The 144,179-nt window shown below is 43.0% G+C and overlaps 2 protein-coding genes and 1 long non-coding RNA gene across 4 annotated transcripts in view; 2 read left to right on the top strand and 1 right to left on the bottom strand.

Moving 5' to 3' along the window:
* Positions 1-760, top strand: part of LOC108041333 (guanine nucleotide exchange factor subunit Rich) — a 5,433-nt gene extending 4,673 nt beyond the window's left edge. For both annotated transcript variants that reach the window (XM_017119232.2, XM_017119233.2), the window contains exon 3: positions 1-760. This exon is cut by the window's left edge and continues 1,847 nt beyond it. In XM_017119232.2, coding sequence (XP_016974721.1) covers positions 1-388 — 388 coding nt within the window. In that variant the 3' untranslated portion in view covers positions 389-760.
* Positions 761-19,818: 19,058 nt separating this feature from the next.
* On the top strand, positions 19,819-21,132 carry LOC123037549. The gene is made up of 2 exons (XR_006417544.1): positions 19,819-19,967; positions 20,020-21,132. It is a non-coding gene; the product is annotated as an uncharacterized LOC123037549 (long non-coding RNA).
* Positions 21,133-31,079: 9,947 nt separating this feature from the next.
* On the bottom strand, positions 31,080-140,733 carry LOC108041329 (MOXD1 homolog 2). The gene is made up of 11 exons (XM_017119222.2): positions 140,010-140,733; positions 90,361-91,203; positions 66,926-67,081; positions 52,335-52,619; positions 51,453-51,638; positions 50,281-50,476; positions 45,076-45,245; positions 44,840-45,002; positions 43,097-43,232; positions 34,875-35,043; positions 31,080-31,859 (listed from the first exon to the last, which is right to left on the bottom strand). The coding sequence occupies exons 2-11, from the start codon at positions 90,877-90,879 to the stop codon at positions 31,548-31,550; spliced, it is 2,292 nt and encodes a 763-aa protein (XP_016974711.1). The 5' UTR covers positions 90,880-91,203; positions 140,010-140,733; the 3' UTR covers positions 31,080-31,547.
* Between the last annotated feature and the right edge of the window lie 3,446 nt (positions 140,734-144,179).

The following is a 144,179-nucleotide window of genomic DNA, read 5'->3' as shown; positions in this document are numbered from 1 at the left end:
CAGTGGATCTTTGTACCGGGGATTTGTCCTCACCTTGCAACCGCACGTATACCTGCTTGAACAGTACATACAGTCGTTGGGGGACGCAGCCTGCTCGCCTCTTCAGGACGCCAGCCCAGGCGACGAGCAGGGAGTGGACACTGCCACTGGACTCCACGAACTGGAGGATGAAGAGGGAGAATTTGTGCCAAAATCGCAGCAGGCAAACGGAAACCAATGGACTGTGTCGGACCTTCGTCCAAATCACCAGCGGCTCACGCGGCACGCAAGTTTAGAGTCAAACGGGAACCCAGCGGTGGTCAGCGGCTCCTCCGCCCAGTCAACGCCTACCCAGCGGCAGCTGCCACGACAGAACAGCCGAGATCGGGAGGGCTGTCACCTCATGTAAGCCGTTAGCCGTGATCCGTGGTCGAAATCCGTACTCCACATACTCAGCGCAAGGATGTAGATACGTACTCTAACGAGCATTTTGTTGTAAGTCCGTGGTGAAAAGCGTTTTGTTGCTGTAACTCGTTGATAAATTTTCCGTTAATTGTAAGCCAGCGTAAACACTCACATGCAGACAACGAAGCGTCGCCGGCAAAAACAAAACAAAACAAACAACCGTATAACCGTATGAAACATACGTAACGTAATCCATAATTTAGTAGATGAAATTTGCTGCAATATTTGTTAATTAAAATTATACAAACAATATACTTAAATATACAAATCAAATACAATTATATTTTTACTAATAAATGAAACTATTTAACAATAAGGGACTGTGGTATTTTGTATTAAGTACGTTTATGTTTTTAAATTTTAGTTGAAGCTGTCGTTGTACCCTTACAGATGTTATTATAATTTCAGTTAAAAGTTTGCAACGGAGGTCTCTTTTCCGAACCTATAAAGTATATACATATATTCTTTATCAACATCATTAAATAAGTTGATATAGCCATGTTCTTGAGTTTATATAAAACCTAGTCTTACAGCTTAAAAGCCATCTGTAATAAACTTTCCCAAAAGTTGTGGTTCTGTTGCCCAGATCGGACCACTTTATTATATACATAGCTACCATAGGACAAATTGGTAAAATAATTGAAACAAATTAAATCTTCGTTGTTTTTAATCAAATGCATTTTTACATTTTCAGTTTTTAAAAATCAAAAGACTATATCTACAGCTCGAATAGGAAAGATCCAAAAATGATTAGGAAAATTTACTTAGCATCTTTGATTTTCCACATATACCCATAAAACTCAAGATGATTCTTATGATTCAACAGATCAACGATGCTATTAATTTACTTAAAAAAAGATAAAACATATTATTATAAAAAAAACTTTATATTTACACCAGAGTAATTTGTTGCAAAATGACAGTTTTTTGGGTTAAGCCTTGATATCATAGTTTATCAATCATACGTACTGTTGCCTGAATGAATAATGAAATATTTTATAATAACTGATATTACGTGTCGCATGAGTCATTTTTAGGGAATCGAAAAGACCGTAAGTTTTCGGATAAATATTTTATTCGATTTATATGGTTCATTATCGGTACATTCGTACGCATTTAAAGTTCCCCTTCCCCAGTTCTATCACTAACCATACAACATGGTTGTCCAGCAATGCCGTTTAAAAATAGTTGTTTGTTAACCAAAATTGTTTAAAGCTTTGTCGCTCAGGGTACTTTTTTTTATCGTTTTATTTTGGTTCATTAAACTTCCAACTGGCGCGTGGATCGTCGCATGCTACCTCTACTGGTCCGAAAACGAAATGATATTTAATATAGCAGGATCAAAAAATCAGCTAGAACCCAAAAGAAGTTAGTACTTTAAACTTTTCTGGATATTCGGAAGATCTAAGAGCATTCCAATCCCCTGCGGCTATTGTGACAGGCTGACTTTGTGACACGGCCAGTTGTAATTTGTTCGCTCGCTCCTGCTGTAAAAGTTAATCGCTGTGACTGATTCATTACGTGCTCTGCTTGATTTGGTAATGCAGGTGGTAGTTAGGATAGTGCCACTGCCGGAGTCTGTGTTGCGCGAGCTGCGCATTTGAAGTTTTCCCACCAAGTTTTCGCATTGCCAATTCACAAAGTTCAACACACATGTATACATTTACTACATGCACTGAGAAAAACGGATTTATTTATTAATTCTCAAGGAGTATTTTTAATGGAGGATTGCTAAGACCACTTGATTTATAGCTCTTAGACTTTAAAATTTAAGCCCATAATTTAATTATTATTAATAACCTTAGCTACTTACAAATAGTTTTAAATTTAAATAATAATTAATATATATATTTTTTACAATAAGTGACCCTATTAATTTCTCCTTATACTAAACCTCCACTAACATATGTCCATAATTTGGCTTATAGTTTTTCTCTTTGGATGAATATTAATAAATAATTGTAGTATTTGTTGTTAAAGTTCATTTATATTAAAAAAATCCATAGTATAGTATTCTGGCATTAATAGTAAATATGTATTGGTTGTCTGGATCTGGTTTCCAAAATGTGTTAAAAGTGGTTTTCAAACCCTGGCAGAGGCTATTTTAATTTCCGTCAGAATTGGCAATACAGAGAAAAAGACTCTTCTGACCATTTAAAGTATAACGGTTATTGTTCAGGATCAGCATTAGAGTCGATGAACTTAGTTTTAAAGCTATTGGAATAATATAACATTTTTGTTCTTTTGCAGTTGGTATATATGTATTATAAAACAAATTTGTTTCATACTCCTATAATTTTAATTTTATAAAATTCAGATTTCTATCAGACAGCTGTCATAGGACAAATAGAAAACTTAATGGAAAAATAAATAGAAAAAGCGGTATGGCTTGATTGTTGATCAATACGTAAAACTCAATATATAGATAATTTATGTTTTTAAATATAGATTTTAGGTTTTAAAAAAAATCGAACGACTATAATATAAAGCTGCGACAAGAACAAATATTTGTAGAAAAATCAAGATAACTTAATATTGCTTATATATACAAAGGCGTTCAAATCAAAATACATATGTGCAAGGGTATATAAACTTCGTCTTGCCGTAAACAGAATAAATAAATATTTGCAGCCTGCATATAACAACTGAAGACTTATTCGAAAAACTATGGCAATACAACACTTTTTTGTTGAGTGCAGGAGTGCAAGTGTAAGGATGGCAGACCCGGCAGCTTACAATAAAACCGTAAGTCTCACTGAGCGTAATCACTGTAATGTTACGATGCGGCAGGAGGCGGCTAAAGTCGCAGAAGTTGCGAGTTCTCTTAAACGTAGCACAGTGGCGGGATTTGAGTTTTTCTTTGCAAAAATCTTACCTTTTGAGCCAAATAAGATAATCGAATAAATTAAATAGTTAATTATTTAACTTATAAATATTTTAAGCAGGAAATACGTCTTATAGAAATCTTTTAAATGATAGGTTTTTTTCTCATTTGATGTTTTCAACGTGTTTAGCCATCTATATTTATACCCTTGCAGAGGGTATTATAATTCTGGTCAAAAGTGTGCAACGCAGTGAAGGAGACATCTACGACCCTATAAAGTATATATATTCTTGATCAGGATCGCCTCCTGAGTTGATATAAGCATGTCCGTCTGTCTGTTTCTACCCAAACTAGTCTCTCAGTTTTAAAGATATCGAATTGAAACTTTGCACACACCCTTCTTTCCTTTGCACGCAGTATATAAGTCGGAAGGGCTGGGATCGGCCGACTATATCCCATAGCTGCCATACAACTGATTGATCGGAAATGCCATAAAGTTAGGAAGTTCTATGGGATCTATTTTTGGCCAATCAATTTGATTTACCAAATTTCATAAGGATTGGCCGACTAGATCCTAAAGCTGTCATATAACTGAACGATTGGAAATGCCATAACTTTGGTGTTTTTAAAGTTAGGAAGTTGGGATTTTTTATGAGTATTAAGAATGCATCATATGAATAGTTTCGGAGAATATAATTTACAGAATATTCTGCAAGGGTATATCAACTTCGGCTCCGCCCGAAGTTAGCTTTTCTTTCTTGTTTGAATAAAATTTGAATAGGGGTACCTGTGCTTCTTTAAAAGCGTTATATTATTATATATTTATATTATCCCTGCTGTGTAAGTGAACTTACATTTTTTTTGCAGTCAAAAACATTCATGATAATTCCAGAGAATCTATTTATTGTACTTGTACTTGTTAACTGAATTCACTTGGGTTTCTGATCGAACTACGATTTTTTTACATAATGAACGTGTTCAAAATAAGATTTGTGCCTACCTGTGGGGACCATAAGTAATTTTTATACCCTTGCAAAGGGTATTATAATTTCAGTCAGAAGTTTGTAACGCGGTGAAGGAGACTTTCCGACCCTATAAAGTATATATATTCTTGATCATCATCACCAGAAGAGTCGATCTAGCCATGTCCGTCTGTCCGTCCGTCCGTCCGTCCGTCCGTCCGTCCGTTTCTACGCAAACTATTCCCTAAGTGTTAAAGCTATCTGCTTAAATCTTTCCCACAAGTTCTCTTTTTATTGCAGGTAGTTTATAAGTTGGAACGAGCCGTAACGGGCGACTGTATCATATAGCTCCCATAGGAACAATCCGAAAAAAAAGTCAAAAAAATTATAACTTTGTTGTTTTTGTTTGTTGTTCTTTGAGATTTGGTAATATTAAAATATTATGGAATTACGGTTTTAAATAAATTAAAATCGGACAACAATATCATGTAGCTGCCATAGCAACGATGGCCAAATGCAGCGCAAAATCGACAAAGTTTCATTGTTTTTAGTAATATAGGCATATACATAAATCGAAATATACTCGTTTTGTAATAACTGCAAGGGTATATAAACTTCGGCTTGCCGAAGTTTGCTTCCTTTCTTGTTTTTTCTGAAATTAGATGCTTACATATACGCAACTGCTAAGTTAGAAGGCATATTCGTTTTATTTAGTTTATTTATTTTATTCACGCATTCTGTATACGTATCCGGAACATTGAGAGCAGACTGGGTCAGGCTCTCACATAAGCCATCAATTAAAAGGTAACAAATTTTATCTTTTAGATCAAACTAATTGTCAGTCTAAACATTAGAGAACTCATATTCATTTTTCATAAAAACAAATAACTTGGACAAGGATCTCCATTGGTAAAGGTCTTGATTTATACAGGGATAAACAATACAATTTAAAAAGTGTTAAATAGCATACATTTTTGTTGGTAATATACACTAATTAAAAAAGATCTATAAAATAAACAAATTAGTAGCAGCACACGAACAATTTTGCAACGGTTTTGCCACTGCAAAGTCACTGTGCGTCGGGGCCCCCGGGGCGCAATATTTAAGTTGGAAAGCAGGAATTCGTGTACCTCGCATCCTTCCGGAGCTTGGCGGGCAGAAATACAACTATTGACGCTTCACCGAAAGAGCCGGCCTACAGTTACGGCACATAAATAAAAGCATCAACACCAGACACATTGCAAGTTGCAGCGGAAGTCGTCGCCGTCACCGTCAAGTGCGCAGACTTCTTTGAGAAACTTTCGAGAATTCCTTATATTGCGGCCAGAAGCTGGCAGCCACCGACGACAATAACAAGTGTAATAATGCCGCAGACAACGGAACACCCAGCAGCAACAGCCACGGCAGCCCTTACAATGTAATCAGCAACTCCACATGCGACGCTCGTCCTGCAGGAGGATTGGTGGGCGAAGTCCGGAGGCGGCCAAGTGGCTGCCCGGCCAGTCAAGGGTTAAGGATGCACTCAGATAACCAATTTTCTGAAAATGTAAACAGCTTGGTAAATTAAAATATGCTGAACTTAAAAATATTTTAAAATAGAATTAGTTTAACATATAACCAACAATATTATATTTGATATTTTACGACTAATGGCTTTATTGACACAAATTGTATGCAATAGCCTTCCTGAAAGCTTTTTTTTAATGATCATATCAATTTTGTAAAAATTCTATTTCGAAGAGTCTTTTGGTTAGTGTCCGCACAAGTTCTTTATCGTTGTGGGCGTAGTAGTGTTAAATTTTTCCAAATATCCGATGAGAATTCGAGTTGCCATGGCGATTTTGATGAATTCCCCAAAAAACACACCCACATTGGTAAGCATCTGTGGAGGCATGTTGATATGCATGTCCATTCAGCTTATAGTTGCAACTTGCAACTGCAGCCGGAGTTTATTGCAGCTGTGGGAAGTATCGCTTTGTGCGGATGAATGGCATGTAAGCTTGTTGCGGTTGCAATAAAAGTCTTCTTGGCATTTTGGTAAACGAATTAAGCACACTGGATGCTAGGGGACCGCATTGTCGTTGACCAGCTGCTTAAGAAATTGATTGGCAAACTCGGTTCAAGGATGAGACTGATCGGAGTTCGCACATATGTACTACTTAAGGGAGTATTTCAACAAGTAAAATTAATAATACAAATATAGAGATTTTTTAATTTTAATGACACAGTAAATTAACAAATAAAGTCGGTATGGTGGAAGTTGTATGCAAAATACTCCTTCGCACACTAATAGTTTTCAGATCTTACTATTTAATACAGAAGGCATAAAGATGTGGCTACTTTAACTACTTTATAAGAACCCCTTCTCACATTTTATTATTTAACAGTCAACACGGAGAATTTCTGAATTTGATTGAGAAAACTATCTTAATGCACGGAATAAAACTGAGTTATCACAAGTACATAACACTTGATTTTCAATTTGAACCAACAGACATTTTCATTATTTATCTTGGCACCCTTCGCTGCTGTTATTTGTAGCTTGCTCCTCCCGTGATTTCGGTTGTTATGCAAAAAGTTTTGTGTCTTGGCTAGGGGCTGAAATTTGTTTTAAAAACCCGAACCCAAAAACAATTTCATTAGCATAGATTACGAGTCATTCAGACAAAACAACGGCTTGCATTTCAAATGAACTTTAAAAACAGACTGACGCCGGGGACACCAGACCCCATTTTTGCCCCTTGACATCCCGTCTGTTGTGCAGTTCAATGGAAGGAAACATTCTAGTGCAAGTGCCTGTTTGTCCCCCAACTGCAATGATGGTTCCACCGAGTCTACTATTTTTTGGTGTAAAAATTTCTAAATTGTACATTCATTGCATTTGCATTTTACAAGTAAATCCCCAACTGCCAATCTAATGCATGTTGCAAACGCTTCCCCGACTCGATTCCTTCCGTCTGTCTATTTGTTTGTAGCCAGCCAAGCGTCTAACCATTCGTCCAGGAACCCGATCCCAGTCTCGTGCCCAAGCACCCAATCTGACCCCCGATCCTCGACCTTTCGGTCGTGTCCATGCCGGCGCTTTTGTGTAAAACACTAAAAAGTCTACACTTCTCTTCGTTTTTCGCCCCATCTCCGGTGCAGTTTCAACTTTGAACCAACACGAGGCGGAGAGCTTCCCAAAAAACATAATAAAAGCTCAAAATGCAGCCAGGAGAAGGACGAGTGCCTGGACGAGCCACGGATAACTTTTCCCCCCGAAAATCACAGAATCAACTTGCACTGCAGTCCATTGCGGGCAACGCAGCTCCGACTCCATCTGCAGTTCTGTTTCTGTTGTTGTCCCTACATCGTTAGCTGCATTGAAGTTTGTCCTGCCCCGCGCCGCACTCCCTCCTCGCCCCCAGTCCCCGCCCCCCGGCGGCCGCTCCGTTCCCGGGCCCGGCGTTCGAATTGCTTTTTGTGAGCATGAATAGATAAATACGCTGAGCAGTAGCACAAACTGGTAGGTGTCGGCCCTCGGTCCCGCCCAGCCTCCTCCTGCCGCCTCTTCCCGGGATTCATCCGAGCCTCGGCTCGTCTGTGCGAAATTTCAAAGCCACAAAGTTTTTCATTCACTGTAAAAAATATTAAAGTTCACTTGAAAATATTAATTTGAGAGATATGTTTCAAATATTTCTAATTAAAGCATTATATTACAATTGTCAGCTTGTGAGGGTGTTAATTAAGGATACCATAGTCAGCTTGTGACGATGTTAATTAAGGACAAACGACAAACTTAACGATTTTTTCCATAAAAGTGAAATTAAGGAATGGTCAGAAATAAATTCGAGATTCACGGATTTAACACTGAGCTATACTGTTTTTAGATATGCCAGTGGCTGCATAAAACAACAGCACGAATACATTGGTAGTAAATCTGATCTAATTAGTCCCAGAAATATTTTCTTAAAATATTGAGAATTACAAAAAAATGCATCGCTGAACCTTGAGAACATTTTTACTGTTAATCAGAATAACCTGATTTTCAATTTAGTCGAGTTCTACGACTATCAAACACCCGTTACTATGTTAACCAATTTCAAACAATATGTCCCTAATAGATGGCGCTACTTGTAGATCTGTTGGCGAGGCAAAGGAATAAAATGCGGTGTCATTAATAGGGCTTTTAAAATTAAATGCCAACTTCTAAGCTAAAATTGAGCGTCATATGCTTCACAGAAAAAGAGAGAAATTAAAACAACAGAAATGTTGGACTTGGGGAACAGTTGTGGAAGAATCTTCATTTTTTTGCAGGGTAAATCAAAAACTTTAGCTCAACCACTTTTTGAAATGGAGGAAAAGTAACGATAAAGGCCAATAGCCCTGACATAAATTGTCCTACTAAAATAATTACTAAGTTAGTTTGGTTTTTCCCACACCTTTTAGCTGCAATAGAAAATACGTGTGTATCTAAATTATTTGACTGCAGAGGACAAAATGAAAAATATGTAAAAAAAATTATATATTAAGTCGAATGCATTTGTTCGTCACAAAATTTGTTGCTGTTGTCTTCAACACCGATTGTTACGACTTTCGTACCTTATCATTTGTATATTTTATTTTTGAGGAATATAGTGGTAATCGTATCTCTTAAGTCTAGATGTAATGCAACAAAAGCATAGTATGCCTTACGATTTCTTGCAGTGTTTGAGTTTTCACTTCGTTGAATCGAGGTGTGGGGACACTGTACGGAGGTGTCTGAAGATGTCCATCGCAACTGTCGAATTTTATTTATTTCGCTAAGGCCAAAAGCTCCAATAGAAACGTTAATGGCAACGTCCGACCCCAGGCAGGGATCCATGGGCATCCGTGGCAGAGTTTCCGTTGCTTCCTTGAGGCGGTACCCACTCCCTGCCCGTCCTGCCCGTCCTCCCCGCTGGACCGCACATTACCTTGTGGATGGATGGATAACACAACGGAAGGTACGAGGTGCCAGTGTGCGCCCTGTTCTCCACACAAAAGAATTGCCAAAGTTTTGGCTGTTGTTTCTACCAATTCCCCCCTCCCACACTCCTCGCAGGGGCATGTGTGTGCGTGTGCAATGTAAATGTTAATGCCTCGTGCCCTGCTCACCTACAACGTACCGCTGGCCTTGCCAAGGGGTGGGCATGTGGGTGGCACCCACCTGCTGGCGGAGCAGCGTTTTATCACGTGTCAGCAGTAGCATTGACGTTGACTTGGCTCGCCGCCTGGCGAACGCCCCTCGCAGGATCTGGAACTGGAGCCAGATGGAGATGGAGATGGACACGTGAGGAATGAGCCAGCTCATGTAAATCACAGTGGGAAATGCCACGATTTTTCGTCAGCTTGATGACAAACGGGTTTTTACAAATCTTGTGGTATTTTCGTTGACTCTCTTTCCGGTGGAAATATCCATCATTACAAATTGCACATTTAAGCAAAAATTAAAGCACTGCCAAAAAGCGGTTGCACAAAATATAAGCAACCACTCCTAAACTAAAAGCGATTAAGTAAATAAAATATTTAATGATGGATAATTCACAATATTTGTATACTTCTACTTGTAATTATACCCGTTACTCGTAGAGTAAAAGGGTATATTGTATTCGTGCAAAAGTATAAAGTATATATATTCTTGATCAGGATCACTAGCCGAGTCGATCTAGCCATGTCCGTCTGTCCGTCTGTCCGTCTGTCTGTCCGTCTGTCTGTCTGTCTGTCTGTCTGTCTGTCTGTCCGTATGAACGCTGAGATCTCGGAAACTATAAAAGCTAGAAGATTGACATTTTGCATGTAGGTTTTAGAAGTTCTTACGCAGCGCAAGTTTGTTTCAAAATGGGGCCCCCCCCCTTTAACGCCCACAAACGCTTATATACGATTTTAAAAATTTAAATATTTCGGAAAAGTAAAAATGCAGTTTTATTGTGTTTATCAATACCTATCGAAATGTAGAAGAAATTTTTCAAATCGGACCATTCGTTAAAAAGTTATGCGTGATCAAAGTTTCTATCTCCATCTCCCTCGCACTTCCTTTACCTGAGTAGCGTTCTCTCTTGTTTTTGTTTTTATTTGTCATTTTAAAACTGATTATGGTTTCATAGCATAAATTCATTTTTTATCTTAAGTCTTAATTAAATATTTTAAAGAATAAGTACATTTAATTTATTCGCAAGAAATATAAGTATGCTTCCCATAGAGATCGATGTATTATACGTTTTTTTGTTAGCCCAAAAAAGCGATTCCGAGTAATCAGAGTAAATAAACTATTGTCATTTATGTCACAACGCAACTTATTTTAAACGGGTTATTGATAAATAATCTTCATCAGGGCTATGGATAGTGGGTATCTGATTGTCGAGCACTTTATTGCTACCTTCTTTTTTTGTTCTGCCTATGGAGGCTGCCACCAAGTGACCTCTTGAACCCACTGACTAACAAACCAAAATCAGAGACGGGCCCAAAACAACGTAACGATACGCTAAACGTAACGTGACGTGACGAGGACATTAGAAGCAGAAATACCTGGAGGGAGCACCAGGAGGCTTCTCCGCCACAATGCCTTTTCTGTCATTGAGGTGCAAAGTTTACCTCATTAATTCATTAATCAATGTGTCTGCACCCTGGCCCTTGTCTGTATGAGGAGGGTGTGGGGCGGGGCGGCAGGGGTGTGTGCGTGTGGGCAAGTGCGTCTGCTTTGTTTTGGCACTTTTGGACGAGCAGCACCTGTACATAATGGCCTTTGTTCTACGCCCCGGCGAAGAGCGGTGGAAAATGGGTGGGCGCGGTCGAGGGGCGGGCCAGCTGCTTACGGCTCGTTGCAAGACCAAAAAAAGTTGGCGCGGGGGAGGGGAATGACTCGACGATTGCGAAAGCTCGAATGAAGATTTATGCTTTGCTCCAGTTACCATTTACCATTAGCCGTATAGCCTCCTCCCCTTCCCGCTTTTCGTCAATCATCTCCGTTTGCTAGTTTCGTTTTCGATTTCGATTTCATGGCTTTTACACGCGCTTTTGGCCAAAGAAAGCGAGGAAAACTAGAGCGAAATTTATGCAACTCACTTCCGTGGGAACTAAAAAGCCATTTACGCAATACAACAGCACAAAACTTAATTTCCTGCCCGGTTCTGGCCAGTCCGGCTCCCCAAAAGCCATCTCCTCCGTGACCCGCAACATATGCCGAAGATCATTAACTTGGGGAGGCGGTGGCAAGTGGGCGGGGCGAAACTATAGCTGGCTAGATAAACTGCAATTTCGTTGCAACACCTGCGAACTGCTTAAGTTTTACCAAAAGCATCGCCAGTTATGGCCCTGGCAATAAGCTTCATCCTGCTCCCCGACGTTGTAATCCAAAGGATTTCACCCTTTATGAGCCTTTTTGGGTATCAGTGTGTTCCTGGGAGTCCGTGTATCAGTGGGTGTGCTGCAAGCGCATAACACTTAAGCAACATAGCAGCGGGCCAGGAAGACATAAAAGTCCAGCCGACAAAGTAACCGAAGTGGCAAACTTGGACCAGGTCCTCAATCGAGCCAGGCAAGGGAAGAATCAAAAAAAAAATCGGTTAATTGGCGGATCAGCAATGCGAATTGAGGATTTTGCCGGTTTTTCAATTTTAATAAGCACTAAAGAAGTGTTTTTATATCACTTGCATTTTTGCTGGGAAACATGAGACTAACATTCTTAAAGTAGTTAATTTTTGATGAAAGTTAGTTAGAATAATAGGATCAAAATATCAAGTTTGATATTAGTGGCTATATTAAATCTCCAATTTTTGGTTTGTCCACCTCCAATGAGTGTCAAAAATGCGAATTGAAGCTAGTCTGTAAGCTGGAGCAAATGTATTCTTGTGGCTTATTATTCATGTTTAAATAGTATTTAAATATTTTTTCCCTTTTTATTATGATAGAAGTATCAAAATGTAGAGTAGTAAATTAATAGTGAAATTAAAGTGTTATTTATTGGAATATGAAACAAGTTCTTTCAAAATATTAAATTTATTGATATATAATATATTTGAAATGTTCTGATTAAAGTTTTACTGTGTGAGGGTACGCTTATGATATGATTTAAATACTAAAATAAATTGCAGTATCTTTATATAAAATTAAATTGATAAAATAAATCGATTAAATACGCCAATGTCAGTTCGCGCTCAACAGCCCTTTTAGTTCTGTTAAGACGCAAACGATCTGGCACCTCGATCGCCTGTCAGATAAAGTACGGCAACCCTGTACTCTGACAACCGCATTTCCGCTCATCCCAATCGTTCTATTGCAATTAAGCTTTCACGAAATAAACACGTATTAAGAGAACCAAGTGCGATCCAAAGACCCACCACGTGGAAAATACTCATCAGTACCACAGGGTATCAAAGTGAAGTCAGTGACGTAGCAGTCGAGGAATAGCACCCGTGCGTGCGCACCGAATTTTGAAGCTCTGTGTGTCTGTGCTAAAACTCCAGGTGAGCCGGCCGAAATATCGTCCGCGAGGTTAATAATATCAGTGTTTTAGGTTAAAACCCTGCGATCGTCTGGGTAGTGCCAGGAAAGCCTTGGAGGCAACGATTTGCAGTCGGCGACCCAAAACTTTCGTCGCAAGGAGCACGCCACGCCGCGGAATTTGCTGGCGGCGGCCGCAAGTCCCGGTGGCAGCGGAGGCGGCCATATCTGATTCCTTATTGGTCAGGCATATAGGAAATACCCACCCTAAACGTGCGCGGAACTGAACCAGGCTCAGACCAACGGTCGGCGAGGAGTCTAGGTGACAACAGGCAACGTGTGCGTGATTGGAGCCGCAGAGTATCAGGAGTTGGGCGAAAACCTTGGCTAATAGGTGTCTAAATGGGAACATAACCTCATTTTTCTGCGCTGAACCAAAATGCGCCGAATCTTATGGCGTCTAACCTCGTGTCAACATAACCTCAACTCGGCCTTGTAAAAGGCGCCCTCGACTCTTTAGGCAGCAGACATCTCGTTTTGTGAGGATAGTCGAGATCAACTACAACAACAATGGAAATTTATAGAATTTGTAGAATTTAATTCATAAAATTTAGTTTTAATATTTCTTTGAATCGAAGCAATTCTCATACTCCTTTTTCCATAGAGCATTAATAATTTATTGGCCTCATGTACATCGAGATCACCTAATATAATTTAAATTTATCCACGCTCATCAAATCATACAGCACTCCAGTCTACAGGCCTGCGGACTTCGAGGGATTGGTTCGTGAGTACACATATAAACTCGATCAGCTAATCTATGCCTTTATAATAAAAACGTATGAATATAAGCTTCATGAAATCGATAGTTTGCTAGTTGTCAGTGCCGAGCGCACATATTATTTACATTTCCTTTATATAATCGTACCTTTTATTAACTTTTTGCATCTTTTTATATTCACACATTATTTAATTAGTAATAAGATTTGTCAATTAAACTGTAATCACTTAGGATTACGAAAGATTAGGAGTAGGGCTTAGGTTTAAGTTGGATTTAAGGAGAAGAAGAGAAACATGAATTATACAGTAATTAAGTAATTTGAGTGTGAAATGATGCACGAGTAAAATGAAGTAAAGTTATATTTTATGGGCACCTGAGCTGAACGATTTCACTGTACAAGGGTAAGGGCAACCACCATTACAATGTCTTTACAGGAAGGGCGGGCCAAGCTGAAGAACAATTCCACCTCAGTTCTTCAATAACAAGGTCTCCTGTATCATTTTCATATTGGTTTGAAGTGACTGTATCCCCTCCTTAAGTTCCCAACTCTGTCTACAAATTTTATTGTGTGGCGGTGATGCTGATTAGGAAGTAACCCAAACCCCTGGCCTCTTCCCTGAGCTAGGCCGATCCCGTAGGCAGAGTATGCAACCAATCGGTATCCACTTCACCGTGTTCGTCACAGTAATAAATGGCGCCCAATGTGGGGCTAGCAAAAGCATAAAGCAGAATCACCAAATACAAATAAAGCTAAACATCGCAGCCCATGCTTTCACGAGCAGATTTCCTACCTACCCTACAAGTCATCCATCCATACAAGTTAGTTTAGTATCAGAAAACCTTTCCTTAGTCTTCTAGGATTGCTGTGTTTTGGGAAATACCTCAAAACCAGACCAGGGAATAAGTTAAAGGATTAGAGGAAACATTTCATGAGAAAGCGTTGCATAGATATATTCAAGGTGTAAGTAATTGAGATTTTATTTGTTGGAATAGTTCGACAGTAACTCTTGCTTGTACACTTGAGTTAATAATTAGACTGTAAATATTCATAGAAATTCGAGAATTGTAGTTGTTGGAAAATTCAGCAATACCTCATTTCAGAATATTTTTGGTTTCAAATTTCGTCAATATATAGTTTATCAGTTAAGTTGCTTAAAGAAATTGAGAATTATTCTAGCTGGAAAATTCAGCAGGATACTCTTTCATTTAACGCGATGAGCACATCAGATTGTTTTTGATTCAGTGTAAGTATGAAAATACAGATAGAAACCATTGTAATATCTTAAGTGAAATCGATACAGCAAAGGATAAGACCCAAACAATCCCATTAAAAATTCAGGCTTCCGAATTTGATTAGTTGAAATAATAATATTATTATTTAACTGCTATCGCTATCTTTTGTTGTTGTGGAATATCGAAAACGAAATAATGTCCGTAAGGCGTAGTCCTGAAAATAGTTCGAGATTGCCCGTTGGTCGGTGCAGTGCAGTATTTGTAATGCTGAGTATATTGAAACCTCATGCAGACACCGCTTTCATCGCCCGTGCTTAACTGTCTGGTTACAGCAAAATGAAACGTGTCTAATTTGTCGGCACCCATGTTTACCGTCGCAGCTTAATAATAGTGCACGGGAATCCCAGGACACTAATTTAGAAGTTCCGAGAGTCCAAAACGGATCTACTTCAAACTCGCGAACAGGTGCAGTTCCAAGAAATCGTTCGAATGCCAGACCTACCACAAGATCGACCACCACTGCATCTAATAGTCGTCCAAACGCAAACTCGCAACATCCGCGTTCACCACGTGCAGGAGGTTCGCAAAGAGCGAATAGCATTTCAGAAGGTAGAATCCAGGAACTAATAACGAATGCTTTAGAATCTTACCAAACTCGACTTTCTTCGACTTTATCAGAACAGATAAGTCTTGCGATGCAAAACCTTAACCTGCCTTCATCACAAAGACAATCACTGGAATGGGACACTGAGTTACCTCCAGCAGGCCCACAACGGAGTCAGCCGTTTGATAGTCATTTACCCGTTAACCATAATATATCCGGTAACCCCTCACTAGAACATCGTAGAGAGGATTATATCATCCGACCTGACCAAATTTCAAGCTTAATTGCCCACTGGAAACTTCAGTTTTCGGGTTCAACAAAAGACATTTTAGTAGATGATTTCATATACCGTGTAAATACATTAACGAGTCGATCGTTAAATGGAAATTTTGATCTGTTGTATGAGTACGCAAATTTGTTGTTTGTAGGCCCAGCTTTAACCTTCTTTTGGCGATGCCAAAGGAGTTCTGAGCAGATGAATTGGCGTCTACTTTGTTTTCGTTTGAGGGAAAGATATAAAGACCAAAGATCGGATCAGGATATCCGAGTTGCGATGCGTAGAAGGAAGCAGGGAAAAAATGAATGTTTTGACGATTTCCTTGACCCAATGTTAGCCATTGCAGATGCATTATCTGAGCCTATGTCAGACTCTGATTTGGTTCAAGCTGTTAGGAATAACCTAAGATCTGACGTAGGACATGACATATTACATATAGAAACCCCAACGGTAGCTGCGTTACGCAGGCACTGTCATCGTCATGAAGAATTCTTCAATAATTTAAGAGTTAAACTTAATCCACGTTACCCAGGTGGAAGGCGAAACATAAATGAGATATCTGTAGATGAAGAACCCTTTCAGGAAAACGAACCACAGATTTCAGCGAGAAAATCGAGAATCGAACGAAATGCTAGAATTCTGATTTAAAGATTGTCCCCAGCCTCACCGAGTCTTTTGTTACGGGTGTGGCGCACTAAATATTTATAAGCCCTCGTGTCCAAAATGTTCTCAGCAATCGGAAAACTTCCAAGCGGACAACCGTGCCAATCCGAGAACGGATGCCCGACTGTAGACTCGGACGAGGAGAAGAATAAAACCATTGAAAGTATTGAAATCCCTGATAGTTTAAAACAGTCAACTGACAATGACAATAACCAACTTTTTAGGCCTTATCATGTTCGGCTGAGAGAATACAACGAAATCAGGAGAAGAATATTTGCAAACGATATAGATAGGAAAACTAGAAGTCGATCCGCAACCAGACTGCGTGACTTTTGGAGAACAAAGCGAGTTTACAATAGTTGTCTAATATCAGCGATAAGCAAAGTGAGCAATGATATACGTCCTTTTGCAAAACTAGTTCTGTTCGGTCATCCGTACTTAGCTTTACTAGATAGTGGAGCAAACAAAAGCGTCATCGGAGGATCATTAGCTAATTGTATCGCTTCTGGAAAATATAACTACACTAAGGCTCATGGCATCGTGCACACCGCCGATGGAGCAAATCAATTCACTCTTGGCACTATCACAATTCAGGTTAGCTACAATAACATTCAGGCAGAAATGGAGTTCTTAATAGTACCGTCAATTACATTAGAGGTTATTTGTGGTATGGACTTCTGGGAAAAATTTGGAATTTCCGTTTCCGTAGGAACCAGTGTGAATGAACTGAACTTTGGAAAAGAGCTACCTGAGCTTAACTTAACGCTTGTGGAGAAATCCAGACTAAAGAGTGTTGTAGATTTCTTCCCGTCATTTGACAGGGATGGTCTTGGCATTACGAACTTAATCGAACATTCAATCGATACTGGCAATGCCAAACCGATAAAAAAGTGGCATTACCCTTTATCACCGGCGCGTGAAAAACTTCTTTGTGTAAAGATCGATAGGATTGTTAAATTATGAGTTATTGAAGAAGCCAGATAAAGTTAGGTTTTGTCTTGATTCTAGAAAGGTAAACGATGTCACTATAAAAGACTCATATCCAATTCCAAATATAGATGGATTTTTAGGCCGTCTTCCACCAGCTTACTGCATTTCAAAAATTGATTTGAAAGATGCCTTTTGGCAAATCAATTTAGACTCCCAGTCTCGGCCAAAAACAGCATTTACAGTTCCGAATAGGCCATTATACCAATTTAGGCGTATGCCATTTGGACTCAGACAATGTGTCGTCTTATGGACCAAGTCATACCCTATCAACTGAAGTCTCACGTATTCGTCTATTTGGACGATCTTCTTGTTATGTCATCAAGTTTCGATGATCACTTAAAAATCCTATTAGAAGTTGCGACTCGTTTACGCCATGCAGGCCTTACTATTAATATCAAAAAGAGTCAGTTTTGCCTTAGAAAAGAAGAATATCTTGGTTATGTCGTTGGGGAAGGAACGCTGCAATTAAACCCGAACAAGGTCAGCAACTAAGACGCTTTCTGGGGATGTGTGGATGGTACCGTCGATTCATATCCCAATATTCAGCAATAACAGTTTCACTTACTGATTTTCTTCGCGGAAAAACCTTTAGATGGAATGAGGACGCACATACTGCTTTTGACGAAGTCAAGTCTAAGCTTTGTTCTGCTCCTTTTCTAATCTATCCTGACTATGACAAGCCGTTCATAATTCAATGTGATGCATCCTTGTGTGGAGTTGGCGCAGTCTTAGCACAATGCGATGAACTAGGCAACGAACGCCCGATCGCATATATGTCCCAAAAATTGAATGGAGCTCAGAGAAACTACACAGTTACAGAATTAGGTGTCTGGCCGTTGTGTTTGCTATCAAGAAGTTTCGTATGTATGTAGAAGGGCATAAGTTTAAAGTCGTTACCGATCATTCAGCCCTGCGATGGCTGATGAATCAGACAGACCTCAGCGGGAGACTTGCCCGTTGGGCTATTAAGCTGCAGGGCTTTGTATTTGAAATTGAGCATCGCAAGGGGAGTCAAAACGTCGTCCCAGACGCCCTGTCACGTTCGTTTGAGGATCCGACAGAGATCATGGCTGTAGAGGTAGACGTCTTTCCAGAGATTGATTTGCAGTCCGAAGCATTCCAATCGGATAACTACCGTCAGTTAAGAGACCGAGTTCAAACTTCGAGCGTACCGGGATTTCGAGTCGTGGATAACTATATATATTATAGGGCATGCTTCGCTAGCGGAAATTCAGAAGTTGACGAAGCCGGCTACAAGCTTTTGGTTCCAAGCGAACTGAGAGCAGGCGTGATTCAGTCAGCACATGACCAACCAACAGCTTCGCATGGTGGTGTGGGCAAATGTCTCGAGCGTCTTCGGAGAAACTTCTATTGGCCAAATATGGTGACAGATGTTCGAAAGTATATAGCTCGTTGTGATATATGTAAAACGTGCAAACATCCGACTCAACGTCTTCGACCGCCTATGGGTTTTCAAGCCACAAGTGAAAGACCGTTTCAACGGATCTATATAGATTTTATTGGTCCATTCCCAAGAACCCGGAACGGGAATATAGGTATATTAATTCTCTTAGACCATTTTTCCAAATTTACTTGGCTAAAGCCCGTTAAAAAGTTTACATCGAAGGTAGTGATCGATTACTTAAAAGACGATATTTTTACGTGTTTCAGAACTTTTGAGGTTTTGGTTTGTGATAATGGCGATCAGTTTAAAAGCCAGGACTTCGCACCCTCTACATCAAAGCATGGAATTCAACATACGTTCACATTTGCGTAGCGGATTAATTGTTCGATTAATGCCGCCCTGAGGTCATATATTCGATCAGATTAAATATTGTGGGATATTTATATTGGAAGTATTAAATCTGCATTGAGAAATGGTATTCACCAATCAATTGGGGAGTCCCCATACTATGTAGTCTTTGGCCAGCACATGCTGACTCAAGGAAAAATTATAAATTACTGCGAAATATCCAGATGTTAAGAGAAGGATCAGCAAATATCTGTAGATCAGACGAATTTTCGAGAATCCGAGCTGATATAGCCAAACGATTGACCAAAGCATACGAGAAGAATCGAAACGACTATGATTTACGGTCACGACATCGATTTTTTGAAGTGGGTCAGGAAGTCATAAAAAGCAATTTTGTTTTAAGCAACCAGGCTAAGCATATTAATGCCAAATTAGCTCCTGTTGGAATTAAAGCCAGAATAAAAGAGAAGCGAGGCCAGTCGCTATACTTGCTCGAAGACAACAACGGGAAGGTGTTAGGAGTCTTCCATGCCAAGGATCTTTGGTAAGGTACCCTTTTTCAGCTTTCATCACCTTTAATATCAGGTCGATAAAACCAGTGGTGTGAGGGTACGCATATGATATGAGTTAAATAATAAAATAAATTTCAGTATCTTTATATAAAATTAAATTGATAAAATAAATCGATTAAATAAGACAATGTCAGTTCGCGCTCAACAAACGATCTGGCACCTCAATCGCCTGTCAGATAAAGTACGGCAACCCTGCACTCTGACAACCGCATTTCCGCTCATTCCAATTGTTCTATTGCGATTAAGCTCTCACGAAATCAACACTTATTAAGAGAACCAAGTGCGATCCAAAGACCCACCACGTGGAAAATACTCATCAGTACCACAGGGTATCAAAGTGAAGTCAGTGACGTAGCAGTCGAGGAATAGCACCCGTGCGTGCGCACCGAATTTTGAAGCTCTGTGTGTCTGTGCTAAAACTCCAGGTGAGCCGGCCGAAATATCGTCCGCGAGGGGTTAATAATATCAGTGTTTTAGGTTAAAACCCTGCGATCGTCTGGGTAGTGCCAGGGAAAGCCTTGGTAGGCAACGATTTGCAGTCGGCGACCCAAAACTTTCGTCGCAAGGAGCACGCCACGCCGCGGAATTTGCTGGCGGCGGCCGCAAGTCCCGGTGGCAGCGGAGGCGGCGCATATCTGATTCCTTATTGGTCAGGCATATAGGAAATACCCACCTAGATCAGTCCCTAAACGTGCGCGGAACCGGACCAGGCTCAGACCAACGGTCGGCGAGGAGTCCAGGTGACAACCGGCAACGTGTGCGTGATTGGGGCCGCAGAGTATCAGGAGTCGGGTTAAAACCTTGGGTAATAGGAGCCTAAATGAGAACATAACCTCATTTTTCTGCGCTGAGCCAAAGTGCGCCGAATCGTATGGCATCTAACATCGTGAGAACATAACCTCAACGCGACCAAGTAAAAGGCACCCTCGACTCTCTCGGCAGCAGTCATCTCGAGATTAACTACAACAACAATGGAATTCGCGAATGGAAGCAGTGCCCGTATCAGCACATTTAATTAAGTAGAATTTAATTCATAAAATTTAGTTTTAATTTCCTTTGAATCGAAGCAATACTCATACTCCTTTTTTCCATAGAGCATTAATCATTTATTGGCCTCATGTACATCGAGATCACCTAATATAATTTGAATTTATCCACGCTCATCAAATCATACAGCACTCCAGCCTACAGGCCTGCGGACTTCGAGGGATTGGTTCGTGAGTACACATATAAACTCGATCAGCTAATCTATGCCTCTATAAAAAGAAACGTATGAATATTAGCTTCATGAAAGCGATAGTTTGCTAGTTGTCAGTGCCGAGCGCACTTATTAATTACATTTCTTTATATGATAGTACCTTTTAATTAACTTTTTGCTTCTTTTGATATTCACACATTATTTAATTAGTAATTAGATTTGACAAGTAAACTTTAATCACTTAGGATTACGAGCGATTAGGAGTAGGGCTTAGGTTTAAGTTGGATGTAAGGATAAGAAGAAAAAACATGAATTATACAGTAATTAAGTAATTTGAGTGTGAAATGAAGCACGATTAAAATGAAGTAAAGTTATATTTTATGGGCACCTGAGCTGAACGATTTCACTGTATAAGGGTAAGGGCAACCACAATTAGAATGTCTTTACAGGAAGGGCGGGCCAAGCTGAAGAACAATTCCACCTCAGTTCTTCAATAACAAGGTCTCCTGTCTCATTTTCATATTGGTTTAAAGTGACTGTATCCCCTCCCTAAGTTCCCAACTCTGTCTACAAATTTTATTGTGTGGCGGTGATGCTGATTAGGAAGTAACCCAAACCCCTGGCCTCATCCCTGAGCTAGGCCGATCCCGTAGGCAGAGTATGCAACCAATCGGTATCCACTTCACCGTGTTCGTCACAACTGCGACAGAAATTATATAATTTTTTTTTTAGGAGAGTAGTTTATTATCAGAAAAAAATAGTTTTTATTTTTTTAAAAAAGCTTTTGGACAAGGAAATACTTAATAAAAAAAATTATAAATATTAAGATGTATATGATTACATAATTTATTTTTATTAATTGACCTTTTATACTCCCGCAAACAAAATTTCGCTTTAGGCTTTAGACACATTTGGTCGCCTTGGTGAGTGAGTGGAAAAATAAGACAGAGGCTTTTGGCGTGTGTGCTTTGCTTAAGATCATTTATTGCAGAATTATGCATATTTTTATTACACTCGACTTGCATAAATTCAAGCATTATTGCACTTTACGACCATCTGCTGTCCCACACACCGCCTTACAGGTGACTGGCATGCAATGTCGGAATCAAAAACCACAGACAGACATAAAGGGACCCGGTGGATCGAGGATGGGCTGGAAAAGCGCCCGTCATCGGACATAGAAGGCATAGATTTTTGCATGCCTTGGCCTGTCACCGAGGTGTCCCTGCTGCAGCTGTCCTGGCTGCACTTAAACACCGAGCCCCTTCGTCCTTAGGCCCTTGCCCAAGACTTTTGTCGAAAATTTCTGACATTCGGAATGCTCCGCTCCGCTCCGCCCCACTCGCCCTGCCAATGATGTTCGGCAGACTGCTTTGAAATTTAGATTTTTATGACTTCTACGGGGGAGGATGGATGCTGATGATGAGAGTGCTGAAATTGGCTTTCGTCTATTAGAAATGCACAGCTCAGCATTATTTGCCTTATAAACTGTGGAAATATGCTAAAATTTTGACTTTTAAATGCACAGGTATTCTTAGGGGTGTGCCGTGGCTACCATAAAAAGGGTTAATGGCCATGGAAATGCGAAACTTGTCAGCAGGAATTGCTGGGGAAATTATTGAAATTCTTTTAGGTGTTGTTTGCCCTGGTCCGTCCTGTTGATATTGCCACTCGAATCGGATGTGACAGCATTTTACTTTTTATTTCTATTCCTGCTGCATAATTTCCACCCCGTTTCCACCCCCTACTAAGTGTTGGTTTACAAATGTGGCACGCTTTTAGGCTCGCATTATGCCAAGTGTTTGAGTGAGTTTCGAGTGTTGGGTTCGAATATCCTTACACACCAGACCCACCTACGAGCTGCCAACTTATGTGGCTGCAAAGTTGCCGTGCCAACTTCATCAAGGGATCGAAGAGTGCTAGGCAAATGAGATGCGATAGTTTGCGGAATATTAACGGGAAAGGGTGGGGTGTTTTCTGGTTTCTGTTGTGCTAAGGAGGCTCCTCAGGAGCATTTAAGTATCTGAATCGACTCTAATTTAACGCTTTCGAATTGACTGAGCTTATATGTATAGTCCACGCACTGTTGGCAATTCGCCAAGCCAGCACATAACTCTTATTTCCTCTGTACAGGGGGAATTTGTTGTTTTGTTCACATAATTCCATTAAAAACCCTTTTTATGCAATCGAATATTGTTTTTGTAAAAATATAAAACATTGCTTAATGATCACAAAAAAGGTAAGGGTAAAATGGTAAACGATTGCAGATTATATATCGCAAATAATGACACGCCCCGTCCAACGACGCCCACCAAAGCTTTAATCCCTGGCACATTAAACGCTTTTTAATTCGGATTTTTTACGTTTTTTATTTTGCAGTTGTTTGTTTGCGTCTTTGAGGCTATTTTATTGTTTGTTGCTGTCGCCGCAGCTGATGTTGAAAATCATTGTCCTGCCATTGAAAATAATTTAATATGCAAATTATTATAAGCGTGCATCACTTTACAGAGCAATTTTAATAACTGCAACTGTCGAGCAAAGCAAAACCAGTAAAAAAGGAATTAAACTGATTTCACACAGGGCCCAAATCAACCGCAATCGATGAATCGTCCTGGCTGGAAAGGCGTGTTGAATAAATAAATAAATAAATAAATAAACATGCCCGTCCCCGAATCCAAATTCGAGCTGCATATATTATACATACATATATTTTTTATGCACTTTAGCGATAATTGTTTAAACACGCTCAGGGCTTGGTCAAAAAGTTGACAAACTCTCTCTGGCTCTGGCTCACTCTCCATTTATTTCTCTTTGTTTGTTGACACAGTTTAAGTGGCCATGGCAAATTTGCAAATGCGTATTTTAAATGGTTAATTAATAGAAATGGTTTATGAGCCGAGAAGCGAGATTGCCTTGGGCAGCTTGGCTAAATGATTAAGTGCGACAAGCTTGGATGTGTATATCGATATGAGATGAATATCTCATGGATATTCTGTTTTGTTATAGCTCATTTTTATTTGTTAAATGGGTTATGTTTCTTAAACTAGTTTCCTGCTACATATGGGGCATCTCTGATTATATATTGGGGGGAAACAAAATTTAGTCCTTCAGAGTTACATTATATCTTATTATATTTACATGTAAGTTTTTCTTTAATTTAAATATTTATTTTTCGTTTTATATAATCCTGGAACGGAGATCCGTTGGGTGGCACCTTTTAAGTCTTCTCTTCCTAGATTGTATCCTGAGTTGCTTGGCAGGCCCATTTGGGTGACTTGTTAGGCGTCGAACATAGCTGGCTGCATTCGTTTGAAGTGCATCGGCCACATTGGGAATGTTTAATGCCCCTGTTTCTCATGTACCAGGGCGCGTTTATTGGTGTTACTTTAAATCTGGAATGTATACTTCCATATAGGGCTTGTAATTATTTTACAGATAGCTACTTTGCTGTGTAAGGACAGTTTATTTTTGGGAGCAAGCAGCCAAAACCGGTTTTTTTTTTACCATAGTCGTATGGGCTTGAAAGTTTAGGCGTCTGTCCAGTAATACCAGTAAAGTAAAGATCAGCATATTGATGCCTTCGCAGGATAAGGGAATAGTTGTTAAGGTGACACTCGCGCATTTCCTGCTATTTATGCCTATGTTCCATTTCTTGGTAATCTTGTGTCTGGCTTGAGCTTTTTTTATCAGGTTAATTCGGACATGACAGCCCTTAAAGCTGTAAATAAGTCGATTAGTTGGTAAAAAAAACACAAAAGAATTTTAGTTTTCAGCTTATCTCTAAGTTTTAAATCTATCTCTACAAAACATTCCCAAAAGTCTATTTTATAAGTCGGATTGGGCCGGATCCGACGATTGGCATAGAAAAATCGGAAAAATAATTTAAGGAAGTATTAAATTTATATTATAGCTTATTATTATTATGTTAGGCGTTTGTTTTCTTTCTTGTTCAATTTGAGACTTGAATCTGCCTGCTTGTCTGCGCCTTTTTTTTAGGGTTCTCTCATAAAAGGTTTGGTATTAAACAGTTTGAAACGAAAAAAGTTTGTTCTACTACTAGTATGTCGGAAAAACGGCAAATTATATCTCTATTTTCCACAACCGAAAAATAAACCCACCTCATTTATGGCGTTACAAATGTTTTTTTAAATGCTAAATTTGATTTTAAGATTTACAATTTTAAATAGTCTGTAGGCAGATTCCTATGCTCGAGAAAATGTATCCCGAAGACTAAATCGAATGTGTAAGGTTGCTCTTTTCCATCTTAAACCCTATCCCTTTTTCTCGAAATTGCTGAGGAATACTATTTGATTAATTTGATTTCCCTTTTTTCGCGGTTGTTCATATGGGAGTGTGATATAGTAGCCAATCTGGTCCGAGTTAAATACTAAATGCAACTGGAAGAAAACTTTTTGTCGCTCTACCATGTCCGTCTGTCCGTCTGTCCATCTGTCCATCTGTCCGTCCGTCCGTAACTACGCATACTAGTCCCTCAGTTTTAAAGCTATCTGCTTAAACTTTTCCAGTTAGTATATAAGTCAGAACGAGACGGATCAGGCGACTATATCATATAGGTCCCATAGAATAAATCGGAAAAAATTCAAACAAATTATAATTTTGTTGTTTTTAATTTTTTGGTTTGTTGGGATTTGGTAAAATTTAAATATTATAAAATTATATAGCTCCCATAAGAAAATAAAAAAAAATAAAAATTAAAAAAAACTTTTAATAAAAAGAAACCCCTCTTAACGAGGTAAAAAAGCAGTGACAACCGACATATAAAATTTCTAATAACACATTTTTTGACAAAAAATGATTAATCATTTGATGCTGCATGCTGCAAAAAAAAGGAGATTGCTTAATCCTTTTCGTCACAAAATATTCGTATCGATATCAGAAATTCGATCGCAATTGTGTATTTAAAATCGTAAAAACGTGTTTTTGTTTGATTAAATTCAGTAACAGGTTTTTTAACAGATATTATTATTATTAATTAAGTTGAAGTTTATATTGCCTAAACATATATTTTTGCCTTTTTCCAATTTGTTAAAATTGTAAATTGCTTCAAGCGAAACTCTAATATTAAGATTGTATGCTGATTTTTCCCTTTGACAACTATTCCTTTCACATTACGGATTGCCGTGTGTTTGTTTGCCCAGTGCCACGCCCAGCGGCGTGGAAGGCACGCGCCTTCCATTTCGCAATATTGCAAGCCCTCCACCGAACCCCCCTGATTTTGGCCTCCCCTGGCAATGTGTTTGCGCTTTAATTGAATATAAATGTAAATTAATGATGCAAAAATAATTTTTGCTTCGAGGCTTACCTCGCTTTTACCCGCTTTTCTGTATGGCTTGTTTGTATTAAAGTATGCGCGTACGTGTGTGAGTAGTCGCCAAACTCGCTGTTTTTGTTGCTGCATTTTGTAAACATTTTCATTTGGCAGTGTTTTCAGCTTTTACTGGCAGTTATGTAATTAATTTGCATTTAACTAAATTTGCATATATAAATTCGTAGGCATTTAAGTGGGTATAACTACCCATACAATAATGTATTTGTACAAATACTTGTTCTTTTGTAGACACCACGAACATCCAATTTTAACTCATGCGAAAAGCGAGAAAGGAGTGCCACTAAAAAGAGCCTTTCAGAGTATAACAATTGCATTTTTCCCAGATGGCCCTCAAAGACAATAAAAACATGGGTCGGTTTCTATATATATATATATATATATTTAATATATATTTTATTTTATTGTTTGTTTTCCTTTTTATTTTTTTCGGTTTTCATCATTTGTTGTTATAGTAAAAGTTGCTTAGCTTGCGGTTTTAGTATATTACAAAATTATTTTAGTGAATAACTTAAAAACATTCATAGAGAGTAGTGGTTGTAGTAGTCGGAACTTAGCTCACAATCAAACAATGTAGTTCACAATAGATAAATGATGTTAGTCTGCCTGTCTTCTGTGGTTCTCCTCATCCTGCTGCCTGTTCTCATTATCAATTAGTTCGGTATCAAAAATGTGTGTAGAAGGCGTGTAACTGTGTCCAGAGTGTGACTATACGTGAGTGTTGATTTGGCTGTGAGAGTAGAGGCAACCGCTTGCACTTTATCCTTAGACAGATTGAGGTTAGGTGGAGCTCAGTTGGAGGTTAGGTCGAACTGAAAATGTGCTTGGGCCAGGTGGCGGCGACTGGAGAGCTCTAGAGGAAAGCCCGTTAAGAGATTTACTGGCATTAGGGAGGAGTTAACTGTGTTTTTTTGCTGTCCTTTACTCAAGTACAGTTGCCTCCATTCTCGCCTATCTCAATTCTCTGTCTACAGCTTATGATCAAATGGTGTTACCCTTATATCGGGCTTTGTTTTAAGTTTTTTTCTGGGGATTGATTTGGGGCCGGCTTGGGGTTGTGTATGGTTGGTTTCAGCTATATTTATCCGTACTTTACGATATTTATATGTTTGTATGCATATGTTATGTATCTATGTAGGCCTGTTTGTATGTATTTCTTTTTATGCAGGTCTTTTACACAAATACTGATGATGTTACTAAGATGCCGGCTATGTTAGTTCTCTTTGATTGATGTATGGTATGTATGCTTCTTCCTCCATTTCTTTTTTGCTTCTGTGTCCTCGTCCTCTTTTCAATATGTAACTTTGCTACTATGGCTAACGACAATGCAACTACAATTTTTGGGGGTTTTCTAACGACACATTTAAATACTTTTTGCAAACTGCTCTACTTTAAAATAGTTTTTGTTTTATGTTTTAATCATATGCAATTCGATTTCTGCCTCCTATAACGTTCATTAACTTGCGTACTGCTTGCCCCTGTTCCTGTTCCCATTTCCGTTCCGGTTTCCAACTCCGATCTCTCTTCGCTCGGTTCATTTCCGTTTCCGCCAATAGGCTGTCCAAAAATGTATGCTACACGTTTCACTCATCGATCGTCACCTATGCCTTAGTGTTATCTTTTACCTAGAGTTAGAGTATTTGTTTAGCCTACTCCCAAGTACCTCCTATTGATAGCTATGCGTTTGTTCATTATTGCTTTTACTTTTACGTTATTACTCATATATATATCTATTAATATTAGTTATCCTCGGGGTATCTCGCTGCACTTCGCTGCATCATATACTCAGGGTTTCATTCGCTTTGAAAAAATCAAGGTACATACTAAAAATAGTTAGGTTTTGTTATATCGCTTTAGGTAGGTTGTGTTTTGTTTTGGTTTCTTGTCTCTCTCCATTTTCCCATTCATTCACTTTTTCGCCTTTTCTCATCCGCAAAATAAATACGTTTAATAAAGGGCCTAAGAACATATACACATATCTGGATTCTACTAACATGCTACAGTGTTCTCTGAGTGTGCGGATGTGTGTTTAGTGTCTGCATCTTTGCTTCTTTGCCACTTTGTCAGCCTCCAATCTGGGTCCCAGAGGAGGTATTTGCCTGCTTCTCGAAATGCCTTTGAGTGGATGAACAAAAGGTGTCTTTGAGGCCTCTACGAAATGGGGAAACAAGTTAAACGAGCTAATTGGGTCAGTTTTAAAAACTTATTAGTTTTCTGAATGGGGTCCTCCGCTACCGCTTTTTCTGCAAAAACAAAGACCGAAGTCAAAGCGGAGCGGAGAAATGTTAAATGCTTATAGACGGATAGAAGAGCCAAGTGGACTTGGCCGACAAAGCATTGAGCCAACAGTGGTTGAGAATGGCCAAAGCCGGGGAGAACAGACAGACTCTAAAGCTCTGCTCTGCACTCCAAATATTTCGCTCAGGACTGCTGTCGTGCCAGAAAAAGTTTGGCCAAGAAGCCCGATTCATTGGCTTAATCTGCGTAGACTTTTGGGTCAGGTTGTTGCAGCTCTTTATCAGCTTATATTCCCTAGACACCTTTGTCTATACCCCTGGTCTTTATCTCCGGCTATCTTTCTGTTTCCCAATGTGCTTCTCCAATATAATTGTGTATTTTTGTTTTTAGCTTTAATTAGATTGTTTTAGTTTAGCTTTCGTTTAGTTCCCCTTTATTACGCTTTGTATATGTAGTTTTTGAAACTATTTTCCGACTTTTTTATCGTTCTATCGCAAGTACATTTTCCAAAACCGTTTTTGTTGTTTGCATTTAATTAAATTATATGAATACATTTCCCTCTGTTTTTGTGTGTGACTTAGTTTGTCTTGTGTCTGCCCACCAGTTGGCGAAACTAATTTCCAATTGGCGAGCCAAAGAAGGAATGTTTTCGTTTTAGTTTCCTTCCGCTTGCCTTTGTAATTGTGCGCCTTGTTTTTGCCAGTTTCCCCTCTCTGGCTTTCCCGGCAAGAAGTTTAATTAATGTGCCAAACAAAGGTAAAAAATAGGCAGAGCAAAAAGTGGCCAGGTTGCTATGACAAAGGACAAAGCGGGCGAATCGAAAGCCAAAACTATGAAAACGATGTCGGCTGCTCATCGCTCCTAATTAGACCTAGTTGGGGCTGCCAACACGGCTGAAGGCGCTGGCATTCAACTGGAAGGGATGGGCTTCGGGGAGGGGTCCATTAAAAAGTTGGCCGACAAGTGGGAAAACCTCAAAAACAGGATGGCCCATATATAAAGGCCGCGCCTCTGGCTGCAGCAAAGTTTCACTTTTTTCCGCCAACGGGGTTAAAGTTTTGTCAGTGTGAGTGCGTGTGTGAGAGGCAAACTTTTAATAGTTTAGCGCAAAAAGTGTTTTCTTTTTATGTTGCTCTTTGTTTAAATGTTATTTTGATTGTTTCAACTTTGCATTTGCTTTCTGCTTACGCCAACTTGTCTCTAATCTTAGTTACAGCAGTTATCCTAAAATATATATGATTTGTATATATAGCATGCGACTACTCTCGATCGCTTTAATGGGGCTTATCATCTTTCGCTCTCGTTCTTTTGGTATAAAAATTGTTTTTCTTGTTATCGCTTCATGCTTTGCTTTATTTGTTTTTTATTTCGTTTCTTTTGTTTTGTATAAAATACTCACATTCACATTTACAACTACGAACCACGTAACTACTTATAGATGTATGGTATTGTATATATAGACTTTATAGTATAGTTATCGTATGTGTATATATAAATTTACTTTATATTTATGTCGTATGTATATGGTATATTTTTACTACTTCGAGCAGATCTTGGCGGCGCCGTCGTACATTGCTAAATGTCCTCTAACTTTCTAACTGTATCCAAATTTATAGAGCCTAGTGAGACATCCAATCCTACGCCTAGAGCTGATCGAGAGCCGTACCTAATCACACACCCTGTATAATGCTTCAACTCCGCCTTTCCGTCCTTCCTGGCTTGCAATTCCGCATTTAGTTTCCCGTTCTCCTTCCGTTGGAGTATATTTACAACTTAGGTCTAGAAAAGTTATAGCCTATCGTGTTTAAACGTAGAGATATTAGTAGAACGACAGCGAGTAAGAAAGAGAGGAGGCAACACTTTGAGTGTATAGAATATTTATGCTTCTTTTCCTTAATTTCGTTTTGTATTTGAAAGAGCAGGTAGATTTGCATTAGGTAACTGAATGAAAATTAGGATCAAAGCGCGAGTGTTGTGTCGTCAGCATAAAAAAGAAAAAAAATATTTTTCAAAGCTGCAGTTTGATTTCATTGTTGGCGATAAAAATGCTCCTTCCTATTTATCTTTACCCTAAGTGCAATCTGCTTTTAAATCAGCCTAAAATATTTATAAACTGTGTAAGGACATGATTCTCATAATATAATCCATGGAAATCGAGTCTTAGTTATCGCTTTTGCCATCAATGCATTTCCTTTCGTAGTCTTTTGCAAATCAGGGTTAATTCATCCAAGTCTTTTATAATAATTACGTTAAACTAAATCCCTTTTCTTTCGTATCTTACTCCCTCGATTCGCTTTTTAAATGGACGTATAAAGTTTATGCATGCTTGTGGTGTGTTTGTGTGATGTATTTATGATTTTTTCGCTCGAACTTAGTTCCACTTAGTTGCTCGGACTAAACTTAACTGGGGAGGGATTAAGGGCCTGATACGCGTTCCTCTACTTGCCACTTGATGCCATTTCCCTTCTACGATTGTTTCTTGCAATGCCCAACAAAACCCATCAGACGCTCAAGCTTTACATAAGTCAGACCCTATATGTATACATAGATATCTAAATATAGGTGTATGGTTTATATCCGTTATGGTAGAAGGAATGACTGCTCTATATCTATGTAGTCATGGTGTATATCTATAATATCTGTATCTTTTACATTTTCGCATTTTGTATATTTAATAACGACAACAACAACTAATTATTGCTTTTCGGTTTTTTCTCGACATTGTTTTGCTTGTTCTTTTTTTTTTTTTTTGTTTGTATTTTTTTTCAGCTTAGACTACTTAAAAAAATCATTAATAATTTACTAAAACTCTAGAACAAAATCAACAAAACTGTGGAGGGAGGAGCTTAAATAAATGGGCGTTAGGGACCAGCAGGTGTACGATGGTGGGGGAGGGGGAGGGGACGGCGACGGGGAAAGCTGTTATACGCTAGCTTATTATGAATTTTTCATGCTGTCCTCTTTTGCGCATTTTCATTCTGCTTCTATTTGTATCTGTAGTAGGATTAAGAGATGTCATTTGTAGTTAGAGAGCTGTAGTTGAGTTGCGTTCGCTATTTCAGTACTCTATTTTTGTTTTTCACTGATTTTCCATCTGTTCTGTAGCTGTATGGTTAGTTAAGAGTATTGAGACGGTGGTGCCTGTGTTTCCCGCTGCTGCTGTTGCCGCTGCTGCTGCTGCTTCTGGTGGCGCTGTCTGCCGCCGGGTCCACTTCAATTCCCTCACGTCCTGAGCATCAGGAGGAGCCACCAGGACGAGGCGCCCAGCCAGAGCAGGCAGCTGATGAACTGGCGCCCGCTCCCGCGGCTCAGCCCGTGGACGTCGGTCGCCGAGCTGCGACTGCTCCGCGCCGCTCCCTCGATGATGTTGTTGTTGTCCAGCTCGTGGAGCACCGGCAGCTCGCTGAGGTCAGAGGCGGGCGGCGGAGCGGTTCGCTCGGTGGGCGGGGCCAAGGGGCGCTTTGGCTTGCACCGGCGGTGCTTCTTGTAGGTCTTGGTCACATTTATGCTGTAGCCCTCGAGGAACTCGGAGCCCTGTGGGCGATAAAAAGAGCGGAAATGGCAAACATTAGCGGTTGGGCTCTGGATCTGTATATAATAAATTACGACATTAATTAAATTATTCTCTTTTCCCAACGCTTTTTCGGATTTTGTCCTTTAGAGACGGAGCGAGCGAGGAAATTGAAAAGCTTATTTATGCCGTCGTTGACAGTGCAACACAAGCGGGAAAGGACGAAAGCCGGGGACGAGGTCTGCGTGATACTCTTTCCAAGACGAATAAGAAAAACCATCAGTTAGGGTGCTATTATTTTATACATTTTAATTTTAAAATAAATAAAATTTAAGTTACAACTCTCTGTCCTTAGAAAATCTCACGTAACGATTAAAAAAAATGGATGCCTTCAGCTAGCCAAAGCATTTTTAAATTTAAAATATTGTTAAGAAAATTTAAGTAATACGATTAGTAAAAGAATAAAACATAAATTCTAATCAAGATCGCACGGAAACAGTTTCAACCAAACATTTTCAAAACAGATGTACGAACAGCGACAGGGTAAATAGCACCCAAGCTTAAGTAAAATCCTGGTACAATTGCCAAACAATGGAGCTTCAGAGCAGGTTTAACATTCACTCTTCCCACGCCCACACGGTGTTTACTCCAGGAGTCCCCAGTGAATTCGTTGGCGAAATTTTGTGTTTTAATTACGCTGAATAAATTTGTGTTTATAAATAGGTGCGAGTGGTGGAGGGGAGATCCAGGGACTTGTGCTGCGGTCAAATATTTTATGCCCAGTCGAAAATCTAAATCTAGCGAATGTCTGCATTTGTGTGGGGCGGGCATCGGCGGTCGGTGGGCGTGACTGACTTCATAACGAGTGTTTACTAATAATATTATGCAAATCGCGCGACGGCCACGACGATGAGGACGGCAGACCTCGTTGTAGGTTGTTGAATTTTTGAAAAGGCATTTTGTGAACCGTTTTGGGGGCGATCACAGAAAATAAAAAAAGCGGCGTGGAATTTCATAGGAGCGAACGGGCGCTCGACAGACGTATCCAGGTGTGGGCTTGAGAAGAGTTCGCCTTGTTGCCACTGACAGACATTTTAATTGAAAAGGAATGTGTGTTTGTTTGTGCCACCGCCGTTGTTTCCATGGCCATTCAGGTTGAACAGCATAAAATGTGCAATTTTGTTTTATGCATAAATTTGGGGCTTTAATGGCTCGCTCTTTTTCCATGCTAGCCTTAATTTTCTGGCTGTCCCAAAGCTAGGCCATAGATTTTCCCGTGTCTGTGTGCAGAGATTGACATGCTAATTAGGTTCTCTGCTCTGCTTTTGCCTTTTTTGGGGCTGCGCTTTGCCGGCTTTGATAGCCAAAGCAGGCCCAAAAAAGTGTGCTACCATATTTTATATTATGCTAATTAAGTTGACCTACAATGAGGGCTTATAAGGGAGTTGGTTCTAAAGTCTTTATTGCGCTGTACGGTGCTCGGCCTCGGTCATAACTTTATATCAATCAATCAGTTTTCAGGGCATTTCTCAGTTGGTTGGGCCTCCGGAATTCGTTGAGCTGAATCCCAACCCCATTGCTCACTGAGCCCCATCGGCTTGTCAGCTTGAGATCTTTTTGTGACCAGGAACTAGGCCTTCCGACTCACCGAACCCCGGGATCTGAGAGCTTTGTGAAAACTAATCACAGACTTCTTCTGCTCCTTTGTCACCTTTTTGCCGCTGTATATTTTCCGCTACATTTAACTGCCGTTCACCTTTTGCCCACACACACCCACGCAGAACTATGGGATTTTTTGTTCGCTCTTCTGCTAATTTGGGCGCTCCAAGGGTTTTTACAAATTCGATGGGCCTGTCCGTCAAGTGGGTGGCCAGAGGGCGGGAGATCCGGGAGATGCCTCCGGGTGAGTTCTTCAATGAATTATTGACTAAAGGACAGCTGCAAAAAAGTGGCAGAGACTTAACTGAACCGAGCTGAAACGGCCAACAACATTTAACGCAATAGCACGGAAAATCGATGGCAATTCAAGCGTTGATAATTTTGCTCGAGAGCCACAGTCGAAGTCAGAGCCACAGGCGAAAAACACAAAGTGAACGCCAGGCCAAGTCAGTGGCATAAAAATGGCAACAATTTCCAACTTAAGCAATTTCCCACAATTTCCACAGTGCAAAGTATTTAAGGCAGCGCCAGAAAAGCGGAGAAAGAGAATGCGAGAGAATCATGCTCATATGGGAGCATTCAGTCAGTCGGTCTAAACCATTTTGGACGTGAATTAGAGCCAGCTGGCTGGGAATCGTCCTCCGGCTTGGCCCTGTTCCCGGCTCGCTTCACTGTGACCCATTAGAATGATCGTTGTCGAAGTCGTACGTGTGTTGGCCTGATATATGTGACTCAGCCGAGCCAAAGGGAAACCCACTATCCACTATCCACTCTGCACTCTACGCTCCAGACTGCCGTAAAGTGGCGCCTAACAAACTCGAACGAACGCCGCTGCCCATGGCCGCAATGCAATTGATTGCACTTTATAACGTGCGGTTTCCGGTAGACATTACCCGCATTTTGCCCCAACCGATGGATGGGGGATGTGGGGTGTGGGGATGTGGGCTGGCCCTAATGTCTTTTCTGCTTTAACTCCCCTGCTGCACCTCCCTGCACGATGAATAAATGAGCACTTGTCTGCGTCCTGCTGCTGTGTGTGTGGGTGGGGGTGGAGGTGGGGGTGGGGCCATCAAATGGCAGCAAGAAAAATTATCCCAGATATTGTCTAGCAATTTAGCTGATTAAGCTGATGGATGTAAAGCAGCAGGGCGAGCGAAATGTTCACTGCGATTAGGGCGAACGAGCGAAGTAAGAAGGACGAGATTGAGATGCCCAGATAGATAAAAAGGGTTAATGTGATTTCAACTGTGACAGAGCGGACAGGGAGATTCCCCATCTAGCTGCTGGAAAAGTGGAGCACTCCATCTTCGGGCTATCGCTGCTCTGAAGCTCCGCCCGCTATCGTCGGGCATAAATCGAAAAGTCTGGCTTTAACTTACCGGCACCACATGATTCTTGGCTCCCCAGCAGATGGGCTTGAAGCTGCCCTTGCGTGTGGCCTCCTGGAATTCGCCAAATTGATTTTCCCAGTCGTAGGATATCAGACGTGCCTCCAGTGTCATCCCGGCCAATTCGGGTGGCGATGATATAAGCACGGGGTTCGAGTCGCTGCAAGATAAGACGGAGATACGAGAGCGTTAGAGGGCGAGGACGCTAAATAACATTATTAACTTTATTATTATTGTCAACTTTGATTAGGACTTAAAATTTATTACACTCGCAAAACGAAGTGCGATGGGCATGGGTCCCGAAGAAGTCTGCCACCCCGAAAAGGCGCTTTGCCAGCAGATTTTCAACTTTTACCCCAGAATCGAGAAGGCGGGAGGGTGGTCCTGATCCCCGGCTGAAGGATTCCCTGCTCTCGGTAATTCCTGGCAGATTTGCGCTCGGATTTTCGTCGGGCAAGGCGCGCGCTGAACAAAAACTTGAGCTAATTAATCTTTTAGATTTTCATTTGTGACGCGTCAAATACGTTGTTACAATTTCGGTCTGCCAAAGCGAAATAAAAACCGCACACGAACCGGGGCAGAGACCTCGAGGGGAAGAAAAACCTAACAAATGGGCCAAAAGTGTAAAACCTCAGCGCCAGGCAATCAGTGGCGTAGTCCGGGGTTGGAAACCCCCAACTAGAAGAGCCAAGGGAGATGACTAATGGATTGGCTCAGGAAAGTCATTTCTGTGGCTCCGTTTGTTTGCTGATTATTCAATTGCGTCAATCCTGCTTCTCCGGGTCTTTCTCCCATAACAAATATGTATAATTTGGCTGTTTAATTTGATTTCTGTTTTTACTTAGGATTCCCTATTTATCATGGTATTTCAAAGGCTTCGAAGTGGCTTTTTTAGACTCAGACTTGAACTGATTTATTGTCATTAGTTGCCGTGAGATTGCTCCGATTTTACAAAAGGTACAGACCCTTAGAAAGCTCAGAGAGCGAATTGAACACATTGATAAATGAAGCAGAAGAACCCTTTTATGTAACATTGATAAGTAGTAGTAAAGTGAAAGTCACAAAGGTAAAGTAGTTTAAAGAAGGGCAAAAAAAGGATTGTATTTAGCCTTTTGTCAATCTTCATCTTCCATATAATAGATATTGGGATTATCATTTATTTGTTAGCCTATTATCAATCTTTAACTATGAAAAAAACGAGTGGAAAGAATCTAACAAAATAAATCAATTAAAATGTTAAAATCCAATTTCTACTAATAAACTTATTTAATTGTATTTCTTATACATGCTTATATTTTGGAAAAAAGATTATTTTCAGCAGCATATTTTGTAATTGTCTTATCATTTCCGGCTTTGTACTCGCTGAAAAGAATTCCTAGAAGAGTTGGCTCTTAATGGATTTATTATTTAATTCCCTGTTGAAGAAAGCCCGTATCATCGCTTCACCCCTTCTGTTCGCTACACCACTGGTCAGGATGTTGTGCAATATAAATTCCTGCTATATATTCATCTCATCTCATTCATTCCCTCCATTCATTCATTTCGCTTCGTTTCGTTTGGTTTGGTTTGGTTGGCTCAGAGCTGTCTGCCCCTCGACATGTCCGCCCGCCCTTACAATTAGGCTAATTAATTTTGTTCTTTGCCGGGCATTACGAAAAATGTTGCTTTAATTTCATAGAGCCCACACACATAGCCAGCGGAAGGGAGACAGAGCGAGCAACGCACATTTTCTTCTTGCTATCCTGCGAGTTGTTTTTGGCGGCTGGCAGAATCCTTTGCAAGCCGCAAACAAATCTCTTTTAATTAATTTATGATTCCACTCAATCCGCATCGGGGGTTGTCTGCGATAGTCCTCTCCGAATGGAGAAAGGTGCCGGGGGTGGCAGGGGGTTGACTCCTGCGGCGAGCAAACCAGGGGGGAGGGGGTTGAAGTGCCGCTGCAACAGCCGCAACAATTTGCGGTTGGAAACACGAAAAATATTAATGTCTGCGGATTGATTGCAAAACCCCCCTCCCGCCAGCCTCCTCTAATGGCGCTGGCCACTTGTGCGAGTCGGCCCGCATGTCCATGTCCGTGCGGCCCGGATCCATGTCCTCCGTCCCGCAATAATAATAATATAAAATAATATATGGCTCGGCCGTTTCCCTGTCCATCTGTTTTGCGGCAGTGCAGTGCACTCGAACAAATCGGCAGTGCTATTTTGGCAATAGATTTAAACTTATGAGGCCTGAAGTGATGTATATGGTATTTATATTTGCTAGTCGGAGTGTTTCTTTGAACTTAGTTTTTAGTGTATCATGCATCTTGTGCTTGCATAATATTTCCTACATGTAAAGTCCTGCATTCATGCAAGTTGAAGATGTTCGTGCTGGGCGAGGCACTTTTCTCCCTGTGTATCTGCAGTGCATCTCCCTTTTACATTTGGTGTTTTGCGGTTCATTGAATGGGTGTCGGGGGAAGTTGAGGGCGGGGTGCAAGGTTCGCTTGCTAATATATCCGGCCTGCATGACCGTAACCGAAGCTGCCGTGACCTCCCACACACATACAATAAATATAAATGCAGTGGAAACTCCCACAGATGTCGGTAATGTAAAAACGGGATAACATCCTAGAGAGGATGTAGCCCCGCCCCCACTCACCACTCGAACGCCCCGCTGTGCGGCATCAATCGTCGGCGTTTTAGCCTTATCGCCATTGACTTCATTGGCACTCAGTATAATTAAAATGATGGCCCAGCAGCAACAGGAATCCAGCCAACTAGCCAGCAGCAACATTCGGCAGGACAAAGGATGCCGGGCTCTGAGTGGGATTGGGAGTTGGGGAGTCACTGGTTTGGCATTGTTGATTATAAAATCCAATGGCACATCACAATGCCAGCCTGAAATGCATTTCGAGCGGAACCAGCTCTAGGCCATGGTCATGGATTCCAGCAGCAGCTCCAGCTCCTGCTGCACTTCTTGTGCCAATCCGCATGCACATCCATTCCACTTCGGGTTCCAACTGCAATGCGCTTTGCAATGGGTTTATTTATGTAGCGTTATGACGACGGCGCAATTCCGCAAAGGAGGCGGAGGGGGCGTGGTACAGTGGCTCTTGTGGAATCCAAGTGTATGTCCATGAGCATTTATAACCTCCTGTTCGCATGGGGGCAGAATTCAATTTTGAACCCGAATGCAATTGCAATTGGCATAACGACCGAATGACCGTTCTTGATGACAAATGAAAACTAAAATGGACAGGGTCGGGGGGAGCAAAATGGATTTAAGATCAATCTGGCTGTTAAAAACCCACAAAAGAACATAAATACACTAACCACGATTACAGTGAATCATAGCTAGTGCAAAATATCAATATTAATATTTTTTTAATGATTTTAATAAAATCAATTTTTTGTATTTTGGCATCGATTGGTCAAAATATGGCCTGTCCAGTGGGGGTGGGTGAGCTTATTGGAAGTTTAAAAATGCATATTCGGTTTAATTTTGATAACACTCCACTGAACATTGGAATATTATTTAATTAGGTATAAAGCACTTGATACCAATACTAACGGTTTACTGAATTGGCAAGCCATATGGCTGGCTTTTTATTGCAAAAAACAGAGAAATTCAATAATTAAATAACCATATTCAGCACAAAATAATTAGCCTTTTTGATGAATTAAATCAAAGAAAGCATAATAAAGTTTTAAAGCCGTTTTCCAACATCAACCAGATTTGGCCTTGATATTTACGCCTCTTAAAAGTATAAACTTAACAAGATGGGGCTGCGCTGCGAAGGAAACGCCTCGCTGGATAATTGCGATGAGCCACGCAAGGAGTATCGATAACAAAGCGAAGGGAGCCGTAAAGCCGAAAAATTCCGTGTGTGCAGCCAAGTCATCTGATATGCAAAGATGAAGGCATAGCCGCGAAGGAGAAGTCATAAAGTAATAAAGGATATCATGAGCCTTAATGAGGCTCCCTTTTGGGAAGAGGAAACTGGGCACAAAGAGGATATCTATATCACTCAGCCCCAAACAATTAACGAAAGCTGCGACCCAACGGCAAGCACTATAAAATGAAGCCAATTTGCGTAGCTCAACAAACAGAAAACGCCAATAAACAAAGGCAGGCGGGTGGGCAGGGAAAACAACAGAGGACACAGAGAACGGGAGTGGAAATGCACACAACTTGAATAATTACTTTGATTTTAATGCCGGCACCAGATCCAGGCCAGTGGCGGGGCAGATACAAACGCACGTACAATTAAAATTAATTTCAGTGGCCATGGCAAGTGCGTAAATTGTAAAAACCACTATCACATTATTTTTTCTGGTTTTCCCTTTTTTCCGACGCGTTCGTTTCGTTTGGCGCTCGAAAAAGCGCACCCGAAATGGTCGTCGGGCCGCAAGGAAAAATCAGGCAACAAAACCCCAAAACGTAAAACGTAAATTAAGCCAATAACGGGGCAATCGGCCCGGCCATCGGAGCGATTCAGGAATCAGGCGCTGGCCAAAGGACTCGTGAAAGGGAATGAACCGTGTGCGAGTATGTGGCGGTGAGGAGGTAGCGATTGGGCGCATGATCAATGAAGCTCTGCGATTCCGCAGGTCCACCGAAAGAAAACGTATTAAGTAAGTAATCCTAAAATATTATATTATAAAGTGAAAAAAATGATCCTATCTTTTGGCAATTAAAATTTTAAAGTTGCCCTATCCCTAATCGCAATTATCGGTGATTAGATGCAGGACTAATGAAACAAGCAAGCTCCGTTTCTATCAGGACAACCTAGTCACAAGAAAACACAAAAGATAGAATGTTATTATTCATACGACCTGAATTGAGGGAACGTCACAGTTGTAACTTCTTTGCCAACTATTCTAGAATCGTTTCTCACTGTGCTGCGTTGCAGGTCCCAGCCAGCCGATGTCCTGTTGCCTGCTACTGCACCCCCGCACACATCCCTACCAACCCCCATTCGCCACCCCTTTTCGGACGCATTGTGTGCTTTATGTCCTTGGGCCCCGACGCTCGCTAACGACTTCAATGAGTTTTGCATGATGACGACGACAACGACAACGACGACAACGTGGTCCTGCCTTCTGATGGGCGCCCATAATTCTCCCCTATATCCACCCCCCCCGGCCGGGTCCATCATCACCACTTTCGTTATTGTGTCGCATCTCGCTCTGACTGAGTGTGTCTGTGTGTTGGTCAATTGGGCCACAGTTGAACTGCAAACAATTTTGGAAACCCCTTTGATACACTCGTCGAAAATCTGTGCGTATCAAGTTAAATTGAATTTCAACCACAATAAGCATCCCGGGTCAGAGTCGGGTGGTGAGGGGAGGGGCGAGGGGAGCGTCTGATTGGGAGGATACCGGCTGGCATTTGCAAGTGGCTTATAATTACATTAGTTGCAGACCAATTGAGCCTCAATTTGGTCGCCCGATGCTGCTGGCTATGACCTGTGTGCATCATTAGCTTATCATTCAGCGTGGCATGCCAAATCTGAACGAGCCACCGGTTGTATACAGCCAGTGTTGTGTGAACCAGAAGATAAAAACCATCAATTTACTGAAGTGTAGTTGTAGCAGAATGCTGAGTATAATTTAATGAGTAGAACCGTTAAATGGGCCAAACACTTCGTTTATGTTAATGTGTTGATAAAAGAGTTATTATATTTGGTTCCCTTTTCTCGCAGTCATTGTGAACTTATAAAAAGTCTTAAGCTGAGAAATCGTACGTAAATTTAAAGTTTACAACATACTGTTAGCCTACCATAACAAGGAGAAAGCGGACCCTAATGTAATCTTATTTGATAGAGTTTTTGCGAAATTTTAAATTTGCTAGTTGAGTTACCCTAAAATTGAACAGAATTGACAAGTTTTCAGTTCACACAGGCAACTCTATTATTGAACCACATATACGCGCTCCCTTTCCAGGAGTAAAACTATGTTATTGTTTCGGTTGTGTTCGTATACTATCATTGTTTAATTAAACCTGAAGCGCACAACATGCGGTACCTGCGGGCGATCTAGACATAGAACAAATAGGAGCCGCAGTCCTCGGCTCGCCCCACCTCCCATTGAAAGTTGGGTCTGTTGAATTTCCATCACTTCCAGTCCCCAACCTACTGAATTCGTTCGTTTGCTGTCGTTCGGGTTTTCATTATGAATTTTAATCCGCATATCGCATTCGCACTTTCGGTTGCAGGAGCCCGGGCCCTGGAGCCACCCAGACTCAGCCCGGATCCGGCCCGGAAAAGGGGCTCAGACCTCAGACCCGTAGCCGGACATTAAGCGCTACAAAATTGCAGTGGCCATAATAACTGACCGACAACAATAGCAAGAACAGCGACAATGCGGGGCGGGCAATGTATTAAACAAACAACAACAAGCGCGTGAAACAACAACGGCAACAATAACACGAGCGGAGATGGCCCGAAACAAGGCCTGAACCCGTCTCCTCCCGATTCCGGCTGTGGCAGTCCCATAACGACAGACAATTGCAAATGACTTTATCAATTCATGTCGATTTCGGGTACACGCAGTTCAGTTCAGATGTCGTCGGGTGGATGGGAGGACGGTGTTTGGGGTCCATGAGTCCATGAGTCCATGAAGTGGACATTGTCTGGACAAAAAGCCAATGCAAGCGCCCTGGGCCTCCGCTCCACAATCACTTACAACAAAAAGTTGTAGGCAGACAAAGCCAGTAGATGATGGGTTTGTGTTTGCCCGCTTCGATTGTCCGGGCTTAGGGGCATGAAATGCGTTGCAATATGATAGGATCCGGCGGTTTTTAATTTATTGGATGTTTCAAAGACCTCTGCTTGCCCCTTTTCAAAGGCAGCGGTTGGGATTCCTTCATTTCCATCTTGTCCAAAACCAATCAAGCCGCAAATACCTAACTAACACTTTCAACCGTCGCCTTTCATCTTAATGTAATCGCAGCCTCAGCTGCCCCTTCCTCGTTGGTAACTCATTTACGTGGCCATGTTTTCCGCTCCTTACCTTTTTGCCCAGACTAACCGTAATCCATTTATGCCGTTTACTTTGATTTGCGGTGGAGAGCTACGGCAGACCGAAGAAAATTATCTTTGATTTGGCTTGATTCGACTCGGACCTGGCCAGTGTCAATACGAAGTGATTAATAGGGCGTGCCTCGTCCTTGCCTTGACTCTGGCTTAATTTCGACTAATTTTCAGCGCACGCTTTAATACAATATTTATGGGCTCGTGCTGATTTACACTAGACCGACGGGGCCGCACCACCGAAGCCATCGAAGAGTCAAGTGCGGGGTGGTGGTTAAAGGACCCTGAATGGACCCTGAATGACGGCTGAGTGATGGCTGGTTGAGAGGCTGGGTGGCAGGACGGGTCCTGTTTGCTGTTTATTTAGCACTTGACGGTAATAGAAATCAATATTTTCTAAATAAAAGCGAGGTCTCTCCAGCGAGGTCGTGGGTTGCTGCTGTCTCGTAATTTATTTTTCCACATTCACAATTCTCAATTAGAGCAGAGCTGGGTGCAGTGCTCAGTTCATTTTCCGATTGTTTGTTAGGCAAATACTTCAGAATTGAGAATACCCGAGTACGGCAACGAGGACCCGACCTCTTGTCCACCCACTACTCCCCATCCTGTCGCTCTCTTTGGCTGCCACTGCGAGTTCGTTAGGTGATTTGGTTATGCAACAACATCATTAAATCACCAATTACTTTAGTCAACAGAGGAATAAACCGAATTTCCTTATACACAAGCCGAGTCCCGACATCGTCGAGTGGGCGGAATGAAGAGTACAGGACGAGGAAGAGGTGAAGAGGTAAAGAGGACAAGAGAAGCTACAATGGATCCAAATTGAATGTGAATAGCGAGTTAATTGATGGGAGGAGTATGGTGCTATCTTTCAGGGATTAAACTACTTCGGCGATTAATTATTTGCTAGTGCACATGATAATATCTTTTTAAAAGCACACGAGCGAAACTGTAATAATATTCCTTTAAAGTACTTATTGATACCTCTGTTAGCCACTTACGGCATTCGATCTCGCTCGATAGACCCTCGGCATAATGAATTCCATTTCCCTTTGAAATTCATGCTCTCCATGATACATATTCTTATTTGGAATGTGTCAATTTTCATTAGCCCCGGATCGGCATCGGATCCCGAGTGCGCCCACCCAGAACTATCCATGCAACTTTGATGGGGCGGAGGGGAAAATGAAGTACTTACGTTGCCAGTTGCTCGATGCCAAGCGAGTGCAACACTGTGGGCAGACTCGGCAGTGAGTGACACGTTGTCAGCTTCTTCTGGCGTGGATAGTAGAGTGTCAGCACCGTGCAGCTTTCTTCCTTCATGGTAAGTCCACCTGTGCGAAAGGAGGGAGAACAGGGAATCAGACGAAATGCATAAGAAATGCAGCTGTGAAAAACAAAAGCAGGCTTTCCCCGAGCCCATGCCCATGCCCATGCCCAGCCCGGTAGAATGCAAAAAATGGGGGACAATTTCCTGGCTGGCTGGCCAGGTAAGACTTCGTCCTGGCCCTGGTCCTCGTCCTCCGGCTCAAGCCGGCTTGGCTGGCTCGCAACAAAGGACAAAATTAAGCGGCCGCTGCAGTTGGCAGCCCAGTAAAACAGCCAAGGCGCCATCATAATAATATTGCAAAATGGAGACAGCGCTGATGCTGATGGCCGGGAACAGAAGCGGCCACCATTTGCTGCCTTCACGGGCATTATTTGAGTTTCAGTCGGGTGCCGCTTTATTTTTCCGGGCGCACGCCTCACTGACTTGCTCACTGTCTACGGATCTGTCTTGTTCTGTTCCATTCTGTACGGTGCAACATCGTTACGATTGTCTATTAAGAATCCGTGTGTCTCTATTGAGACTTGTCACTCGCCTCGCAAACCCCCACTCCCCCATTTCTTTCTTTCTCGCCGGTTGAATTGTGTAGTTTGTGTTTGAATTTGTGCAAGCAAGCAAGAAAGTCAAATTTACGTTAGGTGCTTTTTTCTACCACTTCACGGAGAAAAAAATGGGACTGTAGTGGAATGGTTGGTTCTGGCGACACAGTCATGAACTTTGTAAGACTAAAACTTATAACATATTGTAATTGCAAAACTTTTAATAAACAGAAACAAGGACTTTTTTAGCTTTGTTTTTACTTTTCATACACATTTACAATTTTAAACTAGCCAAACAAATAAGTATTGCTGCTAAGCATTTGTTCGTTCTCATCGATTTGAATTTCAGTTGGTTCACTATCCAGTTCTCCATCCTTCAAAATCAGTTCTTTCCATTATCGTTGTCTGTTGTGTCAGCTCCACATTTTGCCATCTTCCACTATTCCAATCTCATTAATAACAACCTCTATCCAGACTCCACTACGCCATTGTACCGCATTGTCCATTTCGTTGGAGTCCTGAGCAGCTGTCACAACAGGAGCAGAGCAGGGATACGCCCCCAATGCACTCACACTCACGCCCTCACCCACTGCACCCGCCCTAGCACCTGTCTCCCCTTCCCTGAGCTAAGTGAAATGTTTCCCTGTCTCGGTTTATGTATTTTACAATGACGTGGCTGCTCTGTCTTCGCCGGCAGGATCCACCTGCTCCTCCTCTGCCAAAGAGTGGCCGTCGCCTTTGTCTTGGGCCTTCGTGTGCAACGGTCTCCTGCTCCTCAGACCGCCGCCTGTCGCATATCGTTTGGCTGATTTAAATGTGTCATAACGACGATTGCTCACCGTTGCCGCTGCCTGTTTACACAACCCCCCCTGTTTACGCCCCAGCGCCATCGGCAATTTCATAGAACATTTTCGCTCACGACAATGTTGGGACTGCTCTGCAGGCTTCGTCCTCGCCTTTTACAATTTACTGAATTTTGTGCAATCTTAATGGCTGCTTGGGTCGGGGTGCGCCTTCTTCTGTGCAGTACCACACTGGGCACATATATACGTATATTTACTCCCCGAGCACTTACCCAGGGTAATTGCCTTTCGTGACGAACTGTCATAAATGCATTCGGCGATGAGTCTATCCCCGGGCATGGAATGCACCGATTGTGGCAAACGTCGAAAGTCCTGATAGGCAACATCTATATTGCTGTCGTGTGCAATTGGCGGCAGCTCCTCGGTTTGTCGAATCTGGAAACGGGGTTAGGAGCAGAGGTTAGCTCATTAGCATTGCACTTTAAGTACAGTATCCAAGGGCACTCACCTGGCGCAGCTTAACCTCCTTGCCGATCTGGTGGGTGCGCATCATCACCGCGAATATGTTGATGCCCTGCTGGGGGAAGGCGTAGCCGGTGCAGTCCTCGATGCACTGGCCCTCGGATACGACCCGCTTCTGGCCCGGCGGGATGATGTGTCGCCAGTTGGGGTCCATTCCTGCGGAGAGCGAAATTCAGTTGGTTTCAAAAACGTTTCGGTGCTTTTAATTAACGGTTCGCCGGGGTTCGAGTGAGGAGCTCTGCTAAAAGCTGTCATGGTTAACGGCGGTCCCTCCCGAAAGCACGGAATGTGAAAACCCCAACCTCGTTATCATCGCTCATCAGTGTGTCTCCGCGCCCACAACCGCCCGCCTGCACTCGACACTCTATTTAACTTTGAACGCTGATTTTTTAATTCGATTTGTCGCAGAACGTGTAATTACATTTTAATTGCTGCTTTTGATGTTTCAACAACTTTGTCGATGCAGTCGGCTCTCACCGTCCCACCCACACATCAATTAGGGGCCTTCCATCTTTTCAAGAAATTCTTCACAAATCAAATTTAGTATTTTTCAATTTTTGGGGCGCAATGTTTGCCCCTCGTTGGTTCAATTAGTTAAATGTTGTGGAATATTGTTCATACACAGGACCTTGGCTCCCCCGGGCCATTTCCCCGATGCTCCCCACACTCAATTAGGGCCGCATGTCGCCTGCCAAGCTGAAAAAATATTTGAAATTCATGTGCTACATATAAATTTGCCGCTCTTCTCCCGGCTGCTACTCGGCTGTTTGGCATTTCAATTGTTGTGCGTGGGAGCCAGCGGGCTGGGGGGATTGGGGTGATAGTATGCCAATCAAAATACTCGCGGGAAATACTTGGCATTGCTGGAGGAGCCCAATTCTGAATTCAGCCGGCAATTGATTTCCATTTTTGGGTGTTGCGTTATTCTCTTACTGTGTCAGCCTCGTAAATCTGAGCTTAAATATTGTTTAAATCCTTTATCCTTACAACTTGATTACAACAATCTCCTATCAGCTGAAACTTTTTACTATTTGAATGGACACATCTCGACCTAAGTCTCTTCCTTACATTTTACTTTATATTTTAAAAATATTTTCTAATCGAAATTTGATCAATTGCGTGCACAAGGAAAGCCAATTTAAATATAAAATATTCCAATTTAAGATTAGTTTCCAATCGCATTAATTATTTTTGATTGCGTTTCCCATTTTTTTACAACTTTCCACTTCCCCATACCTCTGACCTACATTCATTCTGCTACTTTTTCCGCTCCGGCTCATCCTCTTTAATTCCATTGAACCTACGTAAAAATATTAACTTTAAAACCTTTTGCATAAAATATCCATTTGGCTCGCTGATGTGCTTTCCTTTTTGCAATTTAACAACCTCAACGGCCAGAATATTACGTAATGAATTGAATTTTACGCCCGCCAACCCACATCCATAACTATATGTGTATATCTATACATTTGAATGTATGTAAATTTGCTCTGCATATTTGTTGGGAAGATTATTTCTATTAATTTTCATAGTGGCCACCGAATGGGTTTTGGCTTTGTCATGTAGCAGGGAATCAATATTCAATTACCAAAAAATTGTTTAACTATGCCGTGATGGCTTTAAAAAGTTTCCACTGAGCTCGACCACCTCGACGTTCCCGGGCTCTTACTTTTTGGTCATTTTACAAAATGTCACGCGAACAAAATCAATCAATCTACCATGCGAGGAGGAGGGGGCGAGCTCGGCAGGACTTTATGATACTAAAATTCTCTGTCATCAATTTAATTGAAAATTACGATTCATGCGAGCTCCCCCAAACGATAAGCTCTCATTTAAGAAGTTTTATCGTCTTCTGGAGACACTTTGACGAGAGTCGGTAAAAGTTTTGCGGGCATCCTTTAATTGATTTCCATTAACTTTCAATTCGATCAGTCCATTTGAATATTATCAAAGCGCACAGAGAGCTCTCGCTGTGAAATGGCTGGCCATCAGAGTTTCGAATTCGTTCGGATTCATTTCAATTCCATTTCTGTCTCTATTCCTCGCATTGCGTCTCTGCAAATTTCCATTCATTAAATCAAAATTCAATATTGGCCATGCGAAGCATGACGAAATTCACTGGCATGGCCGAAGGACGGACGGGGATTGGCTCTATTTCTATTTGATTTGGCCCAAAGCGCGGCGGGGACAAGCTCGCTCGCAATTCATAACTACACATATTTTCCAAATCGATATTTAACGCTGCCATCCAGGGCTTGGAGTCGGCGGGGAGGGGTTTCGGCAGTTGCATGTTGACAGCCAGCACACGGCAAATGGCAGAATGCAAAAATGTCCGATTGCAACTTTTCTAATTATTTTAAATGGCAATTTGTGTCAAAGCGTCATCTCACTCACTTTATGTCCCAAAAACAGAGACTCCCGCCTGGCAGGCAAAACAATTTGATTAGCGTCCATGGGCAACACATATATCAGCAATATATTTGTATATTTCGACACCACAATTGCTGACTAAAACTTGGCCCCGTAATCACATTTGGAAAAAGCATTTTTGGGTCAAATAAATTCTGTGGCAGTAACTTTATCGGGTATTTCTATCTCATTTTATGCTGAATTAAATGAACTGCATATTTGAGAGCACTTCTATTGAAAGACACGTATAAACTTGAGTGTTTATATGAACTTTTACTTTTCTTGGACTACTAGTGCCGAAGTACAAACATAGCTTGTCGTTGATATCAGGACGCCCTCAAAAGCTTTTAAAATGTTTGAAAAAAAAGTAATCAAAGTTAATGAAAGTCTATTTTATCAGACTTAACTTTAAAATTATAGATGAATTGTAAGTGGCTTAAGTATTTGTGTTCTGTATTTTTCGTTAATGAATATTCCTGTGAAGTGTCCGTATGTAGTAACCATATCATAAATTTTCCTCTTTTGCTACCCTCTGCTGATCAATGGATGTTCACTCATTTTTCGATAAGCTTTGAGCTGCAGATTACACTCCCCAAGCAGGCTTAACATGTCCCAACCTCATTTGTTTCGCCCCATCTTCGAGCTCCCATCTCCAAGGTGCCATAAAAATTCGCCAAGCCGCAACATTAATCACAGATTCGCTGCATACACCAGGGCGCTATATCAATAACCAATTAAATTGAAATTAAATTTTGCCCCAGCCAGCGTGAGCGAGACAGACGACTCGGAGAGAGGGACGGAAATAGACCGGAAACGTAGCAATTTCGCAGCTACTTATGCGTGTGGGACCCGAGAGCTTTGGCTTTAGCCCCTCCTCACCCCCTCCCCCACTGATTCCGTACGCTCCGTAATTCAATTTATAGCAAACCAGGAGAAAATTGTAGCCAACGTTTTATTTTTCGCTATGGCTTTCCTCATTTTTTATTTATTGACTTGCCCCTGCAAATGTGTTTGTGTGCGTGGTATGCGTTAAATTCCAATTAAATATTTCAATGGCAAATGCCGTCTGCCGCCCCTAAAGCCCACCGAATCGGATCTTCTCCTTCCGCTCAAATCGGCCCCGGAATAAACCGAAATGTTCCTCTGTTTTCGGCTTTCCCAAATTGTATTTTTCTATCAAGATGTATTAATCCACTTCTCTTTCTGTTTTTCGCTGTGCTTCAGCGTTCTACTCCGGAAGTTTTGGCAACACCTACTCAAAAAAAAGATGGAAGAAATGTAAGTAGACGAAGTTCTACCAACCGTCCATGCCCCCCGCTCTCCCCTGTCCACCTTCTTATTTAGCGCTTCGGCCATGTCTCTCTGTGCGGTTGGGGAAAAGTTATATTGGTTTGCGTGACTCTCAACAAAAGTGAAATAACAATTGCAGCAACAACAGCAGGGACAGGCCGGTGGGAGGGCCCTCACGCCCCCTTTCACCCACCACAACCACCCGAAAATGCCAAAAACAAACAGGCGAAAGAACCCAGCACGACCAGCAGGAAAAAAATAGAAATAAATTCTAAAGTGAAATTAGTATTTTAGTTATCCTCTGCCTGCTCACGAACCACACAATGAATATAAAAAAATTGAGTACCTGAAGAATTTCAGGTGGTTCACGTGGGTCGTTGCTGGATTCAGATGGGCGGTGCAACGGAGTGTGGCTGAGAAGTACTCAAAAAGCGCTTAGGCATTGGGTGGGGAAAATACGAGGGAAATACGCCGAGGTGCCTGTAAATTGCTGATGGATAAGCTAGGAAATATGATAATTGAGCCAAAAGCGTAGGAATCTCAAGGACGTTAAAGATAACGACTGCCAAGGAAATTGGTTAATAAATGTATCTTCATTTTATAGAATGGTTTGAGTTTGTAATATGTGGGATTTATTGCTTATTATACTCGCAGTCATCATTAACAATTGACATTAAAATTCTTAAGGATTCTAAACTTTTGGTTTTTTATTATAAAGTTATAATTATTCGAATTATAATTTATATTAAAAAGTGAGGGAGAAACCCTCGCTGCAACTATTCACAATGAACTGTTACTGGCAGCACCGAACCTTTGGCTTTTTGAATTATTTAGTTGCTTGGCTAGAAAGTTTCAGCTTTCTGCTATTGTTTCGACTACAGGCACATGCCAAGTCCTTCGAGTTGTTTGATTTGGATGCGTGTATGTCTATGTCCAGCAAACGCCAAATTTAAAATTAAAATCTATTTGTTAGCAATTTGGAGCGGCTGAAAAAAAGTAGAGCCTTTCCATTGTCTGACAGGCGTACTCGTATTAAAATTGTGACGATATAAACTTTCATGGTGGATAAAAGGTAGTTAAATTGCTGTCTGGTTGCTCCTTCCCAGGATTTATCTCTTTTGTTTGTTGTTATGGCTGTTTTTGCAGACAACCCATCCACATAGATACAAACACCCACACTCGAGCGCTTCTAAACCGCATTTGGACAAGCTGGGTAAAGTCATAAGCTTTTGTTTTACTAGCCCCACCAATGCGGTTAGACCTGCCATTCCACACCCGTCCGTGGCCGCTCTAGTCCACTCGGCAATCTCATAAATTGCATGACATGAGTTGCACATATATGGAAAGTCCTTCCTCGCCGCCCTGTCGCATAAAATATACAAAAGGGCAGCAGCTGCCCTCGCACTCGCACCCGTTGGCCCACACAGCTGCAATTTATATATATGCATATGGAAACCCCTTTGTTTTGCGAGGGGTGGGGGGGCATACTTACCGATTGACAGTATGCCAGCATCGTTGGGTCGCAGGACGTGCGTGAAGTAGATTTTCAAACCCGAATTATCCGCCATTTGTCTGGCGTGCAATTGGGCAAAGTCGGGCTTCAAATTGTTGTAATGGGTCTCCATTAAATAATATTTCGCCTGTCGCGACTCGATCGGGTAGCCAGCCTCATGTGGATACGTAAATCCCTGCGAAAAGAAGTCCAAAAAAATGACAAAAAACAGCGGAAAAAAGGGACATACAGATGGGACGGGGGAATATGTTGAGTGTTTGTTTTTATACTCGCACATGAGTATATATAAGTTGGGGGTCGGGCCGAGCGGAAGTGGATGCCATGGCCATGTGCAATTTAAATGCAGCCATCGGAGGAGCCCTCCGTCCGTTCCCGCGCCCCGCCCTTCCCCATCTCGTCCATTGCCATTCAATTGCATTGCCGAGCGCCCCGGGCGGACAGCAGCCATAACATGCCACTGCATTATGGCGCTCCTCTGATGAAATTATGAAAACCATGCCCTGAGTCGTCGAGCTGCTCGAAAAACGAAAGCATGAGCCATGCCGGAGAGGTCAGGGGCCAATAGGGCCAAGGTATTTATTTTTTCGGTATGCTCTATAAGATCTGGGAGTATGCATTCTCTGAATGAGTAAGGAGAAGTCCTTCCGCTCACGCTTCAGTCATCAGATATGAATTTATTTCATATTAATTTGCATTACATTAAGAGTAAGATGTTTATGACGAACGATCCTTAGATGAATACAGTCAGTAATGGGATTTTCTTTACTTTAAGGACTCGAAGAAAATTCGAAAATGTAAGAGATAAGTTTAAATTTTAAATATACTTTGCTTTTTAAAGTCGGGTTATCTTTTAGATCAGTAGGTAGTAGTGAATACCTTGGAGAATGAAGCTTAGGCTCAGATTTTTTTAAATCTTTAGTAATATTCTAGGGTAATCGAGACTCCGTGTAGACTTTTTTCTCTGACGCTTTTTTTCGTTTTGAAAGGAAGCATTTGCGAAGGTTAAATTAATATTGCATGGTTATGGTTATGACGAAAATGGTTGAGGGTATTGGTGTTCCGGGCACAGGGGTATCGGGGTATCGGGGTATCGGGGTATTGGGGTATCGGGGCCGGAGGTTGTGATTCCGTTCTCGGATGCTTATGCTTACCTCGCTGCCGCGCGACCAGGAGGCCACGATGGCGTTGCACGCCAGCGGGATGGATCGGGCGCCCAGGCACTGGCGGCCCTGCTCGCGTGCCATCTCCTCGAGCTCCGCGTGGGCTCCCTGGCACTCGTGCAGGGTGATGTGCTGCAAGTAGTGCACGCTGGACGATGAATCATAAATCGGCTCGTACTGCCAGCCATGAAAAGAAAATGAACCGGGGAGGACGAGAGACAACGGTTAGTGAGATGTGCCTTGTGGGGAAGATAGGGTGCGCGAGACGGGGATGAATTTTTAATATTTCAATTTGGTTATGCCGAGGCCAAGAGACAACGGCAACTCAGAATGCAGAATATAGCGACTGGCAGACAAAAGCGGAATGCCAGAACGCGCCACTGCACTTGGCCTTAATTATGCATTGTATTTAATATCGTTTAGTCCTGCACCCTGGCGAAAATATTTATAGGAACTCTTCGAAGATCCGACCTAGGCTTTTTCCTTTCTTTTTCTCTATACAGATTGCCAATTTATATACTAAGGTCATAGAAAAGTCAGTTTAATAATTGTAAAATAAATGTTGCGTTCATAACTGACTGAATTAAAAAGAAATTAAGCTGTGCTGACATTTTAAAGAGTTTCAATGATAGGTAAAAAAATTTAATTTATAGTGGCTTTTAAGTTTTTCACTTGTATGTACTTTTACGTCTGATTAGAGAGTGTTTGAGTAACAAACAACATAACACCGTAAGTATTAATCGGTCTGATTCTCTGTGAGATTTGCAATATGTAAGTCAATAAAACATTTTTGCTGTTTAGGTGCATGTGACGACCTTCGTGGACTTCCTGCTACAGGGTATCTGGGGCCGCGAATCGAATGAATTCCCTTACCCGGATCAGGTGGTGCTTGCGATTGATGTCCTCCAGCTTGAACATCTTGCACCAGAAGAGCGGCAGGTCGCCGGCGGGCAGCTCCACATCCTCGTTGCGCAGCTCGAGGACTCGCACGCGCTCGTCGTGCGTGGGCGAGGGCATCGGCAGCTGGGCGCGCTGCATGAGGACCATGGGGCGGTAGGGGCGGAAGGCGCGGGCCGGATCCGGAAGGGTGCCAGGGCGCACCGAGCCGTGCGGCGGATCCTGGGCGTGGTACATGTACAGCAGGCGCATCGTGTCGTTCTGCAAAGGAAGAGCGGATAATGGCGGGTTGAAAAATGAGAAATGTGTAAAAAATTAGTTGCCAGAGGTGGTCAAGGTGGGGTCGTCGAAATGGCGTTATAATGGCGTTGCAACAACCCAGCAACAGCGGCAATAATGTCGTTGCTGACGTGTACACGGATGCACTGTCTGGCTGGGAATGCCCCGTGCTCCGGAAGCCCCCCGTTCGCTCGCCCCCCATTCTGGACAGGGTTCGCCTGCTAAATGAAGTACACACTCGCAAAAAAGCAGGGAGTGCACGGCAGAAGCTCGCGCTTGCAAGTTGGGCGACCGGCAACAACAGGGCAGGAAGGAAGCGAGGATGTTTGCCTGTGGGCAGAGCTGGCAGGACGAGGGAGGGCAGGTGGATGTTTGGTCAGCTGCAGTCGGAAGCTGAAGTTGGGCATTGTCGATGGTGGGTTAATGGTGCAAATTGCAGCGTACGGAAAACGTTGCCGCACTTCATCCGGAACGGAGGGGGTGCCTTGACCCTCTAGGGGGATTTCTTCATTGTTCGCCACTATTCCGAGATCCTCTTGCTCCGCCCGAAAACTGCTCGCCGAGTGACCGCATTTCATTTATTTAATTCCCATTTAACAAATTAATTCGGCGCGGCCCCACTAGTGCACTTATGGCCAGCCACGTTGCCAAACTTCACCGGCAGACTGTACTTCAGCAGACTGCTCGGTGCATTTAGCTGAATTACATTCCCGAGTTGCCCTTGTGTAATTTTCACTTCGCAATTGCATCTTTGGGCAACCAATTTACACTTCAAGTGGGTGCCCCCAAACATTCGTCTAGCTCAACGAAATTTTCCCATTTCCCATTTTCCATTTCCCATTTCCTCGAGCCTTTCTGGGGGTTCCCTCCAGGGAGCTCTCTCGCTTTTGTATTATGCAGGTTCCGTACTGCATGTATTTTTCATTTGCCACGTAGTTTTAATTGGTAAACCCGAAAATTAAAGCAGCCATTAAAGAATCACGGCCTCCTCTATGAGTCCTCCAACTCCGACTCCGACTCCGTCCTCCCAGCTCCTCCCGATTCACCTCTGACCCCGTCCTACGAGCTCTCGTTTGTGGACTGCCATGGCCTCGGGGGCTTTTGGAAGCCAACAGTCAGCTGTCATTGTGTGCACGTCATGTCCACGTGTGTGTGCAGCGACACAGCAGAAACAACAATAACAACACATGTAGCACTCTGGGCGGCACAGGGTGTGTGTGTGTGTGGGTGTGTGGTGCAGTGAAAAAAAAAAAACGAACGTCGGGGGCATCCATTTGAATTCATTGTGGCAAAGTGCCCATTGTAGCTGTTAAGTGGAACTGTAGAGTACCATGTTCGACAATTGACGGCCCAGGACGAGCAGAGCAGCAGGACTAGTGGGGCCAGGTCCTTGTTTCTACTTGTTCATTTTGCCAGCAACGAGGAGACAATACTTTAATTAACAATTCCCTTTCCCCCTTCCGCAGCCCCGAACGAGGCGGAGTGTGTAAAAAACCTGTACAAATGAGTCGGTTGTTCTGGTTGTCCTGGCAAACACTGCGGGCGGTAGCAAACGCGGCGGACTAACCGCCCGGCAATCGCCAGTAACAACAACCCACAATAACAGCAGCACAGCAGCAGAGCAGCGGCAGCAAAAAGTGCTGGCCAGTTTTAAAACATTTGGCCAGGCGACGGAGACAGAAGGGGCGCAGCACAAAAGTCATTAACGCTGAGGCTACCGAAGCTGACTGGGCCTGGACATGGCCCAGATGTAAAAACACGACCACTGTGGCAAAAAACTCAACGGTCAGTCCCCGGCAACAAAGAAAAAAGAGGCCGTAGCCGGGTCATCGCTGCCTCCGGACTCCGGAGTGACCTGTAAATTGTTTAATTTGCGGGCTGAAAGGGATTTGGATGGCAAAGGCGGCAAAACAATGGCAGAGCATTGAGGGCTGATGAGAGTTGATCAAAGTGCCACCTACGGTTGAGTGGTCAAAGCTATTGCGATGACAATGGGGGATATTAAAATAGTAATAAATGCGTAACTAGGAAACTTTGCCCCTTCTACAAAAAAGATCTCTGATTTCGATTTGTGGGATGAAGCAAATAGAAGAAGTCTGAAACAGAAGGTAGTAGTAAACTCCTATCATAAGCTTCTAAATTTTATAATGCAGTTGTTTATTTTTTATGTTCAACATCAGTGATGAAACAATGACATACTTTAATGAAAAATACCTTTAAATTACGAAATAATACCTTTATAACTTAAGCTCTCAAAGTGTTTTAGCTCCTGGCTAAGAACGGAGATTATAGAAGAACTAATTGGCTTTGAAGATTTCCCGGACGTCCTCACTCTTCCCCCACAACCCAGACAACTCTTCCTGGTGCTGGGCATCCCCATCAGGGTAGGTATGAACCAAGTGTGAAAAAGTGTGCACCGAACTATGCACACGCACGACAAGGATGACGAGGAAGCGTCCGGAAAGAGCCGGGTCGTAGCCAGTAAAACAACAACTGCGAGGCGAAAACTAAAATGAAATGAAAAGCTTCAGCAAGGATTACAACCAAAAATTAATGAAAGCAAACTGGCTGCGGTCATTTGCCGTGGTCAACGGTCGGCCAAGGCTTAATTGCCAAAGACGATGACGATGTTGTGGGCAAGGTGGGGCCGGGGCAGGGAGGTATGGGGAGGGGTGGGCAGTGAGTGTGGTCAAGAATACAGGTTACACTTTAGTGACTGCTGCAGGGCAGAAGGACTCGAGGCTAATTGTGAATGCGGCGGGACTGGAGCTCGGACTTGGACGACTCATTAGAGTGGCTTTGGTTACGGCCCAAAAAACTTGCGAGGGTTGCAGGACGCAGGACACACACAGATATACCAACACAGCCTCGAACGGAACCGAACGGAACGCTCGGCTGAGCCTTGCTGGCTGGTTAAGTGCACTCCAAAGGTCGTTTAACCTCTGACTGGGCAGGTTTTCACTGTTCTCAACGCAATGGGGTGGCTTGGGCCCCCTGCCGATGATCCAAGGGTTGGGGGTCGTTGCGACTTTTTGGCCCGGTTCACATTCAATTAAGCCTTGTTAACAATGCTGCAGATGTGGACGGATCCAATTTAATCGGGGTGTATTGAGAGACTGTTGTTGAACGAAAACTGCAATAATAAGTACTAGACCGAAAATGTTCTTATAAAGCTAACTTTTAGTCACTTTTGGCATTTTTAAATATCTATTTTTTAAATTATAGTCAAATTTAATTTGCCAATATATATAAACTGCTCCTTTCTACCTCCACATCAGAATGTTGATATAAGTATTTCATATTGTTCTACTTTATCTACAGAACTTTGCTTTCAATTGCTGCTTAGCACTTTATCAAACTTTTCGAGAACTGCATTCATTATTGCTTTATCTGCGGTAAAACTTCACTTGCAAATCATTGCATTTGCTTCTTATTTTCCTGCCCCCAGCCAACTCTTGGCTGCTCATTCGTGGGCATTCGTTCACACATTGCACCTTTAAGAGCCATTTGTAGTAGTTGTTAATGGCATTGTTATCCCGGATGCATCCCATCCCCCATCCCCCGTCCCTGGTCCCTCGTCTGTTTTCCTCCCATCGCACTCTTTGTTTCTTGCCCACTTTTATTTTGCCGTTTCAACGCGTTGCCATAATGGACCAATTGTCCTTAAATGCGGAGCGTGTTCCGCTCGCTAAGTTGGCTCCGGCTCAGACTCCGGCCAGCAATGGCCGTGATAATGGCCCTGGCCCTGGTCTTGGCCTCGCCTGGCCCAGTGGTCAAGTCGGAGTCCTTGGCTCGACACCGAAAACTTTGTCTGTGCTGGCCCTGTTTAATGTGCACGTAATTGAAATGCATTTACAATTGAATTATAAACAGAGCAAACAAATGTGGCACAGGACTCGCACACATTTACATGAATTCACACTTGAGCGGGGGGAGTTGGGCAGCTTGCATTGTGCAAACTTTCTGCAGCAGCTGAGCTCAAAACTCGAGGTCTTTCGGTTTCGCCCCACTCTTATTTCTCCTCGCTCGGCAATCAAATCAACCGTTCCCCAGAAACCCGTGTCCTTTGCATATGTGTCTGTCCATTTGAATACATAAGTCCGCATTAGGGTGGTTCTCAGAAGTTTTAAAATTTTTGTTAATACCCTATTATTTTACAAGATGCTCTTTGCTTCGCTGAAAATATAGTTTATAAATTCCAAATGGTATATATATTGAGGAACCAAATTGGTAAAAAAAATGTAAAATAGGTTGAACTACAAAATGGGCACTCCGCTTTTCGGTCCACCTTAGTGTGCATGTGTCTGTGTGAAACAGGTTACCATGGTCACGTCGGCCATTTTTGTGAGTGGCTGTCGAGGGATCTGCTCTCCTTAGCTATTCTACACTCGCCAAAGCCCATTGAATATCAATTTTGCATGTGGGAAATGGCATCGGAAACTTCGATTCTCATTCAGACGTGGCAAAGTTTTCCTCGACATTTCCTTGATTTCTTTCAGTGAGTGTCAGTGTTGTGGCATTTATGCCATTCCAGTCATCAGTTGGGACTTGTGCAATTTTCGGAACTTTCTGACAGCTGATTTCAATAACTAATAGGCAGAAGTGGTCAGCTGCCCCCGACCCCTTTTGTTGCAGTCTAATTGCCATGTCAGCCTCCGTGATTGCCTTCGACCGGAGAGAAATCATTGCACAATGTTGACAGCCACCTGAATCGGGGCCAAGCTCACCTGCATCTTGGGGCACAGCTGGACGCCCCAGACAGGAGAGATCCCTGCCGGAGCAGCAGAAGCAGAGTAAGAAATCATCGGACAAATCAGGCCCAAGTATTCGTGTTCCCAGGTCTGTAATCGTTTTTCGTCACTCTCTCCATCAGAGATGGAGGCTAATTGGCTTAGTGATTTTTGTTTCTTAAACTGAGTCGTTTTAGCAGAATTTCGTCTGCTCAGAATGTCTGGACACATTTGTCTTCAGTGCTTCTGTTGTTGTTTTCGGTGCAATTGACATTAATTTGATTTATTTATGGTAGAAAGGCAAAGGCCATTTAGCTCAAGGTGCAACTGCTTTTGGCAATTGCATTTAAATTAACAAATATAATATGGTTTCTCTCCTAAGTGCTCGCAGGTGTTTTCTCACTCACTCAACTAACTCTCCTATGTTTGTAAATGAACATTTTCTTGTTTAAGCTGTGAGGAAAATTAATGTTTCTGAGTGGACAAAAGCGGCAGTATTTGATTGCTAAGCGCATGGGAGAAATGCAGCGTAAATTATTGCTTCAGATACGTTTAGACCTACACATATGTACTTGTGTATACGAATACATATTGGATTTGGTAAATAAAACTAAAATTGCCACACAAAAGAAATTAAGATAAAAGTGTAAGCAAAATGGCTTGAAATGGGTCAAAAGGAAAGTGCATAGGCAAGCAAAATATAATAAATCGATTAAACGAGACCGGCACTAAATCAGTTGGTTAGGTAAAATAAACCACAAAGAGAGAAATCGATCATTTATGAACTCTTGTTGAAGTATTTACTTGAAACTAAATGGTGAAAATAAAATTTTATAACCGTTTTCTAGCAATGACATTTTAAATTCAATAAAGTAAGTTTAGTGTTCGTTAAAGGATTTCAGCGTTAGCACCCATTCCTGCTGAAGTTATTCAACCCATTCGAATGTTTCGTTTTGTACGGGGTCTCTATTCATATTACTGACACATTTGTATCTGTTTATTTTCGAAGTTCTCCTATATCCTTGGTTCCCCTTGTTGCCTAATTCATATTCATTTATTGTGTTTGCAGTAGTTGCAAATGCTTTTCACATATCCATGACCCCTCTTTTCCGATAAGGGGGGAGGTATGGAGATGGAGTGGGGTTCGAGCCAAACGGGCATATCCGTTGCTTTATTACATTTCGTTTAGTTTTTGGCCAACTGACCACTTTTTTGCGGTTACTTTGTGTGTGTCCGTATCTGTGTTCTTCGCCCGTCCATGTGTGTGGATGTGTCTTAGTTGCTCGGACTTTGCGGTTGCTTTGGTCACTAGCGCGGTATTTGGCTTACATCAGAGTATGAGCGAAAAAAACAAACATCAATGGGGAAAGGGGTGGGCGTTTGACCAGTCCTCTTGGCTTAAAATGAATTTACTAACCGAGTTTGTTCAGAGAGTTTACCAAATGAAAAGTGGAAAAAACGGGGCGAAAAAATGCAAGTTTACTTCACCATTCGACCATAAATAATATAATAAAATAACTACACAGGTCGAGCAAACTATTGCATTCTTTATGGCGTCCTGCAGCGACCCACACCCCCCGCCATATGTGGTCTAATATTTTTATAAACAAATTGGTTTTGCACAGCTCAACGGATGAGGATGACGAGAGGGAGACGGGGCGCGTTTGTGGTTTCTATATATGTGTGTTTGCTTATACATTGTGAATTTTCAGGTGGCGCCCTCTGCCTGTCAGCGTTTGCCACTTTAATTACTTTGGCTCTAAGGATGCGCAGATTTCCACGTTTTTTGCTGGGTCCTGGCAAGGGCCATTTTGGTTTTTGGCCCTGCCCTGTTGCATTTGACAGGGTGTTCCCCCTCCGGTCCTGCCCATATCCTGCTGCGCTGAAAAGCAACTCAACTGGGGTCGTTATTTATGGCCCCTCCCGTCGCTCACCTCGAAAAACGGTTGCCAAAACTCGGACGGAAAATGGTCAAAAATGTGCGATCCCTGGTCGAGCTTCTCCACTTAAACCCCTGGAAAAAACTCAAAAACTCGCCGTGCAGGCTGTTTTGTTTGTCATTGCATTACTTTGGCTGTTAAATCGCCTACTGGAGTTTAGTATTGCAGTCCCAGATCCCAGTCTCTGCTTTCTATTTCGCTCTCTCTTTCAATATTTGTCGCTTTGGGGCATTAAAACAAACGTTTCCCATTGCGTTGTGTTGGGTTTGCCTTTTGCTTTGCTTTCGGTTTTTTGGCGTGCACGTTTCACATGCACTTCTAGTGCCACAACACCATCAACATGAAGCCCATCAGCCACCATCACCATCACCCGAACCCGAACCCAAGCTCACCCACTCCGGATCAGAAACAACACAGGGAATGCAAACTTCTGAGCGCGAATGGTGAAATCACAGTCCGAAAAAAAGGGGAATTCGGGCTTGGGTTTGAAAACAAACCGTTCGAAAATGTACTCTATTTCATAGATGGAGCTCCCGAAAATTGATTTTTAAAGTTTGATATTAAAAGAAATTGTTAATAAAATTGAATAACGAGCTTAAGACCTTTAGCATAAAATAATTATGTTACCCAGTGTATTATTTTAATTTAAAAGGTGCTAAATTGACAGAATGTAAAGTTATGTCTTGGAGTCCAGAGTATTTTTCCGACAGCAAAACATTTTCCCCAACCAAGGATAACTGACCAGCATTTACCCTACAACTCTTGGATTGTTTTCTGCGATGGGTGCAGCTGCAAATCTGGACATACGCGAATCTCTTTGCAGTTTATATGTGCTGTGCCATTGGTCCTGCGAGTGTGCATTCGTTCGTTGATTCGCTCGCTCATTCGATGCTCGTCAACTCGCAAACTCATGTGTAAAAAGGGACAATGCTGGGTTTTAACTTTAATAAAGCGACTAGGCGGGCCCCGTACTCCAGGACCGACCCTCGTAGACCACTTTTCGGGTACCAGGCAACATCAAAATCCACATTTCACTCCCTCCAATCCGCCCGCTGGCTCGGCTTGGTTTTGGGCTGGGTTCCGGGTTGGTTGTGTACTTGATTTTTGGGCAAAGCGGCAAATAACATTTTTGTTTGGCTCTGACGTTGTAGCAATTGCAACGGTTATTCCATTTGCTTGACAAATATACGACGACGACGCTGGCGGTGTTGGGTGTTGGGTTTTGGGTCCGGGTCCGGGTCGGGGAACGTTTAGGACTTCATGGGTGGAACTCCGCCGGAGTGGTGAAGTGGCAGAGCGCAGCTCAAAACTCGAAACTTTTACCGAGCCGGAATTATGCGCAATTTTGTTTGGCTGCGCGGCCAGTGTAAAGTGGTCTGGTTTAGATGAGTGTGTTTGTGTTGCAAAGGAGGCTTTCGCTGGGCGGAGGGTTTCCACGGCCTATGAGTGGCGTATACTTTTTTTGGGCCACTGTTGTGCGCTTCAAAGCAATCAACATAAAACGGTTGGGAAAAAATGCGAAAAACATTGCAAGGCGTAATGAGCGGGAAGCAAAAATGTACGGGAGGGGTTTGCCGCTAGTTCAAGCTCAATTCACATTGCGTTGCAAACTTTTTAGAATTTACCTCTGCCATTTGGCTGAAGGTTAATTTCATCACTTTTTGGCGACCACTAGAACTTTGCCGCTGCATTAATGGCCTTTTTTGTTGGGGTAAAGAAGCTGCTGACCACCTTGTGCACTTAACTTGGCTTTTAGTTGGCATTTATTTTTTCGGGCCAAAGGCTAAAATGTTCGGTTCTGCTCTTGTGACTTCGGCACTAACAAAGTGCCAAAGGATTTCCAGTTGGCTGCTCGCCGCACAAACTGAGCTCACCAAAAAACCTGAAAAATTAAATCAATTTAAATTTCGCTGCATACTTTTTGGGCTCGCGTCGGGCGGGTTCTTTTTGGGTTGTTGTTCGTCGAGCGGGTATTTTTGTTGCAGCCCTATTAAATTTTTAAGTGCCAAGCTGAAACCGCAAGACCCGCAAACACCACACAAGCAACCGCCGCCCCACCCCCCTGACCACTCCACTAATAATTCATTATAAAAGTCAGTGCTTTGGTTTTGGTTTTTGCGTTCTGCTGTGACGCGAATCCATAGTTGGACTCCTTGGAGCCCCGTCGGCGGCTCCTCCTCGAGTGAAGCAGCTCGAGCTTATGCCGTGACAAACTGCACACATATGTGGCCGTAAGAGAGACGTCTGGGTGTTGGTGTTCATGTTTATGGCACGATTTTGCACAAAAGTCAGCGCCAGGAAGGGAAATGTCTGCGAATGTCTGTTCCCCAAAACGCTTTCTCTGCGGAATCGCCGGCTTCCATTAGAGCCCACTTTCTTGTCCTCTTCTGTCACAGGATTTGCCCCACTAAGGTTGGATTCGTTTCGAAGAATTCACTGCTTTGATGTAAAAATTGCAATGGCCATTGGGGCGCTGGGCTCCCCGGGTCCTTAGTCCGCTGGTAAGTGTTGAAAATTACTGTCGACTTGACTTGTTGCCTTTTTGTTTTTGCTTTTGTTATGGCTCCAGCTCGTTCCTCTGTCCGTCCTTCGTGTGGGGAAACAACAATAACACTGTGTACGTTGTGAGTATGCAAGGACCCCGCCATTAATGGGCAAAAATTACTGTTTACAAGTGGGGAAAACTCCATCTGGCCCCCACTTCTCAGCTTGAGTGCAAGTTTCGTGTTAAAATAATAAACACATAGCAAAAATAGTAGCGCCATGTGCGGATCTCATGAGGGCGAGGGGTCAGGCCAGGGGCATAATTCCATTACAGAACTACTTCGACTTGGGCCCTGGGCCGGGCACATAAATTATATTAAAAACAATATTTTTACCCGGCTTCGAACTCAACTGAACTTCACACGGCAAAGTTTTTGCTTTACGACTTTTTTCTCCCTCTTAGTTTTTGCATTTTAAATTACCAGGACAGCAAAATGCCGTGGCAAGCTTAAACAATTACCACAACAACAAACACGGCGGCAACAACAACAGCGAGCGAAAAAACAATATGAAATTATTATAATGACAATTAGTGTTAATTGTCACTTTCGGCGCGGAATGTTGCTTTCGGTCTCTGTTGAATTATAATTTGCCCAGTTTAGATGAAATTTGCATTTTAAATGAGTTTCTTTTTGTTCTCCCCTATAGTGTTGTTTGTTGGCCTAAGCAAATAATAATAACAATAATAATAATAATGCAACATGAAAGTCAATGGCAAATTAAAAATTGTAATTACTCAATTATTATGCATAAATCAAGACAAAAGCTTGAGAGGAGCAGACAAAATGCCCCTAAAAGTTATGTTTTCCAAATTGTACGGGGTGGGCATGTAATGGAGGCTACTTAATGACAATTTTGTGTAGCTCGTCAAATTGAGGGTTTTTTATTAGCAAGGAGAGGCCGGTCCATAAAGATTTTAATGATTTGCAGTGGGCGTTGAGCAATTAAGCGAGTTTGTGAAAATTTAATTAAAGCCACGACAAAAACACTTTCAGCTCTTATTGTTAGCTCGAATAAATTGAAAACCATTCATTATCAATCCAGAAAAAGAATTGAATACGGTGGGGAAAATTAGGGAGAATAATTAAGCCAGCAGACTCAGCGAAGGAAGGAATATTGAGTGATAAATGTATCTCAATCTGTGCATGCCAAATTTATCTGACAGTCGCTTCCTAATCCTTTTGTGATTACTTCAAGCCATAATTTAGCATTTGTCAGTTGTCGTTTAGATTTAAGTGCCAAAGTTTGGGGATAACGCAGGAAATCATTAAAAATATTTCAATGAGTGGGAATTGACCGACGAGGAAATGGAATACAGAGAGGAAACTTTACAATTTCAACTTTTTTGTGTCCTTTTTCCCTTCCATTCACTCGCATTAGCAAAGTGCAAGAAAGAAAAATAAAAATCAGTACTCTGAAATCAAATTGAAATGACGCACTTAATGGCATTTTATGGTTTATGCGCAGTATTATTATTCCACCTCTGCAAAGTTCCCCTCCCCCTATCTATATATATCATTCTCCCCAATCCAACACTTGGTAAACCCCATGGAATGTTTGATTTCTTCATAGATTTTCCTCCGAAAAGTTTCCTTCCTTCACTTGCAATGGGTCAAGCAGGGGGTGGGGTAGAAAAGAGGGAAAGAGAAGAGGCAAGTGACGTCAGCTCTCCATTGTGGTCTTGACTCTTTTTGGCCAATTGGTAATTTCGTTATTAGTCACGCTCTTTGCGCTTCATTAATGTTCATTACACATAAATGAACCCACATCGATTGATATTTTTCAACTTCGTCGTCGCCGGCGTCGTTGGCGGTTTTTAGTGGCTGTAATTTTTGTATTGTGGTTGACGTTTTTGCGGTTTGTCTGCCTCCCACCACCCCTCCGGCTGTATAGGAAAATACGTGCGTGTGTTTTCGCCCCTCCCCGCCCCCATGCAGTTTTATTTATGTATGAACCCGAAAGGAGAGGGAGCCAGCGAAAAGGGTTGCTCGCATGGCCAATTTCCTCCGACTGATACAATTAATTATATAAATAAACAGTTTTATTTATACTGATAGGAAAATTGTTCGAGACACAAACTTTGAACTTTCCCTGAGATCATGCCCTCCGCACATATGCTCTGCGTTTGAGTATCCGTATCCCCTACATAGGGGTTGCTCCACGGCCAGCGAATTTATTGAACACGCTTAATTGAGCACTGGCAACTGGAAAGGTTGAGCAGCTGATTGACTCCGCCTCCGGGCACCCTTGCTCCATTTTTTATTCCGTTTTTTATGACCTTTCGCTGGAAATTGTGGTTCGCGGGGGTTGGTTGGGCCAAATTCTTGAAATCGTTGAAAGTTATTTAAAATAGGATTTTATATTATGAGCTTAAACAGCTGGAAATTTTATTTTGTATATATAAAAAATGCAGACTGTGCTCGAGTTTATCTCCTGGCGAGGTTAATTTTGGGCATTCTTATGGGAAAATGGGTCATATCTGGTGGGGTGAGCTGAAATGATTATGCCACTTGAGCGGCTCAGACTGATAAATTCATATGGCTGGCTTCAATGCGCTTTGAAGTGGCACAAAATCGAAAAAATAATATGTGATGGCCGGAAAGGTTAGATTAAAAAGGATCAAATTTTGAAATCGGCTTAAATTGTAAACAATGCGTAAAGGGTTTGACTACTTTCCATGGTAAAAAACGAATAGGTACTTGAAGGGGTTTGAGTGTCTTGTTCTAAGCTGCAAGACAACTAGGAAAGCTCGTTGTTGAAAAGGTATTTTCTTCTTGCAAGTTTCTGCTGTAATTTGCACAATTGCCGCTCATTAAACGCGAAAAGAAAGTGGGTGGAAGTGGTCTGTTTTAAGGGACGGGGCTCTGTGGAGCTGCTCTCGGAGAAACGCAAACAATTAATAAATTTTTAAGTGCACGGCAAATCATGCCCCGCATGCTGACCTCAAAGTTCTGGACAAACCAAACTCAAACTCAAACTCAAACCTAGCAAATGGCTCTGTACACAATACATTATTAATTTTCGCCACCCCCCCTCACTCCCCCGGATGCACAACAAACAGCGCTTAATTTGCCAAATGGTTGCTTCTGCTTTCCCACTCCAGTGCCCTCCTCCACTCCCCTACTCCATTGCACTTAATGCAAAAAAATGCAAGTTGTAGTTTACTTTTTATTCATGGGAAAGAGGAGGAGGTTGGGGGCGGTAAATAGGGGGAGTGCACAAAGATGCAAAATACCTTGCCCAAAATGGCGCAAAAGCGGAAATCGGTGAGGAAGTTAGGGGAAAGCACAAAAGCAAAGCCAAAATGGGGAAAACTTCTTAAGCGAGGAGGTGAAGGAGGATAGAGATATAAAACATAGGATACCCAGGTACAAAAAAAATTATATATAAATTATTTATATTTTAAACTACATTGTTTGTGCTTTACACATCTTTAAGATTGATTTAAATAAAAAGTGGACAGGACAACTGATTAAGCAACTTTTTTTCATCGTTTTAAAAAAATGTATAAAAGTTATGAAAATAAATAATAGTGCAAAGTTATCTGGACAGCAAAACAAATATTATATTATATTGCTGTTGTGAACGCAAGAGCAAAATACTTTTCGAGGTCCTAGGGTATTTGGATTGTACAAATAGTGGCAAAGCTGGCAGGTCCGCCCTGCAATCCCCTCTATCCACTCCCAGCTCCAGAGTAAATTGTAGCGGCAAACTTAAACGAACTGCGTAGAGCGGGGTCAGCTAAAACAGAAATTCATTAAAACTTTGTATTGTGCTCCAAAATTGCCCCACAACAAATGCCAGCTAAAGCTACAACAACATTAAGTACTGGCTTATTGCAAACTAATTTGTCTAGGGCGATTTAGCCAAAAGATTTTTCCTGGAGGAGTCCTTCACTCGCCCACTCTCCGAGTTCTCAGACTCATCCTGGCTGTGTCGCTGATGACGCGACAAAATCCAATTAATACGCTAGACAAATAAAATGCTCGGCTCCCTCCCACGGAAACATCCTTAGAGCCTGTCATGGAAAGGGACTTAAAGCGTTTAGATAAAGCAATAACCAAATGTGTCCACGAACAAACATGGCAGTTTTTGCCCTCCCCGCTCTTTTGGGTTATTCAAACTTCAGGCACACTATATCTCAATATGTGTGTACGCTTTGAGGTCGGGGTATTCAGTTCCCTTCAGTCTTTGTCGCCATGTCTGGCATATGTGTCCTTTGCCTTTCCTCTTCGGGAAGTATTTGTGTGCTTGCGCCACGCGCTTTGTTTACTCAAGTTAACCAGAAAGTTTTCTTTAAGATTTACGCTTAAGTTATACGTGATAAAACTTTTATCACTATGACTTGTTCGCCCTCTTTCATCCTCCTGATATCTGCGGCTTTGATAGAGTGCTTAGAGGTGGCTGACGATGAAGAGATTTGGCAGCTAATTGCACAGCCAATATTAGCCGATTGGACTGGCTCAGGAGTGCAGCTAATAAGCGGCTTGTTCGAATGCAACCCCTAAGCCGCAATCCTTAATCTTTCTTCCTTGTTTTTCTCGTCTGAGAAAGGATACAGCCTGTGGGCTGATTCCGTATGCTCAGCGCGCCACAAATTTTACTGTTTATATTTGTTTAAGGTTATTGCCGAAACTGGAACCACTCAATTCCCTGCACAGAAAAGAAAATATTCTTAATCTGGCTTACAATGATTTTAAATTTTACAAAAAGTTTAGATATTAAATGCCAATTCTTAAGTGATTATAGCTCATTGAATAAAACAAGCAAAAAGCATTTTGCAAAAAACAGATTTGTTTTTGCATTTAAATAATAAAATATCACCAAATATCCAAAATCTGAAATTTGTATGCCACATACATTTTCCCAATGTATGCAATCGGACTACTTTGATGGCAGCCGCTTATATCATCGGAGTTCTGGAGGCGGCACTCTGAAACTTTTATTAACATAAACTATGAGTCAGGCAGGACTTCGCCCCGCCGCTCGCAGAGGGCATAAAATTCACTCGGAGATGGCAAAACTTTGACCAGTATATCTATTAAACGGTCGACTCCTGATGGACTGAACTCACCGTTATGGCGATGTCGTGACTGGGGTCGCATGTGTCCAGCTTGCGTCGGAAGCGGAGGACCGTGTGCGTGGCATTCTCGTAGCCCAGCATCAGCATATAATCCTGCGAGGGATCCACCACGGGTTCGGGGTCTCCATTCCGTGTGACGTGTCGATCCTGTAATTAAATGCAGCGAAAGCGAACGGGGATTAATAAATGGAAAATGCGAGAAAAATGTGAGAAAAATGCTTTAATAACTGAGAGCTTTGCATCACTGCGGAGATTGTGGGTCGCGATTTCGGACATATTTTCGTATCATTAAGCAAGGAAGTCTCTCCAGTCGTGTTTTTATTGCAGACCCCCCCGCAAGTGCTCAACTTTCCCAGCATGGGAGCCCAAGTTATTCACATGCATATTGGGCACCCTACTTGTTCTTATTTTTCTGGTAAAATAATTTACATTTTGCAGTGAATTGGAGCCGGCCGTTGGCTTTCGTACTCTTTTGCACTTTTGGCTTTTCCAAGTGTTTTGACAGAGTTGCCAAGTTTAAAGTTCTATAAGTAGTTTTCCCCAGGACCAAAAGAAGAAGCAGATGAGCCAACCCTTTCTCGGTTTAAAAATACAAAAATTTGCCTGGGCTCTTGCGTCGGAAGGCCCTCATATTCCCCCATTTTCTCCTTTCTCATTTCTTCTCCGATTCCTTTTCACATGTTGGCCAGCCTCGCCGAACACAGAAGCCAGATATCCGTGGGTGTATGTAAATTCTTATACATATAACAACATCACCCCTGTCTGCCTGCTCAATATTTGGAAAATGTTCTCTCAGCTTGTTGTGGCTGAGTGCTGGGTGTTGGGGGGTGGTGGTGGTGCGTGGGATGTGGGATGTGGGTGGCTAGGTGCCGAGTAAAAGGATTCGGCTTTTCATATTGGCAGTTGACTGCAAATGGGCGTTATGCTTGCCATCTTCCCTTGTCAGCCCCCATCTCCCAGTTTCTTTTCTCTTCATCTTTTTGTTGTTTGGCAAAAATTTTGATGATGCTGGCAAAGTCAAAAGTGAAGTTGGATGGGGATGGGGACGGAAATGGGGATGGAGATTGGGAGCCTCATTTCGCCCTGCGCCCGTAATTGAAGCTGATGGAATTCGGGGAGCTGTTTCCAATGTAGACATTTCAAAAATTTTATTTATTTAATTATTTGTTTTCATATTCACTTTACCTTTGGTTTGGTAGAAACATTTAAAGGTTTGTTTTGGATTTCACTTTGCTAGAATTTAATCGAAACTAAATTCTGCTTATCATTGGAAATTTACTTCTAGATAACTGCTTGCAATTCATATTGTCGTGGAAATTGAGTTTGATTTCAAAAAGATTTCATTCGGTTTCCCCATTTTCCATTTGATAATTTCGCTCTTCTCATTTGGTAAATTGCACTCTCCATCATTTACAAGGAAACTCGCAGCTGGTGGTCAGTTTTCTTTGCCACCCTCCACCTGAGCATTTGATTTATTTCTGTTAATGCCCCATCTTTTATCACACTTAACAGGATGTGCACTTTCCCAAGCAGTTTTATCCCGGCTGACAGATTATAGCGCATAGAAAAAAGTTATCCATCTGTCTTTCCCTTGGCTAGCCCCCTCCCCGCATTCGGGTAGCAAAATGAGCGTTTTCCATCATCTAATTACATCGAAAATTTCCCACGAACACACACGCAAGCGAGGAGGCCGACTCAACCACACTCACACTCACACCTGAGACTGTTGCAATTAATTTGCCCCAATTTATATCATCTGGATCCACTGCTGCGTGTTGTTGCCGACCGAATTACATGCCGGCATTTAATTAATCATATCTCAGGTCCTGCGCCATTTGCGATTTTAGTTGGCTAATTAAAAGTTTTTTCTTCCTTCGCATCGCTGTTTCTATGGCGAAACATTAAACATAAATTTTGTAGAATTATTTTCCATCTATGGCGCAGATAATTGTGCCTCCCCTCCCGCTTCCTGTCTATTTGCTGTCCCTTTTTTGGTTGGTAATCTGGGAACGCATAATTCAAGATCGCAGGCGCGCAGTTCCTCTTCCCGTTTTGCCTGTTTTGCACAGTTTCCCTTTTAATTTTACATTATCTACCCACACCTGCACACCTGCACACACACATAGCTTTATACACATAGTCATACCTTGACATGTTCCTCGCTTATCTAGAAAAAGAGAGAGCGACAGCGGCAACTGACGGAAATTAAAAATACGCGCTGCAATGTTGCAAGCACCCAACATGAAGCGACGTTATCAAAATCTGCGTGTGCGTGGGTGTGGGCGTAGTTGCTGGGTGGCAAGGTGAGCGGAAGGGAGCTGGGGGGAGGGCAGGTTACCCAGGGTCGTTGAGGGGTAATTATGCAAAAAGGGAAGGCACATAAATTTGCAATATTCTTGGAGCTGCTCTCAAATGCCAACGACGCTTGAACTGCTCACAACTTTCTTTTATAGGTGTGTGCTAGCAGCACAAAGAAGCAGAAATGTCGCCAATGTCGACTGAAGGGAACTGCGGGTGAGTTGAACAAGGAGTACATTCGTTTTCACATAGACTTTGCTATCAGTGAGGTGGAGGCGCTAAAAAGTATGCTTTATATTTTCGCGGTAATGATCAATAGATCAAAGGACTGAAGAAAAAATTAAATTGATATTTCTCCCAACTTAACTTGATACTTTTTAATCATTTTAGAACATAGGTTTCCCAAAAGCTTTTTTCTCGAGTCCTTTACAGCAATTAGAAGCACATCTTTGTCAACGTAATTGGATGAGTTACCTGCTTCCCTTTGTTACTTTCAATAAAGAGTATTCTTCCAGCAACTTTGTTGAAATTGAAATTTCGTACTTTCTTTTTAAGTTGCATGCCCCGTTGACTTGGCCCTCTTGTTCTACTTGTCGCGGGTCCTCGACGCTGCGTTTCTACCTCCACCGCGCCTCCCCCCTGCCCGCACCATTCGGATCCCGTTCTCGCTGTCGTTGTCAACGCACACGTTTTTTTAATTGCTGAAATTTTATCACACCTTCATGGTTCGCAGGACTCGTAAATTGTAATCCTTGCGCGGCTCTCGTCGCGTCTGCCCGACTACTTCTGCTCGAGCAGACAGCTCCTTGCCCTGGTTTGGCCTTTTTGCGATGTTGTCATTAACGTCGCTGCCTCTTAAGCATTTAATAGCCTTGTCAAGACTTTAATGCCTTTTAGCCGGAGCTCCTCTTCTAATGTGTGGGAGTGGCGGGGAAGGGGGCGGGTTGGCGGCTGGGGGAAATCAATAAAAGCAGCGCACAAATTAAGCACCTTTTGAGCTTTCGCTTTCCCCCTTGCCGGTTGGTTTACTTTGCTTTTCCAGGCCGCAACGAGAATTTAATAGGATTATGCAGCAAGGATGCTGGCAGGGGCGGTTCGCAAACTTATGCAAAGTCCTTCCACTCTGTGTCGCTGCATTGCTGGAAACCCTTTCTGCCCTCACACAACATGAGCCTAATTGTCCTGATTTTCGCCCGATGGAAACTTTTCACACTCCCATCCGCAGAAGCGCAGAGGACCTCCACCTCCACCTCCGCCACCGCCCAAGTTTTGTTATGCCAAAAACAAACTTCGGCAATTTATGATAATTCGACGTCAGCTGGGACAGTTCAGTGAAGTACATAGAGGGGAACCGTCATCCCGCAAACTGAGCTCGACTCCGCTCAAGTCATCTGAACTCAGCTGAACTGACAGCTGGCTAGCAAAAGCCTTAAAATATGCTCGAAGCACACATTAAACTTATTGCCAGCCCCCTTCCACTCGCCCACTAATGCCCAGCATCGTGTACAGATTTACTTCGGAGCAGACATACAGCAAAAGGGTTGGTTCGCTCCCACTACACACTACACATATCACACGAATATCAAAATGTTAGCTCTCCATTCTGTATATACACAGTCGTACTAATATGTGCCTTCGGAGAGTTGCCAGCAAAGTTCAGCGGAGTTTTTACGCTTTGAGAAAGGTTTGCAATTTACGACAGGTTTCTATGATTTAGATGGAGCGAACTCTGGGGAAAACGGAAAAAAGGAGCGCAATGCCTTGGAAAAATGTAATGAATAACTCTGAAGCTTTCAGTTCTGCTAAACTATCGATCCGCATATTTTAGGAACTACTCGAGCCCACCTCTGAGAAACGCCCCTTCCTGCTGCCAACTGTCTTAGCTATCTATTGCCATTTGCCAGTGCCAAAATTGTATGCAGCTCTCCTATCTCCCAGTCTCTCACTCTGCCACAACCTGCTCCTCCGCACATCCTGTTAAGTTGGTGGCATTGTAAATTGTTTTCCTGTGCACTGCTTGTCCTTCCCTTCCTGCCCCATTTCCTTGCCTGCCAGCCTGCACTTGATGTATGCTACAGGAGCTTCTTCGGAGCTCTGAGTTTTCCTGCTCACACACTCGCAGTCACTTGCCCGCGCTTGTTTTGGCTTAGGAATTGATGGCGTCGCCGCCGTCGTCGTTTGATGCCTTATGTACATTTGATTACGTATACGCCATGTTGCCTGCCTATTTGCCTGCAGGAGTGCACAAAGTCTGCTGTGTGTGTACATCCCTCGACTCCCCCTTATGTCAGCGCCAAAAAGAGAGCGCGCCTCTGGGCAAAGTCATCAAGAAACGAAATCTCCACCCAGAATCCGGCTCCAACCCAACACAACCCAAGCCCAAGCCCAGCCAATTCCAATTCCAAATCTCCCGCCCTCTCAAAGGCTGATGATGCTGATGAGTAGTAAGGGGGGCGGGGCAGGTTGATGATATTGGCATTGGCAGGCGACTTCAGTTGGCTTAAATTACCGCTGCGAGCAAGTATATCAATTAATATAGTTAAAGTGTGTTCGAGGGCGGGATGGGCGCATTGAGTGCTGGGGATTGCATTGAAGCCTCAGCCAAAAACCGAAGGAGCTTGTATCCTTCAGCCAGAGAGCTCTCCAGCCCGGACTCGGGCAAATTAAATCGCTTTCAGTTGATTTTGAGCCATCCTGTCCGCCTGTCCGCCCGTCTGTCCATCACTCAGCCCGGACTCATCTTCGAGAGCTGCGTGTGTTTGCCAAACCCTAGACTTTGGCCAACTTTCCACATAAGCAGCATATATATGCAGACACTGCAAATTGCTAGTTAATATTTTATGAAATCAAACAGCAACAAATTGTGCAATGCAATGCAACTTGGCTGGCACCCTCTCTCCGATTGTAAACATAGCATAGATCCGGGCGAGAGAATCCTTCATTCGTCTCCCAGTCACCCAGACCAAAATACCAAAACCCCACGGCCAGCCACTCCATTTCAATCTATCCCCTCCTCTCTATTCATGCAGATAAAAGGCATTTTATTAAAATTGAAATTGCCCAACGGACTTTTGGCTTTTATTTTAGATTAAATATCAATCACTTTGTCTTGTTCAGTCAGTGTGGCAATTTGTATCTCGGCGGAAAAGGGAGGGCGGGCAAGTGAATGACAGCAATTGAACGAGTTAAATGTTCTTCAATGGTCACATCACATTAAAACGTCCAGTGATTATTGCCCAACTAGGCTGTATGAATGCATGCGATGGCGTTAAACACATATGAATTAGTCCCTGCCATTCGTCAGCATCGCCCCCCTCCCTCTCAGCACTTGTCCGTTGATAACTGTTAAATTCATTGATGCATTAAGCAGCGTTGGACAGGCGGACAAAAAGTGGCATATTAAAATGATTAAAAACGGGCGGGGATGGGAGGCACGGTATGGGATATGGGATGGAACGTGGCCGAGCGAAATGCAGCTGCAAACAATCAAAATCAAAGTGGGGCACAGCGCACAGAAAAACCGACATCCGGATTAATGGAAGTGAACAGTGGACATACGGAAAAGTAGTCCAATTGGGTAAAAGATAAAAAAATGGTCCATGACTTAAAAGTGTGAGAATTGTTGATTAAATAAGTTAGTGAATGACAGAATATTAAAAGATCCACTTTTATATTTATGAACATTCAAGCTATGATTGATTAACAACTCATTTTTAATTTTATCCGGATTCTATCATAATTGAAGTTTAAGACCCTACCGAAAACCATATTTTTAATAGAATTGTTCAACCAGATATGTAAATTTTGCAAGCATTTAAGTCCAAAGTCGTAATAGAGTTATTGGCACAATTCAAAAATGTTGCATTTAATGGCCAAAAGGGAAAGATAATTTCGTTGTTGCTCTAACCCCTAATTGGACAGCACTCATCAAAGGGATTCTTAAATTTTCAAAGTCAACGCTTGTTTAATTTTCCACTTCTGGGACCGCTCCCCATTGTTTTTAGCACTCTCCCATCCGCAATCCCAGTGGCTCAGCCCCGAGGGGGAACTTGATTTGCCCATTTGCATTAAACAATTTCTCGAAGCTCAACCCGCAACTCTCCACTCTCGACTCTACCGGCTGAACTCGACGGCTGTCCATAACCAGAGGGGTGGTGACGTAATGGGGGAGGGGCAGGCAACCCTTTTAACTAGTGCGCTCAATTAATGTCATGTACACAACCCACTTAGCTAGTCCCCACTGTACTGCGGCGTCGTCATCAATGTGACATACATATCAAAAAGGCAAATTCAATTAACAAACTTTGCACGTCACTCAAAATTAACTCTAGGGCGTTCAGCCAGACGCTTTTCCCCGCCCTTTTATCTTTTATATTTTATCATCTGCCACCCCGTGTTGACAAATACCGCAAAAAGGAATTCATAAAAAAGCAGAGCATTATGAAAAGAAACAAAGGCGGCGAGATAGAGCGAGCCAGAGGAAGTGACTATTTTTTATATATCGCTTTCAATTGTCCGAGAGTGTGCCGCCCAAACGCTGTTGGCTCTCTGCCTCCAGCCACGCCCATTCGCCTGCGGATGCGGATGCGAATGCGGATGCGGATGCTGACGCTGATAATGGCACTCTGCTTTTTGGGGGCGGGGCCGTGAGGGATAGCCCAACGCATTATACAATAATGCGTTTTTATAGTAAAATTAAATTATGAAGACGAAAAATTGTATTTGTCATATTGTTAAGCTGACGTCTGTCAGTTTTTGTCTGTGTCGGCGGGTGTCCCTTCTGCAGCTGCGGTGGGTGGTGTTCGGCTGATACCGTGGAGCGTCGATAGGGTTGGTTCAGATTGAACAACCAGGACATAATAGTGAGGGAGCCATGTGCATACCGGATTTCAATTAACTGGAAAGCTGGAAACTATATAAAGAATAACAAAGAAGTAAACTTTGCAAAACCAAACTAGAGAATCTTGTTTAAACTGATATTTATATTTTTTGTTTTTATTCTTATTTAAAGGTTAAGTCTAAGCAACTCCTCTGCTGGGTACTTATATCGTTCATCATTCCATTCACACGACAGGCATCTCTGTCATCCAGTTTGAACATTGAAACCACTTTTTAAATGCGATCCGTAACGGCTGCCATCGAAATCTGTTGAATGTATCTCACACACAGGCGGACCCGAAAACTAAAAGCAAATTCAAATAAATTTCCAATTCCCCAGTGCATTTTTAGCCCTTCAGCCTGCTTTGCGTGGGTGGTGCGAGGGGTGTTCGGTGGGTTGGGTTGTGGGATGAGGCGGCCTGTCTACGTGTCGTTTAGCATAAAGGGGAGGGAGGTGTTTTGGGGGAGGAGGCGGGGAGAGCTGCCCTTAAGGGCTGCATTTATGACACTCCATTTGTCAAGCGAATGAACGACGGCTGAATGAGACGAAGCGAACCAAACGGAATGGATGGAAGTGAAATGGAATGAAAGTGGGTGAAACCGAGAGCCGAAATTGAGGGATTGGCATCGAGATGTGTGTCCTGGGTGTCCTAGGATGCCCCAGCTCCTTTCCCGATTCGCCTGACTCTGCGAATTCAATTGCGCTTTGGTTTCCAATCCCCAATCCTCGAACTCTGACAGCATCCCCCGCCTCATTTTACCCAACAGACAGGAGTGTGTTTTGTTTGAAAAATTTTGAATTCCGCCGCTGACTTGGAACCGCCTGACATTGACGTTTATTAAGCGTTTTTGACACTTTCCGTGCCACCAGAGAGTTATCTCAGAAAAATGAACTTCCACTCATCCCTCAATGAAAGTCCCCCTGCCCTCAGCCATCGCTCTGCTCTGCTCACCACTTAACCACTCAATGTCAGTGGCAGATTGAGGATTGCCAGCGACATTTGGATTATATGCCCGGAACATTTTCGGCTATTTAATATTTGTGCAAAAATTTTATTTTAATGAGCAAATGGTGTCTGGCCTCCCGCATATTTACCGAGCGCGTATGTGTTTGTGCACCCTTTGTGGCAGCTGCTCTTTTTTTTGGGACTCTGTTGTTTGTGACTTTGCTCGGGAATTTGATAAGCTGTCAGCCCTGAGGGTCGCTTTTCAAAGGCGAAAATGATGAATACCTTCCGTGGGGACGCAGGGATTTTCAGTTTAATAAATGCGCCGTTGCAAAAGAGTACGGGGAAATTCAAAACAGTTAAGATTTGAGATACAAACTTCGCGTTAAACTTTTTCCGGGCCCTTAAATGTCTGACGTTTCCAGTTGGCCTATTGCTCACGTATTTTATGGCCTACTCTTTTGCAGAAAAGTGGCTCATTTCCCGAAAAATGCGCAGGAAAAACCCTTGCCTAATTACTTGTCCAGTTGCGTGCTCCCCTTTTCTGTCCAATTTAGCCAGCTCCATCCCTTCCATTTCTTCCGTTTCGCCTATTATTAAGGCCATAAATCCATGATCGCTTTGATATGAGGCCTCATCTTCTACGTTTTTATTTCGCTCCTCGCCAAATGCCCCCAAAAACGTGCCGAGATGCCGAGAGCCCTTCGGCCTGTTTCCAATTTCAGAGGCAAATGTACAAAGTCTGGGTGCGGGGCCCCACGACCCCGGGCGAAGATAAAAAATGTAAATATCATTGTTTGCGCCATAGTCCAGGAGAGCTGTTCCGCCGGGGAGGGGCGTTAATGGGAGGTGGGTGCCTGGCAGCCAAACGGCGAAGGCTGAAAAAAGGTTAACAACGACATTGGCATTGTTTTCACTGCCGGAGAGCGACTCGGAAAACACGTTTTTTGTATCCCCCATTTCTCTGATTTTTGACAAGTTTGCAAAAGGTTTTCCCCTGCGGACCCCGGGGAATGAACACCTTATCACCAACTTATTGCATCCGCCGGCAACAATTTCGAGAGTCTCCGCCTTGTTTGTGGGAGTGTATATACAGATGCGTGTGCTGAAAACGCTTTTCCCCTTTCTGGACACACACACTTACACGCAGAGAGTTTCCCCATATACTTTGTGTTGTTGGTTCTTGTGCCTGGCGGCGGATACGTAAAACGTTTTAATTACATTTGTATGTTAAAACTTCAATTGACGCAGGCATCGCCTGGAGCCGCAAGCCAACTTCACCCCTTAAAATCCTCGAACCCTCGAACCCTCGAACCCCCAACCCCAGCCCTTCAGGTCTTGCTCTGCCGCTCAAACATTTCGTTGCCCCAAACGCTTTTCAACTTTAAACAGGGTCGGTGTGTGAGAGTGTTTATGTGGGGGTGTCTGAGTGCCGATTAGGATGTAACTAGATTCCACTTGCAGGCGAGTTTTTTGATTAAGGTAAATGGCAATCTAGGAATATATTACCCTGTAGCTGTTTGGCTGTGTATTTGCACTTTTCCCCAATGTAAACAAACAAAATTAGTGTCTAAAGTCAACTTAATTTCATATTTAATTTGGAATTGAATGTGTTGCATGAAATTTCCAATCAAAATGTAAATGTTTTGAAATTCGATGTCTGGTTTTTACTGACCGCCAAAACTGTGCATATCATCCAATTAAGTTGACAATTTAATTTGCCTAAGAACTCGGATTCCGCAAAACCTTTTTAATCTGTTCTTTGATTTCTTACTGTGGGTCCTGTCAGGATTTTTTAGATAAAATTATGTGAGCAGAGCTTTATTATACCCGTTACTCGTAGAGTAAAAGGGTATATTGTATTCGTGCAAAAGTATGTAACAGCTAGAAGGAAGCGTTTCCGACCCTATAAAGTATATATATTCTTGATCAGGGTCACTAGCCGAGTCGATATAGCCATGTCCGTCTGTCCGTCTGTCTGTCCGTCTGTCCGTCTGTCTGTCCGTCTGTCTGTCCGTATGAACGCTGAGATCTCGGAAACTATAAAAGCTAGAAGATTGGCATTTTGCATGCAGATTCTAGGAGTTCCTACGCAGCGCAAGTTTGTTTCAAAAAGGTGCCACGCCCCTTTAACGCCCACAATCGCTTATATACGATTTTAAAAATTTAAATATTTCGGAAAAGTAAAAATGCAGTTTTATTGTGTTTATCAATACCTATCGAAATGTAGAAGAACTTTTTCAAGTCGGACCATTCGTTAAAAAGTTATGCGTGATCAAAGTTTCTATCTCCATCTCCCTCGCACTCCCTTTACCTGAGTAACGGGTATCTGATAGTCGGGGCACCCGACTATAGCGTTCTCTCTTGTTAAGTTTTATAATACGTTTTAGGGTATATAAGGCTTCAGTCCCTTGAATAGATTTTCTTCACGGTTTCGTCTTTGTTTTTATTTGTCTAACCCCCAATTTAATTTAACTAAACTGTCAAATCAAAAGCTCAGGCCTAACACAAACACCCACAAAAAGGAACGAGATGGAGAATTAACCAGGCGCTCAAAGTCGGCTGAGGGAATTGGGCGACCCTAGCTGGGTCCTTAGCCATAGGATCCGCAGTCCCCCAAGGAGGGAAAGCCAAGAAGAGCGTGAGCCAGATGTGGGAATGGATGTGAAGGAAAAGCTGTCAACCTAAGCGGCTAACACTTGTGTGTGTCAATTTTATTTGATGAAAACACAAACAGAGGCAGATAGAGCGAGATGGAGGAAGCTGGCTTGTTGCTATTTGTAGAGCGCTCTGATTGCTGTCGCAGGCCAGGCCGACAGGACATTGTGGGCCAGCTGCCATCCTCGTGGTCCCCTTTTAGTGCCAAGTGTTATCGGTAAACAAATAAAAAAATACATTCGAATGAATGGAGAGGAGCAGCCGGAGAAAGGCCTCAGTCATGGGCTTCCTTCCCTGCACCCCTCCCTCTGTTTACTTTAGGGATAATTTTCCACCCATACACACTCGCATGTGGCAGGACTTTTCACTCATTCCATTGTTCGAGAGCAATTCCCCAATCTTAATTCACTCAAATTCGATTATTGCTCCGTGCACTTTTGGGCTCCGAGGTTAAAATAAACTTTCCAGCCAAGGAGTCATTTATTTCCACGTTTAAATGGCAAGAGCAATGGGGAGCATGGACAAGCGAGAAACGTACGAGCAACCAGCAACAAAGCAACAATACAATAATGGCACGAAAACAGCAGGAGAATAAGGAGCTACGTAGAATGAATTGCTTGGGGAATTGAATCGAGCATCATTGCAAGGACCAAAAATCCTAAGAGTACAGATAAAAGATCACTTGATAAACCCATTGAACAGCTAACGCTGTGATGTTCACTTTAAATCGGATCAGTTTAGTGCAGTACACTGAAAATACCAGAAAATAAGAAGATATTGTTCCGAAAATTAAAAAAGCTACTTGTACCTTTTCCATTCTCAAAATCCAATCAGAAGTGTTGAAGAATCGAAATCGATATAACGGCGAGGCAATCTTCCCAGATTAAATGGAATTATCAAGGTCCGAATATAATATCCCAGACAAATCAACTTTTATTTGGCTGACTTCACTTTCAATATCCGGGCATCCAATTACGTTTTTTGTCTTTGCCCCATCCCCGGAATTATTGTTATTTATCAGCAATTATTTAGGCACATCTGCTATCTGCAGCAACCACACTCCAGAGACGCCCACGTGCCACCCCACCAGCAACAATTTCACACATCCCCAATTGCTCTACCTGCCCCACCAGGCCAACTCATTGCTAGATTAACTCGATTGCCTCAAACGCGGAAGTATAGTGTTCCACCCCATCTCAAGACTAACCCCGATTGAAGTGGCCAACCCCCAGGGGCAGGAGCTGAGCTGTATCTGTTTAAATTTTACTTTTGTGCATTTGCGCTTTGTCCCTGAAAGCGTGCTGTAATTTCTGGCTCTGTTCTTTTCCACTGAGTCACTCCCCGAAAAGTGGCAGAGTTCGCTTGGGATGGGTGGGATGTTTCGGTGTTTTGGTGCCCACCTTGCCACAACGACTCAAATTCACACACACTCTGGGCGAGGCACGCACACACAGTTGCCTGCGGAGAGCAATAAAATAAAAATTGAAAACACAAAGGATTTATAGCTCGAATAGGTTTTCAAGGAGCCTTCAAAAGCTCAGTACAATTGCTATGAGGGCTACAAAGCCCCCAGTCTGTTTGGTACTTCTGCTCTCGGCTTTCAGAGCAACCGAATCGAATTTTGGAAATGAAAACTGGTAGTAACCGACAGAAAGACTCTCATTGCGGTGTTTATATTGTCCTTTTTCGATGAATTACATTTTCCTTTGAAAGTTGCCTATAAACTCGGTTTAATTTCGAAGTCAATTAATTTTTTTTAGGATGTGTATCTTAATACATTTTTTTTTAATCTTAGCCATATAATATTTTTATTTTTAGGAGTCAATACTAATTACTTCTAATTGAAAGATACTAAATAATTAATAACATTTCCCTGTATTGCTAAAGGAGTAAGAAGCTATTATTTTACCTCAATAGTTTAAATTTATACAATATAATATATTGATAAATTAAGCAAAATGCAATCAACATATATGTTATTTAATAAATCTGTAATAAAAGTATATTTAGGTAAGACAGCAGTTCTAGTTTTTTAAGAAAAATAAGTGTTAAACTTTTTTTTTATTTATTTATTCCTATTAATTCCTAATTAATACGCTTCATCTATCACTCTTTGTTTTTGTACAGGGTAAACATATATAAAAGGAAGATATATTTAAGCAGCCATTTCATTGTTTATGTGCCTGGGTGTGTCGCTGTCTGACTCCCTCACCACAGGTCGGTCTGTCTGCCTGTCGGTGGGCATATGGCGCCCACAGATTTAACTTCTCTGATTATTTTCCACTTCCTGCTGCTAACCACCCAACCGCCCAATCGTATTCCCGTTTCATTCCCACCAAGCTTTACCTATATGTTCGGCCTTTTTCGCCCAATTTTTACATTGATTGAAGTATTTTCCGTTTTGTCGGCTTTCGCACGCCTTGGGCCATGTGGCTTACGGATTTAGATTTGGCTTTGTCTACCTTTCAGACACATGCAAAACAAACAAGAGCTAAGGGGAAGTGTCGAAGGATGGAACTTTTATCCTTGGGTAAAGGTGTAAATAAATATTCCGAAAATTCAGACAGCTACAAAAGTTTTGTTTCTCCCCCGTGCGACTTTAATGAGACGGAAGCAGCTTTGGAATCTCCGAAAACGAAATTTTTATAAAGCAAAAAGCAGCTTTGAGGACTATGCTTTGTCCTGCTTATTGAAGCCCTATTTTTTGGATTTTTCTTTTAGCTGACTTTGTTGTTTTCGACCTTTTCCTTTGCTTTGCGCATCAAGAACAATATAAAAAGTTGGAGCTGTTGGTGAAATAAAAATGAAATTACTTAAAATTTGTCACAATAAGCCGGTGCTGTTGCCGCCGACTTCGCTGTTTCTAGCCACGATGTTTGCCTTTCTGGCTTTTCTCCGTAATATTATTTTGTATTATTAAAATTGTTTCAAATTGCGAGGGACGAACCTCTAATAGCTTAACAACAACAGCAACAAAACACTCTAATGGACCATATTGTGCGTTTGGTTTTTCATTTTTATTGCGAATTTAGGCATCATTAGTTACGGTTTTTTAATAAAAGACCAACGGAAGGCCTTGTTGTGGTCGTCTGCTGACCGGACTGGGCCAAGTTTGATTTGTGTGCATTTTGACCGCCTTAAGTGCGCCTTCGGGTGCCATTGTCTCGCTCGATGTGGTCAAGCTTTGTTTGACTTGAAGCTCGTTTCGGGCCGCAAAACTTTGACTGAAAAGTTGAAAAATAAAAACTTTTCTTTGGTGGCATTTGTCCGGAGCAAATGGACAAATGTACGAGCATTAGCCAAAGATGTTGGCCCAAACGATTTCAATTGCCTGAATTATTGAAGCGCTCAGAGAGCTCCCCCACTTGGATTTCTAATTAATTTTCCATACTGAATAACCCGAATGCCTTTGCGTATTTTTACCGCCTTAATCGAGTCACTGAAATTCCATTATGAACGTACATCAGAAATACTTATGCAAATAACTCAGAGGCTTTGGCCGCCGGGGAACGCACCCAACTCCCAATCCCGGCTTATAGGCCGTGCACTGCACTTGTCTTGGCTGGAATCGGAGGAGTCCGAGACGGAGCCCACAATCTGTGGCACTTTAACACCTACCTACGAGGGCAGGGCTTATAAAAAAACTACCGACTGATGACTGGCCCGGCAATCATTTTTCATGCTAAGCTCCAACGTCAGCCATTTGGTTTATGGCCTTAATCCTTTTCTACATAAATGAGACCCGTACCCAACCCAGCTCAGCGAATGCCACGCATTTCATCATTAGTCAGCGGACGTTAATGCCCAGTTTCCAGCTCCCAGCTCCAGTTCCCGCTCCCAAATCACCCTGTCTCTGGCTACTGGGCATGGAAGAGGGATTTATGGGGGAGCGTATATATTGACGCTGCCTACGCATTTACATTCGAGAGTATTTATATATGGAGCGAGTGTGTGCGCACTACCCCAGCCATAATCAAGAGTCCGGGCGAAGCGTTGACTAAGTACCCAGGAAGTGCCAAGGTTGTTGCACTCACTCCCCGTCGCTTCTAATCGTACCCCCCCCTTCCCCGTCGGCCAACCGCCTGGTCCAGCGTCCAGTGGCTTTTAATTAACACGCAGCCCAGGCAGGGGATCCTCGGCCACAGCCTCCACAATCCAGCAGCCTCATCATCATAATCGTTCTCTCCATCATCATGATGAGCTCCGGCGGTTGCTTCTATTTCGAAATCAATTCCGTGCAGTTTTTAATATGTGCAGTGAGAAAAATGTCACCATTAAGTTAAACATTGTTGGGTGTGACAAAAATATCTTGAGTTTACTATGTTGCAAAATCTAAAAATCTGGATCAAATTACTAGAGACATTTAATTTGGATACTCATATGATGGTGGGAAAGTTTATGCAGTTCTAATAATATAATAATAATTAAAATATTTGTAATACCTGATGAATTGATAAGCCCTTTATTATATATAAATGGAAATCAAACCGGAAATTAGATATTGTGCCTGAATTCTTCCCCTGCTTACTTGGCTCTTAAGTTGTATTTTAAAAACAAAAGGGAAAATCTTAATTTATTTTAGGAAACCTTCGATTATCTGACATTGTAATGTTTTTCTCAGTTTACACACAATTCGCCCCTCGATCGCCCCTTGCTGCATGCATGCACATATGACTTCCCTTCCCGATTTCTTGAATATGATGTCATGCTGTGCCCTCTCCACAATCCCCCCGCACCCCGATGAAAATCCCCCGGATAATGTTCACAGCGGGCGTCTGTTTAGCGCTTAATTAATGATGAATATAAAAATTGCCGCCGCAAAGAGAAAAGAGAGCGAGCTAGCTAGTAGAGGGAGAGGCAAGATATGGAGTTTCGTTTAATTTCTTTTTATTTTTGCATGCCCCTTGGCATTCTCCCATTTCGATGTCATTTAACTCGCAGCTTAGAGGCCTCTCGAAAAGACACACATTTTTACATAAATATGCTTTCACGCAACTGCTTTTGGCGGCGAGGCATCTGCAGTCCCGTTAGCACCCCAAGAGGTAAGTGCGGATATCAGATGCAAAAACCAAACAAGCATACAAATAGCTACGTCTAAAAAGGTTACACAGTTCAGGAGAGTCGAGTCTTTTGAGGAATAGAATAGCTGGCTGCTAATACCCATCCCAGCCACAATTTTTTCCGGCATCCAGAGCATCTCTATCTACATCTTTTGGGCCGGGTGTGATTTCTGGTGCCTCTGGCAATCAAAAAGTGATTAGCAAGACACTCAACAACATCGGCGACAACTGCAAAAACAATTGGGAATGTCATGCAGCAAGGCCTGGGAAGCGAGAAATCGAAAAAAGGCGAAGTGCTTAACATACAAACACACTTAACGTGTAAACATGGCTAAAAGAGCGTTGACCATATTGGGCTGCAGTCCAGCGGTTTACGCACAACAGCAACACGAACAACAGGTACAACCGGCGACGGCGGCAACGGGACAGGCTAATATGACTGCCGAGGAAGATGCTGCCTGGGAACCGGTTGGAACTGGTTTGGCCCCGCTTAACCCCTTTCTCCCGCTGACATTATCAACATAATCAAGGGGCCGCACCCCCTCAACCCCCCTCCCGACCAGGTTTCTAAGCCTTTTCAACGCTCATAAATTGCGCGGCCAAGACACCAGCAAATATTTTGCAAACGCAACGAAAATTGCGGCCTGGGCTTGCGAGGAGGGGAGCTGCTGGAGTGCCAGCGGGGTGGTTTGGGGCCGGGAAAAAGAATCTTTCGCATATGGGCAACGGGACTTTGTGCAATTATCCGTTGTCTTGGCCAAGAGGCGGCCGTCGTCGAAGATGCGGCCCGGCCGCTAAAGCAAATATGCGCACTTGGCATTGGTATTGTCCCGCCGAAGACAACGACGCACTAATAGCCCCGCAGAAGGGGCCTTGAGCTGGGGTTTTGGGTTCTGGGCTCTGGGTCTCGGGTCCCAGGCCTCAGTCAAGTGGAGTGTCCCGGGGTCTGGCGGCTGTTTTGCGGTTTCTGAGGTTTGCGTTATGTGCAATAGATTATCAAAATGCTTAGAGGAGCCCGGGAAGACGTCACGACCGGGGGCTTTTGGCCAGACTCAGGCCAGGACCAGCCAGAGCATCCGACAACGGTTTATGTCACATGCTAGTAATGAAATTAAATTTCTCCCTGACACACACACAAGGATCGACTCGCTATGAGCAGTTTTGATATGTGCGATAATTTTAAAAGTCAACCAACTTGGCCGGGCCAAGTCTTAGCTCAAGCCCGAGATGTAGCCAAAGACAGAGCCGAAGCCAGAACCCAAGCCCCGGCCATCTACGCAACATTCTGCAATCAAGTGTGCATATTTACTTCCTGTAATTGAGCATTTATGGCTTTTATGGCCTAACGGATTCGCCCGTCCTCGTTCTGCCCCTCCTCCATAATTGTTACGGCTTTGGCTTTAAACCTGACAGGCTGGCAGGGAGGGGAGGGGAACGGAGCGGACCGGGGCGGAGTTGTATGTCGGTCCTCGTGCGCTTAAGTCTATTGATTATAAAGTTTATGCATAAATTGTAAATTGATTTGGCAGTTAATTGATTTGCCAGTGTCTGCGCCATGCTCTGTGGGTGTGTGTGTCTGTGTGTGTGTGCTTAAGCCCAAAACTGATGAGTAATGACTTTGATATTGGCCAAAAGTTAGCCCAAATCGATGCATTTTGAACAATTCGCTTCGACTTGCGCCACATCCTGAGAAAGTTTCCCATGCATAGTTTATGGTCTTTGAAATGTGTTGGGTCCATTGGGACAGGAATGCGAGTGCGGGAGTCGGGGATAAACATTAATAAGTTATGGAATTTCATTAGATGATGAGTTGGTGATTTGAGTTATGTTAATGGCCATAATCTCAGCAATTTCATTTTGCAATGCTGACGTGGTTATTATACGGCAGTCTAAGAGTGCAAAAGTTTATTTGAATCGTTACAAATTAAGTAAATGTGAGATGAAAGCGTTTAAGATTTTATAAATAAATATTTTTGGTAAGCCTCTCAAGCCGAGATTATAATTCTGTATATGTTTAGTAAGAATATCGCATTTCGGTATAAAAACTAAGAAATGTGATACAGATGTAGAGATGCTAAACTGCGGTAATGCTGTTTTGTTATTGAAGTTACAAAAACACCTTTCTAAGTTTGTTTATCACCATTACACGAAACCATCAATTCTTATCCCATTCATAAGCTTTTACACATATCACAGCTTAAGCAAAACCTCTCAACTTCCCATAACAATTGAACCAATTTGGATGCTCCCCACTCCCACACCCAATAAAAGAGCCTAAGGCGAATGTCGAGGGTAAATATCACAAAATTGAATAACAAAATATTTATGCGTCTGGAAGAAAATAATAGAACAAATTTAACTATTATTTATTTGGCTTGGTGCTCTCAGTGCGCGAGCAGAGAAATGCTGGAGGAGCACCAGAGGGGTTTCTCATCCATATAATTCGCCAGCATGTATTTATGATTTATGAAGTGAGTGTGTATGCGTAGGCGTACACCCCAACTGGCGCATTGCTGTGTGCGTGTCTTTAACTACAAATAGTGCTTTATGGAACAATAGAGACTGAGATCCAGAATGGCCATTGAGTTTGGCCGGAGAATGCTCAGCACGCGAATCGCTTCAGTTATAGATACCGAGCTCACACTCCCGCGAAACACGCACCCAACTATCCAACAACTATGGAACGGAATAGAAGAGGAACAAATTGGATAATGTCTATAAAAACTAATTGAATTCTAAGCGCTGAGCACGCCATTGAGCCACAGCTGTGAGAAAGTAATGAAAGCACCAGCGGACCAATGAAATAAATACAAAGCGAGTAACAAAACCTGAAAAAGAAACCCAGTGCTCGGAGGTCTGAAGTGATGACATGCAAGCTGCTGGATAGATATATCTACGAGCTGATGGCGAGTGTGTGTGGGCAGAAGATAGAATTTGTGGTAGGGCCGGGGGAAAAACAATTTCACACACAAATCGTACAAAGAGAAAAATTACTCAAAACACTCTAAGATGTTCGCATGTCATGGCACCCAAAAAAGAAAAAACTGAAAAAACACAGAACAAAAAGCTCATTACTCATATGCCAATCAAAAGGGTGAGGAGGGGGGTAACCGGACCCCAAACAAGCCGCAGATATTCCGATGCTCGAACTGGACTGAACTGCCATAATTAATCATCCGCCGATAATTAACAGCGCAGTACGTCCAAATAGAACATCGCGCTAATGCCAATGCTAATGCCAATGGCCAATGCCCAATGTATCCGCCAGATACACTTCAATCTCAGGAAAAAGTGCGCACGCATGCGGGGAGCTCTGAGTTCAAAGGTTGCCAAAACTGTTGTTTCATTTTCGTCCAACTTTAATGAGTTTGTAATGAAGCTGCGCACCGCTTCGCCCTATTTTTGTGCAGCGTAACCACTTGAAAACGAGTCAAATAGATGGACACCGGGCAGATACGAATCCAAGGCTCCACCCCCTCCCCGCTGCTGTCAGTTCCATAAGCAACCTTCGGCTTGAGTGATGTACTACGATGGCCACAAAACATCGACATCCCATCGCATCGCATCGCCATCGATGGTCATTAGCAAAAGATGACGACGACTGTGATGTTGATGGCGCTCCGCTGATGTTGCGTACTCGTAATTCTTCTATAATGGATCTGTTATCTCTGCGCTTAATGGGTTACGTCTCTTGCCGCTGGGGCGCGGTGCCCGGGGGCAAGCTTCGGCGCGGAGCGGGTTGGAGTGACTGACAGAGTGGAAGCCTGCTTAAAACTTGAAATTAAATAATTAGTCGCTGGCTAAGTTTGCCGTATTCCCTAGTTTTGTTGTTCTGCGTATTTAGATGGGGCCAGGGTAATGACCTTTTAAGTACTTTAAGATACTAATCGCTTCTTGGTTTTTGTTGGCTGCTCTAAACAGCTAATGGCTTGTTGTGGCTTGTTTGTTGTAGTTCACTCCGCCAGCGAGTGCAACAAAGTCGCCAGCCACTTTGGATGGCACTAATTAACGTCGGAGGAAGCTTTTGGCTTTGGGCCCCTTCGGCCTTGGCCAGGCGGCAGCGGCGTTGAAACCATTTTCACAAAACTTTTCTCAGATGCGTATTAATTAAAATTTTGATAAGACTCCCGCTCCTCGGGGCGCGTGTAATAAAAGTTGAAAATAAATTACACGAAATTAGTATTTCTCTTTAGGTGTGGCATCATCATCATCATCGTCGCTTTTTCGGCGGCAGCGGCAAAGGGCTTATCGCAAAAGTATCTACAAAATAATGGGCGACTAATAGGCCGGTGCCCCATCCCCAGATCCACTTCTTGGCTTGTTGATTATGTCAGCTTTTAAAGCGGATTCGCCGAGGCCATTTAGTGCCTGTCTCCGTCTACGTCTCCGTCTCGGGTTGAGTTGACTCGACTTGACTTAACTTGGCCCGACTTCGCCTGCTTCTGCGGGTGAAAGTGAGCAAAGTTTCTGCTCGCAGGGGAGCTCCGAGAACGGACTTATAGAGTTACACTTGTTGTCGTCGCCGGCGCTGTGGGAATGTCAACTTCAGATGCTGGTCAACTGGCCAATAAATGATGATAGTTCTGGGTGAAATCCGAGCCATGCTGCTGGGAAAATCAGGCGAGAGAGAGAGAGAGCTCGGGGAAACTTATCAAATATTTGTCCCACTTGAGTGATATCCCAATAAAGCTGCTTGAGGGCGGTTGGTAAGACTTTGGAATGTTTGAAATGACGGATAGATGCGTATTTATCTGTGAGATACATTTCAAATTTTCTTAAAGCCGTTTGACATTTAGGAAACAGATGTTTGATCGGATTGCTTTCTTACTGCGTTTCTTGCATTCCAAAAGCACTTATTTCTGGTATGCGTAAATTTAAGATATTTTTTATGAGTGTTCAATTTGTTAGTACTTTAAAATCAAAAATATTTATTTATTGAAGAGCCACTTTCACTGAAGAAAAGTTCTTACTTAATAATTATATTTTGCTCTACATTGCTTACCAACCTCTTATAAACGATTTAATAAAATCTTTAGGTAGCTCATTCTCAATTAAAATATGTTTGCGCTTAATAATTAGCTTTCAAAGATTTTTTAATCTTAACGGTTTTCTCACAAGCCTTTCCCAACTCGAAAATAAACGACTTCAGATTGCTGTCTGGCCCGTGAAATAATCATAATCATGGTAGAATTTATAAACCATGCCAGCAAAAAGCATTCCAAGTATGCCAAGGCATATGGCACTTGCCCAAAAAACCGAGCTAAAGAAAACCCAAATTGAATGCGAAAATTCCCACACATTGTTCAATCTAATGAGAACTATGTCAGTGGCTGCTGCTTTATCGCTTATCCCCCTGCGCCCCTTCCCACAGAGCAATACTTAAGCTTATGCTTATATATTTGCCCTTGGGCTGACACTTAAGATAAAAACTCTTGACAGAGACCCTCTCGTCGTTGGCTTGCCTGCAGGCTTTAGGCTCCGGTTTCTGTCCCTTCTGACTCCGCTTAAAGTCAATTGAACAAATTCTAGAAGCAAATATTTTATGGTCAATGTTCTTCTCTCACTCTCCCGATGTGTGTTGAATTTTAAATGAAAATTCCATAAATGCCAGCAACATAAAAATGTTCTAGGCCGTCCATATTTCACCCCCTGCCTCGCAAACGCTATCTGTTCTGTGCAAAAGTCGTTTTGACAATTTAATAGTATTCCAAAAATTAGCCAATTAGCTGCTTTGCTTTCCATAAATATTTTCATATCTGAAATATGCATAATTGCATAATTTGTTTCAATTAGCAGGCTGGGCACTAGACACTTGTAATTGAGAACTTATAGGCGATAAGCTTTCCTGAACTAAGGGGCGGCAAGGAAATGGGTCCGAAAACCCTCAGCCCGAGGGAAGTGTAAACAGGTCCTGGTCCTTTGACATTGCTTTGACGCTGTCTCCTTCCTTCCGCCGGCACCTATGGCACTTAATTAATATATTAAATCGGCATTTATATTTCAGCTCTAATTAACCTTTGAACCTCTCCACAAATCAGCGCCCATACAAAAAGTCAAAGCAAAGCTCGCCCCCTACTCCGAAAAACCCACAGGGGCTGTTGGTGGCGAGGTGACAGTCACGAGTCCCATTATACGATATTGTATGTACAATTTGAAGCAACTCGCAATTACCAACGACACGTCAAGATGTGAAATTAACACCGTCACACAAGCAGACAGACTGCCGGGCAGCGGGGCGGGGCAGGTCGGGGGCGGTAGACAGACATATTAATGTATCTGGCTGGTATTTAACATTCAACAACAATAACAATCACTATGTGTGTGGGTGACATTTTCGTTGGCTGCCTCGAAAATCATTAAATCACACAGCAAGAACGAGGCAGGAAAAAAGCTTTCTCTGTTTGTGTCAGCCGTACAATTGGCCTCCCATCCCGCTACCACCCACCGCCCACCGCCCACTGCTACCCCACGCATATCCTGTCAGGCCAGGAGTGAAAAAAAGAAAAAAGGAAAAGAAAATGCGAAGAGCTACGCAACCACAGCACGCAATACTCGCATTTCATTAGACACTTTGCAGTGACGACTCCTATTACTCTTCCTGAAGAGTCCCCATTGAAATGGGCCAGAGGTGCTACCACTTCCTTTTTTCCCAGAGCCTTGGCCAAATGACGTCGTCCGCTCCGACTTTTCCAAATAAAAACGAAAAATTAGCGTTTTATTGGCTGGCAAGGTCAAAGGCTGGCAGTTGGTGGTCCGATGGTGGCTGTCACACGAATTGAAATGGAATGGTTGATCGATCCCACTAATTCCCACAATCTGATGGGTGAAATGTAGTTCAAGCTAAGGCAGAAGGTGACCGCGAACCGCACGAAATGTGAGCTTAATAAGCTGCACGAAGCCAGATGCCATAATTTAAGATAATGTTTCGTTATTTCCTAATTGAAAAGGACAAATCAGTTGGGCCCTCGATTTGCTTAAGCACGTCCTAAAGAAGTGACATAATTCGGCAATAAATATCTGGCAATAGCTCGCAGGCGGCAGATTAAGTGATATAATCAAGTAACAACGACAAAACCAACTATTCCATTAGCTAACCGGGACAGTGCGGCAGAAGTGCAAATAAAAACTTTTCTGTCCAACGCCGCAAATGAGTTTGTCATTATTCAAGCGCCGGGCAAACTGTCCGCATGTATACATATTTCGCGCACCTTTTTTGTGCGGCTTTGTTTTTGCCACAAATTAATTACAATCCAAGTTGAGTGGCAAAATGTTTTTCTTGTGTATTTTTCATCCAACATATTTATCAACACAGACGCAGCGCAAAATGTTTGCCCTGGGAACGAGACTTTGCGAGAATAAATTGGATGATGTTAGGGCGACAACTTTTCATTTAGTTGGCCGGCCAGGGCTGCCCTTAATTTCCGGCCACACGCATTGGAAAAATGAAAACGTTAGTCGGGAATGAAAAATCGTTAGGCGCGCAGACTCCCCCTCCCAAGTGCGCCACAGTGGTCCCACAGAAACTTTCTTTGCTTCTCCCTCTTCACTTTCATTGTGCTGGGTTTTTATTTTGCGCTTCACTTACCTGAAAATAGGTTTGACCCTTGTCCACCCAGCCGATGGCCATATCGGCACCAGCCAGATTGCCATCGGGCGAGAATCCGAAGCCGACGTAGCCCAGGGTACGTGCCTGTATTTCAAATGTTATATCCTGATTAATGATTTGCCATAGTATGCGAAAATCCTCATTCAAATCGATGGCATGATCCCAAATGGGTGTTCCTGTCGCTGCCGCCGCCGCCGCCGAAGTTGCTGCTGTTCCGGCTCCCGATGTTGCCGACGAGCCCGACGTTTTGTTGCTGCGAGTGGCCAGCTTGCCGGCAGCCCGGGCTCCGCTGGCCAAAAGGAGGAGCAGCCAGAACAAGCTGAACGTGTGGCAGGATATAAAACATGTGATTAACGATGACCGCCTTGAACTTGAGTGCGTTGCTGTTGCTGTTGCCGAGGGTCGTCTGCTCTGCCGCAATGTTGCTGCCGCGCTGGGTGTTGCTGGTGTGGCAGCGAGTGCTGCTGCCGTCGTAACTGCTTTCCTTGGGTGAGCCATTTTGTGCGCTGGTTTGCTGGGTGCTTGGGTTTAGCAAATAGTTGTGATTACTTTTCTTGTTGCCACGTTGACATTTATTGCGCGCAAAATCACTGGACGATGGCTCGTAATTACGCAACTGTTTCGGACCTTGTGATCTGCTCTGCTCCGGGAGCGGGTGCTCTGCTTTCTTTGGTGTTATCACAGTTACGATTATTTACTTAAGCAATTTTACTTTCGTGGCTGCTTCCTGTTTCCGATTTGCTGCTCATTAGTTTCGCTTGTCACACGAACAAAGCTGCGGATGAACAAAGCTGAAGCACGGCCCGATCTGGCGGATGCAACCTGAAAGTTGGTAGGAAAAGGAAAAAATGTTACATAATTGCTATAATTTGTTGTCGGCTATAATAGTTGAAAGAACTCGATTCCTGCCCTCCGTCTTCTTTCGTGCTGCAATGTTTAAACGCATATAATTACATAAATTATGAACCGGTATCTATGAGATACACATCCCCACTCTGCCACTCAGCCACACAGACATCCATCCATCCATCCACACATCACAACAAAGTTGACGGTTCATTTTTGTTGCCGTTGTTGTTGTCGAGAGTTCGTCAACATTTTCCTTGAAGCGTTAATTAGCCTGGTCACGCAGTTTTCACAGCAATGTACGTCGGAAGACGAAATTGCTTGGAGTACTTGGGTAAGCAGGAAAATTAAAGTCGGGGGAAAAGAGAACTGACATCCCAGTGACAGAAAGAGGGCCAAAATCTTCCGAAGCAGAGCTTACTCTCATTCAAATACAGCACAGGGAAAATGCAAGGATAAACCCTTGTGCAGATAAATGCTACCACTACTGCCAAAATCTTTCCCATGCCTTCACTCAACCGTGCCAGTGAGTCAGACGATCCCCTCCGACCTCCGGCCCTTATCTTTCAGTATTTGAATGACTAATTCCGGCTTTCCCCTCTCGGATATCAAGAGTCTACTGTCTCGCACGCAATTAGTGCGTTGTGGCTCGGTCAAAGCAAATCGAAGATAATTACAGCTTGTCATAATTTTAATGAAGAAGGTCGCCAAGAACCGAACCCGAGTCAAGTCGCTGCCCGTCCGCTTGTGGGGGAGCCAAGTGGGGGCGTGGCCAGCCGGGCAGTGGGACCAGCCCAGGTCGGGCAGAGGGATTCATTGTATTAAATCGCCGCTGCTCAGCCAGACGAACCGCAAGCGCATTGACGACGTCTAGTCCGTCCGTATCCCTCGGTTCGTCCGACTCCGGGTCTCCTTCCTCCGTTGCCATCGCAGCTGTCTGCGCATATTTGGTGTGCGGTTACATTTGATTACATGCCAAAAGTGTTCGCCCAGCCGCCCCCTTCGCCAACACTCCGCACACTAATCTTTAATTTGACGTCGGCGTTTTGGGTAAATGTCAAATGGTTGGTAATTTGTTATAAATAGCCAACTTCCGCTGGCTCGACACAACTCACAGATAGATACCTCCTGGCTCTGTGTGAGTGCGTACTGCGGGAGACTGAAATGTATTTGCGCTAATTCCAAGTGCTTAGTCGCGTGTTCAAAGTTGACAAAGGTCAACAAACGCCAGGCCAACAGAGAAAATTGAAAAGCCCAAAACGGAAAATGAATTAAGAGGAAGGTATTCTGTTGCAAAAGCGAAGGTTGAATGCCCTTATTCGCACAGATAGTGTATTACTTTGTTCATATGCCACGATATTCCCTTAGGAAAATTGAATATATTACCAGAATGTGCTCCGCCATAACAATCTCTTCCTAATGTTGACCAATAAAAGTAATTTTAGGAAGTTCCTGCCATTGGACAAATGTGTATCAAAGATACTACCGCAATATCTAGAAGATTTCTATGGCATATTTATAGGTGACTTTTATGTTTTACTTCCTTCCCTACGACAACGTTATTGTGCTTGCCTTCCCCGCTGCTGTTATCAAAAATGTATCCGAAAGATACACAACAATGAGCTTGATGGGGCAATGTAGCTTTACATGGCTCCTCCAGCTCCCAGCTCCATGGCCGTTGTTGTTGTGGATGGCGCTGAGTGACGGCCGGCAACGTTAAATGACGTTGATTATAATTATGCGGACTTGTACTTTGTACTACACAGGGCTACAGGGTTCCCCTGTTTTTGCTGTTGCCGTTGCTGTTTGTTATTATTATTATTGCTGTCGTCGTCATCATCATCATCAGAATCATCATCATCGTTCGGCAGAGTCGTTCTGCAGACTTCGACTGTCGTTGATGGGGCGGTCAGATGAATGATGTCTCTTAAATACAGACCGAGCCCAGGCGAGGCCAATCGTCCTCATCATCGTGATTGTTGCTCTTGCCGTCGCTGCTGCCGTAAAATTCAAGCCAATTTAGCCTGGAGGGAGGCAGGTCCGGCAGGTTCCTCCTTTTGCCAGGCTGCACAGCATGTTGCCCAAGACCAAGACGACATTCATAAGTACAAGTGCTCCTCGTCGACTTCCAGCGATGGCAGCGTGAGTTTGGCAGCAGGAATGCGTGTTTCTTGGCCAGGCAGTAAGCCGCGTATCGATCATTTCTGGCTCGCAAGGCTACCATCTCCAGAGGACATTCATAAGCACAAGTGCTTCGCCGGCCGGTCGTATAATATTATTACTTGGCGAATTAACTACGCCAAAAGCAAAACAAACACAAACTCGAAGATTGCTCTGGCAACTGGTTCTAAAAGGCACGAAATGGCTTCCGTAGACACATTAGTCGCTTTTACACAAAAACCCAGACAAAACGGACAGAGCCGGGTCCCCTCGACCCCCCTTTCTCCATCGTCGGCTGATGGGTGAGCAAAAAGATGCAACTGAATGAGGCATATAAAAGCCTTCCCAAGCGCCGCCGCGGCACAGAAAAAAGAACCAACAGAAGCGGAAAGAAAGAAAGAAAGAAAAGAGGAGCGAAAGAAAAGCAAGAAAAAATGAATACAAGTCAAAGACTTTGTCCAATGGTTTTCATCATTGCACGATTTGTAGATGGAGCGGGTAGTTCCACAAGGGAGGCACAGAGGCTGTGGCCCCAGATCTGGTCTGTGGCTGCTTCTGTGCGCCGGCAGACGGACAACGACATTGATGAGGATGTTTTGCTTTGGCCACAGTGGAGCAAGCCCACATGAAAGTGTTCTCAAGGGGTCCAAACGTGCTTGGAAAAGGTCAACTCTAATGTGGAATACTCCGACCTCTTACTTATTTGATTTTCGAGTTGCAGTAGGCACAGCGCTATATGGAACTAATGCTCGTAAATTAAACTATTTGCATGGGACAGTCTGCAGTTTTAATCCATATGGATGGAATCTCGCTTTAGTTAAATAGTAGTTTCCTCTTAACTAAATTAAAATGCAATAGAACTGCCCCAGAACGAACTGCTGCCAAAGACAGATCAATGAACAACGAAGTTGTCCGCTTAAGAGACCTTAAACTAAAGCACTAATTTGTCTACAGTTAACAGCAATATCTTTAGCTGCAAAAGACTAATTAACACCAGACTAAAAGGTAAGCGCACCAATCTATTGTACTCAGCTGTCGATGCTTACAAGAAAATAAATGATTCCGTTAGCTATCACTGCCACACCTACTGGGAAATTCGAGCCAATACAAATTGTTTTCTTGCTGCCGTCATTCTGTGGTATTCCTTTCCCTTAATTGATTCCATTCTAATTACAATATTTAGCCAACTCATTGGCCCAATCACAGAGCATTCTTCCCCTCTGCATTTCACACATCATTAATAACGATGGGTTCTGATTCGTGCGAAACGTTTGTTCCTTTCACCTTCAACCTTCCACTTTCGGATTAATCGAATGCTTTCACATTTTAATATCTCTCACCAAACGGAATTCCAGTTCCTCTCGCACGCTGAAGTGTAATTAGCGATTTTTGGCACATTTCGATACTTTCTAATCGCATCCCAGTGTGCAGTTTGTGGCAATTTCTTTTGCTTAGCCGCTAACCCAGAGGCCGGGGGAACGGAGAAAGGAGGGGCTGTGGGGCAGGCTTCCCGGGTATGTTTTCATTTAGCAGATACAAGCTGCAAGTACACGGCACACACACACGGGATGCTACCGGGCCTTCGTCATCATCGAAGATGCTCCATCATGTGGCAGCAACAACGGCAGCAGTGCAATGCGTTCTCGTGGTTGTTGTCGATTCGAGAGTTCTGCGGTTGCCGCAGCTTGATTATAAATGTACGATGCAACTTGTATGACATGTAAGTTGTTGTACTTGCAGCCGCGCGAGTGTGTGTCTGTGAGAACGTGTATCTGGAGGAGCGTGCATGTGTGGTTGTCACTGCACCTGTCATCCTTGCAGCCTGCCAGCGAAAATTGCCATCCAGTGCGGTGGGGAAAAAATTATTATTTATCATCAACGGGCCAAGGTTCCCGAGACAAGTCAAACTGGGAATTATACGGGTATGCACGTTTATACAGATGCGCTGGGACTCCACTAATTACTGCACATCATTTGCTTACTCGAGAGCCTCTTCTGCCGCTGTTTCCAGGCCCATCTGGCCAACTTCCTCCGCGCGCCGCCTTGCAGATTTAATTGAGTAAAAAAATTGACTAATTAGAGTGAGTCCAAAGCACTTGGCCCCGGGCCACAGAAGCAGCAGAAAAAAACAAGTCTGGGCCGGCCCGAGTTGAGTGGGCTTTTTGGTTAGGGGAGGGGGGTTGAGGGGCTGTACTACCTGTTCTCATTTATTAAGGCCTGGTCAAGAGCGGTTTGAATCAAAACTGCGCCCCGAACCCAAGGCTCCTGTGTCGCCGTCCATCGTGTGTCGTCTTCGTATTTAATGATCATTAAACGAGCTGGCAGCCAATTGCACTAAAAGCTGCAGGCTGCTTCTGCCTTAGTGCCGGTACAGTGGGCCGAGCAGGCGGCCAAAGTGGTGGTAGGACGGGCTCCGGGAGGCTAGCCTAAGCTCGGGGGACTTAGCCCACTGTAAGTGGGCCGCCGGACTGATGAAAACTATTAGTGAAGGCAGCTATGGAGCTGCAAAGTGGCTGCCTTTTGTAAATTGCACCGACATTCCAGCAGCTCCTGCCTCTTCTCCTGGAACGCCGCGTAATTTAAATAATCATAAAAAATAATAATTCGTTCTATTGGATGCCTGGCCGTGCTCAGCGCCCTGCTGCCTGTTGATTATTATGGCCCTGGTAATATCTTTTGCTCGTTAGCAATTTTCGTTTCGAATAAATAGTAATTAGTGTGCCGAAAAGAGTTGAGCCCCCGTCGCCCGTCACCCGTCGTTTTTTATTGGCATTCTCCACCTCTTTTGCTCGATCCACCTGGAAACTATTGCACAAAGCTTTTTGCACTTTGCTGACGTTTTCTGTTTTGGGCACTTTTATTTGACATTTTTCATTAAACACGAAATGAAAAAAGGTTTTCTTGCCGTCAAGAGGGGGCTGTCGGCCTCAGAGCTGCGTTGACATAACATTTTTGTATAGCTCCCCCCCTCGTTCTTTTCACCACTTTGGCATGGAAGTTTGAAGGCATCTGGGGAAATATGTCAGCGTTGTTTAAGTTTTTAACATTTTCAACTGGGTGCTGGGTGGAGATTGCTATTTACTCTGGCATAATTGGCTTGTCGGCATAGTTATAAAAGTTCTACTTGGGTGCAATTGGATTAAATGCACGGATATATAAACACACACACAGAGGCACTGGGAGAAATATAAAAGTTGGCAAAGCTTTGGTTATCTTTGGAGTTGGCTCTAACGAAAGGCAAACAAAAGCCTGTTAAAAATTCCGGCTTTAATTCGGAGTATCTGAATCTACAAGTACTTGAGCTGGCGGATATCAATCTTATCTGGGGGCAAACGTTAATATATCATGAGAGGGGTTCCATCTGCATATTTTACTCTTTCTGGGGATGATTGATTACATTGGCGGGTCGGGATGGGTCCAGGGGATCACTTGGACATTTTCCAAGCTCCTGGTAGGTTGATAACCTTTGCCGCCGCCATCGAATATGCAGGATTATGCTGGGGAAAATCATCTCTGAGCAAGTTGCAACTCAAATCTTGGAGTCCGTCTGTCTGCAAACTTAAACTTGGTTTACTCTTGGTCTGTTTGTGTTGTTAGCTTGCAATGGATACACAAATAGTTGGAGAAAGCTGCCTGCCGTCTTCTCAGCCGCCCCACTCCCCGCACTTTCTGCTGGCTGTGTGTCATCTTTTCGGCTTATCAGCTGCGCATCATAAAATTTGCCTCTTCTTTTCTGCTCTTACTCATTTTGCAATTGCAAACTCCGTTCACTTTTCTCCAGCACTCCGAACACTCCTTTTCTATTCCCAGCCGGGAACTTTCCTTTGTTTCTGTCTATTGCTAAAAGTCGGGACCCCGTTACAACTCCCCCGGAGGCCCCTCATCGCAGCCTCACTATTCGTAGTTGTGTGTTTTTGAGCCAGGCAAGTGAATTTTCTCATTTTGCACTTGATATTGTTGCCGTTTTTGCTGCCTCCTGCCTGGGAAATTCTTCTGCTTTTTGCTTGTTTTTTATTTTGGCAGAGTGAAACTTTTCAACGCTCTCCCTTCGAACCCCCGCCACCCCCTTGTGCCTGCTTCTGCCTTTTGCATTTTCGGTAGGTATGAAGGTAGGAAATTTAATCTCAAAGTCGTCATCGTCAACGCCGTCGTACTCCCCGTACTTGCCGCTGTTGTTGTTCCCGGCGACGTCACAGAAAATATTTAATTAATTTTTCGAATTTTAATTAAAAAGTTTCCGTTACGTTACGTCATCAGCACGGCAAAAAGCCCGCAGATCCAGATTCCGGAATCCGCATCTTGTAGGCCGCCACTCGTTGTTACTTCTAGTTTGGGGCTCATTTATTGCATTAAGTAGCAAATATTTGATGGCCGGTAACCCGAGACAACTCTTCCACCCAGTGCCATCAATCAATTTGCTAAGGAGCGCGTGGAGCAGTCCCCACCAAAGTCCATTCCAATAAACATAAAGCAAACACTTAATTGTCTGTCAGCGTTAACAAACCGACAACACAAATATCATATGACCAAGGGGCCCGAGGAGCATTGGGCGGTATTGGCCGCTTGTTGTTTCCATAAGCAGACACACACATATATCACCTGCTGCGCACAGAAAATGTTTTTTCCACAAAACTTGTAAGAGATGCCAACTGGCTGATAGGCCCGGAGAGAGAACTCCCAGGCCAGAGCAGGCCAACCGAACCGAGCAGAATCCAATCCAACCCATCCCATTCCATCCCATCCCGTCCCATTTCATCCCAACCAAACCGAACTAAACTCTCTTGCATGCATTCTGTTATCTGTGACAAAGATCTCCTGGCCATTAAATTAACACTTAATGACTTGTGTGTGCGTGTGTGTAGGTGCAGACGACAATGATGACTGAAGGAAAAGCAGCAAAAAGAAGAAAAGACTCTCTGCAGCAGCCACACATCATTAAGAGACAGCGGGGAGGCGTTGCCTGGGCTTTCGTTGCCTCGGATGTTCTGCTACATCTCTTTGATACCCTACAAAAGGGCCGGCCAGCCTGATGACTTTGTTAGCCAGGCTGAAAGGCTGCCCGGCAAGAAAGGAAAGAATGGTCCGACTGGCATAAAGGACTGCCCCCGACAAAAGATGTATGGGAACACCTTGCCAGGCGAAGGGTCTTTTGTTTGGTCCGGGTTATCATCGTGAAAAATGGAATTATGGCACAAGGAAATGGATTAAGAAAAGGAAACATTATGTCTTAGATCTGATTGCTCTTTTAGAGTTCGAAGTGAAAAAGAAGACAAGTGAAATATTTATTCAGAAATTTAATTTTGAAGGTAGTTGTGAGGGGATTAGAAATGGAGAATGACATGAGGGGATTCTTTCCACAGTGGTATTCTAATTTAAAATGTTTTCTACAATTGAAAAAAAATTCTTTTTGATCTTTTTGTACGTTTATTGAAATATCTATTCAGATACACACTACAGAAAAAATATAAAAAATGTCATTTTAGAATTTTAGAATTCATCTGTTGAAATAAAACACTCTCGTGACTATCTTTAGATTTAGAAGACAAGAAAAATATACCCAGGGACCATAAATTGAAACTCTATAGCCAAGTTTTCGGGTTTCGTTTAGTTTCCCCAACCTAAAGAGCATCAGTTGTTCGATGCGATTGGGGCCGAATATATCTCTGATTCCATCTCATTTGTATCTACATCTCTGCCGGAGTATCTTGTTTGCAGCCATAAGTTTTCAAATTGTTTTTAGACTGACAAAATAAATGATGACAGGCGGCACGGCGGCTTTATCACCGCTCTTTTCCTCTTCGGCTCCCTCCATGTTGCTAAGTTGTTCTAATTTTTTGTTCCCCACGAGATCTCTAATGGGCAGGGGCGGGGGACGTTACATGCCTATATGTTAGATGAATAGATAAATCTGTTTGGGACATACTTGGAAACTGCGTTTCAGAGAAGAATCCACGGGGAGGAGAGTGTGACGACGTGTGGGCCGAAGTGGAACACAATTTGATGTTTCTCACTTAATTTGTTATGGCGAGCGCTAACAAATTTCCTGCCATTACAAATGTTTTTGGCCTCGACAGAAATATTTTATGATTATTTAAATGTGTCTCGGGTATTAATTAATCGAATGCAATCATCGGAGGAATGCGACAAACGGCATGAATATTTCATTTGTGCCGCAACAAAATCTGTGGAGACCAACCACAGGAAGAGGGCAGGAGCTACCTGTGTCGGTGATAAATTTATTGCATAATTGAACAGGACTAAATCCTCTTGAAGGCTTTAAAACGCACTTGTTGTTCTTGGTTTTCTCTTCAACTGGCCGGGGGATCCTTCACGTAGGACGTTTTCCCGGCAGCTCTGGCTTCCTCCTGCTGTTATTTATGAGCTTGCGGTAAACCAACAATTGGGTAGGGGTTCTGGGGGCTCAGGGGATTGTGTGTGGTGCGTGCTCTCGTTTTGTTTAATTAAGTAGCATAACTGTAAACAAATTAATTTCAATATTAACAAAGAAGATTATTGAAAATCTCTCGCATTATTTACAATGTTGAATGACAAAACAAATAAATTATTAATTTTCTAAGAGCCCCGCCACTCAAGTGGATGACAATGCATGATATTTCCCTTTTGCAAGCGAGGTAGGGAGGATTCGGGGTGGCTGGGGAGAATGTGCACAAAGCAGCCATTTGAGTGTAAACATTCTGCAGATTACAGCTTCGGTTACCGTTTTAATTGTCCCTGCCACAAACCGAGACGCCACCCACCACCCAGGCAGTCCTCCCAGCCCAGCCACCCACTCATCCGGCCATCCGTCCATCCCTCCAAGGCCCTCAGCTTTTTCTTCAATGTCATGCTCAGCAGGAGCGGAGGGCCCAGAATGGGGCAAATGTAGCTTGAAAACTGTGGCTTTTGTCGGAGAACGGCTCAGTTGGCTTAGCCAATATGACAACATCTGGGGGATGGGCGGTGGTAAGTTGGTCCCCTGGGTAAGTTTAGCTTGATGATGGAACAGCAAGTCACTTGTTGAAAGGGTTGGCAAATAATAAAAACAATTGCGGCACGGATTAAATTAGGGAGGTGCTCGAAAGATGGTGGGAAATATAATTGGAGGGGATGCCGCTCAAATTCCACTCGCTGCCTCTGCGGAGTTTGGAGCTTAGAAATGTTTTCGGTCAACTTATTCGGAGTAAAACTTTGCATTCTAAATTCAGCTGACACTGCCATATATCTTTACTAACTCTGCTCCCTAATCCAAATGGGTTAAGGGGCTTCGCATTGCGTTTTCCCCACTTGTAATAGCTCGTCTGATCTCGTGTCATCATATGCGTTTAACCTCCCTTGGCAGCCTCGACATTTGCGAAGCTTGGCAGGACCTTACATCCTCTTCCCCGACTCGGGTGACTTGACCTTGTCCCCTTACATAACCTTGTGGGTAATTTCAGCTCCCTCGACTGCTGTTGACATGGAATCGGCAAGCATGGGGGTAGCACAAAAAGTGCTGGGCAAACAATTAATAAAGCTCAAAGTCGGCTAAGTCTGTGCAATAAACCAAAACCTTAAGCTAGACAATTAAAGCACAAAGCCCTTGGATCGCTTCCGAATGCCATCCGATGGGGGCTGTCAAAGCCAGTGACAAGATATTGAATATCTCCGGTTCATTCAGCCAGGAAGACAGAGAGCGGGCCACATAAATATAGTCCGATATGGAGGAAATCTTTTGCTCATTTAAAAAATTAACTTCGAGTACCTTGCCAGGGGCAAAAAAGAAAGACGGGGACACAAAGCGATTTATTGGCTACGCAAGATAAATGGCAAAATGTTTACAGTTTCCCAGGGCCCCGCTCTCACATTGAAAACGAAATGTAAGCATTTTCCGCAAAGGTTTTTTGTTGTTCGCTGTCGAAAAACTTTCGGCAGGTTTTCGCTTCTTTTACTCTCTTTTTTCGCCCTCTGCTGTTTTTAGTTGTTGCTGCCCTTGCTACACATGCGATAAAAATTGCTCAAATAAACTGGGTAAAGGGACTGTGGGACGGGCGGATAGTCGGGGGAGGGGCTTGGACTGAGCGACAGGAGGCGGCGACTGCAGCAAAAACATCATTAGCATTACCAAATAAATCACATCCGTTTTTCAGACACAGTCCGAGTCTGAAATGTGAGCGGGGGACAGGGGGCGGCACTTCAGCCAAAAAATAAAATGATAACAACAGGGACAAGCTGTATATAAAAAGGTACGGACTACAGGATACCACAAAGTATTCCCTTTATGTAGGGATGACAAGATAAGCTTAAAAGGTGGGGTTGTTTGTTTCATGCTTCCTTAAAATGTAATTGTTAAAACAAAATAATATCATGTACATTTGAAGTACACTATCGGACAAATTTATGGTTTTTGCAAACAGGCAACTAATAATGTGCTATTAATTGTGTGGTTATGTAAGCCTCTCAAAGATTTCTTGAAGAAAATTAAGTCTGAACGGTACCCATAGATAAGCTTTGAAACTGAGCACCTGTAACTAGATTACCAGATCTACAAGACATATTTCAGAAGAGTCTATCACAGCATCATGCCTGCTGTAGATTTAGGATCCGATTTGTTTACAATACTCTCCTGACACACCAGAAATGCCTCGTGGTGCCCGTATACCCTTGTCATATGTGGCTAGCCGTGCTGTATGAAAAGGATAAAAGCTTTGAACACCGGAGTGCAATAAATTTCTCTCGTGACGAGCATAAAACTTTTTAAACACAGCGAGCACGAGAGGAAGAGAGACGGGGAGACGATGAAAGAGATGGCACAATGGCAACAAAAGCAACACAAGCGCATGGCGGAGCGGCAAGTTCCGTTTAAAGTCGCCTTCGCCACCCACTCTCCACAGTCATTCCTTTCTGCTTTCTCCCTTCTCCTTTCTCCTTTATCCTTTCTCCACTCCCCAGTAATGCACACATATGAAGAGGGGGCTCCACTGTGTGCAGTCGCTGTTTGCTCGCTTCTTTCTCCTTTTTTCCTTGCCATTTCTCGTTTTTATTTGTGTGCATCAGTTTGGATTTTGTGGTTTGATCCTGCATCCTACTTGCTACATACTTCGGCCATCCCTCAGCGTTGTCGTAGCTCCGCCGATGATAAAGTATGCCAACTGTCAGCCCGCTCCCGCCTGCCACGCCCACCAGACCAACACACCAACCGCCCCCGCCGCCCACATCGTCGACTGCCTGCCTACCAGGCAATACATCAGCTCAGCAACTTTGCTCAATAAATTTTCCTGCACAGCGCTCAAAAACCGGCGCTCCGCAGTATGCTATGATTTTTCTGATGTGCAGAGGGTGGGGGGTGGTGCATTGGCAGGAATGCAGTGGGCGGCAGCCTAAACAACTTGCTTTCCATAAGCGGAATGGATTATGAGGGCCAGAGGGCTCGACTGACGGTTTACCTGTGGCAAAGTTTGTGCAAATTTTAAAGTACCTCCAAGTAAAAGGATTTATCGTCCTGATAAAATATATACAATTTTGTATCTTCCAATTCTCTAGGCCGGTCATTGGAAAGCAACAGTGTCTGAATTCAAATTGGTTATAAAGAATTTTTTTTCGTAAAATTATCAAAATGACATTTTTTCCGGAATGCGAAGTCGTAAGTTTTTTAAACTCATAGGACTTGTCGTGTTCAGATGACAGAGATATAATAGAAATAGTAAAATATTCAAGCATTACGAGACTTTTCGTAGCTCATATACCCGACTTCCGAAGCTACCCTGGATCCCAGGAGTATGAAATTATAACAAGTTTTGAAACAACATGAAGCGTTTACATTGTTCGACCACCAACCAGGAGCGACTGGGACTTTGGCCTGTTTAACACAGGAGTTCGTGCTGCCCGTTTTCCCGCCTTTCGCCCTTCCGACCGCACGGCCCGACCAATCTGACCATCCTGCGTCCTGTTTGTGTCCCGTCACAGTGGCAAATTTTATTGTTGCCCCTGCTGGGGCTAAGGGCAAGGGGCAACGGGCGGAGGCAGGAGATGTCTGTGGAAAAATCTGCATTGGACATAAATGTCAACACCCGAGGAGACCGAGCAGAGCGCAGAGAGATTTTCCTCCGTGTGTGTATGTGTGTGTGGATTCCTGTCTAAACCAATCTGCAATCAGCAGCAGCTTTTGGTCCTGCTCCCCCTTTCTGCTGCATTCTGCTCTGCTGGCCTGGCCTGCTCTCGTATCTTAATTTTTGGCCGGGGTCCTCGCCTGCTTTGACGATGCGGGGAAATGGCTTCAAAAGATGCATTCGAGAACGTTGCAGACATTTTTGGCCAATTGGCAAAATGGGTCAGCCGAAATAAGCGCAGTTCGGCACTGCACCGCCCGCTGGTCCGGTCCCCCCGAATCATAGTCGTCGTTGCAATTGATTGAATACGTGATGTCCATGCAAAAAACAAACTTAAATCCTCGCCAGGCGCCACCTCCAATCGAAATCGAAAAGTGGTTTTAAAAACGAAATTGCTGCGAAAACGTTTGCACACTTTTAATCAATAATAAAAGTGGAGTATGACGACGACGGAAGGATGGAAACCGAATGAGCATTTGGCGTGTCTAGGCCTGGTCAGTCGGTTTTGGCCAACTGCAGGAAGGCGTGGAGTGCGGGGCAGTGGTTTCCGGAATAAGGCAAGTGGAACGCGGATGAGGCCGGCGAGTGAACAAAAGTTATTTAGCCCTTTCTCGAGGCCCCACCCCTTGAGACGCCCACTCAAGTGGGATATTTCCTGATGCATATTCAATTAAGCAGTTGAGCAATTATCATAATTTTCAATAAGTTATGACCGACTGATAATTTGGCTCATTCCAGCGGAAATAGCGATTGAAATGTCCGTACTTTTCAGTGCATAGGCTGGTGTGGAATGTTCCGAACGACCGCAGATTATCCGCAGAGGACAGCCATATAACCCAGCCCCAACAATTGAAACAGATTCGCCTGTCTGACCCTAACTGACTGGGCAATATAATTTATAGGAAACCGCTTAAAATGTATTGCTAAAAAAGAGAACTGTCGGCTTTTTCGGAATGGTAATTATATGGAGAGCCATATACATGTGCATGTATGGAATGGTAATTGTTAATTAAAATTGAAATCGAAATGAGAAACTTGGTTGGCCATTGAAGCAATTTGCAAACTGCGCTGATTAATTTATTTGTATTAATAGCTGGACGCAGAAACCGCAGTGAGAGCTTAATATAAAAACTTCATTTAATATTTTAAAAATGCTTTATAACTCCATAAATATCTGGGTGGTGCATGAAAAGGGGCGGTGCGTAAATTGAATAAATTTTCGTTAATTGTTGTCGCGCACCTGTGCGTATCCTTCGTGTCCTTTGGCGAAGTCCCGTGGCGGCCTCCGATCGTCGCGCGGTCGATTTGTGGCATATGAAAAAATATTAAGTGGCACCTCCCCATCCCCGCCCACCGACCACCGCCCGCCCCTTACCCCCTGACCCCCCTGCGGGCACATTGTCTGCCCTTTGACATGCAATATATAATTTTTACGCTATGGAGGCTCTCCACCCGTTCAAACCAAAACCGAGGCGAGGCGAGGATGAGGATGAGTCGGACTCATCCCAGATGCTCCTGCCAATTTGTTGTCTTTTTTGTGGCACGGCCAGCGAGTTTAATTAATTTACATGGAATTTACAACAACAACCGAGGGCAACTGCAACTACACGCGACATGTGAAAGTTTAAGCGGGAAAGGTGAAAAATGAAAAATAATCGAATTGACCGTCCGACCACGAAGCGATACAAAAATGGCCATCGATATATATGTATAGTCGTCCGTGTGAGTGGACTAGAGGGTAAAAGGCCTAACGCTGATTCACATGACATCCGACATTTTCCGTGACCAGACATGGGCAAATGGAAATCTGGTGGAGAGGTGGAAAGTTCCGCCCCACGCTTGTTGCATAAAATTTTAATTAATGTGACTATGAAATGTTAGTGGGAGGGCCTTTCACCCCACTGACCCTGACAGATTTACGGATACAGTTTGACGAATGCGTAGGAAAACTTCGAATGGTTGACAAAAGTTTAAAGTCCCAACTTCAACCACTCGAATGGGGATGGGATTCTTCTCGATAGCACCCTTAAAATATTCTTATTGATTTCTGGGGGCTTGTACGCTATTGTGTAGGGAAACCCTTTGAAAAACTTTCAATCATTAAGCCGATTTACATTGTCTAAATCCACGCATAAACATGTGCATGCTATTGTGCCCAATAGAACAGAAAAGCACCAACAAAGGGACTGAAAAACCATTTAGCCAGCGCCACAAAACATTTTCATTTTCCAGCTATGCTGTAATCCGCATGCAAAGCTTGAAAAGTGCAAAAATATTTGGGCAATAATAATACAATTCTGAAGTTAAAATACGAAATGTAACAAAGAATCCGGAGAGGTAGAAAGATATGCGGCCAAGCGTTAGACACAAGATTTATCTGTGTAGGTGTCTCTAACCAGGCTCTAACGATTTAGCCCTCCTGCGACTGTGTGTACACACTCTCATGCATATGTTAATGGGAAAGCATTTCTCTGCTGCTGGCAGAACCGTATTCATTTATCAAAAATAATATATTAAATTGCCAACATTGAATGATATTTTAATTTGCATCTTCGTCTCTGAATGTTTCCTTTTGAATAAAACATTAAAATGTGTACATTTACTCTATGTCTATGTCAATGTACGTAATGTTCTCTCCATCTCTCTCTGTGTGTAGGTGTGCGGGTGTGTGTGTGTCTTCCTCTTATCTTTATTTATTCAAAAGATAATTTTATGTGTTCCGCAGTCGAAGCATAAAATTACTATGTCGAATATTGTTTGAGCAAATAAAAACGGAACTGAATAAGAGTCACATGCAAAGTGGCGAGGCTGTGTGCGAAGTGGGCGGCATGAGAATCATGCATCACCAAAAAATGGCTGCCTAACTGGGTCTGTGTGTGTGACAGGAAATGCTATGCAGACTAGAGAAAGCGGAAACGGCATCAGGAAAGTTCATTTACATTTATATGGTCTGCTTACAATGTTAACGCTCGTGTAAGAGTATGTGATGCTGCACCCCAGTCGCCCCTTTCAAACATTATCCAGGACACCCTGGGCTCTGTTTGAAGAGTCAGTGAGTCGTCCTCTAGTCTATTTGTCTATTTGCTTTATCATTGCTGCCTTTTGCCAACTGATAATCTTTATTGCAGTGAAATATTTAATTTAATAAAATAACTAGAAGCGTTCCATCCCTTTCCCTCCGCGCCCATGCATTCCCCTTCTGACCCCGCCAACCCTTTGGAGTTATATTTTACAATTTATTTAATTTATAGACTTTTTCCCCCTTGTTTTTATTGTGTCAGTGTCTGGCTGTGAGTGTTTGTGTGAGTAAAAAGCATATAAATGATAAACACGCATAAAATATGCCAAAACAACAATTGGAGCTTGTGTAGCCAATAAGCCAGATTTAGCTGCTCTTGTGTACGAGCGGATACTCCAGATATGGAAAGGGTTTAACTATCTCAAAGGGGAAGCAGGCAATGGCAAGATATGGAATATGTTGGAAAATGTGAAATTTATCCCAGCAGAAAAGAGTCGCAAAAATACTAAAGTATTCATTGAATCCCCTAGAAATTTGCAAAACATGTAGAGAAATATGTGTTGTCTAGAACTCATACTTTACACTTGAGCTGTCGACATACTCCCTGTAATTTGCTAAGAAAATAATGACTTACAAAATCTGTTTTATTAAAAAATATATACAATTTCCGTCTGCTTGATTTCGGTTTTCTAAAATTATCTTTCATAACGTCGTTTGGTATTCTTAAGATGGATCACCCTTGTAACAACTCAAACCTGATTATGACCTCATTTCTCAGTTTCCTTTGTTTATGGCAAATCATTTTTTCCCCCATCACTTTTCTATCCTAGGCAATTTTTTACGATTTTACATTTCAACAATATTCAGAGCATGAAATTTATATTTTCTGTATGCAACGGCGAAATTATTATTTGCCGAGTTAGAAAATGTGTCGCGTTATAATAAAAATTCAGGAGCAGGGGAAAGGGAGCCGTTCGGCATGCAGTTTTTGGTTTTTGGTTTCGGTTTTTGGCAGCCAACTCGGCGCCTTTTGTTATGGCCTCTGATAAATTGTGGCTGATACAAATGCTAAAATAAAGCAGAAAAACCGACAGCAGCAGAAAAAACAATCTAAATAACAACAGCGAGAACAGAAGTGTGCAACATATTTACATTGAGAGGGCCTTGGTGGGGGGTGGAGAAAGGTGCCTAGACGGAGCAAACAGTAAATAAATAATGTGGTTAAAAATTTGCCTCCACGCATGTGTGAGTGTGACTGCGAATGAAGTTTGACTTTGAATAATGTTTGGATTGTCTCTGGCAGCTGAGAGAGACAGCGACAGGGCCTGAACAACAAGGACAAAACACAGGCTGTCGCTGCCGAGAATAAATCGAGAAATTATAGAACTGTGACTAGTATAAGAAATGGTCTAAGACCGAACCTCAGACCGAGACCAGCGAGCGTGGCAAGATATATGACCGTCAGTTAAGAGCCAGCAGCCGAGTAAGAAAGCTCCGTCCTCAGCCTCAAAGTCAGCCTCAATTCCTCCATCTCAAGGTGCCACATGTTCCAGCTTCAGCAACTACGAAAGCAAAAACGGCAAATGCAACATCTGTTGTCCTCGTAGTCAGCAAAACTCGGGCCAAAAGTTGTCCGATAATAAGGTGGAAAAAACAAGTGAGCGTCAAAAGAGCTTAGACTATGGAAATGACCTAAAGACGGCCTAAAGCGACCCCGGCAGTCAGTGGTGGTAAATTGTTAAAAGGTAAAAGGCAAAAAAATAAATTAACAAGTCCGAAAAAAATTGTTTTCTGTTTATCATAAACAAAATCAATTTAATGATATATGATGTAAGTCTTTTAAAACTTAATATTTTAGAATGATCCCTTTTTTTTGTGACCAAAAATTGTATTTTACTTAAACTAATACAGCGTTTATAGAGTAATGCAACATTGGGGTCTTCAGCAAACCCTTCACAAAAACCCTTGTGATTTTCTAATAAAACGTAAAACCTCTAAGAACAACAGGGTATCACTCCATAAGCCTACCCGACAGACATAAAAATTGTTTTCGTTCGTGTGAGTTTTTTATATGCCGATGGCCGGCAGGACATAAAAATTGTTTATTAACAAATCAACGGCAATAACAAAAACAAAGCCCCAGGCTGGCGGAGGGTCAAAACAAGGGCTGGGACATTGACAAAACATTAAAATCAGCAAAAATGTTATTTGTTTCCCTTTGCTGTTTTTATTTTGGTTGCTTTTGATGCCGGTGGCATTTTTCAAATCGCTCGACTTACGAAAATGCAATAAATTGCAGACGTAGTAGGGATTTTTGCGCATAAATTTTATAAAAACGAGAAAACTCACCGACTGATGATGATGATGATAAAAGCGAAACGACGCACCAAAGTATATACAAGAAAAAATGATATAAATGTGTGTGAAAGGCCAAGACGACGACCAGCGACTTCGAGTCGAATCACAAGAAGGGAAAGGAATATTTATCAAGCAAAAAATGCCAAGGCAGCTCAATGATTGGAGGTTCCAAAGGGTGCTGGGTGGCGTGGGGTTAGGTCGTAGGGTTTCAATATTTATGCATTATGGATATTAGTTTGAACCACAGGAAAAATACCATTAAAAGCAAAAGCATGAAGTCGATTACGCGCCAAAAGCAAAAATTGCAAGGGCTCCAGAAAGGGGAGTGGTAGAGTGAGTGTGTGGGGGGGAGGGTCGAGGGGGGCTAGTGGAATGGAACGACGACGAAGCGTTTTCAAACTGACAGCCCCAGTAGTCAAAGCCAAGAGCATAGAAAAAATCAATTTACTTGAATTTCTTCTCCTCCGACACACGCAGCCCCAGCATCTTGAATGTGACAAAGCCTCGGTGGGGCAGGAGATAGTGGGGCGGTGGCGGTGGGTGGTTGAGCGACAGCAGCATCTGCTGCTCCACCACCCGGAGGCGCCCCACCCCACCGCTGTCGCTGGCATTTTTCCTCTTTCTTAGATTGCCAGCGACATTTCGACTGAGCTGCAGGATTATTGTGGCGGTGGCGTAGGGTGTTGGGTGCTGGTTGCTGGGTACTGGGCGCTCTGCGAACGGAAGTAAATCATAGGGGAGCGGGGCAGCTCACTGGAGACAATTTGTTTGACGTGCAACGTGTGGCGAGCGGAACTAACGCAGGTTTTACCACCAGCCAAATCCGAAGGATTTCTAGATACAGTACCCGTGGGTGAGACTGTGTGCGTAGTGGTTACATCGTTAGTGAGGAAAAGTGTCAAGGAATTCCAGCCGTCATAAGTCAGAGAGGCAGGGAAGAACAGTATCCAAGATAATAATCGATGACTGAGCAGCCTTTTCCAGAAGAAAAAACACTTTCCCGCGCTACCTGGTCGATCGAGAAATCCACTTAACCCTTGCGCGCTGGCGCATAATTATCCCTATCTAACCCCAAAGTGCCTTTATCCCTATAAGTTATCGCCATCGGTAACCACTCGAATCAATCGACCAACCCTCTAACCACACTTTCGCCTAATTTATGCCGCTTTTCCCTTCGTTTCCGTTCAGGCCGCACATAAATATTCATCATTAATACGCCTTGCGCTTTCGCCGACTGTCCCTCTACTGGCATTGCCCCCGCCCCCGGCAACCCTCTTGCCAATAACCATTTAATTAAAAGAGTTGGAAAAAAGGAAAGAGAGGAAAAGTTTCTGTACCCCCTCCTCGGACTCAAATTAAGCGAAATTCTATTAAAAAGGGCCCAACCAGGGAAACGCAAACAAAACAATGAAAGCAAAACAAACATTTGCTAGTTCTTTCTCTTTTCCGACCCCACGCACCCGTCGTTAATTTTTATGGTACGGCTTGAGAGTCGTGGAATTTTATGACTTTAAAAGCTATTTTAGAGGCCTCTAGTTTTATTTGACAATGTTACTCCGCCCGCCCCTGCATAAAAATTGGCGCACAATATGGGTATAGACGAATGGACGAATGGAGCACGCTGATTCGAACCAGGTTTTAACCGTGTAGCCATTAAATGGGGCATTATATGGATGCAGGTGGCCAAAGGGTTAAATGTGAGCCACACACAGCGCCAAGGAAAATAAACTTCTGAGGAACTTCTGATAAGGAAAGTGCTACAATAAAATGGTTAAAGAGCAGCCATTAGCCAAGTTAAAACCGACCCTTATCTTGCCCCTTCCGCCGAGGTAGTGCATTCCTGGCTCCTTTCATTCGGCTGAGTCACCGACATCTATGTGTAGACCCGATAAGAACTACCCATCTACATATCGGCCGCTGATGGAATATTAATGAAAAGTCAGTCGGTTTTAGGGTCAAAGTGGTAGCAAATGGAATTAGTAAATGGCCTAAAGACCGAGATAGGGTGGCTGAGATAAAACTGTCATAATTCAGTGGACGATCGAAGCAAATGGAGATGCATTAGCTGGAACCACTCCGTGTTTGCATAACAATATATTCTTAAAGTAAAAAACTTACTCATGCCAACGCACTGTAACATTTTCATTCGATTGCTTTACGAACCTGTAAAGAAAAGAGTAAATACATTAGTAGAGGGCAAAAAATGGTGTCTTAATACATTATTATTCGCATGTTGATGTTTGCACGCATTACATAATCGATTAAAATGGGTTTTATGTATGGAAAAGACATGTCAAAAGCAGAACTCCGGCCGCAACTAAAGTAAACAACTGAAAGCAAACAAAACGAAGCAGCGGCAGAGTGCATAAAAAATGTTGCGCAATAATTTTTGAATAGTGTGTAAACAGTGGCAAAATGCATAAAGTCAACTTCCGGTTGTAAAAATATGTATGCACAAGCAGCGGCAGTGCAAATATTGTCATAATCATCAGCAGCAGCAACAACGAGCGCTACATCAGCCATCAACAATCCCCGCCATGAGGCATTTGGCTTTGTTTGTTGCATAAATAGGTTTCAGTTCGCCAAGAGAGGTGGCATGGGGAAATGCATTTAGTTGGTCTTGTCTGCCCCATTCAGTAATGGCTCAAAGTATAGGAGAGCGGTCCATAAGAAATGTCAACGAGATAGAGATGCAAACAACTTTTTTCCACACAATTTCCCGTTGCATTACAATAGCCAGAGTCACAAAATGTAACGAATGCCAGTATGCAGCGAACCAAACAGGTAAAGGAACTTTGGGAAAAACGCAACCAAAAAATGCTTTGGAATTTCCAGCTGAATGAATTTCCACACAATCCGAAAACCTTTGTTTGGAAAAAAAACCAGGTAACGCAGCAGGCCAAATAATAAACCAAACCTACGACTTATCTGACTCATTGGTTCAGCTCACTGCAAAACCACATTACCATCTCGAATTATTCATCCAAATTGATCTGCAAATGAGTCACTCGACTTCTCTGGAACCTCTAATCAGCGAATTCTGCCGGAAATGCTTCTCTAAAGTAAAAAATCTTTGAAATATGCTTTTGACTGCGTAAATTCCCTGATGTTTATTCACATTTGCCAATCGCAAATAAATTTTACATCATTATTTAGTAAATCTCTTGACTTTTGTACTCCGCTGCGACGGAGAGTAGGAAATAAAAATACCAAACAAGGGAAAAGGAGAGATGCTCCACTTCAGAGCAGCTTCCAACTTGAAGTTGGCAAAAGTTTTTCCTCGCTTCTGCTCCTTTCGCTCCTTTCGGACTGCTTGGCAGGACGAGGGCAACTTTGTTTTGCTTTTTAGTACTTTTGATGACTTTCTGCCGAACAGATGTCGATATAATGCTAAATGTAGTTATATGGCATATACACAGCAGCAACTGCAACTGCAAGAAAGAGAGCTATGCACAGGAAAAAACAGGACTACTCTTATCATATTTATTTGACTTTTTAAAAAGCAAAATAGAACTGCGAACAGCTATAGAAGTCTTGCAATACTGGCTCAGTATTTTTTCCGAGCACCATATCCGCTTGTTCTCTTAGAAAACAGCGTATAAGATTCAATTCCGAGTTGCTGAGGAGTTTTTTTCCCGTGCAGAGGCAGCAGAAAGAGAATCCTGGGGCCACTTACATGCAGGCAGTCGCAGCTGGAGTGGCCCAAACCACAGGATGAAAGAGCGAGCGGGCCAAAAAGAAAGTAGACGAGGAAACTTCAATGAGCAGCAGCAGACTTTTCTCTGTTTTGTTCTGCTTCGCCGTTGCTGCCTGCACACACTCATTTGATTTGAAAAGATGCAGGCAAAGGAAGCACAGGATCGTGGGGAAGGTCGATGGAAGGCAAAGGAAGGCATCCAAACAGCCATTAAAGTCGCGTTGAGTCGCAGCGACGTTTTTATTATAAACGACATAACTACGCCAAACCAAGTTAACCAGCAGCAGTAGCTGCACTGAGCGAAAATGCACGCGCCACTGCCCCGTTTTCCACCCACTTTTCGCTCAGTGCCTTGGGCCACCTTTGTGCATTTTCCGTCATTTATTGCAACTTTGTTTGCCATTGCCTTCTCCAGTCCCCGCCCTCATGAAACGCACTTAGTTGCACCTTCCCCTCGGCATTCCCCGCAACAAAGGCGCCCTCTGCCAGACGTTTTGAACAAAATGAACAAGCTGGCTGAAGTAGAAGAACAGCACGGGTACAGGAACAACAACAATGCTACTCCATACTTAATTAGCTGTTTGCCAGTTAAAAATAATCAGCCCCAGCAAGCCAAAAAGCAAATGAAAGTCAGTAATGAAGAGGAGCCAGTGAGGGATTGCAAAGGGGGATAGCGGGGCTGGATACAAAGTTGCTGCTATTGCCCGAGCTTTGCCTGCATTTTGTTTGTTATATAAAACGCTGTAACAAATTTTTCATTAAAAGAAATCTAGAGATGCTAGAAAAAGAGCTAAAAAAGGGAGAGGGCCATAAAAAATGGCTGTGGCCAGCAAGGAGTCCCTGCAAAAGCGGAATAAAAATGAACGAAAGGATAAAGGAGCCGAGCAGCAAAGTGGACGAAGGCAAATTGAAACCAACGGCTCCTTTATCCCGGACAAGTTGCAACAAAGATATCGGGGATAAGTCCCTGGACTTCTTAAAGAATTTAAGTGCAAGAAATAAAACTATAATTTCATTCACGAGATCAAAAATTGAGAACTTTCTCCCGGGGAACTTAGTTTCAATAGAAGATGAATGGGTTCATTCCCGGGCAACATGAAATATATTCATATACCCTCAGAATGGATCCACAAAAAACGAATCTTACCCCGACCACAATGTTGTGACTTCTCCATTGAGTTATCCATAAACTTCACTTTGTTCGGGAACATCTCTTTGTTATGGTTTCATCTGGCTTAGATGTGATCCCCTTTGCTTTATTAATAGATCAACATAAAAGTCGGATTTCAATGCCTTATGGACTCCCATTCAAATGCAGATTTTCACTACCAAATGTGTACCGAATGATCCACCACCTCCTGCGATCCGAGGGCCCTCATATTACCGACATACCATGCTCCCCTGCTCCAGCTGCGTTTCTAAAACTATTAACTAAAGAGCTGGCATAATTAAAAGGCGTGATGGGCTCATCGCTACTAGTCCCCTTGGTTAATGGGCCAGAGGGTGCGGGAAGTGCTCCCATTTCATCATATCATGACGTCTCGATTTCCCATTCCCATTCTCGATCTCGATCTCATTCGCATTCCCAGTCTCAGTCCCAGCCCGTCCCATGCCCATTGCTAATGCCATAAATAAAAATCAGTTTATGTGCGGACTCTAAAAAAGTTTTCTTTATGCGCTTTACATAAAAATAAACCACACATAGAGTCGGAAAATGAGATGGAGATGGAGAAACAGTAGGAGGAGGGAATGATGCTAGATGAGGAGGAAAAAATCCGCTTGAACGAACGTGATATCAAGTTTCGAACATAAATCAAGCTCACGCCCCCGAATTCGTATATATGAATGTATATATGTAGGAAAGGCGACCGCAAAGAGTTCCCCTGACTCACCAGACTTCACTCAAACTCCGGCTGAGAACGCAACTCAAACTTTTGGCCAAAACACTAAAAACGACTAATTTATGACGCCAACGATGTTGGACGGGACACATAGTAAATATTTTTATTAAATATTTTATGGTTTTCATTACACATCGACACCAATTTTAGCTTGTGCTTTATTAAAGCCCATGGAACACATGATGCATAAATAAGAAAGCGAGCAGGAGGCGGGAGGAAAGTAGCATGGGAGAAACTGGCGCCAAGGGGAAAAATTTCACTTTCGCCAGAGCCAAGTCAGCAAAAATCCCCGAAGATGTCGAATCGGGATGCAAAAGCCTCGAAGCAGGCCACAAATAAAAATAGTGACACGGGAATGGATGTGGAAGTGGTTGTATTAGAATATTGGATCAATATATAGAACACCCTAAAGGGAATCCTTTTAAAGACCCCCGACAAAACACCTATAACTAAAATACAATCCAATAAAGAATAAACAAATAAAATTAATCATTAAAAAAAAAAGAAATCAACGTTTTTGATTTAATTGGTTTTATTTAATTCCGCACCTGCAAATATGCGCTTCACATACTCGTCATACATTTAATACGCCCCTCGCACACCCTGCAAAAACTTTGCCTTGGCAGAAAATGCGCTGGAAAAAGAATATAAAAATAATAAAATGTGCGAAATGCTTTTGACAATTTCATTCAATTTCCAACTTATTTCAACAAATTGTTTGACTTTGTCAACGAGACGACGAAGACGACATGGAGTTCTCGAGGAGGTGTAAGAGCACTTGGGGGAGGGGGCCGAGCAGCAGCTTCCAGTCGCGATTTGTCACCGCAGACAAAAAGCAATCACATGTGTGCACAGTCTGAGGAGAATCGGGGAATATCTCTGGGTCGTGCACCAGAAGAACAACAAATAAACAGGCAGGCATAGCACACAATTGTCTAATTTTAGAATCTTTAAGATACACTCAAAAAGATATCAAGCGAGCGGGAGAGCAGGACTGGCAGACAGGCTGGAGGCCTTGTCATCGTATTAGGTGTAATATAAAAGTCATTTAATGACATTGACTGACATTTTGATGTTTCATAAAAAGCAACTCGAGCAGACGATGAAGAGGCCTTCAGGGGGATGGCTGCGGCAGGGGGGTGGGATGTAAAGAGCACCAGCCACACACACACAAGCACAATAGTTTGACAATAGCAATAAAAGGCCTACACAGACACTGGCACACTCTAAAGTCCTGGCCCGTCTCCTCAGCTTGACGTACTTGTCGTATCGCCCTGGCATCTTCATTGTTGGGGCTTTTCCCTGGAGCTGGCAAGCCGCCCCCGGCCACCCCTTTTGGCAGGCATTATTGCCGGCATTTCCTGCTGCGGTCCGTACATTGGCGTGCGAGATTTTCCACATATTCAAAATTAATACGTTCCCTTATTCATATCCTAGACGCATTTGTACAGACCGAGCTCCGTTAAGGGAAGCACGTGCTCCCTCGGCGGCTTTCTAACTGCGAAATGCCAGAATGTAGGCGAAAGATACAAAGGAAACTGAAATCTGTGCCGCGGCTTCTTTAATATATACGCAAAAAAAGCCAAAAACTTTAAGGATCCAGCAGGAAAATGGCAAGCGCACCGAGGCAAAACAATTTTGATATATGCAAGCCGACGAGGGCTGAAAAGATTGACTGAGGCGGTCTTCCTCCTTCGGAAGGCCGCCATTGTGCTTTATTGTATTGTTTCTAGTTCTAAGAAATCTGAAGAGAGCCCCACGTTTGCTGCATTCCAAATGGTTTCATATGAAGGAGACCTTGGACCTTTAAAAGTTTTTTGTGATTATGTTTTTGTAAGCGTAGGTTCAAAATTGTTTGATTATTGCCCAAAGATTTGTTAATCCCATGAAGGTTATTGTATATATGTATAAATATAAAATTATTTCAGATTTATTTAAAAGTTTATCAAGTTGGACGTGCATATCCAATAGATTCTCAAAATTAAACGTTAATCAAATAAACATTTCTTTGAACTTGGTTTTGCTATTCATCGATCTTGTGCCCATGCATTTTTATTGGCTTCATCTTCTCTGAGAAACCTTTCAACCTTTTTATAAAGATTACCTTCATTATTATTATTTCTCAATGAATTTCCAATCGATTGGATTTCTTTCAGATTAGTTTTCAAGCTACCGAGATTGAGAAATCCACTCAAGTTACGCGTCTCCCCCAGTCTCCCTGACTGTCTTGGACGCACTGCTAAACCCTTCTTAAATTTCCATAAAACTCGAGTATTGATGCCACTTAATACCGCCTGTCCAACCACTCTCCGCTGACCTCCCCCTCCGGCGTTCCCCGTAACCCGCGCCCCGCGATTCAATTAAACTTTGCACTGTTGCACCGGCTAAGTCCGCTTGTTCACAACTTTCCACCCAAAGTGGGTCTTCATCTTGTTCGGCGCTCGCTGACTAAGCCGCGTTTAAATACCTTGCCTTAATATCCCCCGCTAATCTGCATGGCCACCGCCCTGCGAGTGGCGGGAAAAACCTTTTAGCGTGCATTAACTGTAGCAGACCCACAACAGCAACTATGCCAAAAAAAAGAAAAGAGGAGGAGTCGAGGGCCAGGAGAACTGAAATGTTTCTTAAATGCTCGCCGCCTTCTTGCTCGTCAGCTTCTTATGAATTTAATTTCAGGTACGTAATTACTTTGTAAACACATGAGCAGCGACAAGGAAAAGAGGGAGGAGTTGCACACAGAGAAATCTAGTGTTTATATTAATTAAGAACGCATCTTACCACCTGGTCCAATTCATGTAAAACAATTTTATCATATCATCCGCCTCATATAATTTTTCTTACTTTATAGAACATTCACCATATATACTTTTGAAAATTAGATCAAAAGTTAGAATTAGCAGATTGCTAATTTATTTTTGATTTAGATTATCAAAGTCGAAGACATTTTACTTTAGAAACCAGGTAACTGAAGTTATGTTGTTATTAATTAGTTTTTTTAATTTCAAATATTTTGTGCTTCAGTTTTTCTTGGTGTAAATGTATAGCAAGCCCCGAAACCCATAAAACTCCGGACGCGGCTGAGGAAAAACTTAAAATTTTTTCACCTGGCTCAAGCCAGGGGAATTGGCCAAGAGCTTGAGCCACCGGCGGCCACCACTCGACTGCATCTTGGGGTGGTCTCCGGTCCACCTTCCCGACCTCCGTCCCCTTGGTCAGCGGGTCCAGGCTGCAGTGTTTCTGGGACCTGGCTCGGGCTTCTGTCTTGGTCTTTTGGGCTCTTCGGGGTGTGTGCAACGAAGCAACATAAAAAGTTATGAGTGTCTTGTGAGTTTTGTGCCAAAGTGCGGTTTGTAAGTTCGCCCCACCTCACCCCTCGGCTAGCTACCTGCAACTTCTGGCTTTTACCTCTGCCTCTTTTTGCTACTTGTTCAAAATTTATGCGGTAAATTCTTAGCGCGCACTTTATGTTCGAAGCAAAAGTTAGGGCTACGTGTAGGATCCTCCGCTCGCTCCCACCCCCTCTCTCAGAGCCTCTAGCCCGGTGGCCACAAAACTATGCCAAGTGTCTGCGAGACTCGGTTTCGGAGTAGGTCCGGGCCTGTCGAGCGGATTCGAAGGCTTTCTTGGCAAGGTGATAAATTCCTAGAGCAGGCTACCCTGCGAATGGGGGTCTCAGATTGCTGAATAAGGTTTTTTAAAGCTGTAAGTTCTCTGTTGAAAATTCTCATTCGAAGGGGTACATCTTGCCGAGGTTTAACTACAACTTTTCATTATCTTTTATTGCATGGTATAATATCTGTGAACCATAGTAATTAAAGAGATCGTCAATTTTTGCAGCCCCATGATCGTTTATTATATAGAAAATGCGTTGGAAAGGAATGTTTAACTATCCTGCCTTACGGCTTTTTTTGCTAACTTTCCCAACATACGCTTCTCTTTTTATACCCTTGTTATATTTGTAGTTGCTATATACTAACAATTAAGTTATCGCCGACTTCCGCAATATACTTTTTTATTTAATTTAAGATGCTTGTTTGTTTGCGTTTCGTTAAATTCGTACTTAGTAGATATTGCTTGGGTCAAAAAGTCTCATACCCCTTCGATCTATATGTGTGGGTACAAAAAGGGATCTTGGCTCCTTTAATATAATAAAATAAATCGATCCGGATTGACTACCCCATTTTGTATGATTCCATTTTTATTGAAACATTTAATTGAATGCAGTGAGTGCACCCCAAACCTCGCATTCACTGGTGCCGCCCACTTTGGGTGAATATCTATCTGTCTTCGCATTCATTGCGTCCCTTCCTCCTTCCAGTGTCCTGTTCGGCTTCCACTCGCCGTCCTTGCCGTCCTTGCTGTCTGTTAAGTGCCGCGACGCAAATATTATTAAAGTTTTTGGTGCGTTTCAGCGTGAAATTGATTTTCATACGCCTGCTCGGCCACAATCAAATTGCCGAAGCATGCACACGTTAAATAGCAAAAAAAAAGATATGTATTCCTGCTATGTACATACGTACAGGCGATACCCTGTAGATATGGGGCTGTGTGTTTTTAATTTAATAAGTGCAGCATCCACCCACGATATTCAAATACCCGCACTCCCGCTTTGTTTCGGTTCCGCTCCATCGAAGAGGTCCCTCCTCGCGAATGCAAGTCACATTCTCGATTGCCAATCAGCGTACAATTGAAGCAGCATTAATATGAAAAGGGGGTTGCGGCAGGGAGGGAGCTGCCAAAAAAACGACAGGGAGCCAAAAAGGTCTGTTGACATTTAAAAAATATTACAAATCTTTGTGGGGCTGGTGATGAAAAATAGTGAACAACGAGTTGCAAATAACAAACATAGAGATTTGATTTTCATGCACGTATACGTCGGAGTCGAAGGGTGGGGGGGTGGACAGGTGGGTTAGTTGAGCGGAACGTGCATGCGGTTGAGGTGCAGATATTTGTCATAGGTAAAGCCGGAGTGAAGCTGATCCGAGTAGATGAATGGGTAATACTTTCATTCCAATTTGGCTGCTGAGAAATGGCAACCCAAATTTATACAAGAGAAGATAGCTAACAAAAAAATAGGGCGATATGGGTGACTTAAAATGTTCACTTCAATGTAAGAAGAGTTAACGAGGGAAATCATTAATGACTTCCTCTGCTCAAAAAAGCCACCCAAAGGAGTCAGATCTAGAGCTTTTTGCGTAGGCCATAACCATTTCCACTCCAGGAAATCAACCATAAAACTGAAAAAAAAGTTTTATTAACTACCAAAACCAAACCCTCTCAAAACGGAAAAAACCCTTCAATACCAGACGCCGGAAAAAGCTATCCCCAGAAGCATCGATTTCGAATGAACCCAGCAAAATTGTTTTTCTCGACCCGAATTTGTGCGAATGCAAAGCCCATCCCAAACATGCAAATGTTTGCGAACCCACTCTTCCCCCCACTAATCAAAACTAAATGCACAAAACTAATGCTATTAATTCCAGTAGACAAAATCTGAATAGAGAGAGCCGGAGAGGAGTTCGCTTCGCTTTTGGCTGCCATAATTGACCCACATCATTAGCCGAAAGGAAATGAGCTGCTGCAGCTGTGCTGAGCTCCAAAAAATGGGGAGCAAGGACTCCGCAGCTCCGAAGCTCCAGCTACAAATTACTCGGCGGGAGGGAGAAAATGAAAATGGGGCGCACCGTAGATGAAAACTTGAACGCTGGAAAAAACTGTATTTTGCCATACTTCAAATGAAATTATCTGCACTTTGAATAGAGACGGGGGGTGACTGCAGTTTGTTGTGTGCAGCTGTTGAAAGGGGGTCATGTGCATCGCACCCCTCGTCCCCCAACCACCAAGCCGTTATGGCAGCAGCTCACGCACTCTGCCAATTTGTGTGGGGCAAAGGAAAAAAAGGGGATTGGGGAGGCAGAACTGCACTGGCTCCTTGCTCCTGCTGATGCTCGCCTCTGTTTACACAGTCCAGCAGGGCACCTAACCCACAGCCCCTGGAAGCCCCTCCGAAATCCCTTTCACGTCACCCCCTCCGGCAGACAGAAAGTAAACTGTGCTCAGGCAGCCGGAGCAGCAGCATCCCCAATGCTTTATGTGTTGTCCTTGCCTTGGAACCTCCTTGCCCCCCCTAAGCCCCCACCGCCCCCATCACCACCCACCAGCACAAACACAACCAAATTACTTTGCATAACCATGCAGCTTCAATGGCCGGGTGCGCATGTGAGTGTATTTTATAAAGTAAAACAATCCTGGCGAAAACGAGAAACTTGGGACTTCATGATGGGGCACTTAAACTAGTTCAAAATTTTGCTGCTGCTTCGTCAACGGCTTTCTTTTCGCCGCTCTCCTATCATGTCAACCGAGGGCACATATAGGAGGGTCGTGTAAATAAACACATATACAGGGGAGGGGGGCGAGGACACCTCCATGCGGGTCATACGAGTCTGGTGTTTGTGTTTTGTTTATGGTCTGGGTCGGTATGAGCACAAGCATTTTATATTTCAGGACGCTGGGCGAACTATACTTTGCTTTATGGCACCCCAAAGTACACAGTGTCTGCTGCAAGAACACACACGCCACACCACACACTGCACTCCAGAACTATCCCGCTGCGTCTGGCTTCGATTTTTGTTGACCTTACTCTTGAGGCCTGAAGCCTGCCGCTCAAGGCTCTCCAGACAGGAGAGTTTGCCGTAAGTTCACTGCCAGGCTACCCGGATCCTTCGCCCAGGGTGATGATCTCACAGCTGGAACCACTGCGGGATCTGTGACTGTGAACCCAACCCCTCAGCCGAAAAGAATCCTCCACCGGCTAACCAATTATAAGTAAAAAACTTTCCGCTAGCACAATTCCGTCCAGTTCGCTGGGTATTTTCACTTGGCTGCTCCTGCCAACACCTTCGGTCGAGGGGTTGGGAACCCTAGTCTTTCTAGCCCTAACCCCCAGCTGCGAGGCCCGCCCTCCATGACCGACGCTATTTGTATGCAAACCTCGGAGTTCTTGAGCTAGGGGTTTCCGAGAAAGGAGTGGCCCTCCCACAACCCCATCGCTCCTGCTCCAGACTGCACCCTGTGCCATCAAGTTTGCTTACTGCTCGGCTCAGCATCCCCTTGGCAGCCCAGAAAAAATATACCAAGGAGCTGGTGCTGCCGCCTTTCCTCCTGAATTTACCTTTAATGTCATTTTGTTGCATTTTTATTTATTTATTACAAAGTCACCTCCTCCAGGGCTCGCCTAGCTACCCCCTACCCCCTCACTTCCTGCTTTTACAGCTGCAACGTTCGCATGGGTACTTTGTTTGGCACTTTATTTATATTTAAATTTGTACCTCAAAGAGTGTTTAGTTTCGCCTTGAGCTTAACTTATTTTCCATGGTCGGAAAAGTTTTATTTTTTTTGCCAGCGGGCAAGAAATATGGTCCTGCCGGGCGAGATAACTAGTTGTCGGCACTGAAAATAGACAAAACTGATTGTCGAAGGCAGCACCTTATAGCTGCGAGCCCCAGCCACTCTGCTTCCTTCTGCGGCTGGCTCATCCCATCTAAGTTTTCGGGGAGACTTCCTGCTCGGTATTCAAAAAGCTCTGCCCCCACTCTGGATAAGTTGGGCGAAACTTTTAATCAAGAACCGTTCGACTCACAGTTGGTTGGCCCGGACATTCGGACCCAATCCATTCGCAGATACTAATTCCTTGCAAAGCGGGGATCTCTGTGGCACCCATTGTCATAGGAGGTCCGCTGAGGTTGCCGTTTCATAAACTTTAATCGAAATGTTTTACTTCCATCAGCGCCCTCAACCGGGAGGAGCGCAAAACTTTCACCACTTGCTAACCTGGGAGTGGAGTGTCTGTCACCTCACGGATCTCCCAATCTCCCACTCTCCCCGGCATCCCCAGCTTGCCGGGCACTTTTTCACTATTTATCATTGTCAACTTGAGTGCGACGTTTGGCGCTGCTGCTGATGCCGATGTCTGGATGTGGGGATGCTGGGTTGCTGAGTTGCTCGGCTGGGAGCTGAATGCTGGGACTGGCAACTGGTAACTGGTAGCTGGTAGCTGATGCAAGCGACGGTCGCCGGCTCCGTTGATTTATCTTTCCGCTAAGCAGATGTAACATTATACGCCACAAATACATCCGCCGCCGTTTGCTGACAACTCTAGCCAGGATGGAGGGCGACGTCGCATGCCCAGGGGTGCAATATTTCGTATATTGTCAAATGGGCAAAGGAGAGACCCGAAAATACCCAAAACTCATTGGGTCGGACCCAATGGTCAAAGTTTTCGAGCGTTGCAGAGGTTCCACAGGGGAACGCGGGGAAACGTGGCCGAGGAATCCATCCCAGGCTGTGGCTACCTGAAAGAGGTTTCGACGGAACCAGTGACATTTCATGTTCTGGTAGCTCGCAAAGGGGGAATTTCTTAGGTTGAAGGTAAGATGAGGCATGGAAGGCATTTTATACACTGAGGATAAGACTTTAAAAATGGACTAGTTACTTTGATAATTTCAATTTAATAAGCCACGGAATATTAATATGTCAACTCTTGCTATTAGTGTACGAAGTCATGTCTTAACCTTTCCATTGAATAGAAATGTTTCATTGTGTTAACTTTTATATAAAGGCATCTCTGGTGGCACTCTTAACGTCTCTCCAGCGACCTTTTCTCAACTGTAGGCAGAGTATCACCACATTCGCATACTTCAGCCACCTCCCCTGAAGCTATAACATTCTCTTTATCTCTTGCTGGTGTTTAAATTTTTTAACAATTGCCGCCAGCAGCAGCAGAGCAAAAATTTCGAACCCAACCAAGTAAAAAAGCAACTACGAACAGGGAAGCGAGCGAAATAAATATAAAAGCTTCCCAGCAAAGCGTCGGCAGGTCAAAACCTGGGCACGGCCTGGCCAGAAAAAGACTGTCTGTCGGTCGTCGGAGACCCGAGAGATTCCATTCCAGAGACTCGGACTGCAGACAGGCCAGAGACTCCCCCAGCAACGTTGTTGCTATTATATTTATTATTATTTTGCGATTCAAACGAAGTGATATAAATGTGTCACGTTTTGCGAGTTCACACATAGTCGGCTCCGCTCCGCCCGTCTCCACTCGCCCTCCTTAGCAAGATCTGCGGATCCACAGACACCGCATCGGAGCCGCACAGGTAACAGCAACAACAATCAGCTAACACCAACACCAACGCCTCCTTTTGTTTTCCAGGCCAGCCCCTCACGCTTGGCCAGCTTTACTCTGATTTTGGATACACTCTAAAACTGGGTATCACAATTCGACGTTTTGACTCTTATAAAACGAATTGTTTTGAAAAGAATGTAATATTACTTCATTATAATAAAATACTCAAATTACAAAATTATTTAAAACACAAGTATACAAATACTCAAGTAAAAAATCAACCTCTTTTTTGTTTAATATTAAAATCATATTGTTACTTTAAAATTAAATTAATTTAATGCATGAGAGCTTTGAATATAATCGTAGGCAGATAAAGCGCATTATACAAAGAATCAATCGATTGGTGCGGGTAGGGTATTCAAAACTTTGACCATAAAGGCCATTCTTTTCAGTTTTTGTTTTGCTTTTTTGAGCTCTGTTTGGTTTGCTTTTCTTTGGGAGGTTTTTGTTTCTGTTTCCTTTGAAAGTTTGCGCAACAATTTCGTGAGCGCTGGAAGATGATTTGTGTTCCGAACTGAACTCGACTCAGCTCTCAACTAACTCTGGCCTGGACGACTCTCCACTGGCTGGGTGCCCTATCAGATACACGTCCAGCGGGCGTTTTGACCGGTCCCCGTTGCAGCCAGTATCCACTATCCAGTACTCAGCATCCAACATCCAGCATCCAGCATTGAGCATTGCCCGCCATCCCGAGCTGGACTTAATTCTGTTGTTTTGTTGGCTTGGCATTGTGCTGGCTGCCGGCTTCGAGTTGGACTGGCTTCTTTGCATTATTCCTGGCCGGACCGCGTGGTATCAGTTACTGCTGATCAGCATTAGCACCTCTGGTGGAGGCCTCGCCTCGTGAATTGCTCGTACGTGTTGGCTACGAGGAGAGGGCCATTGTGCATCCATAAGATACACGAGTCGGGCCATCATCGTCGTCATGCGCACGGCGGTGTGCGAAAATTATGCGCCATCGGAGGGAAAATATGCCGGCATGGGCATGGGCATGGGCAGGGGTGCGGAGCTTCTGCCCCTCGAGTGGCGAGCTCAAAACCTAATTTGAGCCAGGCCGTGGATTGATCCATGTGTGCCAGACTCCGACGCGGACTGCATCTAATTTGTGATAATCTGTGGGAAGTACACCGGCAGACTCCAATTGCAATCGGAGTAGAGCAATTGTGGGAAGATTTCCGAAGAAGCTCGAGATGCACTCACGGCCGGGATGCTGGTGGGGCAGGCCAGATGGAGAAGGTGTTGATAGTCGACTTAATTATGATTATATAATGAAATGATTGGCAAAGAAATAACATATGTACGGTGGTGTAATTCAATGGAAATTAGTTGATTACGGCACTGATTGCTACTTGTAAAATGTGGAAAGTCTTTGGGAGCAGTAATTTAACCGATCTGCGTATTGGTAAGAGGGTGATCTAATGGAATGCAGTTTTCAGTAAAGTGGATTATGGAGAAATATTATCTATGAATAGATTAAAGTCTTTTTAATCGTGTTTAAAAAGATTCCTCATTTTCTTAAAGGAACGGAAATTCTTTTATTTATATCTTCCCATATCTACAATCCTTTTAAAATGCTCTGTTAGATTTCCTTCCTCCCACTTTCACTCGTTCAATTCCAATTCGAATTCCGTCAAAATGTGTTTAACCCAAAGATCCCACATGCAGCCCATTATAATTGGGCTTAACCCTGTTTTGCCTCCCCTTCGGATTGAACCAGTTGCCTTGGCAAGCAGACAAACCGCAACCCAATCAACTTTCTTGCTGCCAACCCCATCACACTAATTGTATGTCCTGGCTTGACTTTGCCAGGACTTTTCCAATCCCAGCCCTTCTCCCTCCACCTCATCCCCCGACGTTGGCCTACCTGTCGTTTGTTTTGTAATGCAAATCTTTTTGCTTTCATCTGCTTGTTATAAATCGAAAGCTATTAACCAAAAAAAGGGGAGAACTGGGGAAGGGACCAACTCAAATTTCTATGCCAACTGAGCACCCACCTCCATCAGCCTTTGTGGCATGTGTGTGCTTGTGTTATTTGCATTTGAATCATTCGTTTGTGCGAAATCAGATTAAATCGTATAATCGAATCTGATGTTATATGTGTGGGGCCATTCTACATATAAAAACGATGACAAAGAACTGATGCAGGCGCAGGAGCAACCAATCAGATGGACAGCAGCGCAAAAAAAACGGAAGAAGAAAAATTTATGTATTGTATAAAAATCAATAGCGAACGGAGGCATTGAAAATCCTATGCACATAAACCCGGGCACGTACAAAACGTTTCTGGCTCCAAAAATAAAAAACACAGAACCCAAAAAGGTGGAAAGCGGTAAGCTCGGCAGAGGGAAAAGCAACCACAGGAGCTCCCCAAGTTATACCAGACACATGCGGCGGGAAAATACTTTTCAAAGTGAATCAACAAAGTCGAAAAAACGGGGAGAGAAAGGGTTGAGGGAGGGCTCCTGTTGAATCCGTTGGCAAATGCCAGAAATCTTTTTGTCTCAGCTGATCAAAAACAGCAACAAAGTAAGGCGAGAATACACAGAAAAGTTGGCTTGTTGAAAATTCAAATTAACTCGATCATAAAAGCCAAGATGAGACCCGTTCGAACCCTCCTCTTTAGCCAGCTTGAGCTGCTCCACCCCCTCCCCGGCCCATCCTTGTTTGCCCTACACTTTACGCTACATTTTAACTTCAAATTAAGTTTGTGTGCACGTAGCAAACACAACAACAACAACAACTGGGGCTTAGGGGGAGGAAAACCTTTTTGCCTTTGATTTTCTATTTCTTTTTGGCCTGGCTTGCACTTTTTTTGCCGCCTCAAGTGGCCTCAAACAGCATTCGACTTCGTCTTGGCTTTGGTCGTCTTGGTTTCTGTGAAAATAGTTCGTTAGCCTTTCCAAAAAGAAGAAAAACTAAATTGTGTTCCCCCGCCCGCCTCCCATCGCCCCTCCCAACCATCCGACTTGCCATTCAAAAAAGCAAAAAAGGGCAAAAGACTTTTCGGAGTCAGTGTGTGGGTGATTGGTTTTGAGCGAACCAAATTATTGGCATTTATTTCTCGTTTTGACTTTGTGAGCGTCACAACTGAACCATCTAATGCGCTTACATGGCGAGGGGGAGGGGGAGAACGGAGAGGGGCGGTTCGGGGTCCAATCTTAATGCCGCCTAATTAGCAGCCTGAATGCGCTAAGACTACAAAAGCAGCCAAAATCAGCAGCCGGCAGGACGAAGCTCTCCAGGGAGCGAGCGGAGAAGGAAGCGAAAGTTTTGGCAAATTGAAAATGCGCAAAATGACTTTGACCAAATCCCCGGTGCCAATTGGCAAGTTACAATAGTCGAGCTGGATGGGACGCGGGGGGGTGGAAAATGCTGAATGAGCGGAAAGTGGCACAAGGAAATGCTCTGCCAAAGGGGTAGAAAATGCACAAAGCGGGGAATAGTGGACTGATGAAAAATGGTTTGCGCTTGGTGATGAAAAGTTCCCAATTGTGTGGTTTTATTTGAGATTAATTTCTGATCAGCATGATGTAGCTACATGAATTTCCGATAGAAAATAAACAATTTGTTTTATCATAGCATCTATGCTACTTAGTACCACTCCTCCAAAGGCAAAAAAGCTGACATTTATATATATAAACATATTTTATTTCATCTTTATATTTTACATAGCCACAAAAACTCTGACATTTCCAATTTTATTTCATTTCACAACGTGAGATAAATTCGTTATTGCGATCTGAGCAGATCACTTTCAGTGTTATTTGCCAACTTGCTCTTTCACAATTAACTTAAGCCCAGAGCTAATCCCAAATTCCATTAACACGAGAATTGAAACATCGAAATGAGCAAGCAGCCGGCGATCTACATTTATGACATTTCGTTTGTTCACCGATGATTTGCCGGATCACGAAATGACCCAGCAGATCCTTTGATAGGCCTTGTCAAACCCCCTGTCAGTGCCATTATACCCGCTCCGAAACCGGCAATTCTGGCACTTCGCATATGTGGCAAATCCTAAGCCAATCCGATCCCAAACCGAGCCGTCCATGGAAGCATCTACTCATCGCAGCCAGCTTAGCATCCATCCCCTGAGAACATCGCCGATTTCACCCCTCGCCTCTGGGTACCCCTTGCACCAGATCCTCAGCTGCTGCTGGCTTGCTTTGTATTCTTTTTTTGTTCAATTTGAATGATTTAACATAAAGCGAAAAGGTAAAACTGAGCAGACACAGAGGAACACCCCTCTGCTGCTGTTGTTGCTGCTGCTGCCATTGTTGCTTCTTCGGTCTTTATAAGTGCGATTCTCCGACTCCTTGCAACACGCGGCCAGAAAACTTTAACAACCAACAACAAGCTGGCAGCGAACGAACGCGCGCAAATAATTTCAATCGTCGTGAATCATGAATAATTCAAAATCATCATTACCAACACCTTTTGAGCCGGGCCTGGGAACAGGATAAGAGGCAGGGAGGGGGGCGGAGGCGGGGGCGCGTCGTTCGGCACGCGGAGTGTTGCCCAAAATGTTCACACTTCCCAGAGGCTGGCAAGCTGGCAAACAACAACTTTTGCTCAATCTGCAGTCAGCGCTTCGAGTGGACAATGGGGGTGGGGGGTTCGAGGAGGGGGAAGCGGAGAAGGGCGGCAGACTGAGGAGATGCCGCTCAAGTGCTAAAGTGAGGCGGATTACCAAACCAGCAAAAGCAAAAGCTGAAGCTGTAGCAACCACCAAAGCATCGACTACTTGTGCAGCACCCAAAAAAAAAAACAGAAACAACAACTGAAAAGAACACAGGGAGAGAAAGGTAGCACTCAAGACCGAAATAGGTAAATACCCTAAGGAGCTATAGTTTCTAAAATTCCAAGATCATTTATCATACAAATGATGTTAATTCTGCTTGGTATGAAACAAATAATATAATTAGTATGTGGGATAGTACAAATTTAGATTTATTAAAACGAATGATTTAAAAATAACTTTAAATGATAACTGAGACCAACTTCTTAACCGCAACCACGCTCTAGACGACTTGTCACTTTTCTTGAACTCCTTTCTGCACTGTGCAGATCATTCTCCCTACCTTTTAATAACATCGATTAAATAAATAGGGCTATTCATTAAAAAAATTTTAGATAAATACAAAAGCTGGACTCTGCTGATATTTCTGACATAATTATAGGGCGATTAACTTAAGCTAACTTTACCAATCCTACAAGTATTTGTACTCTTAGTTTGCATCTCCTTAACTTATCAGAAAGGCCAGTACCCAGTCAGTCAAATTCAAAAGTTGTTTTACTTTTATTGTATGAATCCTTAAGCCCAAATCAAAGTACTCCTAGCCAGGGTATACAAAACTGAAACAACAAATACCAAAAAACACCTCCGCCCCCTTGGCACGCCTTAGTTTGAGGTTGCTGCTGTTGTTGCCGTTGTTGTTCCATCGTCTATTGTATTCCATCGTCGAAATATGAGGCACGACTCTGGCATTAAACTTCAAAATAAAAAAGATACGAAAATAAAACGACCGCTGCAAAATGCCAAAATGCAGCCGTGTCGAGGACTCTGGTGTTGGCCAGGCCAAGAACAATAAAACGGGCACAGCACCAGCACAGCGTCGAAAAATACAGAAAACAAGAGGAGCGAAAAGATAAGCAGGCGGAGACGAGCGATGGATGCTGCCGAGGATGAGGACGATAGGTATAGGTGGTGGTCGGCGGATGGCGGATGGCGGATGGAGCTGCTCGCAGCCACTTCAGACATGGGATGTGCAAGTGTTGGCCAAGAAATAAAAGTTGCTGACCTTAAGCCAAGTCTTGGGTCTTTGTCTTTGTCTATGCAGCCGGAGTAAAGTTTTATTTTTCCCATTTTGCCCTCGCTTTTTTAGGGATATGAGGCAAATACAAAAAGTTAGTACTGCAGATGTGGGTGCGGGGAGGGGGTTTTGCAGCAAGCTGCAGTGGCAGCTGTTTAATAAGTTCAAGCAATTAAAAGTGTTTTCAGAGGTTGCCACAGGAGGTGCTTCGTGGAGAAACTTCTGCTAGTCGTAGACATTAATAGGCGCATAAAACTGGAGTGGCGGAGAAGGTGGTTCGAGCAGGGTTATGGCGTTGGCTTAACGATGTGAGGATCATAAATGCGGCTTAATGATGCCACCACTTTGACTACACGAGAGGATTTCAGTTTTCTTCGAATCTTGCGAGCAAGATGGCTGCCGGATAGGTTTAGAGGCCGAGGTTGCTAAAACACGATCCATTAATACCCCAAGCGTCCTTCAGTCCATTCACTTCCTCAATTTCAAGATTTGCCCCTCTTAAACATTAAGAATAAATTGCAGCCTTACTTTCCGTTTCAAAATATCAAACCCAGACTCCGGTCCGTACATTAAAAGTGCCCCAAACAAAATCCCACATCAATTTGGGTCATTAAAGTTCCGGGGAACACAAAAAACTTTGCCGCCAAATGCAGCCATTAAAACTGCCAAACAAAATAATTTCCAATGGCGAGGCTCTGACGGCAACAACAATCAACTATTAAAAAAGGTAGAAGCGCAAAGAAGTGCACACAAAATCAAACATAAAATTAATTTAATGGCCTAAACACTCACCCGCACTTCCCTGGGCAACTTTGTTTGCCAAAAAAAAAGGTTCAATTTGGGGGGCATTAAAATTATGGAACAAAGTAGGGGAATATTTCTTTAAGCTCTCTGATATTTATACATATATAAATTGGATGTTTACGAGGATATTTTCCCGATGTTTGTTTATGACCGGACTTTTATACTTCTATACGGCCAGCTGCCGCGGAGTGGAGAGCCTGCCACCAGTCGAAGATAAACGTTCCATCGCTAATTTGAGTCTTTGTCACGTCTTACCATATGGAAATATTATTTGTAAATACTTTTATGTTCCGTACGTGACCAGGTCGGGGGTTCCGGACACATGTGGAGCGCGTGCGGATCGGGGGTCACTTCATAGAGTGCGTAAATGGTGCCCGGAGACAGCAAGCTCGGAGCGACTTCGACTTTGTTTTTTATTGGGGCGACGAAATCAAATAAAGCGCTTCGAGTGGGTGCGGAAGCCTTCTGCCCTCGTGCACAAGTATGAAAAATGTATATTGCAAATTTGGCAAACGCAAATCCCTCGAAGAGGCAGAAATGTCATCGTAAAACTGCCAGACGGCTTAGCGATGGCAACGAACGAATAAATAAAAATTATTTCCAGATGACATATCAACGCGACTCGCTCGCTGCTGACACCTTAAAACCCAAATGCGCTTATAATACAAAATGTTGCGTGTGCCCCTCAGGGGCGAAAGCCTTGGAAGGAAAACCAAAAATAAGCGGGCCAAAATCCAGACCGGTACAAATTGAAACGTTGAAGAAATTACAAAACTGTGCAGACTCGCCGTCAGAAGTGGCTGAGGATGCGGGGCAGGAGCGAGGTGGGCAGACTGGAACTCGGAACGAAGTCGGAGCCACTGAAAGAGGATGAGGACGAGGATGAGGATGAGATGAGGACGCGGCCGCCGAAGAAACGGAGGCAGAGCTGGCGAATCGCAACTGTCAGTTGCCGGGCTCCCCGTCTCAGACGTCAACTTAACGTGAATAATTGTCTAAATCCCAACGACAAACACTTATTGTCCTGGATTAGCAGGCTGCCGGAGAAAGAGACCTAGGGATAGGAATAGGGAGAGGGAAAAAGAAAACCGAGAGGGGATCGAGGGAATCGAGGGAACTCGCACCAGAAGCCCAAGGACTGCGTGTAAAAAATGAGTGGCAAAAACTTTGAAATGTTTTCCCTACTTTTTTATGCCACAGACTATTTCAGGGGATATCAAATGGGTATATAAGATAGGTGTTAAAAAAGTAAAAAATTATAAGGTACTGCTATAGATATGTATATAAAGCATACTCGAAAAAGGATAAATGCTTTTAGTAAGTAGTTCGTTAGAAATGGAGTCAAAAACATTTAAATTGCAAATTAAACTAAGTGCATTCAGGCCGTATACCAAACTGGGGAGTTTATGGGAAAAAGAAAACTATAACTAATATTTGGTTCTGATATTCATTAAATGATGTCCCAGGTGAGATATAAAAGACAAAACTAAAAGGAATGAAGTTTCAACAAGCCGCTGTGCAAGTGATATTCACCAATTAAAATCTTGAGAGTACAGTGAGCATTTCCTAGCCGTAACCTTTTACTCCCAGAGGTCAGTAAGCTCTTTCTATTTGCCTCACTTAGGGTTTTCCCCAGGTGCCGGAGCACTGCAGACTGGTAAGCGTTTTAAATTTAACAAGCTAGCAGCGTTTGGTCAGGATATCCACCATGGGCGACATCAGAGCAGGTACGAGTAAATAAGGAAGAAGTTTCAGCACCATCGCGCCCTCCTCCGTTTCTCTCTTCTGTTTACCTTCTGCATTTCTTTGCGTTCAATTAATTTGCTCACAATTTGGATAGCAAAAGAGCCCAAGACGAAGTAAAGCTGGGGCCGAAGAGGGAAGAGGGGATTTAGGTTTGAACAGGGGAGTTATGTACGTATATATCTCTCTACTCAAAGACAAAAAGCAAACTTTAAGTAGCAAAAGTAGCGGGCATGCAGAAAAGAAACCATAGGGAGCGGTGGCGAGAGGACTCAATATGTAAAAAGGCATTGTGGAAAGTTTCTCCAGGAGGAGCCAGGCCGCCTTCTGGATCCCCTGCGGAGGCAAAAGTTGCCCAAACTATCCGTGGAAACCCCTTCACAACTCGTAGACCCAGCTGAGGAACTTGCAGCCCCAGGTGAGCGTCGGCAACTTTTCGATTTTATTGCTGAACTGGCAAGTGCGACCCAACCTGAGAATGCGTTATGTGCCATTGCAATTGGTACTGAATCGCAATGGCATCCCACACGTTGATGCCAAACCAAAAATTGTGAGCACTTTTTCGCAAAAATGAGGAAGGATATATATTAAGTCTAACTTGGAATGGTTAAAATTTACCGCATAAATCTTACCCATTGAGCCAAAGTTTGCATATACTTAGTGGATGATAATTGAATGACAAGAAAGATTAAGATTACTTTTAAAAAATTAGAGTGTCCCGTAACAATATTAAACAAATGTATAGGTTTTAAAGTTTTACATTAATGAATTTGAAGTAGAGCTAAACAAAAGTAGGGATATCCCTTTTTAAGGTATCTGAGGTATGTAAATTGTGATATATGGTATGGTACAGCGAACCCTTTCCCAACCGCTATTCATGCTTCATTAACTTCGTTCCCGAAATTTCTTAATTAAAAACGAGTCCACCCGTCGGGGAATGCATTCAATCCAAACAGCCCAACAATCCGAATTCGTTTACAATTGCCAGTTGGCTGCAAAGGATTAGTTTCAGATTTGTTTACCTCTCTAACAAGGAGCACAGGGGTAGCCGTAACCCCGGAGTCGAAACCGGTTATCAGAGTGGGTTTTCGAGGAGGAGCGGAGAGGCCGAACCTAGCACGGTCTGACTGATATATGAGCACTCGCACACAGCAAGGAACTTATACGAGTCTATGCAAATCTCGGGCAGAAAGGGACAAAGTTTTTAACACACCGTGCAAAGCCCGGGCTCGGACAAAAAGGATATACGAGATGATATATATGCAAATGCCATTTGAGAGGGTCGCCGTAGGAGTGGGTCCTTTCTGAGGCGACAAGTATGCTCGCAGCGCAGCCTGCTGCTGGTAATGTCCTTCAAGGCCTACGAGGGTCCTGGCAAGCTTTTAAAACTTTCTAGCCTGCCGAGGCACAGGCTTTAAGCACGACGAATTTCAATTAATAGCCAGAGACAGACACACGCTCTCCGGCCGAGAGCCATTTCCTGCCAGTGTCCTTTCGGCCCGCCCATTTCCTGCCGCCCACCGCCCTCCGGCTGGCCGACACTAAGCCCAAAGGCTGCCATCGGCTCAGCTGTGTGGACCACCAAGTTCACTAGACAATTTATTTTTGCTTTCGATTTTCCAAGCTGTCAGTTCACGCTTAAATGCGCACAGTTCAATTTAAAATGGGTAGCCCAGGACATGCACAAGGATACGCCTCTGTCAGCTGCCGCTGCCTCGGCAGTCTTGTATCTGGTCGACTGTGGATCTGTGTATCTGTGCCTATCTGTGCCTGACTGCAGTTGCACTGGCAAACTGGGTTAAGAGGTTGTTATCCTTACGCCGTGTTTTTGAAAATAGGCAACCAACTTCGTGGCCCGAGCCCCCTGGTGGCCTGTTTGTGATGCCACTGGCTCACATCCGCCGCAGACACACGAAACGTCCTGGCTGCCAAACCGCAGAGGGAGCGAAAGAGAGCAAAACCCCCTGCTGATGATCACAAGGATTCCTCGTCATCCTGCCGAGGATGATGATGATGAAATTATGAGCGCAAAAGCATTTGCATTCATTATGTATGATTTTTTACTCCTCCGCTGGAATGTTGCGCTAGAAATTAAACTAACGCCGCTCGTTAGTCTCAGTCGCAGCTCCGGATGGGGTGTTATATGGCCATGCAGGGGGTCCAAACGGGCTGGCGGCTTAAACGCAATTGCACAAAGCGTTAATGGATTTTTTCGCATTTCTTTTGCCATTTTTATTATTATTTACCCTTGGTAGTGCCATGCGTGCGCGTGTTTCTGTCGGAATGCGGTCTTTGTATGGGCACTTAGTTTAATACTTGGGTTACTAATTAAAGACGCAGACTATTTAACCGCAAATGAAAAATTAACTAAGATAACATAGCAGAGTAAAACCAAACATGCCAATATTTAAGACAAACGAACACAATCATATTCTCTTAAGGGAAACAGCCACACCTTAAAAACTATTAAATATTTTTTCAAAATATTTTGCATAAACATTGTCAACAATCTAAACTTTCAGAAAATATAATCATGTATTTAATAAAAACAATAGTTACATACATAAAAAATCCAAACTTTCCTATTTTTTTCGACAAAAAAAGGTATATACCCCCTTAAGTAGATACTTTCTTTAAACAAATAACATTAAAAATAATAGCTATCTATCAAGTTCTTTCAAAAGAACCCAGTTAAATTTAAAACTCTGCCTTGAGCTACCCTAATATAAAATCGTCCCATTCTTTTCATATTAAGTGACATTTCTGCGGAGATTGGAGTTTTCTTAACCATTTATAACTTTATTATCGCCTGCCCATTGTTGATAACTTCCTTTTTGTGCGTTAAATGCATTCAAATTCTAATTTCCCGAGCCAGCTTTTTGCCAAGGGATGCTCCTGGCTAAAGGTCCTGGTCCTTGTTGCGGGTCCTGGTAGCAGGAGGGCCACTTTTTCTTGTGCTAAATGATTACACTTAACTAGATTTGCATATATTTAAACATTTCCTTATGCGCACGCAACACGAATTGTGTGCACGTGGTTCTCGGCTCTCCGGCTGTGTCCTGTGTCCTGTGCACAAAAGGATTATTAAGGAGCTTCATATGTAAATGAAAACCAAATGCACACACTACGACAGAAGGATGTGAGCGGAGCGGGGAGCGGGGAGCGGGGAGCGAGGCAGATAACCTGGAAGCCACAGTTTGGCAAACACAGGCGGCAGGAGCGGCTCCAGCCTCAACTCAGAGCCAGACAATGTTTGCCCTGGGATCCGGAGGGGAATCCTGCAGAGCCAGGGAGCGTGCGTGTGCGGGGGGGCTACCTTGCGAGCCCGGCTAGAAAGTAGGTGAAAGCCAGAGGCAGACGGAAAGCCAAATGGAGTGCCCGCACCCGTTCGCTCGCTCGCTCGTTCGTTGGCCCGTAATTTATGCTTAAGATAAAGTCCTTGAATAAATACATGGAAAATCCTTTGAAATTGAAATTAAATACGAATATCATCTTTTTATACTTGCAGAGGGATATAATTAAAAGTGAACTTTTTTCTCTAGTTTATTTACCCTTTCCTTGTTAGGACGGGGTGGCTCTAGCGCCATGAACGTCGCCTCTTGGTGTTTGAGTTAGGTTGTTTGGGTTTTATTACGGAATTTAGGATGGGATATATCCTATAGCTTCATATAAGAGTGATCGGAATAAGTTTAATATTGTGTTTTATCTATACACTTTCTATCTATTTTTCTTTATAAGTTGCTTTAATTACTATTTCGATCCACAAAAACTTTGTTTTTAAATAGGATTGGTTTAAGTATTAAGTGCATCATATAATATTTAATATAATTCAGAGTATCACGCTCTTCTGTTTCGGAGGGAGGCTGAGGCAGGGGCTGCAGACAAAAGGCGAACGGGAAATGAAATTAACATTTGAGTGCGCTTTCCCAAAATTAAACGAGACTCCACAGGAATCGAGATGTGGGGAGTCCGGCCCAGGCACACACGTATTTATTTATTGAAGCTTCTTTGGGTCTTAGTTGTGTGAGCCATCTTATTTAGCATTTTTGGCATTTTCCCCGCTTGCCTCTCGCTCGCTCTGCCGATTTGAGTCTGCTTGGGTCGGGGTAAGACTCCCATAGATTGTGTGGCAAAACATTTTTCTTAGCCATTTGCCATATGAAATTAATTTTACAGTCAGCAGGCAGAGCCATGTGTGCAGCTTTCAGTGGCAAATAAGCAGAGAAACCATTTAAGGCGAATTTATTTTGAAAGGGGGAGGTTCGGGCTTGCGGTTACCTCTGAAAAATTGCAGGGAAATTGGAGAAGCTGACTGTAGAATATATTCTGTTATCTAAATCGTTTGTGAGACAAGGCTTCCCCAAATCGCACTCAAAAATAATATATGGCCGAGTGAATTGCTGGCTAAAATTTAATTTCGGGTCCTTTTCAACTGTTGCATACTTCTCAGCTAGTCTATCTTGTCTTCTCGTATCCTTTCTTCAAATTTCTATTCCCATTTGTATTCTCGTTTTGGCAAATGAAGTTGTTTCAGCTTTGGGTTTTGGCATTCACAATTCAGATTCTCGTTAGCTTCAGTTTTGATATGATTTCCTCGCATCTCTTGCACTGGATTTCCCACGGGCATTACATATTAACTATCCTTTCTGTACTCGAACGGGGATACAGATTAAATCTGCTTTTCATTAAAATTAATATTAATTTTACCTAAACACACAGGTTCAAATTGCATTTCCACAACCGAAAAATCCCATTGAAGTTGCAGTTGTTGCAGTTTGTAGCTTTGCCCAATTGGCTCATATAAATTGCATTGCATTTTTCCAAGCGCCCCTTTGGCAAAGTTTTATTATTGGAAAAACAAACATATTGCTGGTTCTCTGTTAAACTTTTGTTATTGCATTTTGAATTTGCGGTCGGGAAAAGGGTGGGGGCGATGGGTGGTGGGTGCAGAAAAGGCCTCTGGCTTGGGCATAGAAAAGCAAAGCACAAAAATTAATTATGAAACATTGTTGGAAATTGTGTAAATATGTATCAATGAAAATGCAAGGCAAACAAAGCATTCTCTCGTCGAAATACAAAGCCGGCTCGTCCCAGGTGAGCCCCAAACATTTAAATGGGATTTGAAAGTGATTTTCAAATCAATGAAAACAGTTTACAAATATTCAAAACAGAAATTGAAATATTTTCATAAGAATTACAATATCTCTGGGCCATGTTACTCTTGACTGGCACTGAATTCCGACACTATTCGGGACAAATAAATCCCTCGAATAATATGGCAAATTTTTCACTTTCCCCGACGCGATTCAAACATTTTTCAGCAGACCAACAATCGCAAATGTTAACCAGCATGGAAATTGCATCGAAATTTCGGGCGCGAAAATAGATACATCATAGATTTTGTTACCTAGTCAATTTATATGCGACCGATTTTAGTATGCCGGCGGTCCAAGCGAATGGAAAACCATCGAGAAGTGTCTAAAATGTGCAATATAAGTGCGGAGGGGAGGGGAAGGGACGGGGCAACGAGGCCCATAGGCTATATAAATTTCAATCTATCATTTATTTAAGTCCTAGGCCAGCGGCAGAGGAGCGGCGGCCTACCGAGGCTCTCATTGCCATAAATCCCCATCAGAGATACGCGTATATTTATTTACTGCAGCTCGCCCAGAAACAGATATAGACACCCCACACCCCCACAGCCTCACACCCAAAGTGCCACACAGTCGGGCAGAGAGGACATTGCTGGGCGACAAAAATTGTAGCCGAAAAATAAAATAGCTCCTCCTGCCCAACACCGCCTTGTTTCATATTTTATTTGTGTTTTATTTCTGCCTTTTCTGGTCGTTTTCTAGTTTTCTCCACCGACGCTTCTGCTGCTCCTTTTTGCTGTGTAAATATTTTGTAAAATGCGTTTTTCTTTTCAGTCGCCTGACGCTGCCACTGCTGTATCTTTTTATACACCTCGCTCGTCCTGTATATATAGCGCGCAATGAAAAAGGATTTTTTGCCGATTCCCGCCGGGCTGCCAATTTTTATGGTTAAAATATTTGTGTTGCTCTCGTTGGGGCGCGGGAACCTGCTAAAATATTTATGACAAGCGCCGGGGAATACCCGGCATACAATATACAATATTTCAATACAGCGAAAATAAAATTCTTAATGATTGGTTGGTAATTAAAAAAGTCCAATTGAAAGTGCCCCGAAGTGGAGGGGCGAAGAAAGCGGGGCGGGAAACTGAAGTGGCGGTCGTAAGTAGCCCAAATGAATTTTTATTGCTGTTCATTAGGCATCGAATGACATCGAATCAATCAATTGTGGCATGTCGATTCCAGATCGGAATGAGATCGTATAGGGGCGGGCCGCAAATGCAAAAGAGGGTTATCGAAAGCGAAACTATTGGCTAAGCCGGAAGGCCCTTCGATACATGGGCATATGGCATTATATTCAATTGTGTGCCATCGGGGACCTTCAACATTGGCCACAGTATCCCCGACAAAACTTTTAATTACCCTCCCTCTTTTTCTCTCTGGTTTCCATTCTGGGCTTGCCTGCATTCGGCAATTCCAATTAAGCTATCATATTCTTGTCCGGAAACTTTCCCAGAATCAAAACTTGTGCCTCCCGCCCCTGCCCCGCCACATATTTTACCGCCAGAACTGGGCTAACGAATATGTTCAATTTGGTTCCTGGCTGCCAGCCGAGCACAACAAAAACTTTATCTTAATAATTTCCATATTCCATAAGTTTAAAATTTTCCACAGTAAAACTTCTCTAGAGCAAAATATTCGGAAACTCGAACAATCGACTATGCATTTAAAACTTGGACATATACATATCTTAAATTCTCTTAAAATATAGAGGCTATTTCTAGGCTCAATCCTAGGAAATCAAATCGTAACTTTAACTGCATAATTGAAAATTCGTGAATCAAATTCGACACAACAACTTTACTTCGATTAGCTTAGGTTTCATAAATATATATACGTTTAATGTGTTTTTTTTCAATATAAGAATTATATTTTAAATACATTAAAACATTATAACATATGTACATCAATCTTTTAAAATAGAGTAACCCTTGAATTTAATTTGAGTTTGGAATTGTTTTTACTGCGCTCTCCAAATTTTTTTTAATACTTTAATTTATTTACCATGGTTTTATTTCCTAAGCATTTGGGTAATAAGTCCGACTTAATGAACTAAAGACTAAGTAATGTTTGAAATAAAATTCGAGAAAAACACTTGAAAGTAAAACCGTTATAAAAACAATCGTTATACATACATATGTGTGAATAAAATATTATATGAGTGCTTAAGGCCTCCCGTTGCACTAGTTCCTAAAACCCCTTGCTAGCTTGTAGTGTTAACTATAAGATAACATTAAATAATAATAATATATGTATGAATAAAATCTACATAGATTGCGGTCCCTGACCAATCTCCCTAAAAACTGTTCTAGTTATGGATGTCAGACTGTATCCTTAAGAGAGGATGTGCAGCAGGGCGGATGAAACTTTGAGCGCTGTACCTGCAGCAGTTTACCCGCTCTTGGTTGGGGCACTTTTCCCATTTTCTTTTGTGGCAAAAATGCAGAATGCAAAGCGGCAAAACCTTAAAAAAAAGGAAATACTGATTGAATGGCATTCCATTGAAGTTGATGGATGCATTAAGGGGTTCCCCGGTGCCCCCTGCTCCTCCTCCTACTCCTCCTCATCCCAGATATCACACACACTAGCGCAGGCGAAGTTTTGTGGTAACCGAAAACACACACAAGGCAAGCTCAGAAACAGAAACAGACACAGAAACAGGACAAAAAGGGACAGGGACGGGGACGGGGAAGCAAAGAAGGAGGCGAGGGCCAACCTGCATGTGCAAGGCGCATATCTGTATAATGGATTGCACTTAACATGCCACACACAGCAACCACAAGTGCCGCCACAGGACCCCCTCCCCGGCCCTGTCTCTCTCGCTCTCCCACCGCCTCTCGGGCAATACATCATTTACGGAACTCAACTCACCTGAGGCTGGAACTGGAGCTATCGGAAAAAGTCTGTCGCTACTGCTGGCGTAATCCCGGCTACGTAACGTCTAATCCTTTTGTTTACGTTTATGGTTATGGTTATGGTTGTGCTTGCACACACACACAGTCACAGTCATCCGCGCGCTCGTAGAGTGAAATTTAAATTTCGGCACACATTACGTGGGCGGCTTCGCGTGGCTCATCCGCCCCGTTGCCAATTGTTAAATCCCGCCACTCACACACTCTTACACACCCGCGCGCAACGTAAGCCGTAAAGCGGAAGCGTAACGGTAGACGGTTAACGGTTAACGGTTCGCGTCGCGTAACGTTCAGCCAGGCGTCCTGTCCTCTTAATGTCCTGCAATTGTTGTTGCTGCCAGGAAGCCGGCTCAAAAGAGCGAGACGGAGCGACGTGTGTTTTGATTTAATTCGCAAATTATGTGCTGCTTAGTTCGCGGCACCGATCCGATTTGCATATGAATGCCGCACAGTGAAACCGAGTTTTTTCGTTTACAACGTTTTATTTACATATTCTTGGGTATTTTGGGCAGAAGAAGCACTCGCCGCGCTGCACAATGTTTCACGCACAGTTCTGTCTCGCCTTTTCGTGTTTTATTTTGGGAGTTTTCCTAGTCGTGTCGTGCTGCAAATGCTTGTGTCTCGGGCGAACCATCCGCCCCGTGTACCGCTCGCTGGGAAAATTCGAAAGTAACTGAATCCAATGGGTTGGACGTCGAGCCAGCAGCGGTGGCAACATCGGTGTTTTCGATGTTCTTCCGTCTTTAACAGAGTGAGCGCAGAGACTTGAGTGGAAAGTAACAGAGTGTGTACGAACTGGACTGGCATCGTTAACAGTGCGCGTGAACCGGAGTGGAATCGATGTTTTTCGATGTTTTCGTTAACAGTGCGAGAGTAACTGAGTTCGCTTTCGGCCGAGAGTGAGTGATAGAGAGAGAGGGGCCTTTGTTTACAACGCTCTCCCTGCCGTTGCGCATGCGCGAGAGAGTGAGCGCAAGAACGCGCCTCTGTTACCGTCTACATAATTTAATTTTCTACCACCTAGGCGATTACAGAGAGCGCCCGCTAACAGGGCTTTCCCAACAGCGGCAGGTGCATCTGTCGGGGCCCTCTGTTACGGGAAATTGAAATGCCAGACGGCAGTTGTAAAGGTTCAAATGCCATGCACGTAGGCTAATTACCACAATGTAAACAACATTTTTGTGCCGCGCGCAATGCAAATTAACATTAGACAAAGGGCAATTGTTTTCGACCACCGGATGGGGGAGTGGCCCGCCCCGGCCGCTGGCTGAGCTTTATTAATTATACTTTTTCGGGGGCTATTTAGCATGCCACATATGTGGAGCCGTCCAGGAAATGGGACTTGGGGCGGGAATACATTAATTGCTAATGAAGTCATCGACGTGAAAACTCCGAACCTTTATAACAGTAACTCAATTTTTATCAATTTGCTTTTTTGACAGCCATTTGAGTTTGTAGAGATTTTGGATTGAGGAAATTTCTTTACATTTATTCAATTTGCTGTGAACAATCTATTGTTTCGACTGCATCCTTATAAAAACAAGCGGACCGCGTTGCATTGTTTTACGTAGGAATTGCCAAATAAATCTAACAGAAGTCTCCCTCAAGAGAAAGCATTATGTGATCTTTCTTATAATTAAATAAACTTGTTATGCTATTTTAAGAACTATTCTTCAAACGTACATTTACAAATTACCAATTAAATTTTAAATGATCTAGCTAAATAGTTTGTATGCTTTTATGTTAAAAAGCAATGGAGTTATGTCGATTTACATTTTTCGATCGTTCCTATCGTAGCTATTTGATGTGGTCTTTTGATTTAGTTTTTAAATATAATGTTTTTTTAAATTTTAAAAAAGTTTATATGTGCATCTCTTTACTTTGACAACTATATAAAATAATCTTGCTATTTTTATAAAACAATTGTGACGAACAGTAAGATTTGCTGTATTTAACATTTTGTTAATAGCCGCCCGTGCTAACCATAACCATTTAACAGAGTGATAAATTGCATGGGCTGCCTGTTAACAGTCTGTTCGCGAAGAATAGCGTGCATCGAACGACCCATTAACATTAACGGAGCATCTCGAGTTCATGGAAGCTGTGAACGCGAAACGACTCCATTAACAGCTGCAAGTGCTCTCTCCTGTCAACCAAACGAGCCATTAACATTCAAATTAGTGTCTGTTAACGGGCCGCTGCTGGCGCTCGCAAAGTTTCTTGCCCTAGGTTAACATGTAAACAAAGGCGCTGTTAGGGGACACTGTTATTTGATTGATCAGAAAAATTTTATTCACAGAAACGTAAGAAATGTTATTTATAATATTTAATCTATTTATATCGTTTAAATTATTTTACGTTTAAATAAATTACTTAATATGTGAATATTTATATATAAAATATAACTTTTAACACAACAATGAAATTCAAATTTTTCTCTCTATTAAATATTTAATTTTATTAAAAATAAGACAAAGAAAAACGAATTAAAGTTAACAAATTTTACGAGTTATAAAACCATGATATGTTTGATTTTAAAATAGATCTTATGAAATCCATCATATCAAAACAAATGTATTTAGGAAAGCGAAATCAGTCAATCCCCTCCACCTGTGGACAGTACTTTTGATTTGGGTGAGTAATTCCATACTTTGGCAACAGAGGCAGATTAATGAAGCCTCAGAAGTGCCTGCATTCCATTGTTAACCGCACAGTGCTGTCAACTCTGTTGGGGAAAACCAGTTTTGAGTCAGCCGGCTGAGCTAACAAATCGAGTTAACAGCGAAAGAGAGCGGTTTTTCCTTTACAGCTTCCGTGTCCATTAGCACTCCAGTAAACGCTCTGCTATCAGCCCGAAGGTCTTTAACGATTCTGTTAACAGACAAGATTTCAATGTCACTATTTCTAAAAGCAAAGAGAGCGGGAAAATGAGCGGGAGAGCGCATGGCATGCTAAAGAATTTATTACAGAGTTCAAAACGTTTTCCACTTCCACGGCTGTCTCTCCCGCTCTCGCTCGCCATTCATCTCGCTCCATGCCCGAGCATGGGTGAGGGGCGAGGGGAGGCTGCTGAAATGGTACATTAATAAATGAGTGTTATATGCTTTGTCCTAGTTGACTTCATGACATTTATTCATTCATGGGATCACTGGAAGCTCCTGTTCTCTCTTCCGATTCCTTTTTCGCCCCAAAAACTGGGATTTTAAATGGCTTGTCCTCCGTCTGCGCATCCTTCGGGTCCTTGTCGCCTTAATTAGGTTTTTTATTAACTAAATCGCGCATATTTAAAAGTATTTATTATTTATTGTCCCTCTGTATTTCGAATTCATTTCGCCTTAATTTATTTATGTCAGCTTTTTTCAAGCCTGATTTTTTTGTGCAGCCAGCGATTGAGCTCTTAAATTATTAATTAATTTCAGTTATTTATTTGTATTTATTTTTTGTCTCACCTTATCCCACTTTGTTGTGTATTGATTTTGCAGTCATTAGTTTCCTCGCTGTTTGTTTTACATTTTATGTGCATTTTTAATTAGCTGACAGCATTGTTGTTTTTGCCCATCCCGGTCCCGACTGCTGATGTTGTTCGTGTTGTCCGCTGACCTTTGACACACTCGTAGAAAAACGTTGACAGTTTATGGTTGGCTTTAATTGCTTCCATCGCCCGCTCGTCAAAGTTAATGTAAATGGCTTGTCAATCAATCAGTTGATGGCCCCAGGCCCCAGAAAAAGATTGAAAGCCCAGTTTTTCCCCATCGCTGCGGGATTAGAGTCGGGACCATGGTCCATGATCAAAAATTGCAAAGGGAATAAGTTAATACCAGCGATGGAAAATGCACATGTTACTGTTGTTTGGTAACCCAAAATATGGATTAAATGGGACGCCAAATAAAAAATAAGCTTTCCAGACAAAAACCTTTCACACCTTTTACATAATCAGACCTTTTTAGGATATTAAATGAAAAGGTTACAAAAGGATTGTAACGGACTCATCTTACTTAGCTTCGAGTTAAGTTTTATTAACAAAATGTTTTATTTGTACTTTCGATATAATGTTTTGTCTATCTTAATCCAATCTATTTTATACATAAACAGGTGCCCAAAACATGCGTAATTCCAATTTGAATACAAA

The sequence above is a fragment of the Drosophila rhopaloa genome, unplaced genomic scaffold (genome assembly GCF_018152115.1).
Source record: "Drosophila rhopaloa isolate 14029-0021.01 unplaced genomic scaffold, ASM1815211v1 contig_171, whole genome shotgun sequence".
NCBI lineage: Eukaryota > Metazoa > Arthropoda > Insecta > Diptera > Drosophilidae > Drosophila > Drosophila rhopaloa.
This window is presented reverse-complemented; position numbering and strand designations above follow the sequence as displayed.

Excerpts from the sequence above, each read along its gene's own strand:
- LOC108041329 (XM_017119222.2), bottom strand. The coding sequence starts at position 90,879 with ATGGCTCACCCAAGGAAAGCAGTTACGACGGCAGCAGCACTCGCTGCC. Across the intron at positions 52,620-66,925 it reads GTCACGACATCGCCATAACG|AACGACACGATGCGCCTGCT; the intron begins GTGAGTTCAGTC and ends CTTCCTTTGCAG. Across the intron at positions 43,233-44,839 it reads ACGAAAGGCAATTACCCTGG|GTGGACTTACCATGAAGGAA; the intron begins GTAAGTGCTCGG and ends CCTTTCGCACAG.